The 108,943-nt window shown below is 36.2% G+C and overlaps 2 protein-coding genes across 4 annotated transcripts; one reads left to right on the top strand and one right to left on the bottom strand.

Annotated features, from left to right (window-relative positions):
- Positions 1 to 25,866: 25,866 nt before the first annotated feature.
- Positions 25,867 to 74,966, top strand: LOC121427213 (guanine nucleotide-binding protein subunit beta). Of its 3 annotated transcripts, none has more exons than XM_041623493.1 (11): positions 25,867 to 26,023; positions 35,350 to 35,404; positions 48,187 to 48,269; positions 57,648 to 57,793; positions 58,507 to 58,512; positions 62,457 to 62,520; positions 64,491 to 64,653; positions 65,421 to 65,487; positions 66,155 to 66,356; positions 68,221 to 68,437; positions 69,588 to 74,966. In XM_041623493.1, exons 3-11 carry the CDS (start codon positions 48,210 to 48,212, stop codon positions 69,692 to 69,694), a joined length of 1,032 nt encoding a protein of 343 aa, XP_041479427.1. In that variant the 5' UTR covers positions 25,867 to 26,023; positions 35,350 to 35,404; positions 48,187 to 48,209; the 3' UTR covers positions 69,695 to 74,966. The 3 variants fall into 3 exon arrangements, with proteins under 3 accessions (XP_041479427.1, XP_041479429.1, XP_041479428.1); XM_041623494.1 differs by lacking the exon at positions 25,867 to 26,023 and adding an exon at positions 26,201 to 26,321; XM_041623495.1 differs by lacking the exon at positions 58,507 to 58,512.
- Positions 74,967 to 79,743: 4,777 nt separating this feature from the next.
- Positions 79,744 to 107,951, bottom strand: LOC121428136 (caspase-3-like). Its single transcript, XM_041624729.1, has 9 exons — positions 107,847 to 107,951; positions 93,998 to 94,165; positions 91,756 to 91,999; positions 90,199 to 90,290; positions 88,325 to 88,492; positions 86,805 to 87,021; positions 85,536 to 85,769; positions 84,130 to 84,239; positions 79,744 to 83,787 (listed from the first exon to the last, which is right to left on the bottom strand). The coding sequence occupies exons 2-9, from the start codon at positions 94,127 to 94,129 to the stop codon at positions 83,671 to 83,673; spliced, it is 1,314 nt and encodes a 437-aa protein (XP_041480663.1). The 5' UTR covers positions 94,130 to 94,165; positions 107,847 to 107,951; the 3' UTR covers positions 79,744 to 83,670.
- Positions 107,952 to 108,943: the final 992 nt, after the last annotated feature.

Below are 108,943 nucleotides of genomic sequence, written 5' to 3'. Positions count from 1 at the left end.
AATAATATGCACAACTCAGTGACATGCAAATGAGACAGTCGATGATGTCCCTCACTCACTCTTTATTTTGTTTTTTATTGTTTGAATTATACGATATTTCATTATTTAGAGATATGACAATAAGGACAAACTTTACTGAACCATATAGTATTGAATAATGCTAATTCCACATGATCAGAGAGGAATAAAAGTTTGTTAAACATGACGAGGAGAAATATAACAAAAGAAATAGTGGATGACATCATCAGTCTCCTCATTTGCATACCGACCAGAATGTGCATTTAACTCTTGTTTTTTTAATTTAGCTAAATTTTAAAATTGTGTCGGGTCAGTTTTCCAGACCACATACATTGAACTACGGCATTCCGCAAGGTTCCGTCATCGGCCCACTGTTGTTTACACTCTATGTTCGTCCAATTGGAGATATCCTTCGATCTCATGATGTTTCCTTCCACATGTATGCAGTTTGTTCCAACGGATCCAGTGGCAGTTGATAATGCTATTCACAAACTTAGCTGCTGTATCACTGAAATCCATGACTGGATGAAGGCAAACAAGCTCAAACTCAATGATGCAAAGACTGAATCTTTGTCTCTGCTTCGCCACATCATTTATCATCTGATCTCATGAAGGATGTCAGACTGACAATTAACGAGAAATCTTTCCAGCCTTGTAAGTCTGTTCGCAATCTTGGTATAACATTTGAGCCTTCTGCAAATCTCAGCCATCACGTCACCTTGGTCTGCAGAAACGTCAAGTTTCATCTTCGTAACCTCTGGAGAGTGAGACGTTTTATTGACAAGCAAACATGTCATGCTGCTGTCAGGGCTCTTGTTCTTTCCAGACTGGACTACTGCAATAGTCTCTTCAGCGTTCTTAGCCAGAAAGACTTAGACCGACTTCAGAGACTACGGAACTCTGCCGCTAGGCTTGTCTTCTCTGCTCCCCTTCGGACTCGCACAGAACCTCTCCGACTGGAACTCCATTGGTTGGTGAGACAGAGGATAGCCTTCAAAATTTTGCTGCTAGTCTTCAAGTCGCTCAACCACAGAAGCCCGGAGTACATCGATAACATTCTCATTCGTCGTTCTCAAGTCCGTACTACTCGTTCATCTTCGTCAATCTGGCTCACTCAACGCCTTTCCAAGAGACGTGCGAGTGAAACGTCCTTTCCTGTGATTGCTGCAAAACTATGGAATCACCTACCAGCTGCAGTGCAGATGGCCTCCTCTGTTGAACAATTCAAGAAGGCCATTAAATCCCATCTATTCTGCTAAGTGGACAATTAATTGCATGGACTAGACCGATCATTCTCAGGTGTAGAACAGTTGTTTTAGTGGCCAAAACAAATATGGAGTAGTGTGTGTGCAGCGCTTTGTAACCGAAAGGAAAAGGCGCTATATCAAATGACTTTTGGATTGGATTGGATCAGAACTTTCTCATTTTACATCAAATTTGCAATCAAATTTTCAGTGTTTTGCTTGTTTTATTTTTCTCTTTTTATTCAAATCAAAATTTTTTTTGGGTGAAGTTGACCTTTAAGTTTCCCTTGCTCTATCCTGTTCTATTCTTCAGTCAGCTTGCCGTCATTCCTTCTTTTCACAAACTTTTTTCTCTTCCGACATTCTAAGCCAGAATGAATTTACTGTAAGACATCATTTTTGCAACACGTTCAAATTTAATGAATTCACTTTTGTTACATGCCCAGTGATAAACTATTTCATTGAGCTATGTTAAATAATCAGAATGCACATAGCGTAAATTATTTGTTGTAAAGTTGTGCAAGTCAGGTTTGTCCAAACTTAACAGCAAGTACATGTAATCTACATTTCTGTGTGGTCTCCAGCCTCTTCTCCAAGTTTTTAATAAAGTCCATTATTGTTGTTAACTTCCACTTTACCCCTCCTGGACTTTCTGGTATTGAGTAGTAGTGGTCCTTGAGAAATGAAAGTGCTGAGGACTTTGGTACAGGTGTCTTTGCAGTATCTGGGAGGTTGTTCGCTGAATCGAAACGTCTTTCTTCCAGGGGTTTCCCTGGCTTGTGTGAATTCTGTAGAAGAGTGAATTTTAAAAAAGAAACATTTCAGAAAAAAAGAAATATTGAACAAACAGAGATACAAGAATTGAAAGATAACTTTGAATTTGTCAAATTAATATTCAATAGTACATGAAGAATAATATTTATTTAGAAATCAATACTTTTCCTCCGACTTGCAGCAAGAAAAACATGTTTTTTTAATATTTATGATGATATATTAACCCTATCTGGCCCCAAAGGGGGAGGGCTTAATACGCCCCCTCCACAGTTTTTTGCAATAAGTCCACACTGAGAAACAAGTCCTCATGATGTTTTTTGGTTCAAGTCTCGCAGAACTTTTGGGACCAAATTCGCAACACCCAGATACGCAACATTTATGAGTTCATGTTGGACCAAATAATGCTCAAAAACGTTATTTTGTATATAAATTTAATCCAATGGAAATCCCTTCAGAAAAAACAAAACACTTAAGGCCCTGAAACAAAGAAATTATAGAAACAATAAAATACATAATAGAAATTTGATTTACCATTTTTTAGGTGCACATTTGATAGAAACTATAGACCTTTGGGAATTATTTGGAGACTTACCTGTACAGCAGAGAATTCTCTATGCATAAATTAATTTATTTAAAATAAATTTCAATAGAGTCTGAAAAATCAGCGATGCATCCTTCGCCATGCAATTTCAAAGTAGCCCAGGCTAATTATGTAGGGCTAAACCAAATTTTTAATTTGTTTGATTATTGAGTAAGCGTTTACTTTAAATACACAATATAGGCCCAGGTCTATGGTTACCCTCCCGAATATATAATTCTTTATCTCTCTTTGGCTACTGAAAATGGAATGTTTAAAACATTGTCCTGTCAAACCAAAGGTAGATGATAGTACAGAAAATATGTTTCTTTAGAACACATGTATTATATTGATCTACTGTACCTTCTGAAGACGAGGGGGGATATCAAATATGGTTGGGACAGCATCCTGTCTAAGACGAATCGTTTGCCCAGTTCTGTCAAGCAAGCATCTTCAAAATGATCAGAACAGAGTACAGAGCTCTTGGAGGAATTCAATGAAGCTCATCCATACTGTGTTACAGTACAGGTTCAGTCCAATTGCTGAATGGGAATCTGCAGCAAATGTAAACAAATGCCATGAAATCAATTACACATGATTAAGAAAACTCTATGCTTACTTAGCAGGGGCCCGTTTCTCAACACCTGGACAAGTTAGTCTATATCTTTATCTACAGAGTTAGTTCCAATCTTAACCCAAAAGGATTTTTAACCAGAATCCATTGATATCGTTATATCGATACTATCGGTAGAAAATACATAAGAGATGAAGCCTTTAAGGCTTCATCTCTTATGTAATACTGCCTTAGTCAATCTCTTAAAGTAATACTGCCTTAGTCAATTTTCAGAACTAAAATTATGATAAAACTTGCATTTATTGTGAAGAATCTGGAAATAAATCCAATCAAGATAATAACAGAGGCAAAATATGCATCAAACATGGTAACACCATGTAGACTTGGGCATTAAATTACTGAGAAAATGAAATTATCACTAATTCATTTCGTGACTAAAAAAAATGTCATACGGACGTTGAGATGGGTACCCCCAGATAGAGAATTTTAATAGTTAACGTAAATAAACCATACAGGCTTTCTTCATAAAATAATGATAATTATATAGGTTTTTATGATACCATCAAAATATACTGTATCATAAACTGTTGGCTTGTTACCATCGTCTGTCTTCGCAGAGCTGGGATGGCCGCACCATTTCGAGAAAGCTGGGAGCTTTTCTTGAAATAGGGTGGGTTGATGGAGGGCAGACAAATAAACGCACATTTTTGAGACAACCGGGACAGCTTTTCACGAAAGGCTGTATTTAATATTTTTCTGAATCAGTCGTTTCTATGAAATTAGTCATCAAATAATGACAACAATATAACAGTGATATAGACAGAGGTAAACAGATGGGGGGAGCTTGGGATGGTCCCCCCCCCTCAAAAAAAGACTAAAAAGGAAAGAAAAGAAAAGAGAGAAAAATGAAATATAACATTTTTTGTATATTTTCATGTCAAGCTACAAAATTTGATTTTTTTTAAATGAAAAATCTTCCTCGCTCACAACTTTTATTGAATTTTGCCCGATACGACATATCTGAACCCCTCAAAATTTTTGGCTCATTTCGCCTCTGATTATTAGGAGAAAAAAAGAACTTGCAGTTTTTGTGATTTTAATAAAATTGCATATTAATGAAGTAATTCTAGACCCCAAACAATTCCACAAAGCCATATTATATAAACAATGGAATCATGAGAAATAGTGTATTCTATATAAAAGCATTTGCCTAGAAGTGTGATGAAACAAATCATTGGCAGAGTGAGCCAAAGATTTTGAAGTGGCTAGATAATGGCATATTGGGCAATTTTTTTATTTGTGAGCGAGCAAAAATTTAGAATTTGTTTTATTTATAAAAATCCAATTAAAGCACAATATTCTGAATAATGTATTTCACCATATTCTCTTCCCCTTTCTTGGTCATGATTTTTTGTAGGAGGCAGGGGGGGGGAGCAAGCACCCGAAGCCCCCCCCCCCCCTTCATCTGTACACCACTGAAGCAATTACTTTGAAACTGACTTTCCTTCGCAAGCTGCTGGCTAGCACTGATATAATAGTTACCATATATGGCAGCACCTGTGAACTGCTGTGACTATTGAAAATGAATAAGCCTAAACAGTCAGACCGCAGGTCCCTATGCTAATGAGCAAAAAAGGCCAGATTCATCCAAATCATCTCGTGGCTGAATCCTCCTCCTTGCAAAATCTCATGATTCGTGAGATTTTCTTTTTCTAAGAATTTACCTGTTTTAACCTCAAGTTAAATGAAATATTATTGCACCATCAGATAGAGTAAGAGTTACTCTTTCATATTGGTCATTTATTTTGTATACAATATTTTGTTAAATAAGTAAATTTCTGGCCTGAAAGTGTGCCTCAAAACTGAATTTTCTTCCTCTGTTTTCTTTTGCAAATTGTGCAAAACTTTTTATGTTGAGCCTCAATGATATCTATATCACCATAAAGCTGAACTTTTGTACTTTCTCACAATGCCATTCTTGATGTGCGGCACCTTTTAATCGGGTCGAGTTCACACTTTTCCCACCAAGGTACAAGACAAGATTTCTGAAATTTTGTACTTGCATGAAATCCAGAGTCCTGATTGGCTGGATAAGGTTCACAGAACAACAGGCGCGGGGTATTTGAGATTACCACATGGGAAGTGTGACCTTCCCACGAACCCAGGCACTGGAACCGTTGGAATTTGCCACTGGGTGGTCTCTTTGACCAATCAGAGTGCAGTATTCTTGTTTTCAAACTGCTTTATGTACTTGATCTTGACCCGATTAAACCAATTCTTATTTTGAAACCTATATCATTTCAAAGCATACATATTCAGCTTTATCATGATATAAAAATCATTTGGGCTCAAACATAAATAAAGTGTGAAAATAGCAGCTTTTGTCAGGTGAAAATATTTACTTTGTAGGATATTTTAGATCAAAATTTTAACCTATATTACAAAATCTTTGACTAAATCCAAACACATGACCTGAAAGAATTATTCTTCTTCTTTACAATGGTACCAAATTCATGAAATTCGATGCACAATTAGAGCAGCAATGACCAAATGAAAAGAGGTGTTTTGGTCTGCATCAAGCTCATTAAATATGCAAAACAACTCAAGTCATGAATATCACTTGGATGAAAGAAGCCACTTTCTTGGGACCTGCAGTCTGACTGTAAATAAATGAAAATGCACAAATTTTTTGTTTCCCTTCTCTCCTTTTTTGTCTCACCTGCATAGCAGAGTGAAACTATAATATAGGTGCCACTTTTCTGAATAATCATTCAATTATTCTACCAATTCAAAATGAATGGTTTTGTGATGTATTATCATCAAAACTTGTTATTAATTTCGTATACATTCGTAATTCCGAAGCTTCGTTTTTCCGAAGGTTTGGATATTCCGAAGGTTCGTTAATCCGAAAGCGAAATAAGGTTCATTGTTCCGAAGGTTCGACAATCCAAAAACGATATGAGGTTCATTGTTCCAAAGGTTCGTTAATCCGAAAACGAAATAAGGTTCGTTTTTCCGAAAACAAAATGAGGTTCGTTGTTCACTTTGTCTTGTAAAAACAGTATTTCTATATACAAAAATCAATTCATTTGATCACCTCCTAGTGTTTCATTATGTTGACCTGACGATCCATGATTATAATTCCTGCAGAAATTGCAACAAGCCAAACCAAACAGAATCATTTTGCCACACTCGAATTCTCAGCCACATCTCCATTCCTTCATCCCCAAATCATTACTAGAAAAGCCTAATGTATTTCTATCCAGGATGTAAATAAATTCTAGAAAGAATCTCGAAGTCTTGCCTCTGGCCCTGCCTAGAAGGTACTTAGGTGTTCCACTACCAACATGATAAAGGGATGCTCCAGGCTGAAGATACTCATCATTGACCTCATCTCCAAAATAGAGTAAAATTCACAAAGCAATTAATGCTAGAAATTTGATCAAAATCGGATATTGAATTTTAATATTTGCATTATTCCAATGAAACAGATGTAAGCATGTCTTCATGAATATTCAGTGAGCAAACTGATATCATACCCCCACTTGTTCTTATGTATTTTATATGAAATTAGGTTTATTAAAAAAGAAATTACAGGTCATAATTGAATTGACAACTGATTTAGTGCATTTAATTAGTTATTACTGTAACTTATTTAATTATAATGGAGACAAATCATTTACACATGAGCATGAAAAATGAAGCAATTATGATTTCGTGTAATAACATTAGGAAAGTGGGAATGTGACATCAGCCCACCTAGTGAATATTCATGTTTATGGCATAGACTGAGGACTAGGCCACTCGAGGGTTCACTGCATGCCTCCGTTCACAGGAAAATCAAAGCACGACACATGAAAATCTCTTTATGAGCTAATCTTTCCACTTCTTTGGAGATTCCTGTATCCAGATGAAACACTTCCATGCAATTGCACGAATGAAGTCCCTTTGGTGACCATTTGAGCACTCTGTTCCTCATCTTTTCCTTCTCTTCACGTCGCTACCTGTAGAACCGCATAATCAATTTGTGGCCTAAAGAAGGCATGTGATTTATATTCATATCAAAGACACACGGCAAAGAATAGGCACCTTGACTATTTTAAAGCAAATCGACGCATAGTATTAAGCGAAGTCCTTAGAGTGTCCAATCTTTTCATTGTATAGACTTTAGAAGACTGTATTATTGACATAACGAACAAAGCTTGTACTGCTGATATAAGTTACTAATACGTTATGTATTCATCCAACTCGTTATGAATACGCTAAGTACATGTATACGCCCAAGTTGAAAAAAACAATCAAAGTTCAGCGTATGCCGACGTTTTAGAGAAATTTTGATACGTCAGGCATACGCGTCTAAAACGCCAAGGTGTGACAGCGCCATAAGTAGATTTTATTCTATTTTTTTAATTCCAGGTGTTCATCATTTTAAACTATTTGAAAAAAAAGTGTTTTCAATATCACCGCCAATAATAATCTTAAATTATGTTTTTGAAGGTACCAGTATTTCATTCATTGGTGCCCATATTAATCTAGTAATTATAAGAATTGCGCATTAAAAGAATTTAGATACAGTTATAACACTAGAAATTTGAAATGATGCCCCTGCTTAAAGCGATCAGAAATTCATTCAATATGATTGAATTTAATATCATGCAGAAATCAATATGTATAAAATGAACAAATTTAGACCTTTGACCTACAGATTTGCCTTTTTTTTTAATTTGTTGAATATTTCATAAGTTATCATGAGGAAACCAACTCGCATATTTAATGAGCTCTGATCTGTTACCTGCAGACTCTGAATTCAAACTTGTAGTAGCCTGTACTTGTAGTAGCCTAAACTTGTGTAGCCTGTATTTTGGTTCATCTACCTACACTCCCTCATTTTTTTACAAATCTGATGAATATTTCATCATGCGTAAACCAACTCACATATTTCATGAGCTGTGACCTTGGACCTGCAGATTCCAATTTCAAACTCAGCCTGTATTATTTATGGTGTCATACTGTCATCTACCTACACACCAAAAAATTTTTAAATCCAAGAATATTTCGATTTATTGCACGGAAAACAAGTGGGAGGGGGGGTGAACGAATTGACGGACAGGGGCAACGCTTATGGGGTAACGCTTAATGCCCCTACGGACTTTGTCTGTGGGGGCATAATTACAGAGGAGCTGAATTTGAAGCGAGCCTGAATCAAGGCTGCAAAATTTATTAGCGCCACCATCAGGCTTCATTTTATTTCTGTAGAAAGAGACCCGCTAAGTCACTTTCCAGGCCAAAGTAATCAATTTTTTGTGTGTGTGATTTTGATTTAAAGGAAAAGTCCACCCAAGTCCACCCCAACAAACAGTTGATTTGAATAAAAAGAGAAAAATCCAAAAAACATAATAGTCAAAATTTCATCAAAATCGGATGTAATATAAGAAAGTTATGACATTTTAAAATTTTGCTTATCACAAAATAGTTATATGCACATCCTGGTCGGTATGCAAATGAGGAGACTGATGACGTCAACCACTCACTATTTTGATCACGTGAAACATGAAATATTCCAATTTTCTCCCCTTTGTCAAGTAAAATAAAGACTAATTCCACCCTGAACGTGTTGAATTAGCATTGTTTAATATTATTCAGTCAAGCTGGTCTTTATGGTCAAATCTGTAAAAAATGTGTAATTCAAACTATAAAAAAACAAAAGAAATAGTGAGTGACATCATCGACTGTCTCATTTGCTTGTCACTGAGTTGTGCATATCACCGTTTTGTGAAAAGGAAGCAAATCTTTAAAATTTCATAACTTTCTTATTTTACATCTGATTTCGATGAAATTTTCAGCATTATGCTAAATAGTTTGATTTTTCTCTATTCATTCAAATCTTCATTCTCTGGGATTGACTTGACCTTTAAGAATAAAAAAAATACTTTTGTACATGGCTACTCACCAGAAAGTGCTGTGGTGAGTAGTGAGGGGACTCTAGACTAGTAGAGTCAACGCCTACAGCCAAGCCTTGCCCTAGCTTGGCAGCCGCGGGCCTACACCAAAAGCTTTGGTCTCTTATGTTGGTTGTTCTGATGATGTACGTTGGCTCCACTCACCAAATACAGAGACCGAGTTCTAGCGTGATCTGTACAGGGGACTCAATCGCCATATGTTTATGTACGTAAGTTCGGAAAAAAACGGAGTGAAGTTGCTTGACAGCCAACATGTTTTCCCCTTTCAAGTTTCTTTTTCCCATTTTGGTGCATTTCAGGCCAAAAGGGAATAATAATCTCCATTTTGGTTCAATTCTTTTCAGTATTTTCATAAAATAAAGCCAAAAAATCGATGTGCCCCGTGAGTGGCCGGGGGGATTTTGCATTGTAAGCCCGGGGGCCAGTTACATTGACGAGTGGATACCATGCGCGACCAAAAAACACGTAAAAAGGATGTCTTTTTCACGACAGTGCACATTACGTACATAACGTGATAAGGGTGTCAAAAACACAAAAATAATGAAAAAAGGGTATCTATTTCGCGAGGAAAATTACGTGTTTAGGGTCGAATTCTGATAAAACAAAATTAAAATGTTTTATAAACTAAAGGATGTCCTTTTGCCCCAACACTTTGTGTTTAAAGTACGATTTTTGCGCGAGGTGTAGGTGGGGTCGTATTAAACCAAATAAGGTAAAGCCGATGACCGAAGGACCCGTAACAATAAAACATTTGTGTACTTGTTTAGACTTTAGGGGTTCATTTCAGGGACCATTTGCCAAGAGTATCGTTTTGCATGTTTCCAATACTTGCTAAGGGTAGGGTTTCACATGCCAATAGTAATTACTTGTTAAGGGGTGCATTTTCAGAATATGGAAATTATGTGTTTAGGGTGCTTTTCGAGACCCCATGGTCACGCATGGTATCCACTCGTGAATGGAAGTGGCCTCCCCGGGATTGTAAGTCCCCTAATGCCCAATGGTGGCTGCATGATAGCGAGCTGTCTGTGAAAGAGAAATTTTTAAAAATTAAAACATGCTGAAAAACTCCTCAAAACACACGGCTGGCAGCTTTCTACCACGGGCCTAGACCAAAAGCTTCAGTTCAGTCTCTGTATTTTGGTTGTTGCGCTGAACTACGTTGGCTCCACCATGATAGTAAAATGTCAGAAATTGTTGAATAAATCCCACTGACCCCAAAACAACGGTTATTCCCGTCTACTGCAGGCTGCTGGCCAAGCTGTACAATAATTTCAATAACTTTATTTGTCATCCACTTTTGATGAAATTTTCAGCATTTTTTTTGCTCTGAGTATGGTTTTTACGGCCAAATCGTGGTTTTGGGAACCACTCGTTGATTTGTGTATGCGCACTTGTGTACGAAGAGAATGGAGGTGGAAATAAAGCGCTGCTGTATTAAGTGAACGGTAGTTCCCAATATCACGATAATGCCGTTTTTACATTATATATTAAGATCTAGGCCGGAATATCTTCAGCCTGTATAATTCATTACCATTTCAGATGTGCAGAAAAGACAAATCACCCTCCCCGGCCCCATGCTGTACTGACAACAGTACATAAACTTGAATACACGGGACTAGCATTGTTTTTGCAAATGCAAGTTTGGTAACGATTAACGAATTCGCGAATTTCCCTCTTTTAACGTAATTTTTGAGTCGAAAACTTTAAAGCTGAACTTACTAAATCAATGTCCATCCACATCCTAGCGATTAGAGCAGTTGTATGCAGCTCATGTAGGCATGAATCTAAGCTAAGACAAGTTCACCAACTCGTCAACAGCTACGTGACCGGCCCGACCGTACCGGAGCTTTAGTACAGCTAGCTAGCTAGCTGCAGGCGCTGGCAATCAGCGACCCATAGCAGACAGAGGAGACAAAATTTTTTTGTGTTTTGACACAAAATCATTTCGTCGACGGAATGATTTCGCAACGGAACGAAATGAATAGACAGAGACGAAATTTTTTTTGTGTTTTGACACAAAATCATTTCGTCGACGGGATATCGCATCTGAACGAAATGAATAGACAGAGGAGACGAAATTTTTTTGTGTTTTGACACAAAATCATTTTGTCCACGGAATAGATATCGCATCGGAACGAAATGAATAGACAGGGGAGACGAATTTTTTTTGTGTGTTTTGACACAAAATCATTTCGTCGACAGAATAAATTTCGCATCGGGACGAAATGAATTTTGTGGACGAAATTGATTAAGGGTGACACAGAATAAATTTCGTATACGAAATCACACTGCATCATGACGAAATGATTTTCGTTTGAGTGAAAAAACAAAGTGTGCATACAGAATTTTCCATTGGACACTTTGGGCGCCATTTCGTTGGATCAAAATTTATTTTGTACATACGAAATAAATTTTGTGGAGCAATTACATTTCGTCCAGACGAAATTAATTTTCGTCGAGACGAAATTAATTTTATGTGACAAAAAATAAATTTCGTATACGAAATAAAACAGCGTCATGACGAAATGATTTTCATATGAACAAAAACACATTTTGTGTACGGAATGGCGTGAACTGGACGGAATTAAACATCGGACATTTAGTGCGCCATTTCGTTTGATCAAAATTCATTTCGTATGGCACGCCAAATAAAGTTTGTGGACGTAATTACATTTTGTCTAGACAAAATTTATTTCGTGCATTTCGTCGAGACAAAATTAATTTTATGTGACAAAAAATAAATTTCGTATACGAAATAAAACAGCGTCATGACGAAATGATTTTCGTCTGAATAAAAACATATTTTGTGTACGAAATGACTTGATTTGCACGAAATATACTGGCGGACACTTGGCTTGTCATAGTGCATGTACTAGTAGTTGGCAGAGCGTTTGCCCATTACTTGACTCCGATCGACTTTAGTGTAATCGAGTTGTATGCATGGTAAGGTCGACGAACTTGAAATTAATTCTGTCTAGTTTAGGCGCCCCCATAATGCCCCACCCAAAGACCTTATAATATATTACTAGACCGAAAGCTGCGCGCGCGTTCAGCGCAAAACAAATGAGATTAGACTCCGCCTACCGCGATCATTTGAAGACAAAAATAAGCCCCCATTGACATTCATGAGCGTAAATATATTCATATTCCGGCCTGCGCGTTTCCGTTTTACACCCTGGCGAAGGCATTTTCCGGAAAAGTAGCCAAAAAGCGACTAGTGAAGAGTCTACGTCTACGTTTGTTTACAAATATCAGCTGGGCGCGCGATCCAAAGTTGGGTCTAAAGTCCGCACCGAAGTTATCCGCAGAACATACCGTATACTTGCAAATGCAGCTGAGCTTATACTTTCCAGGTTCAATACGAATGTTTGCCTCGATCATTTGCCTTGCCGATTTGCTGATGTCTGTCTTTCTCTCTATCTGTCTATATATCTATCTCTCAAATTCTATCTCTATCTATCTATGTAACTGCAGTATCTATCTATCTAATAATCTTCTCTGTCTCTCTCATTCTTTATCTAACATCTATCTATCTCAAATTCTCTATCTCTATCTATCCATCCATCTGTCTGTCTTTCTCTTATTCTCTCTATCTATTTATCTATCTATTTTTTTAACTTATCTATCTGTTAATTTGTTAATATTCTTTGTCTCTCTCCCTCTTTATCTATCTAACATCTATCTATCTCTATCTATCCACCTGTCTGTCTTTTTCTATTTTTCTCTGTCTATCTATGTATCTATCTATCTTTTAATTGTCTATCTTCTCTCTCTCTTCATTCTTTATCCTCGATCTATCTACCTAACATGATCTATCTGTCTCTCAAATTCTCCATCTCTCTCCCTCTCTAGCATCTGTCTGTCTTTTTTCTCTCTTTTCTTTGACCGCGTCCATATTTCTATCTATAACATTCTCTCTCTCCAATCTATCGATCTATCCTTTCTCTCTTCTTTCTCTCTATCCCCCTCTTCCTCTATTATCGACCTCTCTGTCTCTCCCCCTCTTCTATTTATCTATCCATCCATTTCTCCCTCTTTCCGATCTCTCTTTCTTTCTATCTATCACCTCTCTCTCTCTCTATTTCTATCTATCTATCTGTCTATCTTGTCTTTATTTATCAGTCTTCTATATCTATCTTTCGGCAGCTTCTAAGCCTTCTAAGTGTATCAATCCATCAAACTTCAATTTGTCTTTCCATTATAAGTATCTGTTTATTTTTATTTTGTCTATCATTCTATTCATTTAGTTAATAATTTATTTTTAGAAAAAAAAACTATCATAAACAACGCGACTGCAAAAGCATATTCGGATTTCTCTCCTGACTGCCGCTCTCTCTGTACATGAAGTGCCGAGGAACTCTGTGCTCTGATCAGTAACTGTGCAAATTGCATGCGGTGGTGGACTCGCCTGTGTCGCACGCTGCATGCAACCAGCGACGTGTGTAGACTCTTCACTAGTCGCTTTTTGCTACTTTTCCGGAAAATGCCTTCGCCAGGGTTGTAAAACGGAAACGCGCTCCGGCCTTGTCATTGGCTAAGAGCGTCATTTAATACGCGATTTCCCCGATTCTTTGTCATCGATACTAGTGGTATCGTGTTACAGAAGTAATTATTCATTTGACCTCATTACGTCATCTAATTTATTCATTCTGAAACATTTCTTTCCACACAAAATGGACCTACGAACACTCCGGTGAGTACGTATAAATTGATCTAACCACATGAATTCAGTGGACTATTTACAAATTTCACACTGTATTTTGTTATCTTAGGTTATTTCTTACCAATTAGAGAGTTTACTATCATTCTTCTGTTAAAGGAAAGCAGAATTTTGGTCTTTGAAATTGAAGTTAGATTGTCATCGTCGCCCATTGCAGCCTGTATGTTGCTTGCAGTTTGCGGTTATGCCGCTGTGTTAACCACATGTATTTTGTACGGGCTCCTAGCCGATTGGGCATCGAGAGAATTTCGGGCGGTTTGGTTCACCTCCAATTAACAAGGACCAACCCACGAGTGATTAAAGCAAGAATGAAGCTTCTTTTTGTACACTGTAACGCTAGATCTAGAGGGAGATCTGCATCTATCTTCAGTAGATCGAAACCCAGTCAGGAATAAACTGTGTGAAGTGGAGAGTGGATGAAGATATATTGCCTGTCATTGTGTCAATCCTCACTTTCAGTTTCAGATTATAAGCCTAGGCCGGCCTATATCAAATTTATTTTGCATAACTTCAGGCTTCTTCATTTAGCCCCCACCATTTTAACTTATTGTTATTTATAAATAGGGTCTATAGTTGGACTCCTAGACCAAAAGCTTCAGTCTCTCTATTTTGGTTGTTCCGCTGAACTGTGTTGGCTCACTCACGAATAGTAAAAAAATGTCAGAAATTGTTGAATAAATCCCCAGAAACGACGGTTATTCCTGTATACGAAATAATATGCTGCTCTGCATGCATGTTTGTCTTATTATCAATAGGCTAGATCTAGGACCTAGATCTAGATAGGCCTAACGTTAGATCTAATTTCTAACTTGGTTAACAGAGGATCTAGGCCTAGTGTTACTGTTGCTTCTTATTAATATTATTTTAGACTTTAGATCTAGGCCTACGGTACTTCACTTTTATTCATCGAGCTTTCTAATTCTAGGCCAACCTAATTCAAATCGAGTCATCTAAATTATACTTTCCCAACCCGCGACACTTACCCCAGGCCCAGGGCTTATGATCTAGGTCTGTAATTTAGGCCTAGATCTAGGTCTGGGCCTAAACGACTCCATTTACATGTACGAGTATGCCTGTCAGTGTCAGTGGACCAAGGACTAGATCTAATCTTGTTCAATAATGGCAATGAAGTTTAAACTTTTAGCCAGGAATAAAAGACATCAAATCCATATAGGCCTAGATCTCAGTTTAGAACCAAAGCTTTACTTTCTAGGTCTAGATAGATCAAGAGTCCATCGTTACTATCTAGATCTAGACCTACGACTAATTTAGATACGCGAATGCTGTTGCACAGCTCTGAGTCTTGGACTAGATCTATACTTTCTTACAAAATAGATCTAGACCTAGTGCATTAGATGAAATTATGTTAAAGTAAAATGAAATAAGATTCGGAAATAAAAAGATGCAGATGTTTCTTTTTTTTTGGGGGGGGGGCAGTCATTTGAAAATATTTAGAGAAACCTAAATTCAGAAAGCAAGGGCCAGAAGTAACCAATATTACCTATGGCCGTTTTTTGCATTTTCTAAATAAAATTGAAGGATGTCATGCAATTCTTTTTTTGATGAAGGTTTTCACATTTCATCTCTTACCCAAATCCCTCCCCTATACATACGGCCATGAAAAATATCACTTCTTATTATTGTACTCTCTTTTCTTTCACAAACAGGTTGAGTTTGAAGAAAAAGAAAAAAAGGTTGAGTTTGAAGGACAAGAAAAACGGTATACTAGTAGAGGTCTACCTATATGGTTCAAGATGATGATCATAATTGCATGCATCATTTTGCAGATTCTCATCCAGGTATAAAAGTTAAAACTCACCCATTCAAAATTACAGATACATTACATGCATTGAATGTTAACCATGTTTACATTAAATAAAAATAACCTTAGCCACAAAGAGGTAGGATCTGTACGGAACATACACTTCTTAAATATACAGGCTGTCGAGTCTAAAGTAGAACCAATGTCAAAAGATGTACTTTGGGCAAATTTATAAAATTAGGACATGTCCTTGATAGATCTACTAGTAATTAAATTGCCTTTTTATTTCCTATTTTTTATAAACAAAGCAATATTCATTTTTCATGAGTTATATTTTATAAAATTCATTTTATTCATGCTTAGTGTGATATTCATATTTCATATTTGTAGATTTACAATTTTTTTTTTGTTTTACATTTGTCTAATAGGATGATGCAATTTGACAATTTCCATGGAGGTGATTGATGATGATAAATAATTGGTGAAGTAGGCCTAATAGAACAGTGCCTGGACCACAGAGAGAAATACAAACTACAGCAGTTATATGAGTGAGTTAGTTAGTGATTATTTTTGATAATGGAGGTTGTTCACATTTTTTTGGCAAAAATAGACCTGCCTTTGAAAAACCCATTTCAATTTTGTTTCTAGATTATAGTTAGTGTCGTTTTTAATTACAGATCAAAATATTCTGTGCAACAAAACATATCAACTTTAATTCTGACTATTCATATAATTTACATATGTTAATTTATATATTCATATTTACAAAAAATTTCTGTCATTTTTTTCGAAGAGTACATGTAGTTAGAATGGAGAGTGGTATGTAAACTGCAGAGAACATGTTTAAGTGATATGCTTTATAGAAGTACAACTTTATAATTAGAAGTAAGATTTCCTATGGTATGTGTTGAAGAAACATATATACCTATGCATAGTCTCACTTTTCTTAAAACATTTTTTTATAAATCATGACAATTTAATTGATTTTCTTTCTCTATTTTTTTCAATCTGCAGGACTGGTGTAACAGATGTTTTCATTCAAGAAATCCAACTATTCAACATTGAAGACTTAGGAACCACGTGATGAAGATGGAAAAGGTTTTTTTTCCAAGTCCAATTTAAAAAAAAAAAATTATCACACCCCAAATTCATGACGTATGTAATTTTTCATTGATTTTCATTAAAATTGGTTGCAAAAAGAGAAGCTATAAACATACAAATAGGAGCAGCGGATTGAAGTTGCTTGAAAGTGGGAGGGGGGGGGGGGAACAGGGAAAATGCTGTTTTATGTGAAATTTTTAAAAAGTTGCGAGCAAGCAAAATTTTGACATTTTAAAAACAAATATCCAATTTTGTGATAGATTTCGACAAAATATTCAAAATGATATATTTCACCCTTTGCTTTCCTTTTTCTTTTTTCCCCTTGGTCGTGATTTTTTTTTTTTTTTTGGGGGGGGGGGGCAAGAGCATTGGCGGCGGAAGGCAAAAAATTTAGGGGGTCCACCTGAATTTATCCACCTAAATCTTAGAAGGGACCTGAATTTAGGGGGACGCAGGAAAAAAACTTGACGAGCAAAAAAAAAAAGATTCTCAACAAAAAATTTAGGAGGGGGGACTGTCCCCCACCTCAAATTTAGGGGGGACAGGTCCCCCTATCCCACCGCTTCCACCGCCTATGGGCAAGAGTCCTTCAAGCCCCCCCCCCCCCACCTCCATCTGTACGAACCTGCTTATATACCCCACTCACATGAATTATTAAACTTATTGCACACAGGATTTCCTTCAGAAGTATATTATAGAAATGAAAATATTGTTTTCTTGTTTCAAAGGGCACTCGTCATGGTGACCATAAAACAGATCCTTCTCAAGTGAAAGGGGCACAGAACAAATTCTTTAGGAGCACTTTTCTTGGGTAAAAGGGGCAGTTATTCAAGTAAGGGCACTTTCAAGAAGGCGAGGGGGCACTCTGTATTACATGAAACGGGCTCTCAGATGGAAGGGCACAGAACACGTGGGGGGGCATTTTTGGGTGAAAAATTGCATATAAGGAAGAGCACTAATTGGTATTACCTAAAACAGGTTCTCATCAGGTGAAAGGGACACAGTACACGTTCGTGAGGGGGCATTTTCTTGCATAAAAAGGCACTTTTCAGTGCTTCAAAAAGTAGGGGAATTGTCCCCCCCCCCCAGCATACAAAAACATATTTATTTTGGTTCAAACTATTAACATACGCTTAAGAAAAAGGTAAAGCTTAATCCTCTGATAATGTGATTTTTTTTCTGGATAATTAATAAAATTCACCACTAACCAGAAAATTCCTTCATGTCTTTCATTTGTGTTCATATAGTATTTGTACCGAGCTAAAATGAAAGGGATTTGGAATTAGCAAATTCAAAGTGAGACGGAGATCGAGAGAGGGAAAGAGTGATGAGAAGTGTGGTTGAAAAGAGATGAGAAAGAAATGGAGGGGCACATAATTATGAAGAGATAATTTAGAGGAGGTGGTGAGAGAGCTGGTGTTGGAAGAAGGAACAAAAGGGGTGGAAGAGAAATAAGACGAGATTTTTGGAAACCAGGAGACAGATAACAAGTGGGAAAATAAGAAGGAAATATATGAAAAGTTAAGTTGCAAAAGGGGCTAGGGCCACTCCAAGAAAATTATTTTTTTTTTATTCTCCCATATTGCAATATTCTTATGCGAAAATGAATTTTCATGATACCCTACCATTAGAAATTCAAATTGGGTATAAGAGAAATCTACTTATCTTCATATTTTTTTTAAGATATTTTTTTCCAGAAAAATTATGAATGGACCTAACCCCTTTTGAAAAAAGTGAATTTTCTTTTTTTAGTTCACTTTTTTATGGGAATTTCAAGTTTTCTATGGTATCATCTTATAGAGCTACTAAAAATCAATTAAGACATAAAAATCAAATTTGATTAAAAATGGACCTAACCCCTTTTAAAAGTGAGCTCTTCATATGTAGGAGAAGGGCGGCACAAAAGAACATGAGTGGGAAAATGATTAAATGGAAAAAACAGAGTAAGAAATGCTGGAGAATAAAGGGGACAGGAAACATATTGAGCATGATAAACTGGGGCCCGTTTCATCATGAGTTACAAGTATGGTAACTACGAATACCAATCATAATCAAGGTTCCCACGGTTATCACAATAATAGCGATGTTTAAATAGCTGTGTAATTCATTATGAAACGGACGCCAGAAGAAAGCCGGCACGGGGATCCATGAAGATTTTTTTTTTTTACTTCTCCAAATTAACAAGAAATGACTCTGTTAGTGGTGAAAGTTATTTTTTTCAGTATTCATACTCAACCAGTGAAAATGAATACCATCATTGTAATAACCATGATTCCCCCCCCCCCCCCACCTCCACCTTTTTACCTAATCGCGACTTTATCTACTCTTTTCATCTTCCCTTTTAGAATTAGCATAGGCCTATAAGACGCAATACAAACATTGTTTTGTTTTTAAGTGATATCGCTTGTGATATCGATACTTTATAAAGCGCAACGTATCGTCTCAGATTTGCGCTTGCTTGATTCGCTGAATCCTTCGCGTCACGAGTGCGTAACAAAATGAATACATTAATAAATTTGCCAAGTTGACCTTTGTCATTGCGCTGGTGTGCGTATTGTCTAATACACGTACAAAACCACAGTTGACGAGGGAGCATCGTACGAAATTAATATTAATGGGGGCTTATTTTAGCTTCTAATGGATTAAACAAAATGGCGGTAGCTTCGGGGCCTGGCCCCACCGATCCCCATCGACACGCGCGCACATGACGGTCCATGGAGTGTCACCTAACTTTATTGTGACATCACAATTTTAGTATAGGCGAGGTGCGCTTATAAATACGAATGTGCGCGTGCAAACGTCACCGAACCTTTACTAGCTTGAACTTTGGTATTGTGACGTAACAATAAAGTCTAGACGTGCGTTTGATGACCTATAAATAGTACAATGCGCAAGCGGTTATAAAGGTGACCCTGAACATGACCCACTTTTCTAAATTGTCTGACGTCATAATGTAGTCTAGACAGGTGCGTCTGATGACCTATAAATAGCACAATGCGCGAGCTGGGGACCGTTTCATCAACATTTTTGTCCGACAAGTTGTCAGATCTGACATCTTTTCTTGATTCTGATTGGCTGAGAGGCATTGTTACTATAGTAACTGTCGGATAACATGGGACTTGTCGGATAAAACGTCCGACAAGTCCTTTCATGAAACGCTCCCCTGCTATGTAAATAAAGATGACCCTGACCGTGGCCCACTTTTCTAAATTGTCTGACGTCATAATGTTGTCTAGACATGTGCGTCTATGATGATCTATAAATAGTACAATGCGCAAGCTGCAATGTAAATTTTTAAGATGTCCCTGACCGTGACCCACTTTTTATTGACCCGGGGCACGGCAGGGACCTATCCACGGAGGATTAGTTTACACGGTACTTTGGGTGCTGAGTATTGTCCACCCCATCCCAGTAACCATAAATAATCCTTCGTGGATATGTCCATGACACGGGATCGTTGCAGAAATACTTTCAATGCTAACTTTCTTCATTATGGCTCAATTTTTTGTAATTAAAAATACATCTAAAATATAGATCATTCATTTTGTTCAATTTATTATGATCATGGTTATCATTATTTATATTATTATTATTATTTTAAATAAGATCATAAGCAAAATAACGTTTCTTGGAATGGGCCCAATTCGCCCAATTGACTGCAAGTCAATGTTGCACTTCATCATTATGGTTCTCTGTTCTTGTAAGTTATTTTCAAGCCATTGAAGGGGCCCAATCTATCAAAATAATATTGTTCATGACATTCGTTAATTCATGTATTCATTAAAACGTATTGCCCCCCGGGACCACGGAACCACTGGGTGGTCCATCAGCTCTCTCACAAACTTGTAAAAATGACAATCATGGCTCCATTGCATAAAAGTTACCATGATGGTAACTTTGCCATCCAATTGCAACTTGCGTGGAATTCTTGCTTGAGTTTGGATTGGCTGTTACCATTGGATGTTTTAAAAAATACCATAATAGTAACTTTTATGCAACGGGACCCTGATCAGTCAGGGAATATTATTAGGAATACAATATACTTTGTTTTGTTTTACCTCATGGAAAAAAATATGATATATTGTACATACATACCTCAATTCATATTGTTTGTATAAATTTTAGTTTCAAATGTCATTGCAATTACCTTCGACCTCTTTACTTATTTATGTTGAAAATTGAATAAAAAAATTGAATTGAAAATTGAAATCAAATTACACACTACCTTAAACCTCAATGGAATCTTCCTTGTCATCACCCAAACAGCAAGTTGGTCGTCATTCGTCTTGCCATTGGTTCAGGGGGGGGGGAGCGGTGTCTTCTCCGATTTTTTGGCATCCACTCATTTCCTCAGTTATGTTTTTTCCTTCAATCCAGTGTTTCCACACCTCAAAAATAAATTTCCCGAAACTGAATCCCAAATTTCCTGAAATTCATAGATATTTCCTGGAATTTTCAAATTTGATTTTAAACGAAAATCGGGCAATAATACAGCAAGCCTAACTTCGGCCTAGGTGGCCAAAATCAAGGATTTTAGCATTGTTTTTGTTCACGCCATCTTTAAAAAAAAGAAAAAAAATACAAATGCGAGCGCGGAGCGAGAGCGGAAAATTTTGAGCTACGTATGGCTGTAAAACATCATAATGTAACCTAAATATCATGAATATTGATAGTTTCTACGTTTAATTGTAATTTTCGGATTTCCCGAAATTTCCTGGAATATTTTCATTTCCCGGAAATTACCTGGAAAACGTCTGGATTTCCCGGAATTCGGGTAATTTCCTTCAAAGTGGAAACACTGCTTCAATCCCGCGGTGGCCAGGCTTCAATCTCTTAAGCTGCTATTTTTAAAATTTCATTTTGATATTGTTATTTTTTACTTTAAATGTGTATGATTATAGTAGTTTACTGATATGTTGTATATTGTATTGAAATGTTTGAAAATCAATAAATTCCTGAAAATACCATCTTATTGTTATATTTTACTTGGTCACCAACTCGGTTCAACTTTCAAAACCGTTCCGCCCCGCCCCGTCTCTCTCCCTCTCTTTATTTCTGTATCACTCCCACACCCCCTCTCCCCACCCCCTCCTTCCATGTAGGTCCATGCATGCTCCTATCCCATAATCTCTTCTCCCCCCCCCCCCCCCCTCTCTATCTCTGCTGTTCCAATTAACTTCTCCTTGTCTTCTAACTTCGACACAAAATAAACAGGACTTTGCCCCCTAGAAATTGGAACAATGTACAAATGGCGTAACTTGTATTTGTCAATTCAACTGAAGTTTTTTTTTTCAACTCCTTTTTAGGAAACTGACATAACAACAAAAAAAGTCATGACCTGGAATCCAATGCTCAGCGCCCTTTTCTCCAAGCAAGGTGACTGAAGTATTTTTGAATTCTAAAAAAGTATGGTCAGCATTATACGGTACAGATTCCATTCCAGTTTTGTATCAAGGTGTATGAAAAATGAAGAAAATTATCATCTTAAATTGCCAGATTGTGAATATTTATTCGGAAAAAAAATATGAAGAAAATATCGCCTTAAATTGCCAGCTTATGAATATTTATTCGGAACGAAATATATGATTTGATGACGCCAGATCTGAATAAGAGCCTGGAAGGTAATACAACATAATGATATCATCTTTTGTGTCAAGCCACAGTGAATCTGAATGCATCGATAACGTAGTCTAGACTCCTAGCCCGCTTTAATGATAACATTTGTTATTAATCTCATCGAAGGATATGCCATAATATTGTAACCATTTACTATCCCTACCCATGTTATTAACATCGCTTTTAGCATTATCACATATATCTTTCCACAAGCTGCTCGTGAACAGTAGGTCTACTATTTACTATTATTAAACAGCCCTGATTTTCAGATTTTTCAATAAAAAAAATGGCTGGCTTCAGGGGCTTAAGATGGCTGCAGCGGCAGCCCCCAGTGCCGGCTGCACAAAAAAGTTGTTAGCCTAACCCATATAAACATAGGCCAAACTTAACATCTATACGACCTCACCACGAGGTCCATCTTTTGGATTGTGATGTCAACCGTTCAGGGACGTCGATCCATTTTTCAGATGGGGGGGGGCAAATCATGACTCAAGGTTTCAAAGGCGCTCGATCACACAAAACAAACAAACACACACCCTTACACATTGTGTATACATGCATATATAAATATATATATACAGTGCGTATCAAAAAAAAGTTTACACTTAGAAAAAATCCTGTAAAATTATATATTTGTAATATCCTGACGATTTTTCCACATTTTAGCATTGGTACAGATCCATTTAAGCAAATGACAATATAACTGTCGAAAAATATTTCCGCTTGAGTGAGCACCACTTACTTTTGAAAAGTTGGTGAAAAATGATTTGCGCAGAACTTTGAAATAGTTATGCGAATAAAAGTAGACCTTAATAATGACGAACACATGGAAATCAGCAAGTAAAATTGATAGGAAAATATCTTTTACCTTTTTAAACTTGTTTCCTTGCCCAAAACACTTCGAAGAGTGCATTGCGCCCCATCCCACTCCCCCACACACCGAGTCCATCGTGACGATATTGCTTTACACTGAGCTGTGATTTACATGAAATGGCTTAGGCTTGATTTTCATTTTGTTAATCATTGCCAAGCTTGGGAAAAGTGTGGAGAAACAAGTATTAAATGAAAATGAAATGTAAACCAACTTTAAATGATAAGAACTTAGTGAAAAATGCTGGAGATATCTGATATAAACTTTTGTTCAGATTCAGTTATGTCCTCAGATCCAGCTGGCACAAAAAGGGTAAAGGTTGTGCTTACTAAGTGTTGAAATTTCAAATTTGGGCGGCAAAATTGTTACAAAATGCTTGAATGTATCCGTTTTATTTCAATTGGCTAAAAGTGCTAGGGAAATTTATGAGAAATGCTTCGTAGGGTAAGTTTGATTTCGCCCTTTCCCCTTGACACAGCGTGAAAACAAGCATTTCTGCGCAAACAGATTTCTGCGAGCTTTACAAAAATGGACAGTGCTCACTCAAGTGTAACATTCTGTCAAAACTTTTACTTTCATTGGATAGATGAGACCCAAACCCATAATAATATGTGAAAAAATTACCCACATGTTGTATATTTTTTAATTCCCTGGCTTTTTCAAAGTGTAAACTTTTTTTTGATACGCACTGTATATATTTTATATGTGACTCATGAAATATAGACACATATCTCACCAACAAATTAATGCGAGCGCGAAGCGCGAGCTGAATTTTTTAGTATAATGAACTGAAAACGGGAAAAAGGTACCTGTTTAAGACTATAGTAACTCATGAGGAGGATACATATCTCACTACACAGATAATGCGAGTGCCGAGAGTGAGATGAAATTCCTTTATATTCTGACCTGAAAGCTTGATATTATAAGCATTTTTGGTACCAATGATTAAGATAGGTGTCTAAAATAACAATAGATGCGAGCGCGAAGCGCGAGCTGAAAATTTTGATATTTCGATCTGAAACCATTTGACAGCTTAATGGGCGTTTTTAATAAAGAACAAGATACATTTCCAACAAAATATTATTGCAAATCGAAGCGGGAGTTCTTTTGAGGTTTAGAACTGAAAACGGGACATTCTACATGTATTTACCTATTTAATCATGAAAAATATAAGGTTTTGCTTCAGAAATGATGCGAGCGCGAAGCGCGAGCTGAAAATTTTTATATTCTAATCTGAAAAGCGGACATTTTGAGCACGATTTTAAATAAAGACCGAGTTGTGTATATCAATGTCGCTTGCTGATTTCTGTGTGTAACATTAAAATCTTATTTTATTTTCGCACACATTTGGAAATATGGGGGGGGGGCAAAACGATATGTTTGCCCCCCAATATTTTCATTAGTGGGGCGATCGCCTGCCCCCCCCCCCCCAGGATCGACGCCTCTGCAACCGTTGATCTAATTGATCATGAAGATGTACATACGTTGATGTGACATCAGGCACCGCTCTCAAATTGCGACTTTGCGGATATCACAGCCTTATACAAATGAAAAAAAAATGTTTGCCCTTCAAGACTATTTTTCCAGCTCGGTGGCGGACTCCAGTCATGAACGCACAGGCTGAACTTGGCCGAGCGTTATCTCGAGTGACGTAGTCTGTCATTGGCAGAACCGAATTCGGCTCAGCAGATCTCAATCTATAGTCGACTATTACTCTAAATGGATGAAAACAGACCCATTGATTTTCTTCCTTTTGAATTTTCGGAGACTGAGCAGAAAAAAATGTTCTTATTCAAAAAAGGGCACAAGCATCTGTTCCTTTTTCGGTTTTAGAAAAAAACTGATATCTTATATACAAAGCAATTTATCTTGTAAAGCGCTTTCTATGTACAGGCGTACTAATGATTAAATGTATCGACTGGTAGGCATCATTATGCTGAATAAAAATTTGCTCAATATGCCTCAGGTAAAAAGGGGACCATGTCCTACAATTAATGTTTCCTTGAAATGATTTTCAAACATCATTGAGTAAAATTTAAAAAGGAATTTTGTATAATGTACGATAATATACCCAATATTTAGTACCCCTCCCCTTTTTTTTTTTTTTCTTTATTTTTTTTTAGATAAAGAATGCATAATAAATAAAAGACGGAAATGGTAGATCATTGGTAGGCCTATTGCATTGGTCGTGGTTTGTCACATTATAGCAGGTAGAGCCATATCCTATAATGACACAGAATTATGAACAACAGTGGTTATCAAAGAAAATGATAGCAAAGAAAGGGGAAATAAAAACAAATAAAAACCAATAAAACAAACAACAACAACAAAAATATACATGTCACTACCGTATCGTAGATCCGGGACAGCTGTAGACAAAAAAATAAGTTGACCGTTTGACTGATTTTTCGGAAACAACAAGGCCGGTGAGTTTGGCTTGCCCAAATTTTTTGGGAGAACAACAACTATGTGTCCATGTATATGACGATTCTTAAATAAATCATTAATTTGAACTTTCTTGTGCATTAAAATTTCTTTATTTTCCCTCATAACATTGCTGTACTCAATGTACTAGTACTTTTCACATCGGTTCATACGCATGCGCATACTGTGTTACATTCGAGGGTATACAGATCCAGACGGGTTTCCCGCGATAACAGACAGGGCAGAGATGTACCACTCCCTATGTTTCGGCCTTATCACTAAATTTTGGAATACATTTTCGTGGAGAAATCTTCGATTATTCGCATGAATTTGGCCGGTAGATTACTAGGGAAGCTACAGTGTATATAAAAACTATATACAGGTAAGTGCCATCTTTTAGATTTCGATGAAAATGTACGGAACTATAATTTTAAGGGTTATTTTGAACGGTAGACATTGTCAATTGATACATACATTATCCTGTGGGAAGTGTATATTGAGTATGTGAAGGTGTACTGTCACTATGCAGTGCGATGTACACTGGCCCCATAGCCCGCCAGCTAACCGTAGACTACGGAGGACATACATGTCAATGTTGCAGGCCTGTGGAAGTTCCGTGTTTTGTAGGACATCGGCTCAGTTTCAGTGTAATTTGGATTATAACAGTTTGCAGCTGTATGGTATGAAACATAGTTTATTGTTTATACAAAATAAATTGATCTGCATGGGTATCTCAGCTCAAAAAATTGAATTTAGGTAGTTTGACTGTGTCTTGTTTGCCGGGTTTCTGATCAGTGTGAATGTGATCTCTGTGTGGATAGTGGTGTGTGTGCAGTTGTGTAATGTGTATGAATGATGCCCTCTCGCAAAATGGGTCATGGATGTTTCTATTTGTTTTACATGTCCAAAATTGTTTTAGAAAATTATTCATTTTAAAACCAGATTTACTACTCTCTTGGACTTTCTCAGCTGTTTTTTCTTGTACGTGTTGACTTTCAAAATGGCTGCCAGGTCTCTTGGAAATCAACAATTACAATGTTAACATGTTGATAACACTACACAGTAGTTAGATTGTTGATTACCAATGGCAATGTTAATACAATTAATTTATTAAAATTAGCAGTTCAGCTATGTAACACACAGAATCCCCATTTGAATGATCAAGATGCAGGTGCAGTCAAATTTCCTTTAAATTTTATTTTCATGTGTCTGCATTTGTAATTTATTATGTTGATTATCAATTCCACATTATTTTTCGTTATCTTGTAGATGTTAGCTTGTCATGTGTTAATGATTTATTTAATCTTTTGTTTTCTGTTTTCCCAGGTGGTGGAAATTGTATATTTTCATTCAGTTACAATCTATAGTATTGCTATTCCATGAAGATGATTAACTTCAAGTTTTGCCTTTGATGAAAGCTAAACATAAGGCAATTGTAGAGATTTTAGATGCAAGTTGTTATTTTTCATTGTTATATTTTGTGCGATTAAATTAATAAATTACATTGATGAGCTTTTTTTTTGTTTCCTCTGTTGTTTTTATTTTTGGTGTTTGAGTGAGAGTGAGAGTGCATCACATTCACAAATGTGAAAATAAAAAAGCAGAGCAAATTTACAAGGGTAGGGAGGGGGGGGGGGCTATCAAGATAAGTTAATTGGGCAATCATGGTCCTAGGCATACATGTAGCGGCAGTAGCCTTTGATTGCCTAGGATTGAATTACTGGTAAACCCTGGTGTATGTATTGCAACATGGTTTCCCAAAATACCAATATCCTTGAAATAATGGTAACTTGATTTCATTACACTACATTCATGAGTTGATGGGGTACCACTAAGTATTCATCTTGAAACTCTTTGTATAATGTCTACCACTGAAAATGCCTTGGTAGATAGACAAACTCTAAGAAAATAAGAGATGGAATCTTCAAATTAAAAGATGATTTATGAACAAAAATTATTGGGTGAAATGACCTGGGTCCTGTTTCATAAAGACTAGTTTTAGTAACAAATGCACAAATACTATATAACAACTTTACCATCAGCCAATAAGATAGCATGTAGTTCAGAAATTTATAACTGTTATTGGTTGATATAAAACATGTCATAACTTATTCTAGGCCGGTTCTCTGTAAAGGTGGAAAAGCACAATATGTACCATATTTTTTGGAATATAAACTGCAGCCTTGTATTAACCGCACCCCCAAAATCAGGAGGCTTTTAAATAAATTTTTTAAAAATTGGCAAATCAAGTTTGATAGCAATTTGACTTAACAAATATGACCGACAAACTATGAAAGACCAAAAAATATATTATTTTTGTATTTAAAAAAAATGGTTACTTCATTCTTTAACTTTATTTTTCAAAGACTATAAATTTTTCTTTGTAGAATTAAGAAAAAAAGACCATGAAATGGCAGCTTTGTATATCAAACTTGAAGTCTAAAAACGGAAAAAGAAAGCAAAAATGTTGAGAAAAACTGAGGGAAAAATGTAGAATAGAGGACATAATTTATTGCCTGATTTCTAACTGATTATGAGTATATGCCTATTGTAAATCATTTTCCATGCATTTTTTAGGTGTAAAAAATCAGTTTTCATTACAAAAACCAAGGTGTTTTTAAGGAAAAAGTTACCATATAATTGCATTTTTAATATCAAAATTATGGTATAAAAGGGATTTTTTTTAAATATTGAGAAAAAAGGAGAGAAATAAAGAATAAAGGACATTTTATTGCCTTTTTTAATAACCGATCACGATCGATTACATGCCTATTGAAGAGCATTTCCCATGCAATTTTAGCTGGAAAAAAGTTTTCATCACAAAAAAATCAGGGGTTAATTTTTATAGGAAAACATTAAATTGATAAATAATGTAAAAAAAAAACATTACAAAGAAGATTTTTCAATAAAAGCTTCGCAAAATAAACTCCATTTTTAGTAACCAACAAATAATTATACATTGAATATATATAATTCTTGGTTGGATGCCATTTAAATGGGCGTTGTGTCGTGCGCCTGTAATCCAAGCTGTTGGGAAGTTACAAATTGATTTCGAGGTTCAAGCGCTGGTCACCTCTTTCGGATGGTGATGTTAAAGGTCGGTCCCAGACGTAAATAATCATATCTGATTGATACACGTCTGACAAAACTCAAATACACACATTAATGTTACCGACAAAACATTGTTTTGTTGTTTCTTTGTATAAACCGCTCTTTATTTTAAGATTACAAAGTGAGAAAAAATGTGTGGTTTATACACTGGAAAATACGGTAAATAAAAATTTACACACTTTTCATTTTTTTTAATATACCAGCCAAGTTTAAACACAGTTTGGTTCAGGAAGGAAGGAAATACATGAGAATGATGGGCGATTTTGCCCTTGTGACGGCCCAAATCGCCCACGAAAATTCCCCCTTAATACATGCTTCGGGGCAACCAGTTGCTTCGCCTCCAAATCTGTCACAACAATATTGAAGATGATTTAGAAAAATCAATATACTATTGATAGAATGATATTGAATGTACTGCATAATTGTTTGTTGCCCCTAAAAGTAGCCCTTACATATAAATTGAAAAGAAATAGACCCCCAAATTCTCCCCAATGTGGACAAAAAAATAGCCTCTAAAAAATAAATTATATCCTACCCAGGGTACCGTAACACAAAGGTTAGCGATGAAATCGAACGCTTGATTTTCATGATTGATTATACATTGCAGTCAATGCAATCAATCATGGAAAATTGTTCTATGAATATTGCTAAGCTTTGTGTTACGAGCCCCAGGTCAGAAACTACATGTACCAAGAAAAATGGTGAATATTTCCCCTTCCTTGACTCACTAATAATGATTTCTATAAAATTTCTGTTGGACAATTGATATAAATGTACACGTGAGACAAGTTCACATACTGGTGAAGCCAGCAAAAATCTGTCATTCTTGTATTAGTGTGAAATTACACCCAAACTTAATGCAAAGATAATATTTAACACAGGAAACACATGAATGGATTTTGTATGTACTGCTCCCCACCCCTGCCTCAACCCTTGTCATCCAATTATAATACATTATATCAGTGTGCAGACTTGTGATTTCATGTGAAAGGAGAATGAAATCCTTTGAAAAAATGAGCTTACAGAATAATAACAGAATAATTCTGGTATCGCACCGCTATTTGCTCCACATTAGACTGCTACACAAAATTTCCTTTGTATAGTTTTTTTTTTTACATAGGGCTATACAGAACAGCTGAAAGCTTAAACAACCAGAAATGCTAATCAAATTAAAGAAGTAAAATGATTCCCTGCAAAATCACCAATGATCTGAACTCATGGAGAGACCTTGGCAATGTGACCAGGATTTGTGATGTCACAGAAGTACAGCTCTTCCCTACCCCAAAACATCTATTTCTGCTCATTCTAATGATGGTAAAACTCTTTGTAGATGATATATTCAATAAAACATCTACATGTCCTCCCATAAAAAAAAGAAACCCTGATCTATGATTGACATGAGCTAAAAAAAAAGGGGGGGGTGGGGATGGTCAAATTTGTCATTTAGAATGATGCGCTATGGTGATATGAAAAATTCTTTGATTGAAAGGAAAATGACTAAAATGGGACAGTAGGGCCGTCTGCACCATCCCGAGTTATCAAATTAGCGCGCTATTTCTGATCAGGCAAATTATCCCGATCTGAAAAATCTCGAGATTGTTTGTAATGCAGACGCAATTATCGCGCTAGTTCGTAGGATTAATCTCGAGATTGCAATCCCAAGTCAACTCGGGTTTATTTGCAAAATAGCACGCTATTTTACGAATTATCCCGCTAATTCGTAGGTGCAGATGCACTCGAGATTGGATTTGGGGTAATTTATTCATGACGTCAGTCCATAATGCATTTCGCGTTCCATTTCCACCTTGGTCAAAACATAAAGACATCGCGCCTTGTACCGAACGCATGCGAAAGTCAACTTTATATCGCGAATAGCGTTCATCAATAATCATCAACGATGGTGTCCCATCAGTGAATGGATTTTCGGAGAGACCAGACCGATGGGGGAGGCGCTCATTATCGACGATGGTCATAGTCAATAACAACACTGACAGCAGTGTTGTCTTATTCCTTCGCAAAATGTGAGCAAATAGCATTTCTTTCCTCCTTTTCTCTCTCTCCCTCTCTCTGTCGTTGCCTCCTTCTCGCCATCATTTTAAACGAAGAATACTTCCCTCGCTTATAATTATAGCGCGGCTGAGCTGAGAGGATTGTTGCATAACAACGGTCGAATTCAGCGAAAGTGCTAGTGAAAAGAGTACATGTATTTGATTGCATATCGCTCGGGAAGTTATTCAAAAGCGCGGGCCGTTGAAACTCCAAGATCGAAAGTGCGCATGCTCGGAATATCGCGCTTGTTGCCTCGCTCGAGCAGGAATCGCTCTTCTTGCGACGGGGAGGTGGAGACGGGGTTTCTTGAATCTCGAGATTAATCACGAAGAGGGCCGATCGGGCTAAAATCTCGAGATTGAGCAAACTCAGGATGGTGCAGCACCGCCTAGTGAGCTTGTGTGATCGGTCATGCAATGTAAACCTGATTAACATTCATGAAAATTAGCTAAGAAGTCTTGAATTGATCTCTAAAAAGTTATGCAAATCAATACGAGACACAAATTACCAGATATATGCAGTAAACTCAATTTTCTGTACACTGTTGGTTCAATTATCACCACAATATGCAAAGCATTATTTCAGACCAGGGGTGTGTGTGTTCAATGTCGGATTCCAAATTTAAAAGGCAACATTAATCATGATTGAAAATGTGATTACAAAATGTGAATATAATGAGATAGAAAGTGTGTGTTCCATGTCCTCCTTTCCTGGTCGTAAGTAAACAGAGGAAAATATGAACTTCAAAAAAGATGCGTTTGTAAACGCGTGCAGCTCAGTAGGCCTGGGACTAAAACCTGGGTACCTGGGTCCCGCCCAGAAGCGTGACGTACCTGGGTAGAAAAATCAATACCTGAAAATTTGCTTACTAGTATAACGTACATGTATTTGATTTGTATTGCGTAAAACCTTAAACCCTAACGTGTAAAGGCCACCGCACACCTTACGACCTGACTGGTCTGCGACTGAGTGAGGAAGAAAAGAGACCTCACAGCTCTTGTCAGCTTGAGAGTCGCAGACTGGTCAGAGACAAGTCGCAAGGAAAATTGGAAGGATTTGAATCATTTGACATGTTTGCTGTTACATCTTCATACGTAGAGGGCTGCAATACACAACCGTATTGTTAAGATCAAAGGATGTGTGCATGTGAATGTTTTCGATACGGCCGACCCAAAGGGCCCGGGGCAAGGGGTACGATCAAGTGTGGAGTCAAAAGCAGTCACGATGTGTTGATTGTCATTATTGTAGCGAAGTGAGATCGTGTTTTGTGGCCATTTAATATTTGTATTTTGTTGAGATTTTGAAATTATTTCTGTTGCCGTTCTGTGTATTTGAGGAAAACATGTTTTCTGTGATTTTCCATTTGAAATGCCACTTTCAGTGAATTCTGTTTGTTTTCCGCCATCGCGATTCCCTTTTCCGCGTTTGTGGAAAATCACTGTCCCTACAGTAATCATCTTTTGTCAAAAGCCCTTCATAACAAAGCAGTCTTTGTCAGAAATTGGTGAATCAAAACAGCAGTGTCGTCCTTGACTCTGGACAAACTACATATTTGCAATTTTTTGTCCGGTCCGAATCTTCAGATGATGCGTTGTCCACCAACTTTTGATGATGACTTCTTATCTCTCCATTGCAATTTGACTGGATTTTTCAACAGATTATCATTATTCCAGGAAGCGTCTGCAAAGTGGCTGTGAAAATATGCTAATACATCATTTCATAACAAAATCTTGCCCAATTCATGAAGCATCATTGTATCTGTCTGATGCTCTGAGCAATTTTAGTTCATGGCCGTTCTCAACCTGCCACGAACTGTCCGGATCCCAATGATGGCAGAAAGCATTTGCATTGTAATGTGAATATGTTTGAACACAATGCTAACTTGGACTGTTGCTGTAGTAACATGGATCTCCCCAAAAGATAGCCGAGTACTGCTGCAGTTTCCACTCGTTACTCCTCATCATCAACTGCAATGCCACTGTGTAAATTCTTTCATGAGACCTCAATGCGTGTACATGTACCTCTGTGTTAACTTTACCACCTTCTGTGTAGTGTGTTTAGTTTACATTGTTTAGGAAAATACGACTGACCAGTGGATAATGGTGGTAGCATGTTTTGTAAGGAGGATGCTTTTCATTACATGGTGAACACTATTTTGAAGACCGTCCATTGAAAGCCTCCATGTATGTCTATGGGAAACAGAATTTCCGTTTCCAAACATGCTGACACGGAATTGAAAATTTTCTGAAACGGAAAATCACTATCCCAACGCATTGAACTGCCATGTCGGCCCTTAATGTGTGATCGGCCCTTACACATTTTTTGTTTGAACAGGGATTTGTATGCTGATCTGTTCACCAGTATATTTTGCCTATATTGATGTTTTGTGTGAATTAACATAGAAGCATAAATTTGTAATGTTCAGTTGGGATTTGCAGGTCTGCATGTGTACATGTATATGTATTGTACAATGAACCTGAATTTCAAAGCGTTGTTGGTACAATGGCAGATACAAATTTTGACCAGCACGAGTATTGTAACATCGCTATATATGCATAAAACGTGCGTATTGATTATGTTCTTTTGTTAATATCGATATCGGTAAGATATTTTTAGTGATACATGTATGTCGACAGAATTATCTTGCCGATAACAGAACTATCACACAGTGTACATGTATCTACAATAGTACATGCTGAAGCCGCATCAGAATCTGTGTGGGGTCAATGCAGCCCAATGGAAATTTGGTAGAATAAAAGCACACAAGTCCTACATGTATTTATCACTGAAAAATTCATCGAATTCAGATTTCGGTAATTTATGTTCACAAAATAGTTGTACATGTATGCACAGGTAATATACAAATGAGAGAGAGCCAATAATGCCTTTCTTTTGTATTTTGTTATACATGTAGGGAGTGTAGAATACACTGTACATGTACAATACCCATTGAATGATTAAATAGTCTACATATATGTTCATTTACATGTATTTCAACTTTGGCAGATTTTCGATTTGTTCCTCATGGTAAAAAAAATTATTTAGGCTAAGACTACATATTTGAAACTTGCAATTCAATTTTTGCAGGTTTACTTTATTAGGAATCTCTTCATACATGTATGAATGGTAATGGTTGACACTTTGGTCACTAGTTGCATGTAAATTGATTCCAGATGTTAATAGAGATCAAACCAGCAAACTTGCATTCACATCATATTCAGGAAAAACTATTAAGTGCAGTCTGACCTCTCTTATCCGGCCTCTCATCCGGATCTCTCTATTATCCGGACGCACACTTGCCGAATTTTTTTTTTTTTTAAATCTAGTAATGAAATGAGAAATGAGATTTCAATCTAAACTCAATCACATAAACTCACTTTGATTTCATATATTTCCCAACATAGTCACCCTACACCAAACAAATTTTTCATGAAAATATCTCACCCAAATCATCAAAAGAACTTTAGGAATGATAATTTCCAATAAATCAGGGTGCAGCGCAAACATTTCATCACGTTTCTCTTTTTGCTTTGTGGGAAAAACAACTCATGTCTTGCTAGCTAACTTTAGGCCTCAATACGGACAGCGCCATCTATCATGTTTGAGCCTATAGTCAGTGTAACAATGGCTGACATTGCGAAGCTGCGATACCTGCCGCGATGATCTAATTTTAAAACTTGGTGTCATTGAGTCATCCTCTCTCTTTCGAGGTATGCTCGATGTGTACCTCAGTCATTTTGGCAGGTAAATTATCCAAGAGTTTTGACCATCGTTCAATTTAATTTCCACAAAAACACTGCCTATAATTTGCACCGACTCTGCAGTGAATATTGTCTTTACCGTACATGTACGCCCACTACAATAGTGTAGCTACCGCCGGTCACCTGGGGAAGCAGCGCAGCTGCGTGTATTTGATATTGGTCTCCCAGATCCGGATAAATCCCTTATCCGGATTGGTGCTGGTCCCAACTCTCAACGTGTCCGGATAAGAGAGGTTGGACTGTAATGAAATAAGGAGTGAATGGCTGATGTCATCATTTCCTTCAGGCTCATTTGTATGTACCAACCAGGATCTTTTTTTTTTTTTTTTTTAATAAACAAAATTTTTCTCCCAGTTTCGATATTATTCTTGTGTTCCTTCAATATTAAAAACAAACTTTGTTTATTGAGGTGAACTGGAAGCTTACAGTCTTTTGATTATGTGTACATGTACAATGTTTAATTAACAGTTACCCATTTTCATAATTTGGTAATCTTTCTATGGATGACATCTCATTTGATTTAATTTATTTCCACTCCAGGATTTAATATATCATACATTTGATTTTATAAACAAACAAGGGGGATTTTAAAAAGTGCACATGTACAGTAGGTGAATTATTGGAAATGATCACTCCTAAACATGAAAAATAAACTTAACTATTAAAAGAAACATTATGGAAATAGAATTCATTATGTGCAAAATATAAACAAAATAAGAGAATAAATGAATTTAATAGGAGCCTAATCCCATTTTCTGTTTTCTCTGTTTTCTTTTTTTTTATGCAGGTCCAGGTTGGTTTATTCCAAGGCCATCCTGTTGATCATTTCTTTTTTTTATTAGGTGAGTAATGATTTGTGAACAAGGAAGTACATGTTACATGTCAATATGCACATACATAAATTTTATGTCTCTCTTGCTCTTTTACATGACTAAATGAACTGCTTTGTTTACAGTTCAAAAGATATAAAAATTCATAAGGAATGTGCTAGGCCCGTACACGCACGGTCAAGTCGGTGCACGTGTACTAAATTCCATTACCGTGTATCTGCATAAAGCTTGCATGGGACTACAAAGTCGGTGAACAAGCTCACAGCCTCACATTAAATCTTTGTTCTTGGACACTGCACATGTTTTTATTACTAATATGTCAATATATTTCAATTAATCTAGAGTGAGTTCACTTCCAAAATCGCCGATTTAATCCACATTCATTCTGGAGACTCAAGTTTTTGTACCACGAAATGGGTCTGCTCCGGTCTCGAAAGCGTTGCTCAATCACACTCAGAGCCAATTTGAGAATCACCAATTGCGACAATGATCATTGCTACTACTTACGTGTTATACGCTCGTACGCATGTGCTACAAGCCTACAAACAAACGCTCCTCAAATTGGCACAAAAAAATTGAAAATCAATCGATAACTTCAGTTACACGAAATTCTGCCGCGATCTGTGCATGCATGTACAGTACAGTATACGAAATGCGCATCCAACGAGCGTCGGCGCTAGCTAGGGCCCTGCACTGATTTTCTTTTGCATTTATTAATTTAATGCGCTGCTAAGCTGAGTAAACTTTTAATTTGCTCCAATTTTTGTGGATTGATACTTCAAACTTCTCAGGTAAGCTTTAAAACCGTGATTTAGGCTACATACATGTAGACCTCTTTTTATGACATGTTGATGCGGGTCTGTGTCGACATGAAAACATAACTCGCTCTCACAGTGTTTACAATGTGTTCACGTGTACACGACCGAAAAATACGCCGTCTACACGTGCATCAAAAATGGACTTTCAAAACCAGCCTAGAATGTGCTTAAAAAGGAGAATTTTACCTTGGCTAAAAGTTCAATAAATATCAGAATAACAAAAACATAATGCTGATTGTGACAGCCCATCAACAGATAAAGAGTTATGAACTTTCAAAGATTTTTTGATCAATTTTTACCAATCTTCACCAATGTTTTTTATTCTGTTTGATTAAAACCAACTTCACTCCAGGGTGAACTTCCTCTCTGAAAATGCCATTTCACATAGATGGACATGTACATTTATTACTCCAATTATTTGTAGCTGCAATTCTTTGTGACGATTTACCAACAATTTCATGCTTCGAGGCAGCTTTTGTGAAATTAATCATGGCCTTTCCTCTATCAAATCAGGAAATGTGCACCTAAGCCCAAGAGTTGTAGAATGAATTGCAAAAGGATTGAAATGTACATGTGCTGTCAAATGCATTTCTAGCTTGCACCAAACTAGTCTGAAAAAATTAGTTGGACAAATTTGGACAAATTTTTTGAACTAGTGGGAGTCGACTGCTTGCTGGGAAGCTACTCTACCACTAAACTATCGCTGGTCCATGGCTAAGTCATGATAAAAGAACAAAAACCTCCTAGCCTCAGTGCCACTGATTTTATCTTGACTTGCATTTATGATATACTGTCATGGACAATGAAACCTAAAATTTAAGGATTGCGAGGGAGGTTTAACAGTGTTTGTATGGAGGTAAATGGTCGCATGTCATAAGGTGGTCCAATTTCGCGAACAGGGTAAAAATGGTCAAAAATTTTATTTTTTGATATGTTATAGCTATTACCATTCTCTAAATAATGAAAAAGTTTTAAGTCTCGACTACCTTTATTTCTTCTTAAAATGACTAATTAACAGCTAATTATTACATAGACATCAATGTAAATGTGAATTTTGAAATGTGTTTTTCTCAAATTGGACCTGCTGCACATAAAATGGTGTCAAAAGTTTATGCAACATTGGATCACCCTAGTAAATTGCAGTTATAATTTTGAAACATCAATAATTAAATCTGTACAAAAATCGAATAATTATCTATTATTGTATGCATATTAATTATACTAATTAATTAACAGTATTTAATTTCACATTTTTGCCCCCAAAATACCTGTCACTGTATTTATATGCTTGGCAAAACAACAACATCATGGGTAGAAATGTTTGTTGCAATGATACACAACATTTGTGCTAAAAATTGAGATTACAAATTAGATAATTAACCAAATCTCTCTTGTTTACTAATTGATTAGGTTGCAGATCAGAGCTGACATACACATGTATTCAATTGCTGCATATTTTCAAAATTGTCAATTTTTTATATTTAGTTGTTCCCTGCTTTAAAACACCCAGAAATATGAGGATAACAGTCATATTACATATTATAGTAAGTTGTTAATTAGGTTTAATTAACATTTTATCATTTACCGCATCCACCGGCTCCGCATCCACCGGCTCCGCATCCACCGGCTCCACCACCCCTGTTACTCGAAACTTAATGTGCTATAGTTTTTGTTCCTGATATTGTATTGATCTAATTCATAGTAATATATTTAGCCTATAGTTCTAGCTTCAAAATGAGATATTACTCAATAAATTTGGTCAAGATGCTGTGATGTAGCAACAATTTATTCATGGCAAGGTGTGGAAAATTGTTCATACGCCACCCTTTTTGCATACCCAACTTATGAAATGCGACCAAATGCTCTTATTATCTCGCTGTTTATTTGATATTTTTCCAAAATATAGCAGCTTCTGATCTTTGCTGCTTTAGCTCTGACCCCGTACCGGCTTGGCCCTGGGCGAATCCCCCCCCCCCCATTCCCCGGGCTCCTAGTTTTTGTCTCACCTGCATAGCAGAGTGAGACTATGGGCGCCGCTTTTCCGACGGTGGCGGCATCAACATCAAATCTAATAACCTGAGGTTAAGTTTTTTAAATGACATCATAACTTAGAAAGTATATGGACCTAGTTCATGAAACTTGGCCATAAGGTTAATCAAGTATCACTGAACATCCTATTAGAGTTTCATGTGACATGACCAAGTTCAAAGGTCATTTAAGGTCAATGAAATTAGACCATGTTGAAGGAATCAACATCAAAATCTTAACCTGAGGTTAAGTTTTTGAAATGTCATCATAACTTAGAAAATATACATGTATGAATGTACTTTATGAAACTTGGACATAAGGTTAATCAAGTATCACCAAACATCCTGCATGAGTTTCACATCACATAACCAAGGTCATTTAGGGTCAATGAACTTTGGCCGATTTTGGGGTATCTGTTGAATTACAATGTTTTCAAAGTCAGCACTGCTGCTATGTTGAATCAGGTAATGCAGGTGAGACAGCCATTTTTCCACTTGTTTTTTCTTTGGGGGGGACTAAAACCTGGGTTCCCGGGTCCCGCCCGGAAGCCTCGAATACCCGGGTAGAAAAATCAATACCCGATACCCGAAAATTGCTCACCAGTACAACGTACATTTGATTTGTATTGCGTTGTGTAAGACATGATTGTAACTCATCACAAAAGTACACAAGTCTCATTTTGAATCTCATCAATTACCCTCGAAATATCTACAAATATACTATTTTTTCAAGTGATGATGATGTGAGAGCATAGAGATATATACTAATAACGCCTAATTAGTATACATCTCTATGTGTGAAAGAGATCGTTCAATCGTCGCCACGTTTCTTTTGCAGCGCAGTGACGTCATCCAGCCACTGCGACGCAAGCCAATTTATGAATGAAAATATAGTAAGCATGCGCATTGCAACTTTGCAAGCCTCAGCCCCAGGCAGTATTCAGTCAAAACAGGTCTGCAATACTCTGTCACCTCGTACCAAAATCGACCTAGATTTCCACTTTATTTCATATGAATTATGAAAGGTATTTTCAGAGGATCTGTTTTGTCACCGATACCACGCAGGTAAGCAAATTTTATTACTTGCTTTTCCGTCAAAATCTTACGAAGTAGCGTTGATATTGCATCGTGTTTGTGAGTTTGTAGAATCTATTGCTACGTGAACAAGGTCAATTGATTTCCGGGTTTCAGAGCATATGAGGCGCCAGCCAATCACGTTCTTGATACCATTTTCAGTTCATCATAATCCGAAAATGGTAACACGATCGTGATTGGCTGGCGCATTTGACGCTCCGAAACCAGGAAATCAATTGACTTTGTTCACGTAGCGATAGATTCTACAAACTCACGAACACGATGTAATATCGACACTACTTCTAAGATTTTGATGGAAAAGCAAGAAATAATAAAAATTTGCTTACCTGTGCGGTATCAGTGAGAAAACAGATTCTCTGAGAATACCTTTTATAATTCATATGAAAGATAGAAAAGTGGAATTCTAGGTCGATTTTGGTACGAAGACTTGTTTCGATGGAATACTGGAGGCTTGCAATGCACATGATTACTATATTTTCATGTATAAATTGGCTTGCATCGCATTGGCTTGATGACGTCACCTATGGGGTTTTTCCACCAGTCATATTTTGAGCGAAATGATTTTCGGGTACCCGCCCGAAAATTACCATGGGTACCCGAAGAGAAAAAAACCCGAAAGTCCCAGGCCTAGTCGCAGGTCATGAGTTGTTAACCCGAAAAGGGTCCTATCAGCTTACATTTTAAAGCTTGACAATAGAGCCACAAGTGTGCAAAATATTATTTCAAAGGTGGCTCACAAAATTTGGCAAGGTAGGGGGTGGCGGAAGATGAGATTCTATCTCAGCCAACGATCACGTGAACTCCACAATAATTTGCACAGTGGTAGTGTGCAATGTGATCTATATGGTGATTTTTTTCCAAAATATTACAAATTCTTTTATATGAATTATTCATGGAAATTTATGATTTAATTTTATGAATTTAATAATAACATTAAAAATTGCTCCAATTAACTACATATGGACCCCAAACTGCTAATGTTATATTCACAGACTGTAGGATTCTGATCAAATTTACTTTTAGAAAAAATTGTTATCGCGATAATTTTTCCTTATGTTTTTTATTGTTTTTAATATGTATTTTTTGTTTTTCTACTTCATTTGTTTACTTGTTTTTTGGATGGGAAATGTTGCTGACTTTATTCTGATCATAAAAAACAAGCCAAAACTAATTGTATTTTATCATTAGAAGTAGAAATTATGATATACTGTATGAGTCAGGGTGGTACATAAACTTTTTAAAGCACTTGCCCAGTCAGGCAGGTGAATTTTTGAATAGTTGAAATATACTTGCCCAAAAATCTATTTCACTTGCCCGAAAAAATCCTTGGAAATGATAGTTTTACACCTTCAAAAGAAAGTTATGCATTTTTATAAACCTCTGACCTTTTCTCTTTTTTGACATGAACTGATCTACCTTTTTTGTTGCATTTCTTTTTCAAAAGTGATTTTATCTTGCCTGCCATGACCAAAATTAGGGTCAATAATCATATCGACCCTAATTTTGGTCATTTTACTGTGAGAATTCCGCTTGGAAAGTAGTTTTGGTCTTTACTTCAAAACACTTGCCCGACTCTAACTTTTACTTGCCCCGGGCAAGTGCTTACACATGTATGTAGCACCCTGTATGAATTATGGCTAAAAACACAATTTGAGTTTGATTTGTACATGAACTCAATTTTATCAACTTTGGGTCTAACATTCACTTACAAAATGCTGCATGATTTCAGAACCATGTACATGTATGTACATGTAGCTTGGGGTCACATATATCTGTGTTTAATATAAAACATGGTCTCTAACTTTCTAGTCTTCTCATTCAATTTTGATTGATTTATTTCAACGAAATTGGTATGCTCAGGTTGGCAGAGTACAGATAATACAGAAATGTGAACAAATTATATGACATAAATTATGTTAATTAATCAAATGTCACTAACACTATAAAGTGGGAGTATTTCTCACTGAGGTTTAAGATTGCCAGTGAACTATAAGGGTTCTATTAGAATAAGTACTGAAGATCTATCTCATCAAATTTTACACTTTTGATTTTAATCAAAGGAACCGTTTTGAGACAAACGCATTTAAAAATTGCCATTTATACTGTCTGTGTTGAACTTGAAACACTGATTGTGCAATATTGCTAAAGGCCACCGCACACCTTACAACCTGACTGGCCTGCGACTGAGCGAGGGGAGATGAATCGCAAGGTACATGTAGTCATAAGCCTTGACACCGCACATTTTGCGATACGATTTGCGCCTCACGCATGTGCTTTTTGCTTTTTGGCATAGCAACTGAAAAAATGCCCCTACTACTGCGTATGCGCGTTGTATGCGTCGTGCAATTTCCTATCTGATTGGCTGGAAGTTGGATTGAGCTTGTGTTCCAGTCATAAGGATTCGACATGTCAAATCCTTACAATTTTCCTTGCGATTTTCCTCACATCTCCCCTCACTCAGTCGCAAGCCAGTCGGGGACCAGTCGGGCCGTAAGGTGTGCGGTGGCCTTAAAACTGAGGTGATATTTGGTTAAAAACCTTTATGAAATGGAAAGGGTGTTGGTACCTGCATTATATGAAAAAATGTAAATTTTGCCCACTTTGATCATGTAACCCAAATTACACAACCTTCTGACATGCAACCTTGTGAAATTTTCATTTCAGAGGTAGATGGAAATATATTTCTAAACAGTTCAATTTTGACAGTCTTTGCTGAGACTGAATTTCTTAATTTAATTTCACTGATTCACCATTATCCACCGAAAAATCACCAGCAGGCACCAGTAAAAAAAATTCTGTTCTGACTCCAACCGATGTGTATACATACTGTCTTGAACCAAGTATTCATGATACAATAAAACCTGCTTAGAGGGCAAAATACAGAATGAATGAGACCAAGGAGTCAATATTTACTTTACCACAGTTAAAGAGAAAGACTGCTATTTCTGCATACCAACCAGGATGTGCATATAACCGTTTTGTGAAAAGTTAAAATGTCATAACTTTTTATTTTACATCCAATTTTGATGAAATTTTCAGTGTTAAACTGTATGCTTGGTTTTAGTGTAAGTGAGGACACAATAATTCTTCGGGAATCGATCTTCGCACATTTTGAGCTCGCTACTCCACACAACACAAAGGCCGTGTTTATGCTTCCTCTTTTCAGGCCAGAATCAGCGTTTCCAAACGTGATTAGTCCAAAACACGGTTGCATCCATGCTTACTTTCATTTAAACGCTGTTTCAAAATGCCGATTGTAAACTCACAAAAAGGTTCGTTTGTAAACATCGTTTGACCAGAATCAGGCTTTCTGGGGAAGTATAAACAGAACCACGATCGTAACCTGCTTCATGGTGAGATGATGTATTATGCTGCATTTTTAAAGGAGAAATATATTGATTATGAATATGGCCTTATTATATATCAGTGGAAAGGTAATGATGTGGGGATTATCATTTAGTCATTCAAAAATAACGAAAGTTACATGTATACATCGCCAAGTGGAAATCGCCACTTAAAAAGCGCTAAAATGCCTCTCCGAATTACGCCTCCCATCGGTCTCTGAATTGACTCGAATTTGATGACGTGTATGAGTGTACGAGAGACGTGATTGGCTCTCCCATGTCAAGCTCCACTTGCATGCAAAACCTGTTGCAAGGGTACGTTTTCTCCACTGTCACAGAATACTTCGATCACGAAATGAAAGAAAACCCAAAAGATTATCTAGATTTTGAATTTTCAAATTGATGTTTTTGAAGATGAAGTTTCTAGCTCCCATGTAAATAAGTAAATCATTGGCTCTTTTTTTAGATAAGCAGTTTTCAGCAGCTTTTTGCCATTAAATAAGTAGAATAGGTAAATAAGGGGAATTACGCCAATGATGTCATGAGTCGGACAATGCAACTTGCATGCCGATTCGCTACTAACTCATGCAGCTGCTAGTGCTAGCTGCACATACCGCGGGCCAAAATAAATCCATGAAAATGAATTCCAGCCTGACCATCCAGACAGTCTCTTCCCTCTGTCAATTTACTCTAAAGAAGGGAAATAATGATATAACTGTACTTACAAACAAATGAATATATCTGAACCTGAAGGCAAATCAGCTCAACAAATAGCAGCAGACGATATGCACCGACGATAAACTTCATGTGGCTGGGATAAATTGCCAATCGTTCTGTTAAATATAATTTCTATCTCATTATTTTGACAAAATTGCGAAACTAGGGGAATTATTTATCGATGTAAAAATATAGTTACACCTCGTACTATTTTTAGATTACGATAAAACCTTTTTGAAGCAAAAAGTTGAAATAAATTAAAATTAGATGTAAAAGATCATCCCCAACATGCGTAGCTCATACATTGTATGTGAATGTAAACAAACCATCATAAATAAACATTGCTTGCTCACCTTGACCGATAGAGTAGATACACGTGTTGCTCAGCTCTCAATTGGCATTTTGGATGGTTTGTTTACAATCACGAGCTACGCATGTTGGGGATGATCTTTTACATCAAATTTTAATTTACCTCAACTTTTTGCTTCAAAAAAGGTTTTATCATAATTTAAAAATAATCTGAGGTGTTACTATATTTTTATGTAGATAAATAATTTCCCCAATTTTGTAATTTTGTCAAAATGATGAGATAGAAAATTATATCTAACATAGGGACAGTAATTTTCCGCGATCGCGGAAAACAGACGGAATTCACCGAAATGGCCTTTTGTAACGGAAAACATATTTTTCCTCAAAATACACAGAACAGCAACATAAATTACTCCAAAATCTCAACAAAATACGAATATTAAATGGCCAAAAAACCTCACAAAACACAATCTCACTTCACCACAATCAACAAAATCAGCATATCGTGACTGCTCTTCACTCCTTCACACCTGATCGTACCCCTCACCCTGATCCTTCCCGGCCGCTCTGGCAGGGTATGGTCGATCGGCCGTATCGAAATCATTCACATGCAGGTAGTGTTTTGCTGCCCTCTACGTTTGAAAATGTACAGCATGATCTTGAAATCCAAAATGGTGGATAGATTGAAATCGTTGACTGCTCGAAACGATGTCCAAACCCCCCCCCCCCCCAATTATCAATAAAAGTTCATTCAGTGAAACAATGCTAGAAATGTGAAAGGTGAGGATGTATTCGTGTTAGATATATGTGTAAAAATATTTTTTGTGCCTGCATAGATCTGATTAGAGCTGATTCTACTGCGTTGTTGGTACAGTGACAGATCCAAATTTTGACCAGCGCGAGCGTTAACTTATTGCTACTGGATGGGTAGACAGAATTGTCATTTTTCCGTGTGTACAAAGTCTATGGGGAAACGGAATTCCCAGGGGCCCGTTGCAGAAAGAGTTGCAATCGATCGCAACTCTAAAAATCATGCGCAACTTGTTTTTCAACCAATCAACAGCGCGCATTTTAGATTTGCGATTGATTTTTTGACTTGCATTTAAACGCAACTCTTCTGCAACGGGCCCCTGACATGCCGAAACGGAATTTAAGATTTTCTGAAACGGAAAAGGCAATTTTTTGAAATGGAAAATCACTGTCCCTACTAACAGAACAAGCGACAATTTATCCCAGCCACATGAAGTTTATCGCGGTGCATATCGTCTGCTGCTATTCTTTGAGTTGATTTGCCTTTAGGTTTGGATTTCATTTATTCATTTGTTTGTAAGTACAGTTATATCATTATTTTCGTTCTTTAGAGTAAATTGACAGAGGGAAGAGATTCTGTCTGGATGGTCAGGCTGGAATTCATTTTCATGGATTTATTTTGGCCCGCTGTATGTGCAGCTAGCACTAGCAGCTGCATAAGTTGGTAGCGAATTGGCATGCAAGTTGAATTGTCTGACTTTACCTCCATCCACGTCACGAGAGCTAGAAACTTCATCATTCTTTTCATCTTCAAAATCATCAATTTGAAAATCCAAAATCTATATTAACTTCTGGGTTTTCTTTCATTTCGTGATCGAAGTATTTAGTGAGAGTGTGGAGAAAACGTACCCTCTCAACATGTTTTGCATGCAAGTGGAGCTTGATGTGGGAGAGCCAATCACGTCTCTCGTACACTTATACAGTATACGTCATCAAAAAATCCCAATTTCGCGGACGTAATTGTTAGTCTAGTAATTGTGCATGTTTGAAGCATTCAGAGAGAGAACTTTAGACTATCAATTAAGTGAGTTTCATTGGTCTCCATGATATATGATGTACACCATCATATTCTTATTTTCCCCTTTAATTTGATATACAATTCTTCATTTTTATGATTTTCAATATATTTCTACTTTAAAGCAAATGAAGTTGCTTGAGTTACATTAACTAAGTCTTGCTTCTGCAAAAAAAAAAAAAAACTATGGCTTAAAAAACCTGTACATGTAGAAGTCACTCCTTGAGCAAGGGGCAATTTCCAGAATGGAATCACGAATGCCATCGAGACCAAAGTGATATCAAGTCGCCCACAACAAGTGATAAAAAACTGTCATAAAAAGACATGTAAATAAAAAATACTCCAATCTCACTCACCAGGATTGTTTATGATCGTTCATTTCATGTGCTGTGCAGTTATTTCCACCAACGCACTCTCTAAATCTGGCATTTAAAGTTTTGTCTGCCCTGATTAGATCAAAGTACAATATGCATTGATTAGCACTTGATATTATTCTGCTGTCCTCTCACGCTCAAGTACATTTGTACATGTTCGTATCTTTGGGGATATTTGTTTTTTCCTTATTTATCCATTTACTGTACATACACCATAAAAAAGTTGCTTTCTGTACTAATGTAGACAGAACTTGTTCTTTTGTAAAACCAGTCACTTTATTATTTAAATGATTGGTTTGATTTAAAAAAAAAGTCTGATCAAGTTGAAAAGGACTATAAATTGAATGGAATGCATGGGCCTACCGGTATTCTAGTTTTAGGTGCAGTAATGTATTTTAATATGATTTTTAACAAGACTCTCATTTTTAGATTCAATATGACTTTGGTGGAAAACTTTAAAGGGGAAGTTCACCCTGAAGAAAACTTTGTTGTAAAAATAGCAGAAAAAATAGTAAAAAATATTGGTGAAGGTTTGAGGAAAATCCGTTAAAGAGTAAGAAAGTTATTAGAGTTCATAATTTTGGATTTGTGACGTCATAAACGAGCAGTTGCCCCATGTGTTATGTAATATAAAATGCATGAATTTCAAATTTTGTATGGTTCCCGATGACTTAATTTTGTTTTCTATTCATGATCGGGTGTGAAATGATTTGTCTATTGATATACAAAAGGTACAGTGAAAACCATTTTAAATTTTCTGAGAAAATGGCATTTCATTGATTTTTTACCATTCGCTATGTAGGAATGCTGCTCGCATATGACGTCACAAATCAAATAATTGAAATTCTAATAACTTTTTAATTGTTTGATGAATTTTTCTCAAACCTTCTGCAATATTTTTTATTATTTTTTCTGCTATTTTAAAATAAACTTTTTGTCAGGGTGAACTTCCCCTTTAAAAATAACCAAAAAAAAGTTATTGAAAAATTACTCTTGCTTACATAAACTATACAAAATAATGGGATTGAGTTAAGCTGGCTGGTAAGGGGTAGGGCTGGGACTAAAACTCGAAAATTGCTTAACAGTATAAAATATATGTATTTGATTTGTATTGCATAGTGTAAGACATGATTGTTACTCATCACAAAAGTACACACAAGTCTCATTTTGAATCTCACCAATTACCCTCAAAATATCCATAAATATACTAGTTTTTCAAGTGATGATGATGTGACTGAGATTGTTCGATCGTCGCCATGTTTCTTTTGCAGCTTGAGCATGCGAAGCACCAGCCAACCACATTCGTATTGGCATTTTCAGTTCATCATAAATCCAAAAATAAGGTTTATTGCTAATCAGAATCGCAATGTATCTTTGGATCGAAAAAGGGGGCCTTTATGTGCGTGTGCATGTGCGTATGCAGAGCTAGCTAATATGAAATGTTGGAAAGTGGAGTTCTAGGTTGATTTTTGTACGAGGTGACAGATGGAATACTGCGTGGGGCACAGGAGGCTTGCTCTGCCCATGCTTACTATATTTTCATTCCTAAGTTTGCTTTCGGCGCAGTGACTGGGTGACGTCACCTACGGGATTTTTTCCACAAGTCACATTTCATGCGACAAGATTTTCAGGTACCCGCCCAACAATTACCACGGGAACCCAAAGACAAAAATACCCGAAAGTCCCAGGCCTAGTCAGGGGGTGCCCAGTTATACTGCACGTCACTGGTGCAATTTTCCTGCACACGTGCAGATCGGTATAAGAAACTCACCGGCCTGAATTCACATAAGTGGTTTTGAAAACCATAAGTTGAACCCATGGTTTCTGCAGATTTTATAAACAAATTATGCTCAATTTACTGTCTATATTAAAAAGATGTCCATTGCTGCTGATGTACCCACTTCTCATGTACATGTATGTATGTTATCAGATTTCTTTATGGACCCAAGGGAGTTTAATGGGCTATACCGAGGCTATATGGAGTTCGTGATAGAATTATGATACCATTGCCTTTTCATTTTGCTTCCGGGTGTAAATCGTGACATGTTCTTATGAGATTGTACTTTTTTGTCAGTGGCTGTATACAGATCATGCATTGTCTCATTGTACTATTTCACCAATCACTTTGATTCAAATTTTTTTCAAAAGTGGTATTTTATGAATGGAATGATCTTTACCCTGTGTGATACACTGTAATTTTTCTTTATGCATTGGTACTGAATAAGTGACATTTTCATGTGGAAGAAAAAATAATAAGAGTACATTTTATTTTCATTTCATTGCAGGTTCATATTTTATTTAGGTAAAAATGGCGACTGAATTAGAACATCTACGGCATGAAGGCGAGACCTTAAAAAACCAAATCAGGGTAAGTAGATGACCCATTACATTATTTGTTTGTTATTGTGTTCATGTTCATGTGTTTTATTTGGTTGTGAGTTGTGTAATATGTCATCTACAATTTGCCACTATAATTTATTTGTAACTCTGACGTAGGTTTTGAATTTTCCTTTTTTGATCTGCACTATAGTCCATGAGGAGAAGTTAATTTTATTTTCTGTAAACTACTGCACTCCTCTCACAATGAATTTGTCAATAAGCCCGAAAGAGAACAGATACATGTATCATGGCACCTGCGTAATGCTCACTGGCATAACTTGTTCAGCACGTGGAACAACCAGATGCAGTCCGTCTTATACAAGAATGTTCTATAATCTGATATGTAAAAATCGGATCACATGATATTCAGCGAATAGCATTATGGCACCAAAATGTACTATCCTGCACTCTGACGTTGGTGCAGGATAGTGTGAGGTCTGCACTGTGGCGCGGCGAACGTAATGATCGGCTCGGCAGTGGAGACAACCCTAGTCTAGATCTAGAATTAAGATGAAATATATCATTCGGAGCAACTCAGTAATATGGGGGGGGGGGGGCAGCGTTCTCGCCAGAAAAAAATTCACCCATGTCGGGGACTTGTGCTGCCACTCCCGGGGGGTGGGTGCGGGGGGGGGGTTCACCCCTCCCGTGCGGAGCGCGGAAGCGACGGCCTTTTCATGAAATAGAGACGCCAAGGAAGCCCCATTGTGGCGTATTTTTAAGCCCACACAAATGCACATAAATGTTAGGCCTGGGAGTAAACATCGATTGATCAAATGATTCGATTGGCATGCCGCCAATCACCAATCGATTAGCAAAATTTACACAAATCGAATGTTCGGCAGATCCCGATTATGACATTGGGAGAACTCGAATACCCAAGTAATAATAACAAAATGACAAGAAAACAATGATGGCACTTCATACAGGTTTAAAAATTATGGTACCGAGAGAATTTTTCAAAAATAATCAATGATTGTATTACATTCACAGTTACACACCAACATGAAAGCGCTCCGAATTTTTTTTAATCCCACCCAACCTTGCCCTCGATACACAAAATGAGTTCATTGTCTGCGTGCACAAAACAATAAGAAAACACACAACCAAGCTCACTTGAGCTGATTGGACCTTCGGATAGCCAATGAAACTTTTGGGGAAACAAAGAAGAAGGCAGTGGTTCCCTTATCAGGAGAGGTCATGACTTCAGAAATAAATTGACCCCTCCCCCATCTGTGTGTGTGTGAGGGAGAGAGAGAAAGATAAGGGTGGGAGCCGGAGAATTCCTTTGTTTCAAAACAATAATGCAACCTTTTTTCTATCCCCCTCACACAATGAAAACTACATTCCAACATGCGCCCGTCTTCACCGGTACTTTCTCGACTAGTCTTCAAAAATAGACCCAGTTATACATGTAGGTTCAAATGATAAAAAATCATAATTTTATAAGGTATTTCAAATTAAATATTTTGCAAAATATTTTTTTGAAATACATGTGTAGAATCGTGGGCAGTGCCACAAGTGGGGGCGGGGACATGGTGTGGGCAAGGGATGAAATTGTTCAAGAAATGCTCCACCTGGGGTCAGTCTCAAAGAATAGTTCATGAATGAGTTGTTTACATCTTTGGACTTTGCACTGGCTGTTCAATCTGGGCTGATTCATTCATATGCAGGGGTGTGGCACTTGGAGGGATGCATGTATAATACCTACTTTCATTTATTCTAAACATGTGACTTTGATGGAGATTTCACCATAAAGTAGGTCAACTATTGTGACTTAAAAGACCTGATTCCCGACGAACAATCGAATCATTCGATTATTTTTTCAGGAAATAATTGAATGGTAAAAATGACAATCGTCCCAGGCCTAACATCCATGCACCATAGCGGTCACGCACAGTTCTCAAACTCCTTTGCTATTCGTTCATTGTGTGCAGAGAGGGCGGGATAAAATGACAAACACAGTACAACTCCTTTGCTATTCGTTCATTGTGTGTATAGAGGGCGGGATAAATGACAAACACAGTACAAGTACATGTTCCTTGTATGTACATTCAATGCATTTATTCCAAGTTCAGTAAGCGCAGCTACCGGTAGGTCATAGAGCATAGCCGGTGTGATGTGCGGGGCAGACGGGGGAATAGGCAACGGAACGACCGTACCGTGCCGTCATATGCCCGCAATAGCAGCCGCGAGCTAGCTGGGCGCCTTGCCACTTTCCTAGCCGTAGTAGGCCTGTAAGTGGTCTTAAGTTGGTGGGACTTCGGCGCAACCCGATAAATGAAGTTGATATCACTAAGATGAGTTCATGGAGTGTATTATTTTTTCTGAATATTTCCATTTAATTTTTCCACGCATGTCGCTGAAATTTTACGCATGGTTCCACTTGGTCTCCATTTCCGCACGCATGGTGCAAACACCATGCGTGTTATACACTGGCAAGAACGCTGGGGGGGGGGTATAAAACGAAAAATGCATGCATTCTTGTGCATACATGTAGAGGACCTAGATAATTAAGTCTGTGCTCGACTCGCGAAATGGATATACCGCACTCCGTCCTGGCGGACCACAGTTCAGTATATCCATTTGCTCTGCCGTTCTCGCACATCGTTCATTATTTGGCCCTGCATGCATGTGCTTACGTGCATTATTTGTATACTGAAGATTCTATACACACGTAGTAATAGTCACAATCATACATGTAGTCCTACATGAGAGAACTGCCAAAATGCATCGCTCGACTTCATTGGGACAAGAACCATCCTGATTTTGGCATGAACATATTGACCTGAAAAAAGGTATACAAATCACAATTTTATGGAACCAGGCTTCTCTGTTTGTGTGTGTGTCAAATCATGAAAATCAGATGAAAATTTCAGCACATTCAGTACATTTGCAGTAACCAACATGCAGAGTTTGGTTTAACAGCTATACATACAGTGTAATAAGCAAACCAAACAAGAACATTATGAACAGAGTTTGTCTATTGATAAATTATGGCATTCTATTTCCCTCATTATTGCCTGATTTCAACCTGCTCTTTTTTTTTCTCATTTTAAGACAAATTTATGAATATAGAATCTTAGATTGTGATTATCCTAACATTGGGGTGCTTGCTCATTTTTTTTTTGGGGGGGGAGGGGGGCCTATTTCTTTTAATTCAAGGGAATTTTTTTTTAGCAATGAGAACTTTTGTGATTAATTAAAATATCTTACTGTTTTGTACAATACAAATATTCTTGAATAGTGGTAGAACTAGGGGCGACTTCAGAAAAAAAAGTTGCCCAAAGCGTTCCATTTCAGGGATTTTTAGGGCAATTTGAACTTAGATAACAGCAAAATTAGATTATGGCAAAATGATTTGTCGCCTCCGGTTTGTCCTATGCTGCTCAGAGGGTTCACAAAATTATGGTCAAGGTTATGATTTCATGCAGAAGTTAGGACAATTTTGTAAGAGTTTTTAGGAGAGCTTCTCAGCCTGATTTAGCTTCTAGGAGTCATGTGATTGGCTACTGTAAAACTCTTCTGACCAGGTGTGATGTGCATGTTAAAAATTTCTTTTGCATGTTTTAGTACATTGCATATAGGTCTACTCATACTTGTGCATATAGTTTGTGAATAGACTGCACAGTGTAGGCCTACATGGATATCACAGCCTTTTTTAATTGTAAGATCAAGATAAAGGCAATACTTTGATACCCACCCCTCAGCAATCTGAGACTGATGGTTTTGTACAGTAGGTCATATAAAATATTTCTAGAAATATTAACCTTGCTCTTGAGGAATGTAGACCATTTCAACATTATTTTTAATACTCTTGCCTCTGTAATAATAAAGTTGAGATTATGATTTATAGGAAACACTTTGAAAAGGAGAAAGTGTGAGCAGAAAAAATAAAAACAAGAACTATCTGTTCTACATAGGTTATTGCTAGAACTTGGGAAGTTTTAGAAGCTGAAGGGTAGGGGATGGGAAAATACCATATCTGAAATTGTGTGTATTAAACATGTATGAAGTGGGTGTGGCAGTAGTAGTGGTACATATCTCAACCATCTTTGAGCAGTTGAAATGGGTGCAGCATGAACAAGATGCAAGACTTGTCACAAGTGTGATGCCAAGGTCTATCGCTGCTCAATGCAGATATTGCCATGCCTCCAGAAATAGCTTGGAAATATAAACTCGCCTTCAGTCAGGCACAGACGGTAGTTATTTCAGGCATCATCATCAACCATGATGCCAGCCGGCTTGAAAAGCCTGGATGCTGATTATGAATGTATGTATCCATGCTCTGGGAGGCCTCGGCCGAAGGGGTGGCCAGCCAAGCAGACGCACATCAATTACTCCATCACTCCATTCATCCTGCATGTGGTGTAGTTATAGTATTTGTCCTGGTGCATTGTCTTTGTCTTCTTTACGTTTATGTGACGTCATTGATATGCATTCCCTTGCCAGCGATGGGTTTCTATAATGGACAAATAAAGGAATAAGGTATTGCTGATTACGAATGAATGAAAAAAGTAGTGTTTGGTTGTAATTCGAAGCTAAATGCAATAAAAAGATATGGGGAGATGAAAATGTTGTTCTATTCATGCTTGGCAAAATGTGTTTTATTTTGGGAATTTGAAGGATTGTTTTTGCAGGACTGAACTGGGAAAAGTTACATCCCTTTTAAAAAATATTTTTAGTAAACAGATTGATGCAGTTTTACTTTTTTTAAATCTATATGGTGTGTGGCACTAAAATAGTCATGAAATTCAGAAATTGCTGTAGATGGAGATACGTATGTAAATCAGGGAGTTTAGGCAAAGGGTCTAGAGTCCTTGTACAAATTTGAATGAAAAAAGTTTCTACCACCTCCTGTGGGAGGATTTTTCTTTCCTTCCCCGCTCATTTGCTTTTGTAGTATCACTATTAAAAGGTTTTTTTTCTCATCACATTGGTTGGCAGGTACATGCACATTTGCTTTAGTTTTCAACAAAAGCACACAAGTGCGAGCACAATGTAATCTATCCCTGGATAACAGAAGTTTTCTTTGACGCAATGTTTTTTTTTGCATTATACTACATGTGTGCGTACTGATTCAAGCAAAAGGCTAGAAATTGGTAATTGCCACTCTTATGCATTTGGTCCAATGAGTCTGACTCTGTCACAACTACAGAAGAAGGTGAATAAACTCTTAAATGGAGATCAATGTTAGCACAGATGCAGGTATATACTGTAGGATATATGCCTGCATTTATTTCTGCTTATTTGCACCGACTTTGGTCTCTTACACATTTCCTGAAATACAAGATGACAAGGACATGTATGACCCGTTCAAGAAGAATAGTGAATCAAAGTGCTATTTCCTTGTTCATTGAATAATTTGCTTGTTGCGTTTTATATCATGCGCTATGTCTTGTATGTGTTATTTTCCAGATCTTGTTCCTCTTTCTTTTTCATATACATGTACATGTATTGTCCAGCTGGTCTTGAATCCTATCATATCAATAGGCTTATGTATTCCATATTCAATCAACCACTCCTCTTTATACATGTATTTGAGTGACATTTACATGTAAACTTTCCTTAAATAAATCAAAAGCTTGAGCTTTGAGAAATTTTTTGGCGAAGAATCTTTTCTGCCAACAAATATCTAACTGTTGGCAAAAGAACGTAGCGATTTATGTAGAATTGTTTCCAAAAGTTATTTTTCAAATTAAAATCTAACATAGCAACAAGCACATGTACATGTATGCAAAATGCATTTTAAGTATTGAAATTCATTTATTATTAATAGCTTAAATGGATACCCTATAATAGTGTACATTATATTTCTGGGGGGGGGGGGTTGCAGGACATCCAAAAGTAAACAGGCCTATTGGGATTGTTAAAAGTCCCCTCCTTGTCAACAATCTTTTTGAGCATAAAAATGCAAGCTTGTGCTGCAAAAGAAATGAAATATTCACATGCAGACTTTGTTGACATTCATATGCTTGAATTAGGCCAGAGTCAACTCAGGTTTTTTTTAAGCAAGGACCGCCAAGGATTTTGTGTTGAAGACCTGTGGAACCCTAAAATAAAGAATTACTTAATAAATTCAGCATCACAAAAGTCTATGCTCTCATCGGACCACTTTAGGCCTAGTTTTCCTTATCTCAATTTGTATGTCAAACTTTCACATGATAATCCAGTTGCCAAACCTTCATCGACCAAGTACTGTAGAGTTATGAAAGTTATAGTCTGAAGCAGGATTCTCAATCTTTTTGCTTGAATTCATGAGCCCAAAAGCATTATAGTCCCCTTGCGTGTTCTTTCGTTTTTGTCACATTTCATTGCAAACCGTTAATAACCTCTATGTTCGTTGGTCGTGAAGATGTTTTTCAAAATCCAGTATGGAATTTTGTCAATATTTTGGAAGCCAAGATTGACAAAAATTGAAACATACATAGAGTAAATTGAATGATAAATTTAATGAAGATGTTCAAAAGGAATTTCAAGGAAACAAGGGACTCCTCCATGTGATTGCAGCAGGAGGTATGGGAAATTTTATGAACTGAATTATTACAACAGTATCAAATTTCACCCCACCAAATGTTTTCTATTGTTGCTGACACATAGCTATAGTTTATCAGTAAAAATCCCATTGAATGTGGACTGAAATAATTTGAATTTACATTTCTAAAGAATTTTTTTTTCTCTATTGAATAATTACCAATCAATAAAGTATTAGTGTACAGTACATGTAATAACTCAAACTCACAAATAATTGAAAATGGTGAGTGGGTAGGAAATGATATAAAAATGAACGTAAAATGATTGTCTGGGGTATAGCTTATTAATTTTGCTTCCCAAATTCTATTGGTTGATATGTATGATACTGTTCAAATACATGTATGCATGTAATGCATTTATCAACAACAAGATGCATGCCATGCAAGTAAAAGTTTATATTGGTTTCAGAAAGTTTTAGTTCAAAGCTTCTATTTGGAATATGAAAATAAAACTGCTCTAGATGCTTATATTCTGAGACCCACCACAATGAAATAATGCAACTGCATGGGAGTTGACCAAAACACAATTATCAAAGTAATTACTATGGCCTTATTGTGTGTTGCTGTAATGTCCATGGACACTAATTACCCTGCAATTTGTGTTCTTTCTGATTTTAATGGGAGATAACATAAAAATGCCTTGAAATAATCTCGAGGACATGTACATGTACATTCATATCGTTTTGTACATGGTGTAGGCAAAAGCCAGCCCATGGTAGCCGGTGCTTTTCACGTGTGTGTTTTACGCCCATGTGAACATCGACATGTACATTTCATTGGCAGGCAGACTGGCAAAGTGCAGGGTATGGTATTGTAGTGGTGTGGGCTGATTGTGTACGCTGAGTAGTGCACAGTCGCTGGCTGCCTGCCGCTGCTGCATAAGCTAGAGCAAGGCTGCTTGCTGTGTGAGCTTAACAGGGAGGTGTTCTCTGCCTCTGCATACATAATTAGCTGCATTATTCTGTGCACTGTGCGGTTAGTCATCTCGGCATGGGCTGAGTATCCTCCATTCACTGCCTTTGTTGCTTAGTAACACCATTCTCACATGCGCTCAGCCATGGTGATGATGGTGTTGGGAATGAGATATATATTGCTTCTCATGGACATGTAATAAATATGCAGTCCTGTACATATTCCTTTTGCAAGTTGGATGAGATTTCCATGAGATAAAGGCAAACATTTCCTACATGTGCAATGTGTTCTTTTGAGTGGTTATTTCATTGAAATGAATTATCTTGGAAAATATTGAATTAATTTTTTAATACATTAAGTGTAATGTGATATATCTGGCTCATTTCCAGCTCATCACATTTCCTATTGAATTGGCAATTAAAAACCATTGCAATTTGACATCTTGTTTGGTTACTATAATTTTAGTAGCTCTTGGAAACGGTATTGGATGGTATATCACTATGGCAGCTGAGTAGCCTCCTTCAAATCAGCCAACCTTCAAAACATAGACAAAGGCAATATTTGTTACACTTGGTATTGCAGTGTAGAGCAACAGCCCTGCATGCTAATTAGAATATAAAAATACACTGTTGTTACTCGCTGATCCATGGGAGGACGCTAATGTTAATATTTCCTGATTATTACTTTACTTGTAGACTATGATTACTACATTTTAAAGGTCAAGTCCACCCCAGAAAATTTTGATTTGAATGAATAGAGAAAAATCAAACTAGCATTAAGGCTGAAAATTTCATCAAAATCGGATGTAAAATAAGAATGCTATTTTAAAATTTCACTTATTTCTCACAAAACAGTGATATTTACACATCAGTGACATGCAAATGAAACAGTCCGTGATGTCCTTCACTCACTTTTTTTTTAATTGTTTGAATTATACAATATTTCATATTTTACATATTTGACAAAAAGGACCAACTTGACAGAACCATATAGTTTTAATGCTAATTTCACATTTTCAGGGAGAAATTGTTGTTTCACTTGACAATGTGAAAAAAATAGAATATTTCATTTAATGAAATGAAAAAGAAATAGTGATAGGATGTTGTCATCAGTCTCCTCATTTGCATACCGACCAGGATGTGCATATAACAGTTTTGTGAAATTATGCAAAATTTTAGGATGTCATAACTTTCTTATTTTACATCCAATTTTGATGATTTTTTTTTCTTTTTATTCAAATCAACTTTTTGTTGGGGTGGACATTTCCTTTTTAAAGTTTTATATTGCTGCAAATGTTATGAAAAGGTGTTCTCAGAGCAGAAGTGTGTCACTAGCATCTGGCATGTTATGAAACAGAGGAGAGTGAATTTAAAGGGCGGGTTTATTGACATCTATATTGCTAAAAATTGCATGTGCTTTGAAAAAAAGTGATGTTCTTTAGTAAACCTTGCTGAAATTGCCTAAATTGTACATTTTTTTCAGTTAGTATTGGTCTCCTAGCATATTCAGAAAAGAATATCATTTATGATGAAAGCTTTCAATATTTTGTTCAATATTACCTTCCACACTTTAGCTGTATTGGTTGTTGGTGTAATAAAAAAAACACAACAACATTATATGTTATCTATGTCTGTGAAATGAAGGCCTGGAATTTTTATCCAAATTGTGTTGCACTCACCAAGGTTAGGTGAATGGGGAACCTGGCAGGAATTTATGCCTTGAAAGAGAGTGCATAGCAACTGCTCTGCTAAGTCCAGGTTGATGATACATGTACATGTATATACCTGGATAGTATGCTGCGTTATTTTAGAGTGCTTAGAGAAACTTCTGATAAATTAATCATGAAATTATAATCATCATGAGTAGAAAAGAAAAAAATAGAACTCATGTATATATTTTTTCCTGACTTTTTCTTGATACAGGATGCTAGGAAGGCTGTACAAGATACCACATTGATGCAAGTCACACAGAATATGGATCCAGTTGGAAGAATTCAAATGAGAACTCGTCGCACACTTCGGGGTCATTTGGCAAAAATATACGCCATGCATTGGGGAACAGATTCAAGGTACGGTATGTTAGGCAGCCCTTGTTTAATGTCTAACTCAACTATTTTGGCGGTCAACAAGAATTGCCATAAAATGGCATGCGCGTTATTCAGTAAAAGCTGCTAAAGCTAAAATTGGCTACATCCACTATCCACTAACTGCTGCAAGCATTCAAACTTAGATCAGTATGCTGAATAACACAATGGCAGCTTTTGAATCACAAGAGGTGGAGAGCTTTTAGCCAGATTTTCTTCAAGTGAAAAAAACATGCCACATTCATTGCCTTATTGGCGAAAAGAGGTTTTCTTTCTTTTTTTTAGGAGCAGGGGGGGTAGAAAAAATTGTAACTATTTACCATCTGGAGCAAATAGTCCAGGTGTACAGAATTGGGGACATTTACAATTTAAATTTATGTCTTAAATGTCAGTTTGATTTTTCCCACTTTCTCTTAGTAATTTCACTGATTTCCTATGTCACCATTTTTTTTCTTCCAAAAATTTCATAAATTTGTCCTTCATATGATATCTGTATACTTTTATTTGTGCCCTGGAGGAGTGAAGAAGCATCAATGGTTCTAGTGTGTAGCAGATACAGAAAAGCAAATTACAAGATTTGTTAGCTCTGTTATATATTTCACCCATTGTGGTTGTAGTTATTCATGATTGTTATCTTTCTCTTCCACCTTTTGTATGAATCTGGAACTATTGGATTTTTATCTTCTAAATATTCATAGTGCAAGGTAAGGAGGGTTTAGCGTGATTCAAAGCGCGACTTTACATACTTCTTAGTGTGGCTTTATGTTTATGTTTCCTTTGTTTTTTACTTTCCGTAGCTTTTGAGTGGCCTTTTAACCTTTATTCTACTTGTGTGTCAACTTAATTGGTGAACTGTCCTACTTACATGTGCCATGCCATGATATGGCTTTTAATATTGTATCGCCTATATGCTCTTTATAGCTGCTGTTGAATTTGATTATGGAATCTAATAATCAAAAAGCTATATTATCATGTTTAGCACCCAACTTGAAACCCCCCCCCCCCTCTCTTTCCTGTCTTTCTCGCTTGGCTGTGGTTATCCTTTCTTTTCTATTAGTATTTAAAAGAAAATCCTTTTTCGTTTTATTCTTTTCCTACGACCATTTGATGTTATACTCTTATAATGTAGAGGGCTTAGAGGACATTTATTTTTCTTTCCTTTTTTCCACATTTCTTGCTTTTATGATTTGATTAGCTCGTAGTCTTACCTATATTTTTAACCTTCACTAAACCTATCCATAGTTTTGTACGGTAGTTCCTATAAACCAATGTACATGTGTGTTGTGGATAAAGAGCAGAATTAAAATATAAAGTACATTGTATGATTAGGCTGGTAGGCCTTGCATGTTCAATTAGAAAACATTCTCTTCTAAAATATTTGAAATTGAAAACTCATGTAAATTTATATTCAAGTTTGTGGAAGCTATATGGATTATAACTTTTTAAACTATCGAGAAGAGATTTTTACAATTTATTTCTTTAATTATAAATGTGCTATGCTATACATGTACAATATTTGTTTATGAAAATATTTAAACGCTGTTTCATGTTGCAAAGAGAACATTAATTCAAAAAGTAATCCCAATTTGAGATTTAGTTAAATTTTCAAAAAGGATTAAAGGCAATTAGTGTGTAGTAGTTTGGGGGACATAAAGATCTGTCAATAAGCTGTGCATTTTGATTGGGGAAATTATGTAGCCAGTGGTGTCTGTTTTACAGCCATAGTCTATGTTCTCTATAGATGCTATTTTTACTGGCTGAGGTAATGGAATTATCAATAAGAGTATTATCTCCCATGCTCATCACCTGTGAAGAAATATATAGGCCTATGTTATATATTATTTAGTAATAATGAATAGGTACATTTATTTAGAAATATGTATGTAATGACTTATAGCACTTAATGAAATGAATTATTTAAATGTTAAGAAGAAGAAGAAAATAATTGGACAAGTAATTTCTCATCAAAATATGAAGGAGCTTTTAAAGTTTGAACAAAATTGGACTATAAGAAAGGCACAAAGCTATGAGTGTAAGAACCTTCATTCATATGTAGCTTGTAATCTCTTTAGTTATTACAAAGTGCAGATATGGATACACTGAATATATACTTGGCAACAAACTATGGTGGGGTGAGGTTTCATAAAGCTGTTCATAAAGTTAGGAATGACTGTACCCTTCATAATATACATTATATGTACATGAATGTACAGTGTATGGCGGTTATGAATTCAAAATTATCAACATAGGGAGAAAAAGTTTGCCCTGAAAACGTCACATGAGGGCTATTTGAACATTGAGAATGCAGATTAAAAATTTAGGTGCCCGAATGATTTGGCTTGTTATATTCCAGCCCTTCTTGAAGCTGTATTAAGTTTTTCCATCAGCTTTATAGAATACTGTAACCTGTGGATATAGTGTTTTAGAAAGTTGTCTGTATTCAAGTAATGCAAGACTAGTAACCCTTTATTGTGCAAATGAGATGATTCCAGTCCCATCTTTATGAGAGTCATTACTTACAGTATATCTCCAATAAATGGTTTTCTTTTAGTTAATTTTCTACTCAGATGCCTGTTAACAATATATGTTTTAGTCTACATATTTGATTTCGCTTTTACATGTAGTTGATGAAATTAAAAAGAATCTGATTGAGCACCCAGAGCCCTGTTAAAGGGGAATGAAACCTTTGGAACAAATAGGCCTGTGTAAAAACAGACAAATCAAAGAATAAGAATAAATAAATTTTGAGAAAAATCGTACAAATAATGAGAAAGTTATGAGCATTTGAATGTTGCAATCACTAATGCCATGGAGATCCTCCCATTGGAAATGCAACAAGGATGTGTGATGTCACTGATGAACAACTTTCCCTTTGGTGGACTATAAAATACCCTCAAAATGTCTCTTTTTGCCTTTTCTTTTGATGATACAAACTCTTTATCCATGATGTATTCTTCAAAAATATGTATTACATGCCCTCATGTAGAAAGAACACATGATCTATGGATAGATGTGATAAAAGAGGCAATTCAAGTGAAATATATACTGAAGTAATGGGGAGAGTTGTTCACAAGTGACATCACACATCTTTGCCGCATTGTCAATTTGCTATCTCCATAGCATTAGTGATCGCAATATTCAAATGCTCATAACTTTCTCATTATTTGTCCGATTTTTCTCAAACTTTTGTTGATCTGTTTCTTTGATTTTTCTGTTTTCACACAAGCTATCTTGTTCCAATGGTTTCATTCTCCTTTAAGCTTTATTTCATGGGGCTGATCATTGTCTATGATATTATGATTGATAGCATTGGTTATCTTTGTATGATCAATAGTAAAAAAAAAATCAGCCCGTGGTCATTCACAAAGCTTTATGTTACTGGGCTTAGTTGTGCATAAAGTCTTTTAATAGGTAACTAATGGACAGCTTTATCAAACACCGCCTAATAGTATTTTGTATGGCTGCTCATTATGTTCCTATCTAGAGAGCGTTTCATCAATGTTTATCCTACACATTGTCATGTCTGACAAATATGCTTGATATTGATTGGCTGAGAAGCGCAATTATCACACTGTTTGGTAACTGTCAAGTAATATAGACTTTGTAACATCCAATAAATCCTCTCATGAAATGCTCCACAGGACATGGTAATCTAGTATATTTGATATGCTGTTTTGCCAAACATTTTGATGTTAATGGTTGTGAGGTTCATTGTACATGTATTCATCTCTACATTTCTATGAAGCATACATGTTATGGATTTGATGATTAATAGGCAATGGATACTAAAAAAACATGTCAAAATACTCTTCAATGTATTAATAGAAGTACCGGTATTCACAGGATATATTTTCATTTACACCTACATGTATTTATGAAGGAAGTAAATCTATTTTTGCATACATGTATGCACACTTGGAAATAATGTCACTTATTTTTTATTGATTTGAAAACGCTTAGATTGCACATTGGGGCGATCACAAATTTTACATTTTCATTTTTATTCTTTGGTAGCACCATTCATCCAATTATGCCACTATCATTCATGGTTTCATGGGGTCTTTTAATTTGATTTTAATCAGCTATCATAGATTTGACAAACTTTTTAAGATGTCCATTGAATTTCAATCTGTGAGTCCTAGGAGTAGGATTCATGGATCCACTCCTATTTGCAGTAGTAGATCATATGAAATCCAGTCACATGTAGCACAAAACATCCATTATGTGATATTTGAAAATAGTGTGGTGTCTTTAAAGTCTGCAGACAAGAGTACATGCCAACTTTGCTTGGCGTGGTCATGAGTTGTAACAGCAATATTTTTTTACACTCGTACTACAAAACTAGTCTGCTTTTTTTTCATATCCAATTATTCCGGCGACACGACTACTCACTAATACTGGCTTAGTGTGGTTACATCGTAAAGCTTTGTGATATTTACAACACTTGTGACATTTACAATGTAACAGTATAGGGAAAAAAAATGAAGCACAGAACGGCAACAATGCTTTTGTGAAGTGATTATTTATTACTCCATTTGTAACGGGTCAAAACAGGATATGGTAGTTTCAGTATGTTTCAATGAACTACAGGTACAATGGATTTAATGGGAATGTGTATGGTTTTTATCTATTTCTCTTTTCTAAACAGAAACCTAGTCAGTGCATCACAGGATGGAAAATTGATAGTCTGGGATTCATACACAACTAATAAGGTAAGGATACAAAATATGATTCTTTGGATAATAACCCTAAATTTCCAATATTATCAATTCTGTGTTTGGTTTTCTAAGCGAAATGTCTGTCATGTCATTGATGAAGCATATATTACAAATCTTAGAAAAACTGAAAAGCATGCATGTAGCCTATATACCGTAAGTTTCCATAATATACATGCACTATGGTGTGAAGATAAAGCAAATTGCAGGTTACCAATTCACATGTTTTGATTAAAATCTGATGTTTTGAGTTTGTTTTTCCCAGCTTTTGACACGTGTCTTTTGTTTGAAGGTTGATGCATTACTGCATTTTCATTACACATATGCACTGTGTAGTTCACCATACTGCTTTTAAACATTGAACATGATATAATATAAAAATTATATTTAGTTTGTGTAATGTATAGTGCATATCATTTACCATTTAAAATCTTTAGATGTGCCTCAAAGGGAATTGGCTATTTCTTTATGCAAAAGTTTTAAGTGATGAATTGTCAGAGTCAACAAATGTTTAATAGAGAACAATTGCAGAGGCAAGTCTAGTTTTACATTTGAAATAGAGATGAAACCAGTCTTTGGGTGGGTCAACCTTGTCACAAAGCTACCAGCAAAGTTGTTCAATTGTCTCCCATATCACCAAGCGTATGGAATATGGATGATTTTCCGCGAAAAATGTGCCTTCTCACAATTATAGAGAACATGTAATACCAATACCATGCAAATAGTGTACTCACTAAGACACTGACACTTTGTTGTGTTCAGGGTATATGGCAAAAGGAAGCCATTTATGGGAAAATTACTGTCTTAAGTAACAAGAATTCTCACATAAAAGTAAAACTTGTTATGTCTCATACATGTACAAAAAAAAGAGAAATAACAGAAAATGTTTTTTTTTTAATTTGTTGAATAACTTAATCACATTTTAGTACCATGCATCACTGAATGCTATAATTCCAAAAGTGGTGATAAAGATAATCATTGTTATCTTCTCGCCATGAAAAAGAAAACATTTTTGTGTTTCCAAATTAGCATTTTTCATTGTGTTGATAAAAGTAGAAATTTCTCAGATGAATAACATAACATATTTGATATGTCTAAAAAAATTGAATATTTATTGATCATGGAAAATTACTTGCAAAAATGCATGTACATGTCTGTTGCAAAATATTCAACTCCAAACCACACACTCGTCCCTTATTTTCCAAACCAATAAGGATATACATGTAGAATTTTCTGCCAAATTATTTTATTCAGGATGTAAATAAATCTTCTAAGAAATGTTTACAGCTGGTGTGAGCAAAACAGATTTCACAGTTATGTTTTCTTATTGATGCTCTAGTGGAGCTTTTCGGAGTACCTTAATCCAGATTCATTCATGAATGTTTTGGGATCATGTAAGACCTGAAACGTACCTGCAAAATTTTGATGTAAAGAAGAAGCACTCATTATTTTGCAGGATTAGTTGAAACGTAAAAGGTCTTGTAAGCTGACTGGCTGTTGGCTTAACCATGTTTTGTAAAGAGGTGAAGTGCCGATTTTGGTACTTTATGTAGTTTTACCCCACTCGTAGGATTTTAGGTTGGTACATGTACAATGTAATCTATGAAAGTATAGGGAAGAGAATGCTGTTGATATCCAGTTACTCTACTTGGTTACCTGTATTAATCATGTACTTTACAAGGTAACTAATTTTATTTTCAAGTTTTGGGTAAAAGGGAATACTTGAATTTACATATCAAATCAGATATAATTATGTGATATGTGGCATAAGAACTGGCCCAATTCCATTATTCTGAAGGGAATGCTAGCACTAAATATTCACCATTTTGTGACTGAAACAGTCACCATGGCAGGTTTTGTTTTTATTCAATTTGATATGGTTTGCAATATGGCATCTTCGTGGTATAATGAGGCCATACTTTAATCATTTGCTCACTCCTAATGCTTCTCTTTTCTCATGCTTCCAGGTGCATGCAATTCCATTAAGGTCTAGCTGGGTGATGACCTGTGCCTATGCTCCAACCGGTAGTTTTGTGGCCTGTGGAGGTCTTGACAACATATGTTCAATCTATAGCCTGAAGACCAGAGAAGGCAATGTTCGTGTTAGCAGAGAACTCCCAGGACATACCGGTAAGTGTGTCTTCCATCGAAAGATTGACCAGTCGTCTGTACGACACAACTGTTTTTGGCCACCAAATGGTTTTTAGGGCTAATATTTTGGCAAAATTCATGCGTGACAAACAGACTGGTCAATTTCCAGCGATGACGTTGACACAATTTCAAACTTTCTTGATATATGAATATAATGAATGATTGGATTATAATAATACTTGCAGTGTTTGCAGAATTTGTGCAATCATTTTCAAAATTAATCTGGACAGTGTCTGTTTGAGATTGAGAGCTGAGCAGTCACAACTCGAGAAAGAGATACATGTAACATCCAGTGTATAATGGAATGTTTTGTTGGGGTTTTTTTTGTAAAGGATTAGACAATTATTTTTTAGATATAATTAACTTTAAAATAAAGCTGATGACCTTGATCAATCTGAAAGTGTTGCAACCAACATTAAGTGGTTGTAGTACAGTTTCAGAACATATTTTTTTTTATAAAAATCACATTAGTTGGCGGAAAAAAAGGTTGATGTGAGTCACTGTTACTTGTTCAGGCTATATACTGTGCTACTCCACATCCAAATGCCAGGAGCACATTCCAGAATAAGTTATTGTTTTAAAAAAAGATCATCATGTGTAAATCTTAAATGCATGCTTCTAATTAGTTAAAAACAAAGATATGTTTGAAACGCAACTCTTCCAGAAACAGGCTCTCGATGCCATTCATTAACGTAGGATATTAGTTGATTCTAATGGGTTTTTTTCCTTCTTTTTTCTCTTTGCAGGTTACCTATCATGCTGCCGATTTATTGATGACAATCAAATAGTAACTAGTTCAGGTGATATGTCATGGTAAGTATCTCGACAACCACTTTCCTCCAAGTGTAGTAAGTTTCATGGTACACCAGGTATCTTTCTTGGGCAAGTGTTGGTCCTGAAAAGGACCACCCAAACTCGATGTTTCGACAAGTGTGTTCCTGTCGTCCTAAGGAGAATGAGCAAAGATTGTGAGAACATTTGCTCATTCTCAATACAAAAGTAGTGGGAATTGGTCCATGGGGGCCCAAAATGTGGCCCTATGAATGCCTACTGTCACAACGGAATCACCTGGTTCTATTATTAACCAGCTGTTTAACAGTGATTTCAATAGGGCCCAGTATGTATTCATTTGTCCTCTTTGGCCTCCATGGACCAGTACATGCCAAATTCAGTGTATGGAGTTTTTTCATCATAACTTACTGCAATATGGTCACGGAAATGCACTAAGAAAATTGATGACATCTATGGCAGTGTGTGTGTTGAGTTTTAACAGTCGTGTATCAATCGGATATGATTGTTTATGTCTTGGACTGATATTGAACGTCACCATCAGATAGACTTGACCGGGGCTTGAACCTCTGCATCAATGTGTAACTGTCCCAATGTAGCATGGATCACACTTGCAGGCACATGTCACAATACCCAGTCTCTGGCAGTGATCTTGAGGATGATAACAATAATTTATTTTTGCCCGTTACAGTGGCCTTTGGGACATAGAAACCGGACAACAGACCACAGGCTTCACGGGTCACACAGGTGATGTAATGAGCCTCTCCCTTTCGCCGGACAACCGGACCTTCGTCTCTGGAGCCTGCGACGCCTCAGCCAAACTCTGGGACATCCGGGAAGGCATGTGCAAACAAACATTCACAGGCCACGAGTCAGATATCAACGCTGTAACAGTAAGTGTCATTCGTCCACCTTGTGTAGCTTTTCTGAGGAATTGAAAGAAATTTATGATCGTTTCTAATTCAAGCACAAGTATTTTAAATCAGTCAATTATTGTATTTTATATCAAGTGTAGATCTTTTAATAAAATACGAATTAGTCATCGATTGTGTTCGGTTGCAACTCAACTATTACATTGGGCCATTATGCTTGGGCTTGAGATTTAACCAGATTGCAATCAAACATAAGTTTCTTGCAATGCACCTTTAATGTTCATCAGGCATTTGGTATTTTTTACAAGGAGGTTAGTAATATGCATTATTTCTGCTGCCCTATTTAGTTGTAAATATAATTCATGTAGGTCAAAGTCATTTAGACTCGTCACACTGAAAGAATGATCATATCGCACATAGGGCTTTTCAGGAAGTTCATGGTTCAAAATACTCTGCAGCTTCATCCGATGAGGAAGGAAAAACACATGCAAAGGAAATGACGTAACTATCTGATAATAGTAATGATATGTATAACTGAATGGAACACTGCCCGGTGGATCCTTGTATGAAGAAGCAATGGGGAATTTTTATGAATGTGTATGGGGTTTTCACATACAGTGGAAATTTAGATGGAACTATCTGATAATAGAAATAAAATGTTTAATTTAATAGAACACTGTTCGGTGTATCCAACCATGTATGAAATATGTGACCAGCAAGAGTGATTTCAACTTGACATTTCGATATGCAAAACACTGTTGTGTACTTATCACACATCATAAACTTGTAGAAAGACAAATTTTTAAATGGGATTTTGTCAAAACATGGTACATATGTATCTAGGGGAGCATAAATTTAACATCACTGGCATGTTTTAATGTCTAATAGGATGGGGCCTAACAAAAAAAGATGTTATGTTTCTTTTACTTTTGGTCAAATTCCCAAAAAAAAATTAAATTGGTGAAATTTAAATTGCAGCAAAGTCTAGCGTAACTAATTGTCTAATTAAAGAGAGAGAATATAATGAATAATTGGTGTAATGTTACAGTCTTACCCTCTGGTAATTTTTTTTTTTATCTTTCAAAATACTTCAGTTCGTTTGTGAGGCTGACTTCCCCTGTAGTAAGGTCATCTAAAATTATTTTTAAAATGTTGTAAAATCATGAGCGCCTATTTAAAGTGTTTTCTGAACTTTAAAAATCTTCCCTCTTATGCACTTAATGTGTATGACAAAAATAAATAGCAATAACCACCAAATGACCTTTGTTCTTAAGAACCTACAGTATTTAAGTGAGGATAATTGACCCTTTATTGTTTGTGCATTATGAAAGCAAAACCAAGACTAGCAACGCATGAACAAAAGTGCTGATCCTTAAAAAAAGTAACCACATGCATTTGTAATAAAGTGCTTTCACTTTTGCCTTCAATTTAAAAAAGAGTTGGGTATTCTATCCTTGGTAATCTCACTCGTATTGACTCTGTAAGAACTTAGATGGTTGCCTTTGACAGTTGTCTTCTTAATGTGAATAAAATCATTTTAATTTCCATTGAGCTTGGGCTCGCACCAATTTATGAAAAAATATAGAAAAATATCCAATAAACATTTTGTCATGTAGAAATAAGGCTGAAAGCAATTGTATTAGCGTGTTTTTATATGGCAATGTTATTGTACAATATGAATGTTTTCAAGGGTGGACTTTCTTGATGTCTACAAAATGGGGGGGGGGAGGCGTTCACTGATTCCCCCCATATCAATTTAGTCATATGTAATTGTGAAATTTGAAAATTTCTTTTTATTTAGTTACCAATGATTCCTCAGTTTTCTAGACCAACAGCTGGGCCTAAGAAATACATATGACAGTAAATACCTTTACTTCGTCCACAGTTTTTCCCTAATGGATATGCATTTGCCACTGGGTCAGACGATGCGACCTGCCGCCTATTTGACATCCGCGCTGACCAAGAACTCATACTATACTCACATGACAACATCATCTGCGGGATCACGTCGGTAGCATTCTCAAAGAGCGGCAGGCTGCTGCTAGCTGGATATGATGATTTCAATTGCAATGTTTGGGATTCCATGAAGGGTGAACGAGCTGGTAAGTATAGTTTTATTCTCCTTTCACTATAAGCAAAGATACCACAAGGGGAAGATTGGACAGTACATAGACCGCGTAATGAAATGCTAGGGAAGAGCGCCCTACAGCGCTGAGTAATTAATGACCTTTTGCCTATCGCAAGATGGTTGTGTTCAAACAAAATGAGAGAAATGGTGAGGGGGGGGGGAATAGATGATTTTTACATTTTAAGATTTTTTTATTCAAATTTTTTTTCCCCTTGAATTTGAGATGAATATATTTCAGAGGTTTCTTGGTAATAAAAGTTGGAATCATTCCAATGCGCCGCCCTTGTGCCCTCTCCAAAATCATCCCCTCTCTCATTTCCCCATATGTTTTATACACAGTAGCGTGCCGATGGTTTACTGAACACTAGTGGGCGTCCTTCCCCTTAAGTATTTATTGAGCGTTTCGAAAAATTGTCGAAGTGTCCGATCTTGCCCTTGTGTCTTTGCTATAAGCCATTTTTGGGCCTTAAGCACAAAGCTTATCAAATGATCTTGGGGTTGATTGATCGTGTATGTTCAGTCATGAAAATCAGCTGTAAGATTAATTTCAAAGCTTTATGTTACTGGGCCGTATTATGTTTACCAAGCCTTGCTTAGTCTCAGATATGATGCAATAATACTTTAGTAATTCTAGTGTTCAGACATAGTGAGACAAATCACTCTAGTCATGCTGATGAATATATATACATGTATTAGTGTGTCAGCTATCAGTAGTGAATATGTACAATCATCCATTTCTGTATTCTGGTTGAGTAATTCATAACAAACCCAGATACTGTAACTATTGATGCTGAATTTTCTGTCAAGGTATGCACCAGATTACAAAATTGGGAGTCCAAAAATGCAAAAGCTCCCTACTCCACTCCCTCGCAATAATTGGATCAGATTTCTGCATTTAAAATGTTGTCATATAGTCTGATATTCACTAAGGTGATGTCACTCATTGCTTATATTTTCCCTCTGTGCTGTGGGCATCATCAACAAATAATTTATTTGGTAAATTATAAATATGGAATGTTATATTCAACCTTTAGGCAGGCAAAGTCTGTATGATAATCATCACTATTGTCACTGTTCTTGTTTTCATTCTTATTATCAACATCATGTTCTTTCCTTGTGTGCAGGTGTACTTGCTGGCCACGACAACAGAGTGAGTTGCTTGGGTGTGACGGAAGACGGTATGGCAGTAGCAACAGGATCTTGGGACAGCTTCCTCAAAGTGTGGAACTGAGGAAGGATAACTGGTGGGGAAGCCACCAACTATCACCTAGAAAACAAAAAACCCTAGCAGAGTTTGTGAGAATATTTAACAAACAAACACTTTTTAAAAGACATGTGGAATGCTATGTATCACCACCTTCAAAAAAAAAGTTATCTCCAGCAGGCATCTTTAAAGAAAAAAAGAAAAGTTTGAATCACTTATACACGTAGTGTTAAACGAGACTCTGAAAATGGAAAAGAATTCACCCTGTAATCTTGATTTAATAATTATTCATATTCTTGATGAGTGTGAGAGAGGTTTTAAAAACTAGACATTCTCGGCAAAATTTGCATCATGTTTTTTTTTCAAGATTTTAAACCTTTTTTTTTCTTTTTCGTTTTGTTAGGTTGTTTTCAAAATAATGTAGTAGTGTAGCGACATGTTACATGTGACGTCAGCTTACGAAAAAAAAATTATACCGGTGACGGATGTCTGTGTTCTATCACCAAGGCAGCTAGTTAATAGCACGTGTCGATTTTGACGCGGTGTGTGATTCTTCTGTGGACTAGCTTTTTTGCTACGAACAGGGGCCCAACCGATTATTATTCTCTTTGTGATTAATTAGATGTGAACGGGATGGGTTTTATTATGCTCTGGAAGGATAAATCTGTTCTCAAAGAATTAACAAGTGGGTGTGTTGTATGGCAAAAAAAAGTAGATGTGGATAATATATCTCTTTCTTATTTGTGAGCGTGTGTGCGCGTGCGTAATATCAATTGTGAGTATGAGTGCGAGTTATAAATGATGAAGAAAAAAAAAGCCTCTTTGTTTATATTATCATTTCCCATCCTGCCACCAGGTTCTATCAACTTCATTCACCCTCTTTTTGTATAAAGAAAAACCCACTAACTTTATGATGTACTGTTGGTTAGCTTATCAGCTGTATCTAAAAAAAAAATTATTGATGAAAAAATACAAAAAAATACAAAAAAAAAAACTCTTTTGAGGCATGGACTTTTGTCTTTAATGTGTAAGATCTTTTTAAAGAGATGCCTAGGCCTCGTCCATCCCTTGTATAGAAACAGTGTATATTCTGACCTGTTGTAAGTGAATATTTAAATTCTTTACAATGACTAAGAGAAGAACTGTATGTGCCTAATTTGTGCACATGTCAGTACTGCAAAGTAGAGTAGTTCATGAATTCAATGTGAAAAAAAATGGAATGTTTGTTGACTGCTGGTGATCCTTTCAGCCAAGTAGCAATCATTTCTATGTTTGTCTCTTGCTATTAGTATCGCCTCCACATGTTATGAAAACTAAACGGTGATCGTTTCAGCACGGTTTCGTTACATTTCAGTTCTTTTATTTTTCATTTTTTTCGAATTTCTCTAGCCTAAGCATGCACACTAGCAATTTTTCAATGAATTGTACTCCATAGCTGAAGAGCTATGTCAAATATTTGTATAGACCACCTAACTACCACCTAGATATAGTCTTTGTATGTGAAACTGGTGAACTTTCTTTTCCATTTTTGGAATATGTTTTGAAAATGCAAATTCACAACCTTCTAGGTGGCTTTTTTTGTCTACGGAAGTTTCGTGCTCATATATATATATTTTTTTCTCTCTCTTTGGTTTCCGTTTTATATTTGTGTATGGAATAGTGCAATGATTTTGGGGTCCAACGCTAACAAAAGAAGTGAAAGAGGGGAATAAATGCCAAATTAAGTTGGAACTCGATAAGTTGTAACACAGTCGAGAGAGGAAGTGCCCTTGTTAACGGTTTCTTCCTCACAAAAAATAGATAATACTACAACCCTTTTCCCCCTTGTGTGTATATATATATTAGCTCGTGTGTCTTTTGCTTGACTAGTTTTTTTATTTTTTAAACAAAAGCACATGTCCTTTGCACGTATGCAAACAGTGGCTTGTATTAGAAATGAAAGAATTGCCCCCTCTAGTGGAATGAACTTGTAGCATGCGTTGTATAGCGGTAGGAACATGGTTGGAGTTAATAGCCATCGGGTGCCTGGAGCTAGGCTTCATCAACTCTCTTTGAACTGCATAAGATCAAATTCAGCCAAGATCTTGGGCTCGAGTCTTTTGATATGCGAACAACCTGTGTTTTCTCTCGATTAACAGGAGGTTACTCTCATACAAATCTGCTGAAATTAGTATAACCACTCTCACAGGAGGGTGTGTTCAGACAGTTGTAAAAATCTGTTTTGAGCTTTGTTTGGATTAGCATGTTAAAGTAGAGTAAAGCGGAATGGAGATGACCATGCCTTGGTCTATTACGCAGGAACCACCGCAAAGTTAGGTGGGAGTATAGAGTGTTTGAGACCGTGCTACATAAGATTATTCACCCTGCCTCTATGTATACAATATAGACTTGTATTGATGATGAACATGCAGGCACCCGTCCTTTGCACTGCCGTGTGAACGGTGCATGCATGGGATAAGTTGGAAATCAGTGTGAACAGTGTGTGCTGGTCATGTGCTCTGACAGTTCGGGCAAGCCATTGGGGTCAAACACATTGCACCCTATCTTATCCATCACGCTATCCTGGCCCCCTAAAGTGTTTCCAAATCGTTACATTGTATCGGAGATGAACTACTCCTTATGGCAGCTGCATGTCTCTCTTGTCATTCACTCGTAATGTTCTCTCTTTTTATGTCATCATGTACACAAGCAATCACCCACAAAGTTTTCTTTTAATTTAAACATCTTTTTGTGTGTTGTAGTAAGTTATCTGATGCACAAATATATCTGTATCTCCAAATAAGGAATAAGAAATTGCCTCTTGATCATGGTTATTAATTATTTTGCTTCTTTTGGTGGTTGGTATTTGTATCGGCCATTGTGTAGAAGGTTAGTGTGTTTACTTAAAAAGAATAAAATTAAATCAGCGGATGTCAAAGCAAGGCAATTATTTGTACTGCTTTTCTAGCAAATCTATTTACAACATTCAATTCTTTTCTATCTTAATTGTGTCCTATTATGACCCTTCTTGATAGAGAAATAGTGCATTCTAATTGGGCTGTGAAAGGTTGTAAATTCAACTTGTTATAAGAAATGCAATTTATTTTTTATGTGATCATTGCTTTCAAAATACTATTCCAACATCTGCTTTGAAAATATCAATTTTGTTTTCCCCAAGCAACTGCAGTTATCCTCGTGAGATGTGACCAGATGCACTCACGTTAGGGTCGCTAGAAATCATGTCTGAGAATCATGTCATTCAAATTTATTCATCTTGTATGTATAAATAAGGTCATTTCACTCTCGGCAGAATAACTAAAAAGGTATTCTGTTATTTAGAATTCACGATGTTGTTATAAGTAATGGTGAATAAGATAAGTAGATGTAACGACTTTTGTCAATATTGTATTTTACCTGAATCTCTCCTCTGCAATTAAAATTCATGAACTTTAAAAATTGTGACTTAATGATATATATTCCAGTTATCAACTTGAAGTAGTAATATATATCTTATTTGATGAAAATGCAAACAAATCTCTCCATTTCATTGTGAAAAAAGTCCATCTCATGAGTGTTAAAAATCTACTTGACCAAAATTTGTATTTATTGTGCTTGAAGGAGGGTATGGAATCTTTTATGTACAAAGTAGGTAGGAATGATCATTCTTAATTTATTTATATTTTTGTTAGTAGGTGTACTTTTGATGTGTTCCCCCCCCCCCCCCCCCCCCCCCCCCGTTTTATTTAGTGTCAAATGCAAGGAGGGCACGGTTTGGAAATGAATCGGATGAGAGATTAAGTAGATATAACTGGAAGTAACTCGATTTGAATTTGGATATGCTGATCTCGAAACAGTCTGTTGAAATTCAAATTTGCCTTTTATAGATACAATTTAAGATCAGATGCAGGATGTAGACCCTCAAAATGAAGAAGAGTCCCTTTCACCTGTCAAATGTTTGTTATGAGCTTGTAATGTACTTGCTATACTCATACATCAGCTGATATAGCTGCACACATTTAGAGATCTTGCAGGTCATCCGTACCTCTGCATGCATATAAACTTGGTATTTCTAATCAGATCATGATGGCACTCGTTCCATTTTAAACAAATATATTATTGTCTTTATTATATTTATTATTGAATTATTATTTTGTATTTGCCTTCGTCCTCATGATTCTTCTGTTAATGTTTTTACTTTGAAGATAACCCTTGTGTATTGAGCATTTTCGAAAAACACGAAAAGAGAATTTAAAAGTATAATATATTTGTACAGTTGTTTGCTATATAGGTACTATACAACCTTGGGGGTTTTCCATTCCTTTTTCATCGTATACTCGGCTAGGAATGTACAGTTTTTTCTTGCTAATGTATACCATTTTTGCCAACAAAAACTATAGAAAAAAAAACAAAAAAAAAAGATATGAGAGAGAATGTTGGCTACTTAGCTAATGATTGTAGTTTGCTAGATTTGTTGTTATATTTGAGCACTGATAAAGCTGGAGATGATGAATTTTGACAAACTAAACTAAAAAAAGGAGGAAAAAGTAATTTTTTTTCTTGTATCGGTAGCAATTTACAATGTATGGTGTAAAAACATCAGGCCTTTAAAGATCTGTACGCAGGAACAGGGTGGCCAAATTGCAGGCTTCCTATGTTCCGACACAGATTCTTAAGCGGCACTTTTAATATAAATCACCGGAGCTACGGCTCGGCACGTAGGAAGCGCCATGACAGCGTTATACATGGCAAGATTTTGATCTTTCTAGTCATATATGTAGAGAAATGTGGGACATTTTTTAATATTATTATTGTATAATTAGCCTATTGTAAAGTTATTGAATTATGTCAAATAAAGTGACGCTTGTTGCTCTTGCAAAGCAACGGTTGAATAGTGTGGCTCACAATTTTGCTCTCTTTACACAGAAAAAAAAAATTCATTGGTGTATGTGTTTTTGGAATGAAACCAATCATAGAAGTTTTTCAAGTCGAGTTGAAACTTATCCTTAACCAAATTGTGACGGTAAAGACGGGAGGCGGAATCCTGCTCATTTCGTAGCGATTTGAGCAATTTTAAACCACTGTGTAAACTAACTTGATTGAGATTAAGGATGAGAGAGGGAACATGATTTGAGTAGATAGCATAATGATTACTATTCAAGCGTCTTATTTGTTTGCAGCCTGATGTGTGAAAGTAGTGAATGTGTTTTGTGTATTAAAAAAAAACTGTTTGTTGGTCATACTTGTATATTGTACCCCCTCATTTCTGTAACTGTAAGATTGTGGGTTGAGCATATTGAATAAACCTGTTGTCTTTATCATACATAATGTCTCTACTTTTCTTTTTTTTTATGAAGTCATGCATTTAACTACCGGTACATGCACAGTGAAGTATTTATTGACTTGCATGCAATGACAGGGCTTACGAATTTAATATTCATTTAAGTGGTTCATACTTTTTGGTCTTAACAGACAAAATACAACAGAGTGAATTATTTGTCAATGTATGAGTATGCCACAGTGTTTCAGGGTGGCATTTCATGAAAAAAAAGGCATTGATTTTCACTGATGATTTGTTATAAACTACTGAAATCCTTGCATCTGAGAGGTACAATGAATGAAATGGAGTAAAACTCACATTTTACAGCCAATACAGGTGTATTGAAAAAGGATAACCCAATTTTAAAACGAAAAAATATATTCATGACAATGAAGATAAGTTCACTTGAAAGTATAACTTCCTACAACATTAAAGTGTTTGTGACGTTTCATAAAGCTGTTTGTAAAGACTTGAACATGACTGTTTTTCAGTCAAAGTCAGCTGCCGAACACGGAGATGGTAAACTGCATACTCGTCCACTCATCACATGGTCTACCTTCATTAGTCTAATGCCTTTCTGTCCAACATTTCGTCTAACAACCATTTGGTCCAATCATCACTCGTCTATGAACATTTAGTCTCATAACAAATTGGTCTAATGTCCATTTAAATTTCATTCATTTCACCCAATTAACACTCATTCCAATTAGATTAAAGGTAAATGCTAGTTTTGGTAACGATATCAAAATGACTTCGTACAGAATCCCATGAAATGACCACCAAAGTGTCTGTTTGTATAAATAAAACGCATGTGCCAAAGAATTCCGGAAGAAATTGTGTAATTGCTGAGAAATCAGCAAATAAGCACAGGAATCGGGTAGGGCGTCGGGCCCGACGCCCTAAGCAATAATTATACATTGTCCCACGTGCGCTTATCTGTGTTGGGGATCTTCGGTGTGAACATTTTCAAGCGTAGATTTTAATATTTCACAAAGTTCAGTTAATGTAACTGTACCAGATCTAGATCCTCGATGATATACCGACAATAAAGCCTTGTTTTACAGACTTTCTCATGAAATCAGTGTTTTACTGCAACTACTGGAATTTCTCTTTAAATGGTATATGAACAAATGGCTATTGGATAAACTGGTTTTTAGACGAAATGGTGAGTGGACGAAATGGCAATTAGACCATGTGGATAATGGACTAACTGATGGTAGATCAAATGATAGTAGAGGAGTTGGTAATTAGACGAATTGGAGATAAACCCATGAGATGCATCATGTAGCACAAGAAAGAGTCACCAATTGTGTAGAAGTCATGGGTAACATAATATTACAAACAGCTTTAAACAGCTCCCTTCAGGTACACGTCTCACTGAACACCATCATTCTGAAATTCTTTAGTTCAAAATAGCCATTCACTTGCTTGATGACTTATAAAGAAAAATAACTATTTTTAATAAAAAAAATGAACTCAAATCTGAATTACACAGATCTTAATCATGAAGAAAATGAATTTATGAAAGAAAAACATACAGACACGTTGATTTGGTAAATGAGCGATTTGAGAAAAGGGCTATATATGCAAGTTTGTAAGCCCATTGCCACTTTGTCTTCCCTTTTTAGGGGAGGGGGGGGGGTGTAATTTATTAGACTTACTGGCCTGTATTCTCACATGAGGTTTCAATTGGACCATGGTACAAAACCGTGAACTATGCAGATTTTTTAACATAATTACGCTTATTTTATCGCGCAGTTAAATCCAATTAAATGTCGCTTTCGGCAAAATGCGCTTACAATGAAGCATGTTAATGAAATAAACCTGCATAGTCCATTGTTTTGTACCATGGTACAATTGAAACCTCTCTTGAGAATACAGGCCAATGACTCCAGAAATAAGGGGACGACCCGACCAGGGTCCCGTTGCAGAAAGAGTTGTAATCATGCAATCGCAACTCTAAAAATCATTCGAAACTTGATTTTCAACCAATCAACAGCGCGCATTTGGGACTTGCGAATGATTTTTTAACAACTCTTTCTGCGACGGACACTAGTACATGATTTTGTAAAACCATAACAAGAAAACAAAAAGTGAAATAATACCTAACTTGGTCTACAAGCAGTAGGCTTGTGGTTCGTAGTCTAGTGGTTCTGGTACTCGCCTTTCAAACAGAGGATCGTGGGTTCAAATCCTAGTCATGGTGCGTTTTCCTTCAAGAACATTATCCACACTATGCTGCACTCTACCCAGGTGAGATGAATTGGTACCCAGCAGGGTTAATTCCTTGAATGCACGATCGCTGGAAAGCAGCTCAACTAAAGCCGGGGTAATAATAATAATGCGCTTCGGAATAGATTGTTTCTAGATAGATGGCACCATACAAATGCCTATTATTATCATTATTAATACCACATGGGCTAAACCATTCTGGTCTGCTATCAATTAAGTCTCATTGTTTGGTCTACTCTATATTTGGTCAAATACCAACTGAGTTCATTTAGTCTACTGCCTAAGTTGGTCTAATTACATCTACTTCTCATTTTTATGGCATTGTCAAATCAAAATTAATGGAGCACTTAACCATAGGTGGTATTAGACCAAATGGATATTCGCAAAGTGGTTTATAGCCTAACTGGAAATTAGGCAAAATGGTTACTAACTAGGATTAGACCGTGTGGGATGAGACCAAATGGAAATTAGACGAAGTGGGTGTGGACCAATTGGCAATTAAAGAGAAATTCCAGTAGTTGCAGTAAACACTGATTTCATGAGAAAGTCTGTGAAACAAGGCTTAATTGTCAGTATATCATCGAGGATCTAGATCTGGGGGATTTGGTAGTTACATTAACTGAACTTTGTGAAATCTTGAAATCTACGCTGAAAAATGTTCACACCGAAGATCCCCAACACAGATAAGCGCACGTGGGACAATGTATAATTAGTGCTTAGAGCGTCGGCCCGACGCTCTACCCGAATCCTGTGCTTATTTGCTGATTTCTCAGCAATTACACAATTTCTTCCAGAATCCTTTGGCACATGCTTTTTATTTATACAAACAGACACTTTGGTGGTCATTTCAGTGGATTCTGTACAAACTTATTTTGATATCGTTACCAAAACTAGCATTTACTTTTAACACTCACAGTGGGAAGATCAATCATGTTTTGATGAGAACATCCCTGAACCGTATGCTTGTTTTTACTTATTCTTCTATTTCAATACATGTATCTTGTACTGCATGCCCTCGCAGTGACTTTCAACTGATATTCTACTTCCTCATTTGGAGTTCACTTTGTAAAGCCTGCGAAACAGGAAATGAATTATGACAAATAAATACTCTACTGAGTTTTGAGTGTTATGTACTTTTGGTCTCTGTGCAGTCACATATCGAAAAACAGATCATTTAAAGCTAACAGGACGATTCTCCAAATTGAAACTATATACTTGTTTGTAAAATTAGCCACTATCTATGAATAATTTGATAAAAACAAGGTCACTTGAAATTATTTTTGATTACGGTATGGCCTTTTGATGATTTGGGCAATAAATTCATGATGTTTCAATTATTTTCTCTTTTAAAGGCTTGCACTGATTCTTAAGATCAAATTAGTGACAGAATTTGCAATACTGACTACTAATGCACAATTCTTGTTTTTATAAGTTGTTTTTCAGGATGAGTAATTTTAGCTGTAATTATGAAGTGAACTGAAATGACTCATCTATCAGAAAAATAAAAAGAAAATAATACCAAGAATTGCAACATGCAGTACCTTCTCATAAATCTTTTTAATGTAAAATTTCACAGTTCAAAATAAGTTTAAAAAGACTCAATTTTACATGGCACAAAATTAAAAGATATAACATCGATGTTTCCTCTGTCATAGGACAAATTCTGTAAAGGGGCTTTCACAATTAATTTGCAACCATTTGGTTGCAAACAGTAGGAAAAAGACTTGTGAAAGCTCCTTACTCGGTAGGCTACATCCAGAATTACACACTATACATATATTCTATAATGCTACAATTTCACCTATGAAACTGACTCCAGGGGCCCGTCTTACAAAGTGATCAATCGCAACTATGGAAAGCTAGCAAAGACAACATATATCATGCTTGTTTGTTTAAAAAAATTCTAGATATGAATGTATACCCATAAATTCATTGACTTCTTGACAATCTGGTGTGTTCTCCTTTGTTTTACAAACGACATTGTGCAAATTTCCGGTAGAAAAAATTATGACACTGATGGATTTCCAGAGTTATGATTGATTGGATCGATCATAACCCTTTGTAAGACAGGGCCCAGGCCAATAAAATCCATTACGTTATTACCAATGGCATACCATTGGTTGGTTTGGAGTCTGTTTCATTGATGTGACTGAGGAGAACCAAGGGTTTGATTGGAGGAAATGTCACGCTGGAGTGTACAACATCATTGAAATCACTTTCTGAGGAGTAGAATTCGAGACGAGTTCTAATTTATGCGAAAGAAAGTAAACCAGGTGGTGGGGGGTGTTTCACAATGATTTAATCATGACCTGGAGTCGCACTTAAATGCCTAGTTGAGTGCGTCATAAAAGGCATGACCGCATTGGCCAGATCAGCTAAGAGGTTGCGCACTACTGCATAGTAATAAGATCACATTACACATCATATAAGCCTCAGCATTTAAGTGCAACTCTAAGTCATACTTCAGTCTTTGTGAAACACCCCCCACCACTTGATATCCACCACTAACCATTGGGCTTGTTGCACAAATAGTTTCCATCAAACACAGCTATTGACAAAATCAAAGGTTAATCAGGCAAGCGTTTTATGAAAGGACTTGTCAGACGTTTTATCTGACAACTTGTCTGACAAAAATGTTCATGAATTGCTCCCCTGAAATGAGCTCATCTGAAATGTTGAAAACCAAGTTGCGTTTGATTCCTTTGTTTCATTCAATTGCAACCCTTTCCACATCAGTCCCATAGCTATTTTTTTTTACCTGTAAAGGGGAGTTCCTGTGTTAAATTTAACACTTTCTTTTCTGTACTCCTTTCTCACTCTTTAAGATTTTCATGGGCGTTCTATTTTATTTTGGGGGGTCTGAATACAGAATGTCTTATGCCTGTTTCTGAAAAAAGACAGTTTTTCAGGTATTTCTGGCATTTCAAGATGATGTACAACTACAAAAAGACATTTAACCCCCTGATTCAAAAAGTATAGTGTGTAACCTATTAAAATTTGAAAACATATCTTGACATTTTATAACATTTTGTTCTCAGATACCATTTGCCTTCTAAGTACATTGACATTTTTTCCCTTTCTAAAACAACAGGCATTTGTTTCATAAATTCAAGCATTTTTACCAAAAAACATATCCTTCAGAATCAGTTTATAACATTTTAAAATACTATTGGCCCCCTACATTTATGATGTACCTTTTTTTCTCAAACTGCATGTATTTGTTTGCAAAACCAACCATTGTTACACAAACAAAAATTTGTCTTAATCCTTTTACCACACATAATTAAAAATGTACACATGCAATCACAGTAGTACTTTATTTAAGACAAATAATTTCTGTAATTTCAACATTATACATGTACACATAACTCCCAGGTAATTGTATCATGTATAGTACAAGATCAATTACATGAAATGCATCAATTTATTGAGTTATAAACGCTATATACAGAAAGCAAAATAGTGGTCAAGGATGGATTGATGAAATGGAGAACTAGATGGTTGCAATTACATTGCTCCAAAACTTATTCAGAGTTTGTAAAACTGATCCAGATCATTATTGACATCTCAACAACTAGTGAGTGACTTTTCGGGACCATCTTCATTTATGTTTAGTGCTATAATCATGTAAAAGTAGAACTAACAACAACACCAAAAGGTCAACACTGAACTTGAAATCACCCATTCACTATGGGGTAAAAGCCATGAGAAACAAATATTTTCAATCAATTGTAAATTCCTGTACATGGTTTGACATCGACTTGAAATTGTGATCAATTGTAGAATTGATTATTAATGTATTAAAAGGGGGGGGGGCACAAACTGTATCAATTTTCTTACAACCACAACTAAGCTCAATTATCAAACAAAAAATACAGCAGCTTTTCTTATTGCATTAAGACATGACCCCAGTCTATTATCAGTTTCAAATAAATATGACACCAGTGCAAAGTTGTTCGGAGTAACTCATGACATCATAATCTGTGATAACTTTCAGAGAGTTTGATTGGTACACAGCTTTTTGAAGCTTGGCCACAAAAAGAATGTCCTCAGCCTCTAAGATACTTTTTTCGTCACCTAATATCCTGTGACTTTCTACACAATGTGATTGAAAATATGGGGCATTATGGGGTATTGTTAGACACTTGCAATCGATCGCAAGTCAATTCAGGGTCCCAAAATGAATCATTAGCCTTCAAATCAATTTGCAATACTAAAGACTAATAGCTAGATTTGATCTATTGATTGTAGATTTGTAAACGGAAACTTCCATTTGATTGCAAATATTTCTTGCAACACCCGATTTGTCTTGCCAGATCTGAAGAGCCTTTGGCCTGAATTCACAAAGGTGGTTTTGAAAACCATACGTTAAACCCATGGTTTATGTGGATTTCCTGTATAAATTATGCCTATTTACCGCGTATATTAAACAGTGTCCAATGCTGATGCATGCTTTGCCACAGCTCGCCACTTTAAGCCTGTTGCCATGGTTATTTATGCTATTTCATTCACGAGTCCACTGTTTGAAAAGTGGACTAATGAATAATATAGCATACTTAACCATGGCAACAGGCTTCAATTTCGCAAAAAGCGTGCATCAGCAATCAGCATTGGACACTTAATATATACAGTAAATAGGCATAATTTATACAGGAAATCTGAACAAATCATGGGTTCAACCTATGGTTTTCAAAACCGTCTTTATGAATTCGGGCCTTTGTGTAGTAGCTCTTGGTTTGTGTTCCGACAATTTGTTTGCCTTTTGCAAGATGTTTCCGAAACAAGAAAAGATCACTAAAGCAACTTGATCACTTTGGCAGTGAATATTCATGCATATCAAAGGCTCTATTACCAAAGAACCATAAATAATTTATCTACAGATTTGTCTGCTGTGTAAATACTAGTTGACTGTTCATTATACAAATAATAAATGTTTATGAGTACAATGGAAAGAATACTTCATGAGGTGAAAGATGAAATAATGATCCATTGCATGAATGAAAAAAAAAAAAATTATTTGGTTTATATGACACCTAAATTTTTTTTTTTCAAATGAATTTCAATGCAAAAAATGCTCATGCCGTGCAAGTTCGGTCTGTTTATTGTTACGTCATTACAACATGTGCACTGCTGGTGCATGAGCTGCAGTCTCAGTGCGTGAGTGCAATGGACAAAATTGCATGATGAATGGATCAAAAATTGCACGGTTGATGACATCATTGCAAAATGGGCTGAATGAACGATATCAAACAACCAATCAAGTTACAAGGATCTATCTAGGTGTCATATAATCTTCTATAAACATCATACTCTTCCCTTTTAATACAATTAATTATACAAGTACACAAATATAAACATAACAAGTCACATGGCACAGTTCAAAAAGGGTTGTTAAATGAAACCTGACATAGATCGCAAGTCAACATTAGGTCCAAAATTATTCACAAGTCTCAAATCTTGCATATTTGCTATCAATTTTCGGTCTTTCTGTCTGCATATATCATACATTATATGCTACAGTAAAGAGAGATCTATGGATTGCAGATGAAAATTTTAATTGATTGAAAAGTAATTCTTACAACACCCTCCTTGTCTAAATGAATTTGGCAAAGCAGATTTCTTCCATTCAGAAAGTCTTATCTATCATCACACAAAATAATATAACTTGAGAATATGCTTCACAAAACTTGTACTAAAGCGATGACATCACAAAAAAATAATTTATTTATAATTTCAGAATTGTGGATACCATCTATTAGAAGAGTATGATGATATTCACTGTACACCAAATTCTAGTGGGTCTCCATTTCAAGGAGAGCCAGGGATGCGTTTTAAATCATAAGAAATCCATTCCACAGAGAAAATACATTCCTCTTGAGTAGCACATAACCTACTACATAAAAGGCTTTAACCAACCCATATAAATGTAAAGCGCTTGGTAAAGATTTAAAAGAAAGAAACCATATAACAGAGTATTTCATCCTCTTTAGGGATATTATAACCACTTAGCGAAATCCTCTATCTGTATAACATATGGATCTCTAATCAATTTAACAATACAAAAGTAGAAGGTAAGTCATAATGCTGCATTATAAAATTCATGGGTCAAACAATACAAATGTGGGACATTGCTGTGCAATGCTAAATATTCCAAGGCTGTTCCCTGCCAAAAAAACTCACCATCTATTGCCATTCACACACAATATTTGAGCCAGCTTGTCACATCTCATGTGAACCTGGCACTACTCATAAAGCAATAAAACTGCCCATTCATTGCCTGTCCACATTGGTTTTGAGTCAGTTTATCACATATTATGTGAACAGGGCATTACTCAAAATGCTATAAACTACCCATTCACTTTGGCTTTGAACCAGTTTATCATAACATGTGTGAACAGGGTCATACTCATAATGCCACACAGCTCCTAATTCACAGAGTTTTTGAGGCAGATTATTCCATGGAGTGAGCAGGGCTTTACTCAAAATGGCCTGGCCAGAAATAAAGCTTCTTGGTTAGCATGACGACAGGGGCTGGCATCTGCTTATGTCTACCAGAGGAAGACTCGAAGGCTCTTGCTACTTTACCATTGATCTACATTGAAAAAAAGGAAGAAAAGTAGTTCAAGTTCACATCGTTATTAACAAATAAACGCTCTCATATCACTCCCATCTTGAATTTGCTACATTGGCTACCTATCAAAAATCAGATAATCTTTAAGGATTCTGTTGCTTGCTTTTCATAGTATTCTTGTCATCAGGATCGATGGCCAAGATCATAAGGGGACTGAGTCAATTTTCAATTGCTTCACCATTACTTTTGTACATGTCACTAAAGAACACAAAACACTAGGTTTAGAACACAGAAGATCATGTACATTGGCATTTTAGAAAAACTGGAGTCTCTACTTTGATATTCAAGAAAATGCATAGTTACCATGGTGATCATCGATAGGAGATCTTCGTCTCTGGCGTGCTGCATGAAAACCTCTGTCAATGCTTGAATGAACCAGCTCCCTCTCTCGGAATTTCTCCATGACACGAATCCTGTTAAAAATTTAACCAATCAGAACAAGTCTTTTCTATAATGTTAACCAATCAGATGAAGTATGATGATATTTGAAGTTTTGTCTGGTGGTATGGACAATCGCGGAAGTGGTTTATAATTACACCATGTCTAAAGTCAAGGAAGGACTGAGGTGAAAGTGGATAGAAATGGAGGTGAGATGGATAGGTGAGAAAGTGGAGGTTGGGAAGAATATTCTTTTCAAAATGAGTGTAATCCTAAACAAGGAGTGAAAAGCTGAGTAGTAGGCAGGGTGAGATCTGAGAGGCTCGGGTAAATGAGAAAAGGCTGGCTTGAGACGGCGAATAGAGTAGTACCAGGAGAGTAGACTCAACGTTTCAGGCAGGTTGACTGTCAGTCTTCAGACAGTCCACCAGCCATGTCATTACTCACACAGCCGCAAGGGATATCAGTCTTTGTAACGATCTGGTGGGGCGTCACAAGAAACCTACATTCGATTGCAAGTCAAGCGTTAGTAGCATAATCAGAAGGCTTACCCTGTAATGGTTAAGAGAGACTTGAACAAGGTTTCTTGCAAAGCCCCCTAGGTCTATGAACAGTGTATGAGTACTATCTACTCTATCTATCTATCTAAGCTATCTGTCTATCTTATATCTACATGTATCTATCTGAGCTATCTGTCTGTCTGTCTGTCTATCTTCTATCTATCTCTTTATCTACCTCCATGAAACTCTTTAGAAACATATATATCTCTTTTAAAAACAACAATATAAAAGCATCAAACTGCATTACAAATAATCTAGGATGTGCAATGTCACAATAAATATAATTAAAATTACCCCCCAAAAAAAAAATATATATATATATCTCTAAAGCATTACTTCATGACATGGGGGGAGGGTTGGGAGACATGGGAGCAGAGCTCATAGATGCTGGAGAGTTATTTTCATATTTATCTACCCAAAATGCCAAACACCCTTACATACAACTAAAGAGTTAAATTAGTTCAATTGAAGTTCAATTCTCAATTTCATTTCCATCCAAGGATAATACAAAGTAACATTAATCAGATATAAATCTAAGGATAGACATTTTAAAGAAAAGTAGTCCAATTAGTGGCATTTTGGGACAACTGCAGCAAATTTGTATGGATAATACTCAGAATACCGACAAAACTTGGAAAAGTGGCACTCCGTTGGGAAGGTATCCAGGAAAAACTTGCGACTATTTAAGGTCTTGAGCTGGTGAAGCTGTTTAAAGCATCTGTAACACATTGGCATTAATAAATAGATTCCCATCCCATCAATGAATCTCACCTGGCACGGTTGCATATGCAAGTAGCATGTCGCTCTGACTCGGGACCTTACTTCGACTTGATGCGAAGCTATCGGTGTGATCTAGCTCCATTTTGATCATCAGGTTGGCGAGGGTTTCATCATCCACCTGCGAGTCAACATGTGCTGTGGCTCGATTGTTATCCCCTGCACCAGCATTAGCAGATGCAGGTACAGCTTTTCCATCGGTTGCTTCTACACCATCATCAAATCTCTCTGGCAAAAACACAATTCAAAGAAATATCAAGGAATAATTTATTAGTAAATAAAGAGGCTTTAATAGGAGGAAATTATAATTTGTAAACAAATTTTCAGCATTACTCCTGTGTGTTAGGATCGCATGCTCAATCTGTAATGAAAAGATCGAGGGTATTTGAATTCCAGTTCATTGTGATTTAGCCGTGAGCCAGAATAGCCTGGTGGTTGCTGCCCGGAAAGCAGTAGATGGCAGGTTCAAATCTCACTGGTTCCAATTTTTTCTGACTTATGATTTCAATTTTTTCATTACAGATCGAGCATGTGATCTCAAACACATAGAGTTAAATGCTGAAAATTTGTTTACAGATTAATTTATTCTCCATAGCCAAATGTGACCTAACCATTAGTTGTGGTGCAAAGACAGTTATTTTGTTCAATATGTTTACAACAGATAAAATGCTCAGGTGTATCCATCAATAATATGTATGAGAGCATCGTTCCTATGACTCTAAACCAAATAGGCTGGAAGGTTGAATCTTCAACATCTTTGTAACATATCTGTAACGTTAAATGCTGGTGCCGCATCATACCATAACTCTTTTCTTTCAAGTATTGCGTAACAAATTTGCAAACCCCTGGGTACACGGTTGTGAAATTAGAGTATGTTCGACCCCCAAATGCTTAAAAACATGAATTCATGGCAAACTGTGTTTTTAGCCAATATTCATCAAAATTTCTACTTTTATTGATTTGACTCAATTACTTCTGTACTTTTTATTTTCAAAATAAAGTCAATGACAATATCAATAAAAAAAGTAATATTAGACAACACAAAGTTAAACAGTAAAATACAAAGGAAAAAGGCTTTATTTCATAAAAATTCCACGGTAAATTAGCTGTCTGAAGCATGTGTTAACCAAAATTCTTCATGATTTAATAATAGGGAATATATTATGAACCTAATGCCATCTATTCATGGAACTCTCAGTGTCACAATATTTTAGCATTATCATCATATCATGCATCCCTGCTGCTAAAGACAAATTGACTAACCTCCTCGACACGCTTGTAAGAAGAACAACTTGGGCTTTCCATTCAACGTTGGGCAACGATCTGAACTAAACTGACCCACGATGTCTTCGATCTTCACAAGGTACTCGTCAGTCCCATAAATAGCGCCCTCTATCCCATGGGTGAGTATGGCAAAGATGAAACAGTCAAACCCGGTGTGGTTGTGTCTCCTCAGTTGATCAATCATTCCTTGAATCTCCTGCAATCGTTTTTTTTTGACAGGGGAAAAGTACATGTAGATAGGTGAAAGTTGGAACAGCATTGGACAAACAAGAAAAGTACAATTTTTTTAAAAGTTGTAAAAATCGGTAATAACTATACCTATGGACACTTCAAATTGGAAACATTGATGATGCCATAGTTATATAAGGCAAGGATTATTCTTCCATTTGTACTAATTCATATAGGATTAATGTCATTCTTTATTTCAAGTCTTATTTTAACCCTTATCTAACGGGGGGGTTAATTTGACCCCCCTCGACCAATTTCATCACTACGCCATCGTGCGAATGTTTTTGACCGCGCCGCTAGCTGACTTTTTAGTTTCAAGTCTTGCACATCTTTTGAGATCAAATTTGCGACCCCCGGGTATGTAGTTCCAAAATTACACATCATTTTGTAAGTGCATGTATGACTCAAAATTGCTCAAAAACATGATTCTGTGTACAAAGTCGATGCAAATTGGGTTTTTCAACAAAAAATCATTTATGTATGCTATTTTTACTTTTGCTGATAATGGATGAATTTATGCTATTCATGATCACAAAAGGGTCCCGACAAGGTTCATCAGAAAAACAATGAAAAACAAAGGTTTTAAAAAAACTAAGAAATACATAAGAATTTTTAAAAACAATAAAATACATAAGAAATTAATTACATTATGTCAATTTTTTGTCCATATAATTTTAGAAATGTAAAGATGATACTCTCATAAAAAATTAGCATTCTACTAGTTACATAAAGTGAGTTAAAGGCAAAAACCTACATGAAAACCAAAATTTAGGGCAAATCTCATATGCTTATTTGCATAAATAATTAATTTCAAAAAAATATTTTTTGAAATTTGAATAATCAATGATTTATCCCCCAGAATTCACCCTTTCTTTTAGATCTCTATGTACCACTTAAATACAGTAGAATACAAGCTCTTTCAAGCCTTTCTGTAATTTCTGACAAGTTATGTCAGATTCTGTTCAACTCAACACTAACCAGCCAGGCATTTTTGGCAGTTCTGGCTCTTTGGGGTTTTAATTATGCCTAAATGAAATGTGCCGTCACATTGCTCCATGCAAGCCTTCTTTTTTTTCTATTCGTAAGTCACCCGCATTGACATTATCTTGCACGCATCTCACACACAGGAGCACACGAAAATCTGATTTGCAGGCAGAAAATATTGAACATGCTCAAAACTTGTTGCAGGTGAGCAGCGGGTGATCGCCCGCAAGGCTTGCATGGAACGATGTCACAGGGCCTTTATGTTGGCCATAGAGTACGCCACTCACCCGTCCTTTGAGGTCATTGTGTACAACTACATTGAATCCCAGCTGCTTGAAGACATTCTGTAAATTACGACTATCTACGTCAGTTCCTGATCTCTTCTTCATAGTTCTAAATGTTTTGTTGTTTATGATGAGCGCTATCCCTCTCGGTCTGGATTTCATTTTGTAAACCTGTGGAAAAATAATAATAGTAACAATAAGCACTCATATAGCTCCATCCCAGGGGTGGGGGGGGTGTACTCACGAAATAAGGCATACAGGGATGTGCCGCTTGAATGGGTCGCTTTTTTGGAAGAAATCCCTAAACATGGGGTATGGTTTTATGCTGGAAAATCCCTAAGCATGGCCCCAATATTTAGAGACTGGCCTTAAACAAGGGTCCATGGCCCCAATTTTCAGATACTGGCCTTTGCATGTCAAATTTTAATAAATCCTTAATAATGGGCATCTTTTTAGCCAAAATGACCCATAAATATACTACGGTATGGGTTTTATATAATTTATTCCTAGGCGCACTGTTATTACGTCAACTTTAGCTCGAGCTTCCTTCCAGCGCTCAGTGCATTTCAAGGAATTAATCCTGCTAAGTACCCATTAACCTCACTCGGGTTGAATACAGCACAATGTGGGTAAATTTCTTGCTGAATGAAAACATGTCATGGCTGGGATTCAACCCACATACCTCTGATTGAAAGACAAGAGTCTGACCCCCCAACCATGACGTCCCCAAGACAAGTTTCAACATCAAAATAAGAAAAAGAACGCAATGTGGACCACATAGGGGCAATTCAGAAAAGCGCTGATGTAATGTTTTCAGGACAGTTTATTCAAAATTCAAATTCATTTCTATTCATGTCTAACAGAAAAATAAAAAAAAATCATCAGATATATAATACCTGATACTATAACTGGGAATTAACAGGTAAAGAAAGTGTGTAAACATACATGTACATGAAGATTAGTTTTGTTTTTTTTTAGAAAATTCATAATATACATTTCAAAGAATGCTCTGTCTAATATATCAAAATATCTGTGGCTATTGAAAGATATTTCCACAATCTGTGTGGATGACAAGATTCAACAAATAAAGTTAGGAAAACAAATGTACTATTACCATGAAAAACAATAAATGTACCATGCGAATACAAAAAAGCTTCATTCAAACCTTAAGCACTTTTTCAAGGAACAAATTTCGCTAATATCATGATGAATTCTGCAGGATTTTTTTGTACAAGGAAATATTTTATGGTTGGAAAAGAAGCACAAATTTTTTTTTCCATTTATTTCTTTTCATTCTATTTCCGTATTAATCATCATTTTCCTTTTTAATTTTATCTGTATCACTACTATTATTATTAATTTTCAATTATTTATTTATTCAGTCAGTCAGTCATTCACATTTACTTGTTATGTACTATTACCGTGAAAAACAATAAATGTGCCATGGGAATACAAAAAAAGACTTCATTTAAACTAAAAGCACTTATTTAAAGAATAAACAAAATTTTGCTAATATCACGAATAATTCTGCAGGATTTTTTTGTACAAGGAAATATTTTATGGTTGGAAAAGTGCAAACAATGTTTTTTTTCTCAATTATTTCTTCTTATTCTATTTCCATATCAATTATCATTTTCATTTTTTTAAATTCTATCTTTATCACTACTATTATTAGTTTTCATTTATTTGTTTATTTATTTATTAATTGATTTACTATTTATTCATTCATTCATTTATTCATTCATTCATTCACATTTATTTATCTATCTTTCTATCTTCTATCTGTCTGTCTGTCTGTTTGTTTCTTTATTTGTTTATTCATTTAATTATCTATTTATTTTATTATCATTAACTTTTTTGGGTGTGTATCAACTTACATTATCATTATCCACCATAGATTGTGGATAAGAGGATAAAGCATCCATTTGAGTTGTGCTGTAGTCACCAGAGCTGTCTCGGGGAGGCCAAGCTAACATGAAATTGAAAGAGTCTAAAATAAGAAAACTTCATGCCAATACATAAATACTAGCGAGATTTTATGGTGGTGATAATGAATGTGATGATGATGATGGTGTTGGTGATGATGATGGTGATGATGATGATGACGGTGATGATGATGATGGTGATGATTATGATGATGATGATAATATATCGCATTTATAATATGCCTAAACATTGCTTCTTCATGAAGGCACAGTCCCAGCCAGCATTGGGTACATTTAATACCAAAATAAAAACTGATACAACAAGATTACATGTTCGATACAAATAATTGATCAATCAATTTAAAACAAACTAAAATTGTATTATTTGAAATGTGGAATATTTACATATTTGTTGACAAAAAAAAGATGAAGCTCTTCAATTATAATATCTTGCAATAATGGCAATGCCGCAAATTCAGGGAGAAATCAAACCGTTTCAGATAACGGCCACAAGAAAAAAAATTGAATTATTTCATACTAATTTGTACTAAAGTACAAATGAAATAGTGATGGCCCACCCCCCCCCCCCCCCCCCTTCTGATCTTGGCCACCATTCATGCGATCACGCCAAAATTTAGCACACACATTCTTTACCACATAAACTGCAAGCCACTATAAAAAAATTCTGAAAACAATTATTCGTTTATTAATTATGATTATATTTATTCCTTAAAAACATTATTTGCATATTTAACACCCAATTTCACTTCAAATTTTCTTTTTTCCAGCTGTCATTTTTGTAATCTAATTTAGAAGGTTTCCACAAAGAAAAATTGCAAAGCCAATTTTTTCATATGTATTTCTTTGTTTTTTGAATTTGTGTATTTTATTGTTTTTTCAATAGAAATTATTACAGATCATTTAACAACGAAATCAAACCCTACATTAATTAAGCAGACCAATTAGAATGGAACAAAGGGGGGGCAATCATGGCCCCTAGTCCTTTTAGAGTTAACTGTTATGTGAAATCAAGAGTGAAACTCAAATCATCAATACATGCTTAATTCATTTCTCATGAAATTTTCAGTGAACATGTTTTTTTAATTTTTTCTCCATCAATTCAAAATAAGTTTTTTCTGGAATGGACTTACCTTTAATAATCCTGACTGGAAGGAGAATATAAAAAGTACTAACTATGAAAAATAATAACTTGAGTTCATGCATTTGTTTCTTGTTCTCAATTACCCAGCCACCTCTTTTATATTCTTTCTTTTTCTTTCCCTTTTTTCTCTCTCTCTTTTTGTCCCCAGCAAACTTTTTCAAATATTTACAGGGTTTTATTTCATAGCCCAAAACTAATATCTTCAGCATTTCATAAGCTTGTATTGAAGAATATGGGAATTTTCAAGGGCTCCTAAATTTTCTAGGGCAATTTTGGGTATTTCGCCCCAGTGTATCATTGTTTCTTGCCCTCCCCTCTCATCCCTGTGGAGCCCCCTTAAAACCAACCTTGAGGTGCCTGCTGCTGGGTAGGTTGACCAAAGGGACCAGGTAGATTGTGATGGGGTGTTGAAGCCTGTGCCTGGCCCATCTGACCTTGTGCATTTCCTCTTGCTGGGTACCCTAGCTTCTGGGCCAAATTTATTTGGTTTGCCTCGACCAAGGCCTCAATCAGGCTGACGAATGCCCTGGGACCTCTTGTATCTATGTCCATCAGGAGTGCCAGATTTTGGTCTCTCTCAGTCGGCTTAGACTTAAATTGTCGGTAATAAAAAGAATAGAAAAGCACAGAAGTGACAATATTCATGTTTTCCTTATAAACGAAAATGTTTCTAAAAACAGATAAAGGGGGAGCAAATGGATCTACACCATCTGTTACCTCTCATTGCTTGTGTTATAATTGGCTAGTCTTAACATAGTCCTTTTGATATAACTATAAGTAATGCAGAGGATAAAATAACCTATAATAATACTATTCGTACTGAGAAACAAAAAAAATTAAAGGGAAAGGTACACGCTCTGGTTTGCTATTTGGTAACATTATTACTGAGGTATGAATGTATCGAGTTGTGAATTAGTGTGTTACAATCAAGTGGGCCTATATACAACACTAAATTGTGGAATGTTGCATTGTGGGTAATAAACCTGGCCAGATATGGATAGTGGATTTCAAGTGGAGCTATTAAAGCTGTGCTACATATTCCCTTTACTGTACGAGTAACTTTGCAAAATTCAAATATTTTGGGACCATAGGAATCTGTTCAACTTGATAAAATTCAACCTGGGTGAAATATATAACATAATTTGGTTTTTATAAAATTGCTTTGACTAATGATTGTATTTTATTTTTTAAGATAAACTGAATACAAACAAGTTGAAATGAAATGAACACAAAATGACTGATAGAAAAAGGAAAGACATGGGTAAATGTATGATTACATTCACTACATGTAGGTTGGCATTTTGCATATGCACAGTATCTGGCATGGTGGCCTACGGATAGAGTGCTAGCCTAATAAGCAGGTCGTGGGTTTGATGATGATGGTGATGACAACGATGATGATGATGATTGTGATGGTGATGATGATGATGGTGATTTGATGGTGATTTTGTGAATTTTGAAAAATGCGCATAAATTAGCATATTTCGAAGCATATTTAGAAGTTTTGAATACCCCATCTAGTCTTATCATGTAAAGCAAACAGAATTGAAATCGGACTTGAAATGGCGAAGAAGTAGCATTTTGAAATTGTGGACAGACGACAGACGACGGACAACGGACGCCACGCCACAGCATAAGCTCATCTTGCCCTTCAGGCCGGATGAGCTAAAAATATTGTCCATTGACCCAAAATGGCCTTTGACCATGATCATGTGACCTAAGACATGTGAAAAACAATCATCACTCTTATGTCGATGTTTCATGAACTAGATCTATATAAAACTTTATAAGTCATGATGCCAATTCAACAAATACTCCCAACAGGGCCAGAACTCACTGACCTTTAAGTGACCTTTGATCTTGGCCATGTTCCTAAAAAGCGCACAGGGTATTCAGGGATACATTGCTGCTCATATGTCAAAGTTTCATGAACTAGATCCATAAACTTTTCAAGTTATGACAATTCCACAAATACCCCCAACATTACTTAAGTTTGTTGACCCTAAGTGACCTTTGACGTTAATCATGTGACCTGAAACTCACACATGATATTCAGGGATACATGGTTGCTCTTATATCTTAAGTTTCATGAACTAGATCCACAAAATTTTAAAGTTATGATGACAATTCCTCAAATAACCCCAACATGGCCAAAGTTCATTGACCCTAAATGACCTTTGACCTTAATCATGTGACCTCAAACTAAGGCAGGGTGTTCAGTAATACTTGATTACCCTTTTATCCAAGTTTCATGAACTAGGTCCATATATTCTCTAATTTTATAATTATTTCGAAAACTTAACCTTGGTTAACATTATCCGCCGTCCGAAAAGTGGCACAGTCCAGTCTCGCTCTGCTATGCAGGTGAGACAAAAATTATGTGCAAGTAACTTTCTTAATTCACATCCAATTTTGATGAAATTTTCAGTGATATACTAGTTTGATTTTTTTGCTTCTCGTTCTGTTCAACTCAACGTTTTGCCAAGTACTTGCCCTTAAAATGCACGACATGCAGTTTCAAGACTGAGGTAGCCATTAACCCGGCTGTATAAAACACAATTATTATTGACTCAAACAATGAATTCATACCTCATATCGCTGAATGTGATGTTTTTCAAAGATATCCCGGGCAAGCAGGGCAACTGACACACTTTTGAAGTCCATATCACTTGACAGCACCACCATGTTCCGCTTGATGGTCTTCCTGTCTGCCGGCTCCATTTTGACTCTTCAAACTTTGACTTCTTCTGATGAAATCTGCAGGAAAATAAAAATTTGGGTGAAATTGGGTCAGTCGGCATGAAATCAACTGATAGTGTCAAACCAACCTCTTTAAATTTCTTGTAAATCTCACACCAAATGATGATAATGAACAGTTCTTGTATAATGCAAAACAAAATATGATTATAACATCTCTATGCACTTCCAAAAGAATTGGAAATTATTGCCCCAGCTTTAGGTTGACAGTAATAATTACATGTAGGGGAGACCAGGGTTAGTTGGAACATGGGGTAAGTTGAAACATTGTAATTTCCTTTAAAGCCTGTAAAATAAATTTATGCAATACTGCCCTCAATTTATTGCTATTAATAATACAACAGTGTTGAATTATTATTATTTTACAATGTTTCAACTTACCCCATGTTCCAACTAACCCCGGTCTCCCCTACAGCGCACACGGGAATTAAACAGGAAGTTCACCCTGACAAAAAGTTTATTGTAAAAATAGCAGAAAAATAATGCTGAAGGTTTGAGAAGAATCCATCCACGAATAAAATAGTAGAATTTTAATCATTTGATTTGTGACGTCAAATGCGGGCAGCCTTCCTACATCTCGTATGGCAAAAACTCATTGAAAAGCCATATTCTCAGAAAATTTACTGTAACTTCAGAATATCAATAGAAAAATAATTTCACACTCATTCCTAAAAAGAAAACAAAAATAAGTCATCACAAATCATTAAAAAATTGAAATTTATGTATTTTTATAATACGTAACATATGGGGCAGCTGCTCGTTTATGACATCACAAAATCCAAAACTTAAAATTCTAATAACTTTCTTAATCTTTGATGGATTTTCTTCAAACCTTTATAGGCCTATTTTGTATTATTTTTCTGCTATTTTTACAACAAGCTTTTCTTGAGGGTAAACGTCCCCCTTTATTCCTACCAGGGGGCCGTTTCATAAAGCTGTCGCTCTTAAAGCCGCTCTCAAACATATGAACAGCTTTATAAAACACCCACCAGAACCCAATTGCATGTAACTTTGCAATCCAATGGTGTGAAATCCTTGATTTTGACCGGCTGCTGATCATTGTTACCAACTTACCATGGTAGTTACCATTCAATGGTAAAGTTACCATCACAGTAACTCTTATGCAATGGGCCCCTTGTATTCATTTAATTCGCCTGTGTGGAGTTCAGCACAAAGTGAATAAATTATGCCAAGGCTGGGATTTGAACCTACAGGTAACCCTCTGTTTCAATGTCAGGAGACTAAATCCACTGAGCCACAATGCTCCACAAATATTGATCTATTGCTATAAATTTCTAATTGATCCTAAACCTATCTAGATAACATAATAATGATTTTTTTTGGTAGTTTTCCCTGAAATCCTCAACCAGGAAGCATTACTCAGGGCCGAATTCTGTTCTTTGAATTTCCATTTCTACTCTCTTTCCTTCACTTCCCTTATATTTTCCTTGTATACCTTTCGATTGTCCTTGTCCTTTATTCAATTTAGAAATGAAAATACAAAGGTCTTTTATTCAAAATGTTCAAAAACTTTGTTAGTAAAAGAATATCAATTTACAATTTCCATAACTATTCTAAAAACAAATTCATACTATACATGTAGAGATTTGTGTAATATAAAAGATTTTAGGTTGCTTGGTGGTGGAACTTTGGTGGTAGTATTTAACTTTTTTCTGATCTATTATAAAGGAAGTGTGACTAAGCCCTGTGTAACACTTCCTGGGGGCCGTTTCATAAAGCTGTTCGTAAGATAAGAACGACTTTAAGAACTGGTAAACCTTTCTTACGCGCTAAACCATCGCCAATGAATATACCATTTACCACAAGAAAGGATCCCCAGTTGTTCTTAAAGTCGCTCTTAACTTACGAACAGCTTTATGAAACACCCCCCAGGGCCCCGTCTTACAAAGAGTTACGATTGATCCGATCAATCGTAACTCTATGGAAATCCATCAGTGACATAATTTTTCCTAGAAAAAATTTGCACCATGTCCTCTGTATGCAAAGAGAAGCGCAGTGAATTTTCAAGAAAACAATGAATGAAAGAATATACACCATCGCTAAAAAATATTTTGAATTAACATGCATAATAGATGTTGACGTTGCTGGCCGTCCATAGTTGCCATTGATTGGATAAATCGTAACTCTTTGTAAGACAGGAACCTGATGGACTTCAGGGAAAACTACTACAAGGTACATTGCCAAACCCTAAGCCAAACCAAAGTTGGGAGGATGGCAAGTCTGCCGAACGTCCAAACCAAACCCAAACATAACGCTTGACTTGCAGCACTATCAAAAGCTTTGGTCTCTGTTTGTTCATGAACTAAAATAAAATTGCCCAAATGTTAAATTTCAGATAACTCATGCAATATTTGTAGCATTTCTTGTAAAATTACAGTGTGTACACATGTAGAATAAATAGGTGAGTAGGCATGGGGCACTAATATATCTCAAAATGATAGACTGCATATTTTTTTAACAAATTCTTAATTTTTGGCTTTAATTTGGATGAGATTTTTGGCGCAATATAATAAACAGCACTGTACTGTACTAATATGAAGCTTTTGTAGAATGTGAGAGAAAGTCATTATTTTAGGTGCAGACATAGAGCCCGTATCCATTACTGATTACGGTACTACCATCTGCGATAGTGGGAATGACAGACAACAAATGTCAGAAATTAATAAATTAACCCTCAGGGACCCACCTCTGAAAACTGTGGACAAGTTCTTTATCCCCCAACCACGGAATTAGCTCCAATCTTTAATACTACACCTGTTTCATGAAAAGCTTCCCAAAGTGATACTATCGTGAGAATTCAGCAGACAAAACGTAGCCTTTATTACAAAATAGCCTAATTTTCAAAAGAAAACCCGTAATAAAACTGCAATTATGGTGGTGAATTGGGAAATATAAAATTAATATTTAAGCAAGGTATGCAACTATGCATCATACATACCTAAACATGAAGGCTAGAGCATGCCATTGCTGAGAAAACAAAATTATGGATTGATTTCATGACACAAAAATCACAGATGCTGAGAAAGGTACCACAGGATATCATATTTTCATTGTTTACTGAAGTTAACCATAAAGAATTACATAATAAGTCTGTAAAATGACTATAGCGATACCAATTTTTATGATTCCAAACATCAAAGTAGTGTAACATAAATTGTTTTAAGTTATACATTATTTTTAATTATTTTACTATTTCGAAATAAGCGTTTTTGTGGCTTTTTTACCGATTCACAGTTTTTATAGTTTCTGTGCATTACAATATTGAATGATCTAGCCCACTTGTTTTGCAATGTAATTTCAACTTCTATGATTTGATTATGTAAGATAATTAGTTTTCAAATTTTGAGGCACTTTTTACAAGTTAACTAATCTGTCTGAAATACGAAGATTTTTTTTTGGAAAAAATGACACCTAAATATTTTTAAGCTCCTGATGACAAAGCAATGTGATGAAGGGGCATGCATGACATACATATTTGTTTGATATCAAAATTTGTCCTGATATTTTATAAGACACAGTGAATTTTATGATGTTTGGCAAGTGTCAACTTTTCTTTGAATTTCCCGGGTGTATGTGTATTTAAACTTCTGGCCTGAACTACATGTATAATCTATCCACATTGTGCTCTACTATACATGTATATGGTCATTACAAAAGAACTTATGACAGTTTCGGAGGTGTCATAATAAGTGATATAAGTCTATTCAAACCTATTAGGTGATAAAATACAAATATTTAGTTCAAAGGTTGGCAAAAAGAATAGAACATGAAAGGTTTTGGACCCCATAAAAGCAGCTTGCGAAGGGGGCCCCCTTAATAATGTTGTAAGTTAGAGCAATAACGGGATCGGAGTTCGGTTCGGAAGTTTTGCTCCTAAAATCGAAATCGGTTCGGGTATCTGATCGGAAGATATTCAAAAACAAAAAAAATACATTAAAATTTGTATGTGGCCGGCACGTTGACAAATGCTGCAAGCTACACTGATGACAGAATTTGTATTGATCTCCGACAAAAGCGGGGGAAGAAGATGATGATTTGTTTTAATCCCTGACATAATCGGAGGAAGGAAAAGAAGATAATGACGTTGCAGCGCGCGAAACTTCCGCCGATCAACGATAGGCCTCTTCTCTACAACATCGTGGTGATGGCGGAGTCCGTCTGAACTTTTAGAGGTCGCATTACTTACCGAAAAGGACGCACTTCTACCCGAAGTTGTTTCCAATGATATTCACCTTCTCAACAACATCGTAGTGATGGTGGAGGTAATCGTAAAATCTTAGAGGCAGCATGACTTCCCGAAAAAGTTTCACTATTATCCAAAGTTGTTTACGATGATTTTCACCTTCTCTACATCGTAGTGATTGCGGAGGTAATCCTAAACTCTTAGAGGACGCATAGTAAGATAGTCGTAAATATTACCGCGCATGTCAGCGTGTTCAACTAAATCTTATTTGCCTCCGCTTAAGATCAAAATATATCATCGCCTTCTTGTTGTTTTCCTTCTTCCTCCATTTTTTTTTGAGATCAAAACAAATTATCACCAATTATCATCATCATCTTTTTGTTCTTCCCCGATTATGTTGGAGATCAAAACAAATCATCATCTTCTCCTTCACCTCCCTTTCCGCTAATTCCGGAGATAAAAACGAATCATGATTTTTTTCTCCTTTATCTTCTTTTCCTTCCACCGCTTTTGTCCGAGATCAAAACAAATCACCAGCGTATTTTGACGTCAAACATGTCGCCACATATTTTTTTTTTGTCTTGTTATATTTTGGTTTTTCTGACCCGATTTTTTCGGATTTTTTTCACTTGTCAAAAATCGGAGTTCGGAAAAATGTAGAAAAAAGAGGAAAATTGGATTGGATCAGGAATTGGAATAAAAATTGGTTACAACATCAGGCTACCCCTTAATATAACAACGTAATAAAACAAAGAAGGATATATCATTTTGATAATAGAGCTTTTTCTCTTTATAAATGGATTTCAGAAGAACAGGAGTAATCCACAGCATCTTACATTTATTCTTACCACTCAATTTAATCAAAAGGGAAATGTATATTATATAACTTTGAAAAAATGTCACGAAACTATACAAGGAAACATTGGCATCAAATGAATTATATAAACTAGACCAATCTATTTCAAGAAGATCTTATATGTCTGAAGTTATCAATTCTTTCTTGAAGGTCAAGTCCACCCCAGAAAAGGGTTGATTTGAATGAAGAATACCGGTAATCAAACTAGCATAATGCTGAAAATTTCATCGAAATTGGATGTGAAATAAGAAAGTTATATTTTAAATTTTCACTTATTTTTCACAAGACATTAATATGCACAATCCAGTGATGTGTAAATGAGACAGTTATGATGTCCTTTACTCACTATATCTTTCCTTTTTTTTTCGCAAATTATATATTTCATTTTTTACAGATTTGACGGTAAGGACCACCTTGACTGAACCATATAGTATAGCTAATACCACAAGTTCAGGGAGGAATTAATCGTTGTTTCACTTGACAATAAGAAAATTAGGATATTTCCTTTTGCATGTAATAAAATACAAAAGAAAAAGTGAGTGGATGACGTCATTAGTCTCCTTATTTGCTTTTGATGAAGTTTTCACTGTTATGCTTGTTGGAGTTTTCTCTAGTAGCAAAGTGGGCTCCGTGAAACAATTAGCAGACAAGTAGCCCACTACAGTAACTCTGAGTAGTCAAGAAATTAGACTTAATGGCCCCTATTCTGAACTTGAATTTAGCTTAAACTCAGGTTTAAAGTTAACTATGGAGAGCCAACTGGAGCACAATTTCCAGACAGTACACATTAAATTTATAAACTCATATGACTCCAAACTTTGTTCAGAATTGTCCAGGAATAATAACTAAGGTTTTTTTCTTCATTAAGAAAGCAAAAGGAAACGGAATAATAAACATACAGAATATACAACATAAACAGAATTTTTATTTTTAGGCTCCCTATAATTTTAGCATAGAGTTAGACTGTGGTCTAAGTTAAACCTGGGGAGCGTTTCATCAATATTTTCATCCGACAAGTTGTCAGATCTGACATCTTTCCATGATTTTGATTGGCTGAGAGGCACTGTTCCTATGGTAACTGTCGGATAAAATGGGACTTGTCGGATAAAACGTCTGACAAGTCCTTTCATGAAACGCCCCCAACTTCAGAATATGGGCATATGGTGTCAAGAAACAGGCCCATCCCTGTCACATATCACTCACGTCTCAAGGAAAAAGTGAACTAATGTTGGACTTCACTAGACTCCATCACAAACAAAATCAAATAAATCACAAGCATTCCAATCACAGAAAAGTACAGGCATAACAATTAAAGTAGACAGCCAAATCAGCAACGGATTGTGGGACACTGCCTTATCAAGGTAGTGCAAAAGTGGAAAGCCCACATCAAATGAAACCAATCCTCCTGTTGCCTCTGCAACAGGAAGATATGCGCCTTGTAGCTTGGCAAAGAACATAGAGAACAAGATGTTGACGTAAACATTGGCACTTTTTTTCCGTCTTCTCAAAATATTTTTTCTCGTTTTTTTATGAATTGTTATCTAAAAATGAAATCTACATCGTATTAATATCGTAAACGAAGTTGTATCCCATCATTTAGGGCTAGATCTTTTAGAAGGAAAGCGGCTGCATGATCACGAGTGTACAAGAATTTTTTTTTAATGTTAAAAAACTTGGCCAAACCGTGGTTTCAGGAACCACTCGTCGATTTGTATACGCGCACTTGTGTACAAAGTGTATGGAGGTGGAAATAGGGAGCCGTGCATGTGACTGAATAAAGCGCTGCTGTGAACTGTGATTCCCAACATCACGATAATGCAAAAAACTCCTTGAAACAGACGGCTGTCTAATTTTTTGACAACATTAAACAATTATAGTACAGGTATGATGCAAAAGCGCCCTCTAGGTGCATTCTGAATGAGGCATTGAGTGTGCTGGCTAGAATTGCAGGGTGACTGTGGGGGCAATGCTTTGTATTGTGTTTGCATGTGCAAGGAAAAGTTATTCCCTATGGCATCATTGTTTTTACGTAGTTGAATGTTTATGGCAACTGTGTAGACTTGAAAAAAAATCTCACATGTTGATCTTGCGACTCTGTGTGCTACTGAAACTTTGGCCTTGCTTTCAACCTCTTGCTATTCACATATACAGGTTTCATCCCACTCTAAAAGGTATTCATCCCGATAGAGCAACATTTTAACTATATTGTGGTGAAATTTGAATGAAATCTACTGACGCTAAGTGTGTTTTTTATGTCCCTGTTTTGGCGGCGTCTGTTATTTTGGGGTGTTATTGGGCACTTCCATATGTTAATGTATGCTCATTGTTTTTTTTACGAGTGTGGTCCCAATTAAGATCACAACTTTTGGCTTGAAAAACAAAGCCAAAGGACATTAAAACTACAATAACTTTCTTATTTCTGGGGCTATTGAGATATATGAGGTGTAAAATTAAAGGTCTTGATGAGCTCTAAATGATGCCATGAAGAAACACCTTATTTCTGAGATCTAGGCCTAATTTTTTTTAAAACATACCTACATAGTTGAGCTCCTCCAAGGCTCCATGTCCGTGATGTCCTCACAATTAATCTGATTCTGAAAATGATCCATAGTCTCATAGACTAGTCTCTAGTCTTATAGGTCCATAACATAAGGTATAGTATGAATCATGCTGCATTGAATTCTAACAAGTATCAGATGAATAGCAGAAATATGAACAGCCACCGCCCCAACAGTGTCCAAACTATAAAAGTCATTTCATTGAAGGCGCGTCCCGGGGGGCCACTTCCATTCACGAGTGGATACCATGCGCGACCATGGGGTCTCGAAAAGCACCCTAAACACGTAATTTCCATATTCTGAAAATGCACCCCTTAACAAGTATTGGCGTGTGAAACCCTACCCTTAACAAGTATTGGAAACATAACGACACTCTTGGCAAATATTCCCTGAAATGAACCCCAAAACAAGTACAGGAATGTTTTATTGTTACGGGTCCTTCGGTCGTCGGCTTTACCTTATTTGGTTTAGTACGACCTCACCTTCTACACCTCGCGCAAATAGGACTCTAAACACGTAGTATTGGGGCAAAAGGACATCCTTTATTAGGCAGGACAACAAGAATTTCAAAATGTGTTTGTTGTCCCCAAGAATGATATCAAAAAATTTCTTAATATCTAATTTGTCATGTGAAACCACTTAAAACTTACGTAAAATTCATTTAAACTGCAAAAAAGAGCAATTTCATAGCACCAACATGGGTCGAAAAAGTCATAGACATCGCGGGTCCCTGTTAATGCACTGTCCTTACTATCGATAGTTTAAACGATCACGATGTGCTCGCTAAATGCGCGCGCCCGTCGGCGTCTGCTAGCCGTCCTCTGCTGTGACTCTCAAATAGCCCCGCATGTGCGATTTTTAGTCAGATCGTCCCATATGCTGTTTTTCATGTTAGTACATAGATGCGTGCGCGTTTTTTGCGGACGCAGATCATGTACCCATCTCCGTCGTCTGCTACGGCTCTCTATATCAGTCCCAACTTGTGAAATGTGTTTTCTGGTGTATTTTCATTTGGTCTACATGCAGTTTGCCCACTTGTCATTTGGTCTAATGCCAAATGGGCTAAACCCATTTGGTATACTAAATTGCCATTTAGTCTACACTTGGTCTAATTCTCATTTAGTGAAATGTCCAGTTGGTCTAATTTCAGCATAACCTACATTATTATATATTTTTTTACTTTGTCAAATACTGGTACATAAAATTGGCTTCATATCATGCAGTTCCACATTGTTAAATATGTATATTCATTTGGTTCACATGCAATTTGCCCACTTCTCATTTAGTCTAATGCCGAATGGGATAAACCCATTTGGTCTACACTTGGTCTAATTCTCATTTTGTGAAATGTCCAGTTGGTCTAATTTCAGCACAACCTAGGCTACTTAATTATATTTTTTAAACTTATATACATATATTTTAGTCTTTATACATATACCAAATGGGCTTGACCCATTTGGTTTAAAAAAAATTATAATTGCTATTTGGTCTACACTTTGTCTAATTTACATTTGGTCTACACTACACTTGATCTTATTTTGAGTCCAGTCCAGGGTCTAATTTCAACATGACCTACATCATTATGATTTTATACTTTGTGAAATATATATTTTTTTCTTTATATAATTTCATTTCACCTTATAGTTTTAGCATTGGTTTCCAAATAAATAATACTTGAACAGTGGCATAATCATGATAATGGAGCCAAAAGTTTTGAAAGGTGTATCGGGTAAATTTATAAAGTTGTAAGCAGAAGCAAACAACAAAAAAATGTTGAAGCGGGGGGGGGGCGGTGTTAATTAATTTCCTTTTATTTTCCAATGCCAGATCAATCTTTGTTTTTGCTTGCTAAATTTTTTAAAAATGATATGTTCTGTTCTCTCTACAATTTTTACTAATGATCCTTTTTTTACTTATTTTTTTCAGACACATTCGCACCCGAACCGACTCTACAAGGGAAGAGAAGGAATTATTGAACCCCTTGAGAATATACAGGTCAAGGGCTGTAATAGTATACAGGGGCACTTCCTGGGAGTTTAATTTCATTTTAATTATGTGTTTTCAGGATTTTTTTTAAGGATATCTAACATTGCAGTGAAAATTATTGCCCCTGCTGATAGTTTTTCAGCTGTGCATGCCTCTCCTTAATTTCAGTGAATAAGGTGTGGCACTGCCCTCTATGATTCATTTTGAATTTTAATGGGCTCCAAAATGCAGTAATCTATAAATGATAGCATAATCTTATTTTGATAAAGCATTTTACTTAAGGGGGGGGTGAATTTGACTACTAAACCAGCCCCCCCCCCATGTCAAGGATTAAATTTTTGGAAAAAAAGCATATATAAAATAGATATAGTTATTGCATATCAGAATATTATTTTTTCTTGATGTTTTCTCAATAACTCTTAGCTGTTATTGATGAATTCTTTCTTGAAACAAAAATAAGCAATTTATCCAAACATGTCAGTTTCATTTTGTAGACATATGCATTGAATTTACCAATTCAGAATATAAGGTATGCAATCTTTCATAAATGTTGATTTTTATCACTGATGGATCTGGGGGAGGGCACATCTAGCTCAACCCCCCCCCCCCCCCTTTGAGAGCTACAGTCAAGATGTAATGAAAATATGCAATTTTCATCAAAGAATGCCCCCCCCCCGTTAGGCCCTTTTTTGCTTGACAAATTTTCATCCTGAAAATGTGCCCCCCCCCCCCCCCCCCCGGATAAATCCTGGATCCATCACCCCTGGTTTTGATTAAGTTTACATGTATTTTCATTTTGAAAAAAAAAATTCTTAGAGATTTATAAACAGCATGATTTACACTGAGCATTTCATACACTTTGTGCAGAAGAAATATTATCTTGAGAAATTTGGTTATTAAATTATGGAAGATATCTTTTGGAAATGAAATTACTTTATTGCAGTTATGTCTTACATTGTATTGTCATTTTACTTGATAGAAATTCATTGTTTTTTATAACCATGACAGTGTTATAAATTCATATTTGCTAAATTGTAATAATCATTTTGATGTTCCTTCATCTTCATGAAAGTATGAATTCTAGTCATCTGCTTCAGTCTGCCCAATGAAATGGTTACAAAGGGCCTAAGCATCCCTTGTCATTTTTCAATAATTAGTTAAGTCAGTAGTCAAGTAAGGGGTCAGACAGTTTGGCTGTATTATATTTGTTTAATTGTCTTACTAGTGTCAATTTACTAAACTTTTTCTGCTTGTGATTGAACCACCAAATTGCCAGATAGTACCATTTTGTTGGGCAGACATTAATATTGACTAGAGGACTTACTTTCCAAACCAACCTAAAGATAATGTATTACAGGGGTATATTGCCTCCATTCCATTGTTGGGATGTATGCTATGGGCTGGGTAATATCATCTAACTTGTCCTGGAATAATCATTCTCTATAACAAGTTCACAGACAAACGGAGATTCCACTTCAGCAACTCTCAGTTGAACATCAACATTCCTGGCATTGGTGGGGGAAGCCAAAAATTTTAGGGGGAACCGCCAAAATCTTTTGACCCCCCCCCCCAAAAAAAAAAGATAGTGACCAAATAATATCTTGGGGGGGGGGACACAGGAAACAAAATTGAAAATTGACAAGCCAAAAAAAATTAAAAAATAAGGTTATCAACAAAAAATTGAGGGGATGGAATCGTCCCCTCCCCACCTCAAATTTAGGGGGATACTTCTCCCCCCCCCCCCACTTCCGCCGCCTATGATTCCTGGTGCTTGGAGATCTGCGAAAGGCATGCTATAACATCCACTTAAGTTCCATTTCCTTTCATGTTTTTTCCTCTTCTTAGTGAGCATCTCCAAGTGTTCATATTTTTTCAGTGTCCTTTTTTAGATTTATCAAACTCAAGTTTTATTACCTGATAAAATTCTATCCCAAGAATTGAACACTTTTTATAACTGAAAATATATAATAAAAGGCAAAATAATAATTATGAGAAAAATAATAAAGAAAAACAGTTACTCAATTCAAATTCACTCAAAACCATACACTAATGTACTCTCCTCAAAAATCAGTTCTCACTTTTAGGTATTGATCATTCATTCAGTCAATAAAATAATAAAAACAGAGACAGGAGGTCCTCCTCAAAATAAACACAAACACAGTGTCTCACATACACACTACACATTAAGAGTAAAATCAGTTTGTATCTTTCGTGGGATTTGTTTTAATTTATGTAAATCTGGATTCTTCTTGTTAGTAGGGCCTTAGGTCACTCTGACTTGAACTTAAAACTTCCAATCTCAAGAAGGCAAGATATCTCAGTTGTAGATAGTCATTGTCAAGATGTTTAGGAGTTCAATCTGGTAATGAGGTTATTCATGATGGCATCTGATATTCTGGCAGAAAGAATGAGAAATAAAAAAGTGCATAAATACAATTATTTATTTTTTCAATGCAAATTAAATTAACGAGTCATTCAAGATAGTGTGTATTTTTTAGAGGGGGGGGGGGGGTGATGGCATATTTTAGTCCAAATTATTTTTATCTTCATTTTTTTCCACTTTGTATTACCATTTATTGCAATAAATTGCAATAAACATATTAATAAATGAGTTTTAATCTAGTTGGCAAAAGAAAAACCAGTGGCGGCGGCAGTGCAAAGAAAATGCCAGTAAAAGGCAGTAAAGCACTGTGTCTGAGTGACTGACACCACGGCACTGACAGTGAGGTGAATGTACTTCATTTTCCAGTGCATGCACATTATTGCCCCATCATATTCACTCGTTTTCAGAAAATATTTAGTTATTCCTCATATGACCATGATTATCTCCTTCATGTCATTACTCTGGTGTTTATTCATGATTTTAAATTCAGGAAATCATTTAGCAAACAAAGAAAACAAAGCATTTCTTGACTGTGATTCCGTGTGATTCAAGTTCTATTTCATTTCTGTGTATCACACGTACGCACGTAAGTGACGTAATCTTGATCTCTAATCTGCTAATTGTTATGTTAATTAATCATCCCGTGCGCGCGATTAAAATGGCTCGAAATTCGACCAAATTCAAGGGCAGCTCAGCTTGTAAACCTCATTGAGAAGGGCTTCCACAGCCCTTGCGATTCTCCGCGCTGCAATTTAACTGCAAGACACAGAAAGGAAATCAATTCAAGTTTCACAATCAACGGAAAATCCAGAACCCTTCGAGACCCATTTTGCAAGAAATACAACTAAATAAGGTAAGAATTGAGAGCAACTCACGACACTTTTGACTTACCGACACTTTCATGGTTATTTTTGGAAGATTTCATGGAATTTGGGGCACGAAAATGACTTCGGTAGCTCGCGAAAGTCCTATGCATTACGATGACATATTTTTCATCGCACGGGAGGACAATCACAAAGAGAAAATATCATATTCATCCGCGCTGACAGGGGCTTAATTTTGACGATATCGCATCGCTATGCGATTTCACTCATTGACAAGCGGACGAAACTTACGTACAAATTTTGAGCACTTCCGCGACAGCGCCATCTAGTGACTACGGCCGTGCCTACCTTTATAAAATATTGTAATTTTGTTTTATCATCCCCGCAAATTCGACCCTAAACACGTAATTTTCCTAGCGAAATAGATACCCTTTTTTCAATATTTTTGTGTTTTTGACACCCTTATCACGTTACGTACGTAACGTGCCCTATCGTGAAAAGGACATCCTTTTTACGTGTTTTTTTGGTCGCGCATGGTATCCACTCGTCAATGTAAGTGGCCCCCCCCGGGAGGCGCGTGCGATGCTTATACACCCATGTCCTTACCAAGATACCATAATTCCGTGATAGAATAATTCGAATTGCACAATAGCTAAAAAACGGGCGTAACACACAGGTTGGGCGCGGTACAAATCTACTCACCTCACAATGGAACTCCGTCAACTCAAGTCAGACTCAGAGCGACTCCTCTCCTTTTCGTTTCGACATATTTAAACAAATAGCTTACCGTTAATAATTCAATGACAGTACAATAATGACACTTGTTCCTAAAAACAAATAAGAAGAACGACATAATACCGTATTACTTACAAATTCGGAGACCTTTCTTTCAGACCTCAGTTCAGTGTGAGGAGTAAGAAAATGCCGCCTCACGGTATGTCATCGCTCGGGATTTCCCCGGCTAGCTGGCTGCGCGTTGCGTTGTCAGATAAGATTTTCTTGGAATGATAAAAGATTTCACAATCCCCGCAACTATCTGAATGAGGCGAGATAAATATCTTAACTTGTCAAAGCAAAACAATAAGAAATAAATAAAACAACATTTACATTAGCCTAATTTATAACAATTCGCATTGCGAGCGATTTATTTTTAAAATTTTACCTGTAGCCCGAGGCGGCCTATATCTGTATGAAAATCTGACAAATTTTGACATACTCGACAGCAAATGGAATTCCCCTTATCCTTCCCTTCAATCCGGGCCTTCAATATACCTTTCCTTTGTCCACCGCCTTCCTGTTGTACCTCATTCTTTCTCCATGTGTTGAGCCCTCCCCCCCCCCCCCCCCCCGACCCGGCCCTCACGCCTCATTTGCTTGATTCAAGTTTGGACCATTCCATTAAAAATATCATGTTTTAGTACTCTCACTTCTTGCAATATTCTTATGAGAAACGTAATTGTCATGATGTACTACGTACTATGTGAACATAACATTGGGTATAAAAGAAATCTACCTCTCCTCATTTTTTTCTGTATATTTTTTTTCTCAGAAATTATCATTGTGGACCCAGTCCCTTTTGCAAGCAAACTGACATGAATCCGCTGCTCTTTCGAATAAAAAAAAGTTATTGTACTTTGCCTCTTTTATTCACATTTTAATCTAAATTTCACATTTTCTTTGGCATCATCACAGCGACAAAAAATCTATATGTTTTTAGAAAGAAAGCCATAGAATTTATGAAACATTGACCTAACCCCCCCCCCTCCAGTTGACAAATGAGCTCTTCAGACTAGTTCAGTGGTTGCAAAAGGGGATACACAGCAAGGCTGTGGTGTTATACGTAGAGGACCACACCAGACACCAGTGTTAATTAGTTTTACACCTATAGGTGTTATTGTAACACCTTTTGTCTTTACATTTACACTCTTTGGTGTTATGTTTAATCTCTAGGGTGTAATTTGAACACC

The sequence above is a fragment of the Lytechinus variegatus genome, chromosome 14 (assembly GCF_018143015.1).
Source record: "Lytechinus variegatus isolate NC3 chromosome 14, Lvar_3.0, whole genome shotgun sequence".
Classification (NCBI taxonomy): domain Eukaryota; kingdom Metazoa; phylum Echinodermata; class Echinoidea; order Temnopleuroida; family Toxopneustidae; genus Lytechinus; species Lytechinus variegatus.
This window is presented reverse-complemented; position numbering and strand designations above follow the sequence as displayed.

Excerpts from the sequence above, each read along its gene's own strand:
- LOC121427213 (XM_041623493.1), top strand. The coding sequence starts at position 48,210 with ATGGCGACTGAATTAGAACATCTACGGCATGAAGGCGAGACCTTAAAA. Across the intron at positions 65,488-66,154 it reads AGTTCAGGTGATATGTCATG|TGGCCTTTGGGACATAGAAA; the intron begins GTAAGTATCTCG and ends TGCCCGTTACAG. Across the intron at positions 66,357-68,220 it reads CAGATATCAACGCTGTAACA|TTTTTCCCTAATGGATATGC; the intron begins GTAAGTGTCATT and ends CTTCGTCCACAG.
- LOC121428136 (XM_041624729.1), bottom strand. The coding sequence starts at position 94,129 with ATGGAGCCGGCAGACAGGAAGACCATCAAGCGGAACATGGTGGTGCTG. Across the intron at positions 92,000-93,997 it reads ATCACATTCAGCGATATGAG|TCTAAGCCGACTGAGAGAGA; the intron begins GTATGAATTCAT and ends CGACAATTTAAG. Across the intron at positions 83,788-84,129 it reads TCCTATCGATGATCACCATG|ATCAATGGTAAAGTAGCAAG; the intron begins GTAACTATGCAT and ends TTTTCAATGTAG.